General features: G+C 38.4%; 1 protein-coding gene across 1 annotated transcript; it reads right to left on the reverse strand.

The window, feature by feature from the left end:
* Nucleotides 1–12,259: 12,259 nt before the first annotated feature.
* Nucleotides 12,260–104,140, reverse strand: LOC142652597 (cyclic AMP-responsive element-binding protein 5-like). The gene is made up of 9 exons (XM_075828251.1): nt 104,006–104,140; nt 100,164–100,221; nt 98,927–98,987; nt 97,941–98,067; nt 87,531–87,641; nt 39,583–39,906; nt 33,744–33,971; nt 26,000–26,108; nt 12,260–12,940 (listed from the first exon to the last, which is right to left on the reverse strand). Exons 1-9 carry the CDS (start codon nt 104,138–104,140, stop codon nt 12,777–12,779), a joined length of 1,317 nt encoding a protein of 438 aa, XP_075684366.1. The 3' UTR covers nt 12,260–12,776.
* Nucleotides 104,141–144,179: the final 40,039 nt, after the last annotated feature.

The raw sequence follows: 144,179 nt of genomic DNA on the forward strand, positions 1-144,179 counted from the left end.
ATCTCTGCAGACTTTCATTTAGCGAGGAATGCTGGGAGATTTCAGCTCTGAAGCCTGCAGCTCTGGATTATAATAGGCTGTAGTTTAAATTCAGTAAAAGAAGACTGATGCAATTTATTTACAAATTTATTTAACTTTTTATATTGCTTAATTTCATATATAAACTTTAAAATGCAGTCAGAAGAAGTGTCATCTTTGATAGAAGTGGAACTGGAGATTTATTTGTACCCTACAAAAAAACAAAACGTAGATTAAGTTAACCACGACCCAGGACATGGAATGAGACTTAGGTTATGTTCACACGCAAAATCGAAAACGGCTTAAAATGACGGAGCTGCTTTCAAGCTTGCAAACAGACTTTGATTTTCAGCCTGTTTTGTAGCCAAAAATATTTTTGAGGCGTTTTTTGGAACTGTTTTTCCATTGACACAATGAGAAACAGCTCCAAAAACAGCTCAAGTGACATGCTCCTTTTTATGCATTTTTTTTTACACGCCGTTTTTTTAAAATGGTGGTGTAAAAAAACACCCGATCTGAATGAAAACCGCGTTTTCCCATTGAATTCAATGGGCAGATGTTTGTAGGCGTTTAGCTACCATTTTTTGGTCCTATTTCAAGGTGTTTGCGTTAATATGCATATGTAGGTAGTAGCATTGTTGATTCTGCTCATACTAACTGTGATATCATAAGAAAATTGCAGTCAAGTATCTAGATATTGTAAAGTTAAGGTTATGGGCACTGTTGCCATATCATTATATTCCATGTGTGGCAAGCAAATATTGATATATATTATAATCACTGCATAAATAAGATACAGTGTAATATTTCATGTTTAACAATCTATGAAAAAATCTGTACAAGGTTTCCAAAAATTCAGATCTATGATCCATCCAAAGATATACATTCATACAGTACTATTCTGGCTAGTCTCCCAACAATACCACAACATATCAGTTAGGCCTCATGCACACGACCGTAGCCATGTGCACGGCCGTAATTTTCGGGTCGGCCAGCCACGGAGTGTTAGCCGCGAGCCGCCCGCACATGGCCGCGGCCATTATTTTCAATGAGCCTGGACTGCAGAACACGGCCGTAATAAGGCTTGCCCGTTCTTTCTGCGGTCCAGGCTCCGTGTGCATGGCCCCATAGGATTGAACGGGGCCGCAATTCTCCCATGGATTTTCGGGGGAATTGCAGCCGCAAAAGCCACGTTCGTGTGAATGGGGCCTTAGTGTTGTTCATTTATTTATTTTTTGCTCTAGTGAACATTGGATAAAGCTAACAAGTCATATCATATTTGTCACTTGACACAAAATATGACTCATTCGAGTTTTTGCAACACAAAGTTAAAAATAAAAAAACGGGTTGTTTCAGGATATTGTTCAACTGTTTTAGATTTTTATTCTAACAAAAAAATGTTATATGGAAAGAGAAGACATTTTTCAAATTAATACTCACATTCGTCATAAAACTGGCTCTTAAATTTTTTTAAAATTATATTTCGAATTTCCCACGTATAGAAGATACCTGTCTCCATTTTTTTCTTCTTGGCAAGTAAGTATGCCATGTAGTGTAATCCATTTACAAATAAATGAGAGGGATTACATTAATGTAGCCACTACTGATTTAGAAGGTTTACTGTCAAGGCTGGCACCATAAGGATAAGGACTTTCTCATTGTAGGCATGACATTTAAAAAGAGCTTTTAGGACTGTACTTTATGTGCTGTCTGTAAAAAAGAATTCCTGCATAGCATTATACAGTCTAAGTGATATGGTCTCTCTAAGGCATAAAGCTTTATACTGGCTACAATTCTAATGTATGCCAAAACATTGCGGCTCTAGCGCTCAGATCTAGCAGAACACTTAGGCTGGAGGGATAAGAGAAATAATCTGCTCCCTCTCCTGCCCACACAAACTTAGTAACTCATGGACATGTCCTCTTTATACAGTATACAAGCTTTTACTTAGTAACTCTTTGAGTACTTTATACATGTGTACTATTCCCAACTGCTGTGTCACAAACATATAATTCAAAAATATTAGCCCATTAGAAACAATTGTGACCAGCATGATATGGTAACATCAGTCAAGGATCTTGTAGACCTACGTTCCCCAACCAGTGGCTACCAAGCCCCCTGCATGTGGCTTCCCAGCTGGCAGCTCCCGATACTATTGTACCCCAGTAGTGCTGTACCAGGGAGGGCATAGTATTACTAGAATCCATATCACTGACAGTCAACACTGTCATATTTGAAAGGGGCTCACAACCTACAAAAGTTTGGGGACCTCTGTTGTAGATCATTCAAATCATAACATTGGATGTGTATATAATAAAAAATTGTTATTAGCTGTATGACATTGGTCATTTTTTTTTTACTATGTTTAAAAAAAGAATACTTTGGTCCTTTAATATTTTTAATACAAAATGTGACATATGGGGGAAATACAAGAATACAACCAGATGGGTGATTTGTTTCAGGAGAACTATTAATCTCTGTGTCCTTAAAGTCAAGTTTACGCAGCGTTACAATGTGTTTCATAACTCAGGTGAAGATATCAGTTTACTAATCCTGTTTAGTCAAACAGTTACATAAAGGTTAAGAAAGTGAACAGTCATTATTCAGAGCTCCAGACACATTCCATTTCCTATCTTTATAGGTATGTGCCATTAATCTTTGCCGAACAGCGATTATATTGATCTGTTAATTTAAGAACTCCTTGCCAAATTCTTGTCTTCCACATATGCTAATATTTTTCATTCTCACAAAGCAAAAGCTGAAATTTATTTAAATACTTCAATCACTGGAGATATTCAAAATCCTATGACAGATTTTAAGTAAGTTTTTATATGTATATACGCGCGCGTGTGTGTGTGTGTGTATATATATATATATATATATATATATATATATACAGTATATTAATAGTGCAATATCCTAAGAATTAAGAAGGGAATCAAATGGAGATCCTGGCTTATGGTATGTCAACTGCCCATTGATTGTTAGGCTGGGTTCACACGAGCACATTACGTCCGTAAAGGACGGAACGTATTTCGGCCGCAAGTCCCGGACCGAACACACTGCAGGGAGCCGGGCTCCTAGCATCATAGTTATGTATGACGCTAGGAGTCCCTGCCTCTCCGTGGAACGATTGTCCCGTACTGAAAACATGATTACAGTACGGGACAGTTGTCCTGCAGCGAGGCAGGGACACCTAGCGTCGTACATAACTATGATGCTAGGAGCCCGGCTCCCTGCAGTGTGTTCGGTCCGGGACTTGCGGCCGAAATACGTTCCGTCCTTTACGCACGTAACATGCTCATGTGAACCCAGCCTAATAGGCACCGTATAATGCTTTATCTTTCCTGCAGTGGGAAATTAAAAATTGCCGGCTATATCCCCCAGTTATAACAGCTGATTGTTGGGGGGGGGGGGGGGGGCTCTAATGTAGGCAAACCAGGCAACCCCTTAAATCACAAAAAGAGGGAATACATTGATTTTCATGTATTAAACTTACTACTGGGGCATCTACTTAAAGTGCATTTCCAATGTGGTCTTAATATCCATATTGTATGACAGTACCTATGGGCAGTGCTTTCCTGCTACTAATTTTCTTTTTAACTATGCTACATTTACAGCTGTTATCAGTGGCTTTCGCTTAGCTGCCTTGTCTGAAGGAAGGCCTAAGGTGGTCTGATATTTTCTTCTTACATCTCATCAATGGTTTAGGCTACTTCTCTATTTCTCCCCTAGGCTTTACAGTCAGTGCATGGAGGGCTGCTATCTATTACAGCAAAGATAGAATGATTATCCATCTAAATCAGCAAAGAAAATAAAAATATTATTAGGTAATTGCAACACTTATCCTGAACCAAATGAGCCTTAGGGCTCATTCAGACAAGAGTGTAACTCATCCATGTGACCGCCGTTAAAACAACGGCCATCACACGGACACATGTATTTCAATGGGGCCGTTCACATGGCCGTTGTTTCAACAGAGCGTGTGAAAGGTCTGTAGAAAAATAGGACATGTCCTATTTTCTTGCATTTTCACGCATCCCTCCATAGACTCTAGTCTATGAGGGATCCGGGATAACGCGTCCCACAGGGGTGCACCTCGGATGTGAAAAACGTGAGTTTTTCACATCCGAGGTTGCACACGCTCGTCTGAATGTAGCCTTAATAAACTTAGTGCCCTTAAGGGGGGCCCAGGTATCTTTATTGTCCAGTCTGACACAGTGTAGATGGACTATTTCACCAATCACAGGTCTACACTGTGACAACAGACAAAAATGACACCTCAGTGATTTGAACATATGTTTTCTAGACTGAATCAACCATATAGACAATATAAAGACAAGCCTGTCTATAATTTCATGTAAGAATTACAGGGTCCCAGTCTAGTCCAGTACGATACTGGCATAACATATCAAGTTGAACTTGGAAAACATGCTGAACAACAATTTGCTTCTATTTCAGTCACCTTAGTGAGTTACAATATAAATGGGATGATGGGGGTTACATACATTTCTGTATTTTATTTGTTACAGCAAGACAAGACAAAGGACAATGTTAAAAAGCATTCAGACATGAAGCGATCACACCAGTTCCACATACACTGTATAACATAAAACACCCATTTATTTTGTTTCTTTGGTTAATTCAACAGTTATATTTTCATCGCGGCAAAATCCATAAACATATTATTTTTTATTTGTTCAGTTACAGATTTAAAAATGTATGTATCTCTGCCGCCGTGAGACCTACAAGACTCCTGTTTTGTAATTAAATAGAGTTGCCAAAAGCAACAAATCAGATCCCAGCTTCTATTCATAAGTGCAGGTAAAATGAGAGCTGTAACCTGATTGGTTGTTATGGGCCACTCGTTCCATTTTTCCTTTGCACTATATATTTATTAATAAATCACCCAAAGATTCTCTTTGTAGGCTCCTTGATCACAAACATGACACGTATCCTTTATAGGAACTTGAGAAAAAGAATACATAGGTGTTTACCTATCAGCTGTAATTGCTTGATTCTATGACATCATCAACACACTCCAGTTTTGTTTGCACCATTTTTTTTATATATAAATAAGCCCTAACATAGTTTACACTATCAAACTGGAGTTTTTTTTTTTTTAGGTTAGGTATCTTCACCCAAAGATGTTGGTGAATTACCAGTCTCAGCACATCCTACTTGGCAGTGATATATAGCTTGGATTGAATAAAAAAAGTGTCCACTATAGACATAGACAAAGTATCAGGTGATGGAAAACTATTAGCACCGCTTCATGACTATGTAACCTGTTTTCTGCTTGATACATTGACTAGATCCAAATAATACAATATAAAAATTGAAAGTAACAATTTGGCTGGTTAACATGGACAATGCTACATGTTATGGACAATTTTACACGTCTTGAAGGACAATCACATATCAAAATATTGTGGCCTTTTAAAAACATGACTTACACGAAATGAAATGTTATTAAACATTATTGGAACAGTCTATATTGAGTAAGTGTACGTAACATTTATTGAGCCATCGCTGGTATACAGTTTCATCACTCATATATGGTGCCAGTACCCCTAACATGATGCAAAATAGGAATAATTCAGACAATACAGGTTTATAACAGGCGGCAAACATACAAAATGGCTTTTTCTTCCTATATAAAATCCCTCTCCTGACAGTTATGCATATGTGAATATTCTTTAGTGCAAACTGGCGCAAAACAAATGTCGATTTCTATATGGGAGGATTTTCCATAGACATGGCAAATAGCTTAATATTCTATTCAATATAGTGCAGGTATTCAGAGCCAAGACTTAAGGTAAAGTGTACAGTTGCGGTTTGCACAAGGTTACCACCAAATACTTTCTAATAAATGATTCTTTACTATAAGTATTGGTTGGTCCAGGCTTCATCTCTCTCCCTTTTAAGGGTGGATGTGATCACATGCAGCAGATTTTTTTTGCAAAAATTTCTACAACTGAAAATCAGTTCCATTCCTCTGAATGTGGTTGCCTCTTTAGCAGGTGTATGGATTTCTGCAAGCCACATTCAGATGAATGGAACTGATTTTTAGTCGCAGAAATTTCTGCAACAAATATGCCACATTCGACTGCATCCAAAGGGCATGGTCAGACGTGGCAAAATTTTTCCACTGCAAATGTTGCTGGAAATTCGGAGCGATTCCGCAATGAATCTGCAGAAATATTTTCTTATTTGACAGGTAATTCAAACATTGCGAATAACACAGCGGATTGCAAAGGCTGAAATCAGCAGTAAAATTCCGCTGCTTCTCCGCAACAGAATGTGCATGCTGTGGAGCATAAATTCTGCACAGCAGTCTAAATTCCACACTGTTATTTTCCGCAACGTCTGAACTTAGTTACCTAAAAAGGTATAGAAACCAATGAAAAAAACAGCTGCTGCAGATTTCCACTGCGGATTGTCCGCAGCGGAATTCCCGTCTTGTCTGAACATGCCCTAAGAGTACATTCCCACGTAGCGGCGTCCGCATGGGGCTAGAAACACCCTTACTTGCGGTGGTTAATGGGCGCACGTTTTTGCCAGGTATTACAGGAAAAATCGTGCAGCCATTGGCCAGCACAAGTGAGCAGACTTTTGGCCACATGTGCATGCCGCTACGTGGGACTGCAGTCTAGAATTGGACTACACAAGGGAAGTTTTTCATCTCTGACAAAATGACAAAAAGCACAAAATGATATTGCAATAGGTACAAAATGAAGTTTTGCTTAAGTGCATGATGATTCAAACTTTTTCTTATCGCATTTTTTCACTGTTCTCCAAACATTTCCCAGAATACCCAGTTTTTTCTCCACAGGAATAAGTGACCCATTATGTTGTCGCTTCATAAAGTACAGAAAATAAAATAAGAAGGAATTCTCATATACAAATGTTTACAGAAAGAAGAAGAAGAATTTCCAAACCTAGTCATGTCAGTAGGCAGCTAAATCCTGGCAAGTCTTGGGCATAAAAGTTCAATAGATCTCTAAATGTGTGTATGTAGTAAATTCTCCTTGAATGGGCATCATAGTGTGAAATATGGTCAATGAGAACCTGAGCTTAGCTGCTGGTGCTTTGAAACACAGGGGATGATTTATCAACAATTAACAGACATCATTTATTCGTGTTTTCGGTGGCGTTTTTTACACTTTGATTTTTCTTGTCCAAAAATGCTGCGGCCAGATGTTACTTTAATATCTGTGATAAAATATGAGAAAGTCCACATACACAGTGTTTTGGTTTGTGCAATTTTGTAGTGTTTTTGGGGCCAGTGGCATTTTTTCAAAATGCAGCTTGCTTATATGTACAAAATTACAAAAAAAATTAATAATGCTGCAAAAAAGCATGTAAAAAAAGCCATTAAAAATGCTTGAAAATCAAGGTGTTTTTTTCCATGTTTATTAAAATGCTGAAAAAAGTGTGTGTGAAGGGGGCCTGAAGGTTTGATTCACGTGCAGCGTTTTACTGTGTTGTTCCTGGCGTTTTTAATGGCAATTTTGTAAGCTTTTTTTTTCAGCCAGATGTTACATTAAGATCTGTACAATATTGAAATATAAAAACACTACATACACTGTGTTTTGGTGTATGGTGTTTTTGGGATCAGTGGCATCTTTTTTTTTTTCAAACTGCAACATGCTCTGGGTGTGGTGTTTTTTTGCCCCATACGCTTCTCTATAGCACTTCAAAGACGCCAGAAAAAAATGCATTTACAAAATTATACTAAATAAAAAACGCCACCAAAAATGCTACTAAAACACCATAAAAAATGCTGGTGTAAAATGAGTTTTTTTCATGCATTTAAAATGACAGAAAATAATCTGTGTGTGAAGGAAGCCGCTGCATGCACACATCCGTAGGCCGTTGTACAGCCGCTAATGACGGATCCGTGAAACACGGACCGCACACGGATGGCTTCCGTGTGCAGACGGTTTGTTTCACTGATTAAATCAATGAAAAGGCAGAGACTGTTCCGTCAAATATGGACAGGAGTAGGCCCCGTCTTATTTTTGACAGAACGGCCGCACGGTTCCGTTAAAACAACGGACGTGTGCATGGCCCCATTGAAATGAATGTGTCAGGGTGCTATCAGTTAAAACAACAGATGGCACCCTGAGGAAAATAACTGACGTGGGCATGAGGCCTAATGGTTTAGGCCTCGTTCACACAGAGTTTTTTGCAGGAGGAAAATTCTGTGTCAAAATTCCGTTTGGGATTTTGAGGCAGATTTTGTCCTTCCTGCACGTCGTTTGCCACGATTTTCGCCGCGTTTTTCGCTCGTGCCCATTGAGTGCTACGGGCAAAAAACTCAGCGAAATATGCTTTCTCTGCCTCCCATTGATGTCAATGGGAGGTCAGATACGTAAACGCGCTAAGATAGGGCATGTCCCTTCTTTCTCCCGTGAGGCGGTTTTACCGCTCGCGGGAGAAAACCGCCCCCGCCTCCCATTGAAATCAATGGGAGGCATTTTCGGACAGTTTTTGACGAGTTTTGCGGAGCGGTTTCCACTCCAAAAAGCTTGTCGAAATACTCCGTGTGAACAGGGCCTTAAGGTTCAGACTCACAATGTCCTGGCCTGGAAACTCATGTCACCTTTTTTGGCGTGCACCACTATTCTATCAGGTAATATAAGGAGAGCTGTTCCCATCTCTACTTCTACTGGAAACTCATGGCAACAGGTAGGCTTTCCTGCCATGTGCTGCTGTCTGGGTGACAGGACACAGAATCTAGCCGAGTCTAACATACACTATTTGCAAGACTTTTTGCGGTCCCCAAATGGCTAGGGAGGAAATGAATCAAATACTTTACATTAAATTACTGATTGAAATCTAGACGTGAAGTCAACTTACAAAGTTTTAACCTTTCATAAATCACTCCCATTGTGTGAAATTGTAAAAAAAAAAAAAAATCACCAACAAAATATAGCTATCACAGGCATATACAGATGCGTGCTAAATTTGTCTTTCAATTCTTTGGGGCTGCTTTCTTAGTGCATCGTGATAACATAACGCAGTAGATTTACCTACAGTCCCATGTAAAATCACAGATAAAACATCATAATATCACGATGAGAAGTGCCAAATGACAAACAGAGCTCAGCTATTTCTGTAGTATAGAAACACACATTTGACTTTCTGAGGTGAAATGGGCAAGACATAAGAAAGTATATACATATTGTGCAAATCAGATGAACTGCAATTAAAGGTGCTTGGTCCATATGGCGGCAAGTACGGGGATATATATAATTTCTATGGCCTTTTGGTCTGGTGTTCCCGCAAACATGAATAACACTCATGACCGCCTGTGACTGCATATGAAGGTCAACAGTCTTAAACGCACTGTTAATTGTAAATGCTTTGCAATAGCAAACTGTATAGCAGTACAGACTGACACCAGTCAGCTTGTTGGTTTAGCATAAAAAACAGACATGCCTGAGCCACAAGGTATACATATGTCAAATTGTCAAGCTACAAAATTGAGAAAACTCAGACGCTTATAGAACAGCTGAACCTTATTTTTTTTTCTCCTTCTGATAAAAAAAAAATAGAAAAAGTACAACTGTATTTTAACTGAGGAAACAGAACCAATCCATAAAGCTTGATTCCAATCAAAGGTAACATAAAATGTGATTCTTGTGTTACCATTAGTGCTTATGTTCATAGAATTTCACTTATGTTCTCTCCATAAAAAAAGAAAAGAATCTAACTAAATTAGCACCCTGGGGCATTTTAAAGGTATAGAATATTTTTTACACATGGTGTACTAATATATATGTTCCATTTTTATAAAAGGCTATCTGATTTCCCATAAAATGTAGAAAAGCAATAAAAAAGAAAGCATTGGACTAAACAATTTAAAAGTAAATGCTTGCTTAAAAATATATATGCATATATATATATATTTATATATAATGTATAAAAAGGCCTGTACATTGTTTTGGTTGACTGGTTTAAATTAAAGAAATTACAGCGCTCACTAGACCTGGACAGGGGTTGTGTTGAATGTGTAACAGTTCCACACTATACATTGAATTTGGGAAAACAGTATTTTCAAATAAAGATTTAAGTTTTATAGACTAGGTTTCTGTGGCAAGTAATTTCAGACAAAAGGTGCCCATACACATTTGACGAAACAAGGCATTCCTTGGGATCGGCCGAGGATCTGTCTGGGGGCCTCCCGACTCTTCATAGATGGCAGATGTCGGGCAAAAAAAGGATTGGGCATGTTGGATTTCAACATGCCTGATCCCTTGTACCCAGGGGGAGATAAGCTTCTGCCAGAAGTATTTTTCAGTGGCATATTCCACTCTCCTGAGCTAAGCATGAATGTATATGGGGGAGTCCAGAGAAATAGTTGTCGGTTGAACCCTCGTTATTTAAAGAGAAACTGTCACTAAGTCATATAAATTGAAGTGGTTAACGGACCTGAGTAGCGCTGTCTCCCTGATTCCAGCGTTTTTTGTGTTTTTTTTACCCGGACACCCTGTTCTAGAAATATGGCCCACTGTTTTGTTGGCTTCCTATATGTTAATTTGCTTTAGTTAGCCAACAGGGTGGAGCTAGCTTCCCTGCCTCTGATGCTGACCAATAAGTGCGAGGCACATATCTCTGGAATGGGGGGTCCTGGAATCGGGGAGACAGCGCTATTCAGGTCAGTTAACCAGTTCAACTTATAAGACCTAGTGACAGGTCATCTTTAAGAACCCCTACCCCAGTTCAATTTATACGACCTAATAACAGGTCCTCTTTAATGTGTATGGCCACCATTACAGTACTGGGCAGTGCTATTATATCTATATGGTAAGAGTTTAAGGTTACTTCCCTTTGATTTTAGTTGGAAATATGAGTAACAAATATTGTAAAATCTCATAATCCACATTATGTAATGCAGACATTTAATTTGTATATAGGCAAAGGCCTCATCTATGGAGACTGTACAGAGGCACATAAAGTACTTGTGGCTCTGTACTATGGAGCCCTATGTGCTTTATATGCCGCTGTATGGTGCTCCGTACGGCACTGTATTACACAGTTATTCTCCTGTGGAAGCATTGATTTTTGAGGGAATATTTCTGTAATACCCTATTATATGAACCTGAAGACATACAGAGGTACAGTAAGGCATCATAGAAGTCTATGGGTGCCGTAATATGGATTTGTTAAACTCAGAGGTTGTACGGAGCTGTACAGTAATACGCATGTGTACATAAGCCCTAATGATGCACATACTAGGGATATTTATAAAACACTAGAGTCAAGAGAAACTCATGGGACCTCATGTATTAACTGGCCCATTCATCTATACCAACCAATCAGGGTTCAGCTTTCAGTTTCTAAACTTCAGTAAAAGAATGAAAGGTGGACTATGGGAAGAAGGCCATGTTTTCTCAGTCGATTTTTATACATGAGGCCCAATGTGTTGCACATCAGAACCAATCAGATGTTAGCCTTTTGGTTAATTGCACTACAAAACGATAGCTGGTTGGTTGTTTTAGGCAACCAAACTGTTTTACTGAATCTTCCTTATTGGATGATATAAAGTACTAGGAACTCACAGAGAAGGGTTTGTGAACATATAAAGGCAGCAGACTGCAAACTCAATACTTCATACAGGCCAGAACATTCAAGATGGCTTCTCATATCTGTAATAAAATACAGTAAGAGGTGCATTATTCGTTACAATATGCGATGGGATAGATTTATCAATACTGTTGTAGGGAGAGGTGTCGTTGCTGTGTAAAAGCAACTCGATGAAAGTTTTGAAACAAATTTCAACTAATAAGCCATGCCTTTGCCACATCCCTTACATTCATTTTGGAAGACGAAATTGAAAAGTGCAAAATATGGCGCACACCACTTGCAACAGTTGTCAATGATTCTCTTAAACCAAGATTTTTACTTGATAAATCTGCCCTGAGGCCTATTTTATGAAAACTGGGTCTAAAAGAGGCCCTGGTTCTCATAGCAACCAATCAAATCTTAGTTTCATTTTCTAAATTGACCTGGAAACAAAAAATCTGACTGGATACTATAGGCAACAAGGCCAGATCTTCCTGTAAAGCAGTTTGGATCACTATTTTAGATAGATAAAGATTATTGGAAATGTAACAGATCATGCTGTAGTTGCTCGTATAATTCTACATGTAAAAGGGCTTCTATTACCCACAAAAACTGCAAGCAGCCATTTTGTGGTGCAAATAAATATGAAATCTGTCTGCTTACAAAAATTTGTGACATTATTTGAGGAATTTCTTCCTAAATTATTGGACATATTCTGTTGAACATTGGTACTGCCCCAGAAAATGATTACTTACAGGCTGATAAATTAGGCAATTCTTATCTTGGTGCAACCCCCTGAATTTGGTCTATGAGCAGATATGGCTGTTTAACCTTTTTCATATTTATATATTTTTCAAAGATGGTTCAGGCCACTTTGTAGATCAACGAGAAAAAAAACACAGAAAATGTAGCTATGTACATAAATGCGGCAGTTCATAAACTAATACACTGTACCAGAACACTGAGAAAGCATCACGCGTTTCCCAAAACTGCATGATAATAATGTAATAAATCCCTTTTCTTAGACAAAAAGACAAAACAATGAATACTATAAAAAATGGTAGGTACGGTCTTCCAATGACTGAAGAGACTTCCAGGTTTCAAATAAAGTTGAAAAAAGTTCATAAAAATGGAAGATCTGATTTAATACCAAACTCCCAAAGGCAGTTCTTGAACCCATAGTTTCAGAGAATTGGATTTATGTCTGTTCTGTGGTTGGCAAGAGGGTTTATAGTAGAGCTTCCAACCATATCACTGACTGAAGAGGATGTTGTAATGGTGTTATGCTGGATCACTTGCTGTTGGGAGCAGGCAGGGACTGGGCTCTCGGGTGGGCTGTTCTCAGAACCTGGGTAAGACATTGGCACAACATTTCATTATATTATAATGAATTGCATAATATAAAACAGTTTTAATATACATATTATAATTAATCTATTATGTTCTTTACTGTACCTCCTAGTTAGGTTCATGTATTAGAGCCTAATGTGAGATATTTTTCTAATGTAATGCTAAAAAACATTTTCTTCTTTTCCGTTCCATTTTTCCTGCATTGAAGTTTTGGTCACTACAACATCAGTCTCCCGAGAGACTAAAAAGTAATAACCTCTATGTCACCAATTGGCACCCAAATTAGTTGTCATCCCACTTCCCACCTATACAAGTCAGTATTTTGCTGCGTTTTTCTCAATGCTGGGAGATGGGGAAATCCCCACAATTCTGGACGGAAAATACGCAGCAATTCTGCTAAGTGTGGACAAGCCCTTACAGTTATGATTAGGAATATTGTTGGTAACCGTGATGTAAATTTGCAGTGCATTGCTATCCATACTGCAAATAATTGATGGATACACATTCAGAAATTTTGAACATAACTGTAAGATTTTTTTTTTAGAAACAAACGTAATCATGGAAGGTGTTATGGAATATATATTAATCCACACAGTGCATTGTAGACAGCTACAATAACAGCTGCTCAACCTGCTTATTATACGCAGCGTACACCTGCACGGGGTGAAGACTGCAAGCAGTTAGCTCAATTACTTAAGTATTTGTAATCTCTATAATGATAGATATTATCCCTGGAAGGGAATGCTTTGGAGTATAGGGTACTAATAAAATAGCATTAGACACATAAGGTCCCTCTGGATGACTATAAGTTCCTATGCAAAAAATAATAATTATGATTATATAATAATTGTCTTTTAGTCTGGCATCTACAGGATGCAGCAGGTCAGGTACATTCTAAATTATAGGATAGACACTGATCAAAATAAGGCTGAATTCCCACTGTGGTTAGTATTTATGTTTAAATGCATGGGTAGAAATATTTAACTGTATCTCTATATAGTTGCATTTGTTTACCAATGACTGAAATGAATAAAATAAGATATACTGCCATGCATAGTTTCTTTTTAGTATACAGTCCTGTTGAAAATGAAGTTGACTGAACATTTTAATTTAGTTGGGGCTGCGAGATCCTGATGTACCCTGACCAAATGAATGCCAAAAACACATTTTTGTCATATGTTTGCCCATTAAAGTCTAGGGGTGTATTGACTGCACCACAGACGCGATGTGAATCATGCCTTACTGCCATTTTAAGTGTAGTGATCTTCCCTAAATACATACTAGTCCTTCTCAATGAATTAGAATATCATCAAAAATATACTATATAGATTCATTACACACAGAGTGATCTATTTCCAGCATTTTTTTCTTTTAATGTTGATGATTCTGGCTAACAGTTAATAAAAACCCAAAATTTAGTGTCTCAGAAAATTAGAATAATATATAAGCCCAATTTCAAAAATGATTTTTAATACCGAAGTGTTGGCCTACTGAAAAGTATGTACAGTATATGCCCTCAATACTTGGTCGGGCTCCTTTTGCATGAATTACTGCATCAGTGCGGCGTGGCATGAAGGCGATCAGCCTGTGGCACTGCTGAGGTGTTATCAATGCGGCGTGGCATGGAGGCGATCAGCCTGTGGCACTGCTGAGGTGTTATCAATGCGGCATGGCATGGAGGCGATCAGCCTGTGGCACTGCTGAGGTGTTATGGAAGCCCAGGTTGCTTTGATAGCGGCCTTCAGCTCGTCTGCATTGTTGGGTCTGGTGTCTCATCTTCCTCTTGACAATACCCCATAGATTCTCTATAAGGTTTAGGTCAGGCGAGTTTGCTGGCCAATCAAGCTCAGTGATACTGTGATTATTAAACCAGGTATTGGTACTTTTGGTAGTGTGGGCAGGTGCCAAGTCCTGCTGGAAAATAAAATCAGCATCTCCATAAAGCTTGTCAGTAGAGGGAAGCATGAAGTGCGCTAAAATGTCCTGGTAGACGGCTGCGTTGGCTCTGGACTTGAAATAACACTGTGGACCAACACCAGCAGATGACATGGCTCCCCAAACCATCACTGACTGTCGGAACTTCACACTGGACCATAAGAAACTTGGATTGAGTGCCTCGCCACTCTTCCTCCAGATTCTGGGACCTTGATTTCCAAATGAAATGTAAAATTTACGATCATCTGAAAACAGGACTTTGGACCACTGAGCAACAGACCAGTCCTTTTTCTCCTTAGCCCAGGTAAGACGCTTCTGACGTTGTCTCAAGGAATGCAACAGTTGTAGCCCATATCCTGGATATGTCTGGGTGTGGCGGCTTTTGAAGCACAGACTCCAGCCGCAGTCCACTCCTTGTGAATTTCCCGCAGATTCTTGAATGGCCTTTTCTTGACAATCCTTTCAAGGCTGCGGTTATCCCTGTTGCTTGTGCACCTTTTTCTACCAAACTTTTTCCTTCCTCTCAACATTCCATTAATATGCTTGGATACCGCACTATATGAACAGCCGGCTTCTTTAGCAATGTGCTTTTGTGGCTTACCCTCCTTGTGGAGGGTGTCAATGACTGTCTTCTGGACAACTGTCATGTCAGCAGTCTTCCCCATGATTGTGTAGCCTACTGAACCAGACTGTTGGACCATTGAAAGGCTTAGGAAACCTTTGCAGGTGTTTTGTGTTGATTAGCTGATTAGAGTGTGAGACCATGAGTCTACAATCTTCAACATTTACCCAATATTCAAATTTTCTGAGACTACATTTTGGGTTTTCATTAACTGTTAGACATAATTATCAACATTAAAAGAAAAAATTCTGGAAATAGATCACTCTGTGTGTAATGAATCTATATAATAAATGAGTTTCACTTTTTGAATTGAATTACGGAAATAAATCAACTTTTTGATGATATTCTAATTCATTGAGAAAGACTAGTATATAGCCCAATGAAAATTTGCCTGGCATGTTCAAGCTTGGTAGATTGTGGTTTATTAGGCATACACCTAGGAGGATAAGGCCTCATTTACACGAGCGTATTATACGCGCGTGCGACGCGCGTGCTTTGCACGCATGTCGTACGCACCTATATTAGTCAATGGGGCAGTTTAGACGATGCGTGAATTGCGCTCAGCGCGTGTGCGCAGAAAAAAACTCACGACATGTTCTATAATCGTGCGTTTTTCGCGCACTCACGCACCCATTGAAGTCAATGGGTGCGTGAAAACCACGCATGCCGCACGGAAGCACTTCCGTGCGAACTGCGTGATTCGCGCAAGAGCTGTCAAACTCCTGAATGTAAACAGAAAAGCACCACGTGCTTTTCTGTTTACAAACATCCAAACGGAGTGTCAAATTCGAGATGAGCGCACCGAACTTCACCGGGTTCGGCCAAACTCGTTTTGACCGAAACCGGTAAAAAATGTTCGGGTACGCGACGTCAGGAGACAGTCACTGTCCACGGTGCTGAAAGCGTTAAACTGGTTCATCACCATGGACAGTGACTTCCGCTCCGAAAATCCATGAACCTGTAAAAAAAAAAAGACGTTCTGACTTACCGATAACTCCGGTCCGACCTCCCGGGATGACAGTTCAGTCAAAGTGACAGCTGCAGCCAATCACAGGCCAAGCACAGGCTGCAGCCAATCACAGGCTGCAGCGGTCTCATGGACTGCGGCGTCATCCTGGGAGGTGGGGCCGGATGACAAGAGAGGGACGCGTCACCAAGGCAACGGCCGGGAGCCCGGACTGGGGGAAGCAGGAAGTTCTTGGTAAGTATGAAAGTCTTTTTTTATTCACAGGTTGGTGTATATTGTGTTCGGCATTCACTGTCGAGGGTGCTGAAAGAGTTACTGCCGATCAGTTAGCTCTTTCAGCACCTTGGACAGTGACGGGCGTCGACTAGCCTCATCTCTATGATGGCGGCTGCGCGAAAATCACTTGGCAGCTCCGTGTGTCATCCGTGTATGATGCGCGGCTGCGTGATAAAAAAAGACTTTCATACTTACCAAGAACTTCCTGCTTCCCCCAGTCCGGGCTCCCGGCCGTTGCCTTGGTGACGCGTCCCTCTCTTGTCATCCGGCCCCACCTCCCAGGATGACGCCGCAGTCCATGAGACCGCTGCAGCCTGTGATTGGCTGCAGCCTGTGCTTGGCCTGTGATTGGCTGCAGCTGTCACTTGGACTAAACTGTCATCCCGGGAGGTCGGACCGGAGTTATCGGTAAGTCAGAACGTCTTTTTTTTTTTTACAGGTTCATGGATTTTCGGAGCGGAAGTCACTGTCCATGGTGCTGAACCAGTTTAACGCTTTCAGCACCGTGGACAGTGACTGTCTCCTGACGTCGCGTACCCGAACATTTTTTACCGGTTTCGGTCAAAACGAGTTTGGCCGAACCCGGTGAAGTTCGGTGCGCTCATCTCGAATTTGACACTCCGTTTGGATGTTTGTAAACAGAAAAGCACGTGGTGCTTTTCTGTTTACATTCAGGAGTTTGACAGCTCTTGCGCGAATCACGCAGTTCGCACGGAAGTGCTTCCGTGCGGCATGCGTGGTTTTCACGCACCCATTGACTTCAATGGGTGCGTGAGTGCGCGAAAAACGCACGATTATAGAACATGTCGTGAGTTTTTTTCTGCGCACACGCGCTGAGCGCAATTCACGCATCGTCTAAACTGCCCCATTGACTAATATAGGTGCGTACGACATGCGTGCAAACCACGCGCGTCGCACGCGCGTATATTACGCTCGTGTAAATGAGGCCTCACTTGTATTTAAATAATCTTCTTTGGCAGGTATAGTCTATTGAAGATTATAAATCAAAAATCTTGGATGAATGTGATTTAGGCTCTGTTCACATTTGTGTTGGTGGCTCAGTTGTGAGCCGGTGTAACAAATTCCATCAGATTTGATGATGGGCATTACGACAGAGCACAATGGACCCCATTATACGTTAATGGGGTCTGTCTGGCACTGGTGGTATCTATCATATGGCGGATCCGGCATTGTTTTGTGGCTTCTGGTTTTTTTAAATAAAATTTGCGGAAGCCATGACACAGATGTGAACAGAGCCTAATACAATCACTGTTTCAGGGGTGACAGTGAACAATCAATTCAATTAATGTTTGTTTAATCATACTCACAGAACTATATATGAAAACACTTAAAATCACGGAACTGCGTGTAAATGCAAATGTAACCTAATATATATATATATATATATATAATAAATATATATATATATATATATATATATATATATATATATATATATATAACATATATTGCTATATAACTAAATCCATTCAATATAATATCATACTGTACAGTAGACAATATAAATAAAATGCATCTATATGATTACAATACAATTAATTGTACTTAGACCTAAATACCCTCTATATCAACAACTAGCTAAGTATATATATATATATATATATATATATATATATATATATATATATATATACAGTGTGTACATATATAAAACATATAATTAATCCAGGTTCAACTCTCACTGGTGTAATGTCAAGTGCCACTTTCTAATACACAACTAAGGAGCAACTGACTGAATTAGAAGACAAGGTAATTTTCTTCTTGAAAATAATTAAAATGATTGAACTACAGATTAATGCATTTATATTGTATCCTACTGCTCGGACCCCAGAGATCAGCTATCATTTCCTGCAGCGCCACCACAGGGGAAATGAAACATTTCATGGTGGTAATTCCTATCAATGTACTTTTATAATCAATGTGCTGGTTGTGTAATGAATGGACATGTGGGTTCCTCCAGGGAGAGAGAGGCTCTTTTGCATATGTTCTCCACTGCAGCTTATTTGTGAAGACAGCTTTATGTCACGTCTGTCAGTAAAATTTCAAGTATTTAGAAAGTTACTCAACTTTTTATGTAAATTATAACTGAAAATTTGTGCAAAATTGCGTTTGATTTCAAATGTTTTTGATGAAATGAATAGATTGTTCACTTTGATTCCTATAGTGAGCTTATTTTTAAGATTTAATGCGACTTTTTATTAGATGCACAATATGACATATGGAAAATTATTGTCACTGATCACCTGAATATTAAAGCAGATCTGTCAGCTGAATATGCTGCCCTTCAAAAGGGCAGCATATTACAGGGACAGGTTCGTCCTCCTATTAGACAAAACGGTAAAAAAATAATATTGTGCCATTTGGCTAATTAGAGCTAACAAAGAATATGTTGTGATTCAATGTTCTAAATTCGACGTATTCATGTGTCGTCCCACCCTCAATCACCGCCGGGAGGGGCGGCGAGAGGCGGAGGGAAAGCTCCCAATATGAATACACCAATTTTCATAACTATGAGTCAGGTGTATACCTTGATTGCACCTATTAGACAAATGTCACTATATTTTTTTGTGCAGTTTTGGCTAATGGAAGGACGGACCTGTCCCTTACTTAGGGCGGCATATCCAGACAGATCCGCTTTGAGGAAAACACCTGCACAATTAAGGGCTAATGTATCTGTTATAGCATTTGTTTTACTGTAGTCACAACATTGCCTATAATGGGTATGAGAGCAATCAGACCAAGGCTTTATCTTTAAAAGAGACTGAACTTACCATGCACTGGGCAGCTTTTGAGTAGCAGTACTCATCCTGCATAAAATGGAAAAGTCATTTTAAATGCTTTAAGCAGCTCTCCTGCACCTTTGCTTGTTACCTTAAATAAAGCTTGCAAGAAGGCCAAAGATGACATCATACAATCCAGATTTAGAAAAATATGTGATTGGCTAACTGCTGTGAAAATATTGTGCTAATATATGTGTGAAAGCCGTTATGTAGTCATAAAACAGACATACATTAGACTAAAAGTAAAGAGCTATTTAGAACACTTTGCTGTTAATAAAACTGATGCAGAAAATATTCTTTAGCTCCTGTAGAACTAAAAGTCCCACTATGTTTGGTATGACATGTTGAGCCTTGTTTAAAGCATACCTCCAACAACATAAATATTTTTATAAATGGCAGAAGAGGGGATTAGAACATTCACCAATAAGTATTACTGAAGATTGAAGCTCTATTCTCTGCACTGCTGACAAGAACAAATCTGTTTGTTGAGCGTGCATGTTTATTGTTATAGGGAGAAGGGGATAAGCAGCTGCCAGGCAACCTGGTTAAAAACAAAGGCATGTTAAAGGGGTTGTACCAGAATCGACTATTATCACCCATCCACAGGATAGGTGATAATTGTCTGATTGCTGGGGGCCCCACCGCTGGAACGCCTGAACAATAGCGGGAACGGTGATCTCGAACCCCCTGTTCCACATCACTGCTCGACCACAGTGAGGAGGACATTGAATGCGCCCACTGCTCCATTCAATATATATGGGGCTGACGGAAACAGCTGAGCACTGTACTCGGCTGTTACCGTCATTCCCATAGACTTTGAATGAAGCAGCAGTTTGTATGCTCAACTGCCGCTCCATTCAAGCCCATTTAAGGGTTTGGGATCCCCCTTCTTGCGATCGGTGGGGTCCCCAGTGATCAGACAATTATCACCTATCCTGTGGATAGGTGATAATTGTCTATTGTGGTACCATCCCTTTAAAATCCAACATGCCAAAACCTTATTTTTCCCAGTAGAAGACACCAGGGAATACACTTTGAACAATACATCAGATTATCATCAGATCCTGATGACATCAGCGGGATGTGCTGACAATTGCCCTTTGTTTATGTCCAGATTAATTTAATTAAATAATTTGACAGAAAAGATTTGGATTTTTGGGGGAAATGCTCTGTAATTATTCTTTGGCATCAGAGAGCTCTGCACAAGCAAGTCATACATATATATATATAATTTAAAGATAACTTATGCAATGCTCAATGTTAAAGAAGTGTTACTATACACAAATTGTATTTTACTATAGGAGTTTAAAGACTGTCCCGCTTGTGAATTTTGTGTGAATAAAGTTTAAGATCCAAGTCCTCTCAGCTTTGACTGGTGAGGTCGGTCCACAGTATGGACTTCATACACATATGTATGCAGACCTGATCTATGTATTATTTGTTCCTCAGATCTGTCTTTGGAAATTGAATGAATACAGAAGCATATGACAAATAAAAAAGCATATAGGCCTCATTTCTCAAAACTGTTTAATTAAAAAATTGGCTTTGTTGTCCAGAGCAACCGATCAGATCTCGGCTTTCATTTCTTAAACTTCCCTGGAAGAATGAAAGCAGCACTGTGATTGGTTGTTATGGGCAAATGCATAAGGGTCAGAACTACCTACATATTAAGGAGGTGTGACCCAAGTCTTCAATATTTAAAGGGACTCTGTCACTTACAAAAACCAACCCAAAACTAGTCACCAGTAAATAGACACTAATTCAGAATCTGTCAATTTTATCTTTCTGCTAACTTTCATTCCTTCCTTGTAAGCCTGCAAATGGGCCATGCTCTGCACTAGTACTAGGAGTCCCCCCCCCCCATTATATGGCTAACTTTAGCAGTTCTCTCTAAGCATGCAGCGCACGGCACCTTTTGGGCTTACAGTGGGAGGAATGCAAGTAAATAGGAAGGTAAAAATTACAGATTCGGAATTAGTGCCTCATAATCTCTTTACTTATTACTGTAGTTTAGGCAGGGTTTTAGGTGACAGAGTCTATTTGAAAAACTCAAAACACATGTATAGGTGAGAATCTAGTCACACATTAAAATGACAAAAACAGAATGTAAATTTATTTTTATTATATTTTAAAAAAAACATTTTCCAACAAAACTGTGTTAAAAACATGTAAAAATCCCACACAAATTATCTTTGGCATGCCCCATGATAAAGATACCATCCAATACCCATGGCAACACATTCACTAGCCAAAATGAAAAACAAAAAAGGTCATATTTCACGTAGTACATGTGTGAGCATGGGTTTTGAGGCATGCCGAAGATAATTTGTGTGTAATTTTGTAATGTTTTTAACCAATTATTTGTTAGAAAGTGTTAAAAACCGTTACATTCCATTTTTGTCATTTGAGTGTGCGGCTTGTTCCAAACCTATAGATGTTTTTGGTTGCTCCGGGCACCAAGGCCTCTTTTTATATCAAACAGTTTTGATAAATGGGGACCATTGTGTGCTAGTTCCCATAAACTTTATTTCTTAGAAACCTGGAGAAGCCCTTTAAGTGCTTGACTTAGAATGTATTTAATTATGTCTGAATGTATCATCCATCCAAAGCCCTGACAATCTTTCTGAAATTTGTTACTAAAATATTAATAGGATGGATTTTAATAATGATGAATTGTAATTTTTTATTGTACATAGTACAGAGCTTGTACACAGGTCATCTATTAATAATTAAATTAAACAAGCTGAAAACTGCTGTACTCATTGTAGTATGTAATAATGTGACTGGCCAAAAAAAGTCCCCATGTGACCACATATGATTAGTCGTAAATGATTATTTTTATACCTAAATATAGAAAACAACAGTAATAATTCTACAACATACATAAAAAAATGGGAACTCAGCACTCCAAGGTATTATGCAATAAGATATATTTTATTTCACATATATGGAAAAGTAGCAATCCAAAATTGGTTTAACGTTTCGGTCTATACATCCAACCTTCTTCAGACACCTATTACGTCCGTGGATAGGGATATGCAGTGCTTACAACCTTGGTCGTTGATAGGTAATGGCGCCATTACCTAGCAGCAAATATCACTTATTGCATAATACCTAGGAGTGCAGATTTCCCCTTTTTATACGTAGGCGTGGAAGACTACTCATGCACCCTTGAAACACGGAGTGCTGCGGGATAAAAAAAAAGTACCAGTTCCACAACAGACATACTTATGAGGACACATTGAACAAAAATCTGAATGGTTAAAAATTTTGGATTGTTTTTTTTTCTTCTAAAGTCAGGATAACCATTTACTTGGAATCTGAAATTAAAACAGTAAACAGGACTAACCAGATAGCTATAAATGGTTAGTAAAATTTGTTTTTATGTGTATGATGATGAATTCCATACAATAAGTGGCATAAGGAATTAGAGAGAGCACCGACTAAGCAGTTAGACACCTTTGTGATGTCATGCTTTGACATTCTTGCACAGGAAGCAGGAAAGCAGATTAAAGAATTAAAGAATTAGAAAAATAAATCATAATCTCAAATTAAAATGCAGACACATTTTAGTGTTCCTATAATGGCTGCAATACCAGGACCTGCCACAAGAATTCTAATCTTTATTTTGGTATAGTAGAGCTGCAGGAGCATCTGGTATTGCAGCTGTAATATGGACGCTAAAATGAAGCCGTATTGCGGCCGTCTGAAACCAACCTTTTGAAGTCTCTAACGGCAAAGCCCTTGTTGTCTGTTGCTGTCGAGGAGTTTGGCTCTACTAAAAGGAATGTAGCCAATGTCCTCTGGAGAAACACTTTGAACTGCAGATTCAATGGGTCTCATGTATCAATATAGAAGGTAAAATATAGAAATGGTGCAATTGTGTCAGAAAATATGGTGTATACAATGTATTCCATATTTACTAATACATTATGCCATTTTTTAAATCAAGTACTGACAGTAGTCTATCATTCTGTCAAATTATGTGACTAGACAGTCTCCAGTTATGCTAGTTATTTGCACCAAAAAATAGCTAGAGATGTTATATAGGCTCTCCTCCAGTTCAGGTTTTTGAGGTAGTTCTTTAGAACGTTTTGCATTTGCCAGAATTAAAGCAATATTTAAGCTACAATGTCATGCAAATTAAATTTTGATACATGATTCCCAATATGTTTCCCAGTACAAGCTGTAGGAGTACTTCTGAATGGCAAAGATAGAAAAGGACAGGAGTGTGTGCTGCCATTCTTATAGGTTATTATTTAAAGTGTATGGCCACCTATGAGCACCATTTTATGGTTTATATATGGTCTAATCTACACAAAATGTTAAGAAACTTTGTAAATTAAGAGTTATAGACTGTATTATAATCCAGTTGTTTTTTTTTCTACATCAGATTATTATACAGTCCTTTGGTGTAAAGAAAATCACCAAAGCGAGCTCCATGCAGACACAGAGCCATCAAGGAATGCTAGTGATTTAAAGGGGTTGTCCAGTTTAGAAAACCCATTTTCATATACCCTATCAGAGAATTCTGAGTTAATAGAGGGGGGGGGGGGTCCTCTGTTCAGGATCCTCATCTCTTGACCAGAGTGGAGAGAAGTTGCAAAGAGCATCACTTGCTCTGAAAGACCTGTGTTGTCCTGCAACACAAAGACAACCCATTGATGTGAATAAGCACTGAGTAATGCTTAGTTTCCCCTCTGGTGAAAAAGTGAACTCTGACTGCCAGGTTCCCCCACAGATTACAGCTTGTTTTTAAGGGTCGCAGCAAGAGGACACTTGGTGATCGGTTTATTGTCAAGGATTGTCCAAAGTGGAGAACCCATTTAAACATTGAAGCCAGCAGAATTGTAAATGCAGCTCTTGACAGGCTGTGATTTAAGTAATGCAATATTTTACAAAGTTACTTGACTTTTTTGTGTAGATTTATTTTATTGGTATAGTTTAAAACGGTGTTCAGAGCTAAACATACACATTAAACAAGCCCTTACTGATGATGAATTATCACATTATCAGCTTTATTAGCATCCATTGGTGACAGTATTGTAAGTATTCCATTCATACTTTAAAAGCTGGGTTGTATTCATATAATTTGGAGTACTTTAGTTTTTACACTAAGCATGTAAAAATTGCTAAAGTCCCAGGCCAGTATTCTGGTGTTAGTGGGATCACTGTGAAGGTCACAATTTAAGACAACACTCCGCACTTTCCACTTGTGAAATATATTACAATTTGAACTGTTATAATCTGGGAAGGCAATAACATGCAGTTTTTGAGTTTAATCTAAGTAGCCTAATATTTAAAGACAGGGTTGCAGTGCTATCCCATCACCAGGTGCTGGAAATATTCTGGAAACATTGTACACCACATGCAATCCACTGTAAGCACCTACCCATATGTAACACTTCCTATAACGTCACTTGCATCTGCCTGCACCGCAGTTACTACAAGTGTTTTCAATACTAAGTATATGAAGAACACAAGTACTGAAGACAACGCAGAGTCTATTACTCAAAGTAACAAATTCTGCTACACTGAACCAGGCATCACTGGGTCTTCTACACTAAGAGCCAAGCACCATTTATGTTGAGGCCTCATGTAGCTAATAGAAGGCTTGGGTATGAAAGTAGAATTATATTGGATATATGATAAAGCTTGAAGTTACTATGAGATTTAGGGATTTGATTAATCTTAAAGCTGTGTTGGGGTTAAGTGTTCTAGATGATGATAAAATTCCAGTCATTGACACAAGGCCTCAATCTAACACCAGGATTTATGAGCCACTACATGGACACACGTCACGTCCCCCATCAGACTGACTCCAGATGCCTTAACTCCTAAGTCATCACCCCTATAACCTCAGTTTTATTGCCCCGGCTTATCTTAATGATGTATCACCTCATGTACTAATTGTCTTTGTGTAACATCTAAATGTTGTGCTTTTTTCTAAGTCATTCATTCGTAAACTGCCTGAAGAAGGGGCCTCTGTGCTCTGAAAGCTTGCATATAGAACTTTTATGGTTAGCCAATAAAGGTATCATACCTATTATACTTTTGTCTTTTTTGACACAAAAGTATTTAACATTTAGAATGAAGTTAGAAAGCTTTTCTATATGTATGAGGGTCATGTCTCTTGATTTTTTGCAGTACACTTTGTGTGTTGCTTTACTGTGGGCCCGGTAGATACCTCCGTATTACGGCATGCAATGGAGCACGCCACATTTCTTTTCGGTTGGATGCATATGGTATCCAACAGAAAAAGAGAATATGAAATCTGTGGCATAGAGAGGTATAGTAAAGAGTATTTCCAGGTTATGCTTTTTCTGTGTGTACAGTAAGCCACATACGTCTAATTCAAAATCCCAGTACATGTCCTTGTTCTCTGATAATGCACGTGTTACAGAATCTGATTGGTGCAGGCAAGGAACGGAAAATATAATGAAATCAAATACTTACTCAAATATCCTTGTGATTCTTTCTGCATGGCAGTTATTGGACAGTCTTTATGTGTTAGCAATAGCTGTTTGAGTTGTGCTACCTCATTTTTCAACATAGACACCTCATTCTGGAAGAGAATAGAGCAGGAACTACATCAAAACAATGGACATAAAAATGTTTAAACGCAGGGTTTTCTGTCTTCAATTTGCTCTGGACAATTGGAAGTGTAATACAAGAACATGGTCTCAGCAAGGTCCGCCAGACCATTGATGTTCTGTAACAGATAATTTACCAGATTGTTCCCTTTGTTGTAGATTATAGTGTGTATTATATACCCTTCCATTTAAAAAAAAAAATGTTTAAAAGGAATTGTCCAACATTGAGAAGGCTATTTCTTCATATTCGGTAAAATAAAGATACCTTTGGACATTTTCTGTAAAGATGCATTAGTAAATAAGTTGCACTTTGTTTGAATTAGAAGCCCCACTCACATTTATTTACACAGTCGCATGTGTCAAAAAAGTGGCATATAAACATGGGCAGCTGCTTTGATACATCTGCCCTATAGTCTTCTAAATTTGTGCAGATAAACCGGTGTGAATCTGGTTCTTACATATAACAACATGATAATTAATCTAATACAGGCTTTAATTTAAATTACAATATCAACCACTTAAATTACAGAATAGGTTACAAATTCATATCCAATCCGATCCAATCCTCTTAATTGTTGTTTTCAAGGTTTGCTCAAGGGAACACGTTATTACCCAGACTGTGAGATAATAATATGGTATTCAAATCAACAGAGTATGCATTAAGTATCCATAATAAATTAAGGTTTACAATGTAGATAAACACATGATAAATGTTTGAGACAAACACAGAATGTATATGTTTAGACCTGTAACGTAGCTGTATCTTAATATAATACAATTATAAATTAAGCATAAAATTATTAATTTCATTTAATAAATAAATAAAATACCAAAGTAAATTCTTGTCAAAGAATATTTACAAAACTATCAAAATGTGTTAGCTGCCATTCTATGGTGGCAAAGTGTCTCTGTCTCCGGTCACCTTGGGAAAGTACTTCGATTTGGAGATTTTACTAAGGGATATCGGTTTTTAAAGTATGGAGAATACAGGTTTTCCAGCATTTGATTGGACATAATAGTGATTTGAAGACCTTCTCTGATGAAAACAACAATATACAAATGATTTATGGGAGCAGTCAAGACTTTGTACGTAAATTTCAGAAGTCTTTTTTTTGTTAGGGTTCATTCAGATGAGCGTAATACTCGTCCGTGTACTTGAAATAGCACACAGCACACAAACCCATTAATTTCAATGGGGCTATTCAGACATTCAATGGGGCTATTCATGTAGCGAGTGTCCGTTACATGAAACTCACAGAATGTCTTCTATTAGTGCGTTTTCACGCACCTAGTCGCCCATTAAAGTCTATGGGTCCGTGAAAACCACGGACAGCACACGGACGACATCCATGTGCTCTCCCTGTTTCACGCATCAGTTACATAGAAAAGCAGAGAAATAAAATAAAAAAGAAGTGCTTGCACGGATGTAAAAAACGCATGCCACACGCAAAGCACACTGATGCCATTAAGCAACGGACATGGACATGAAGTGGAGGAAAAACGCGGCGTTTTTTACACACGCAAATCGGACACCCTCGTCTGAATGTAGCCTTAGGAAAGTCTGCAGCTGTATTTTAGGGTAACAAGGAAGCACAGAGCCAAATATAAATTTGAAATCAACATTTAAACTACAACTTACTTGAGCAACCTGTGAAGGTCACCACAATGTTAGGGCTTATTTAGACGAACGTGTAATACGTCCGTGCGACGCGCGTGATTTTCACGCGCCTCGCACAGACCCATGTTAGTCAATGGGACCGTTCAGACAATCCGTGATTTTCACGCAGCGTATGTCCGCTGCGTGAAACTCACGACATGTCCTATATTTGTGCGTTGTTCGCGCATCACGCACCCATTGAAGTCAATGGTTGCGTGAAAATCACGCGCAGCACACGGAAGCACTTCTGTGTGACGCGCGTGATTCGCGCAACAGAAGTAAAAATGTATGAATGAAAACAGAAAAGCGCCACATGCTTTTCTGTTTACAAATATACAAACGGAGTGTCATAATGATGACGGCTGTGCGAAAATCACGCAGCCACGCATCATATGGTGATGACACACGGAGCTGTTAAGTGCCTTTTGCGCGCGCAAAACGCACACGCTCGTGTAAATCCGGCCTTATACTTTGTAATAGAGCCAAGGTTGGGCAAGCAAAAAGACTGTTCCTGTATTAGTGGCTTTATGTGACTTAATGTAGGCATTTTGCAGGTGCATATGGCAATGGTTAATGCTTTTAACCTTTCACCTTTAACTACTTTAAATCAAAAGATGTGAAGATACTATCACTGTCTGAAGCACACTGTTGATATAACTCCATCCAGGGTATGTGTTTTTAACCTTCAGGTAAACTGTGACTCTGCAACCCTTGAACCAAAAGCTAAACATCTACAAACATACCAACTTGTGAATTAAGACCAAGGCCCTTGTAATAGGACACAAATTTACATTTAGCAGCAGCGTAGATGTTATACTATTGTTCCTTAGGGTATGTTCACACGCTGAGCCAAAAACGTCTGAAAATACGGAGCTGTTTTCAAGGGAAAACAGCACCTGATTTTCAGACGTTTTTTGAGCAAGGCTGGGTTCACACGACCTATTTTCAGAAGTAAACGAGGCGTATTATGCCTCGTTTTACGTCTGAAAATAGGGCTACAATACGTCGGAAAACATCTGCCCATTCATTTGAATGGGTTTGCCGACGTATTGTGCAGACGACCTGTCATTTACGCGTCGTCGTTTGACAGCTGTCAAACGACGACGCGTAAATTGACTGCCTCGGCAAAGAAGTGCAGGGCACTTCTTTGCAACGTAATTTGAGCCGTTCTTCATTGAACTCAATGAAGAGCAGCTCAAGATATACGAGCGTCACAGGCGCTTCGTATATTACGAGGAGGAGCATTTACGGCTGAAACGACGCAGCTGTTTTCTTCTGAAAACAGGCTGTCATTTCAGCCGTAAATGCCTGCTATCGTGTGAACATACCCTAACTCACGTTTTTCGCACCGTTTTTTCGGCCGTTTTTGGAGCTGTTTTCAATAGAGTCTATGAGAAAACGGCTCCAAAAACGTCCCAAGAAGTGTCCTGCACTTCTTTTGACGAGGCTGTAATTTTACTCGTCGTCTTTTGACAGCTGTCAAACTACGACACGTAAATTACAGGTCGTCATGACAGTACGTCGGCAAACCCATTCAAATGAATGGGCAGATGTTTGCCGACGTATTGGAGCCGTATTTTCAGGCGTAAATCGAGGCATAATACGCCTCGTTTACGCCTGAAAATAGGTCGTGTGAACCCAGCCCTGCTCAAAAAACGTCTGAAAATCAGGTGCTGTTTTCCCTTGAAAACAGCTCCGTATTTTCAGACGTTTTTGGCTCAGCGTGTGAACATACCCTATAACTTTGTACTAACGCACCGTTAGAGTATGTTCGCACGCAGTGTTTTTAGGCATTTTTTGGGGCGTAAATGCCTGAAAAAAATGGAAGCTGAACACCTACAAACATCTGCCCATTTCCATGGGAAAAACTGAGTTTCGTTCAGACAGGGCGTTTTTTTTACGCAGCCGATTTGAAAAATTGGCACATAAAAAAAACGCCTCGTAAAAAGTAGTGCCTTGTTACTTCTTGAGACGTTTTTGGAGCTGTTTTTCATTGTGTCAATAGAAAAACAGCTCCAAAAACGGCCCCAAAAACAGTACCAAAAAACACATTAAAAAAACGTGTGATGCTTTAAAAACGGCAGAAAATCAGAGGGCGTTTTCCCTTGAAAACAGCTTCATATTTTACAGCCGTTTTTACTTTAGCATGTGAACATACCTTTAAAGTGTACGTCCTATTATAAAACAACTTTCCATAAATCAATAGTATGAACATAAGAAACTTTGTAATATATCTTATTACAGAAAAATTCCTTTTTCTCCATTTACTCTTTTCCTCCTTCTCCCCTGCCTCCTTAAAGGAACAGTGTCACGAAAAAAATTTTTTTTACATCAGTTTGATTTTAGTGCTTTATTAAAAACTTTTATATTTATTTGTGTGTTTGTGTTTTACTTTTTTTTATTTTTTAACTTTTTCTTCCCTATGGGGGCTGCCATTTTTTTTTCCATTTCTGTATGTGTCGATTAACGACACATACAGACATGGAATACGGCAGCTACAGTCCCATAGTGAATGCGAACGGGGCCCGTTCCATCCGCTATGGTGTACGCCATCTGTGTGAGAACGGCGCATGCGCCGCTCCCACACAGTCCAAGTTGAACTGTGCGCCGTCCGGTGCCATTTTCCTGTAGACCGGAAGTCGCGGCCGGACAGTAAGATTACTACTTCAGGTCGCGGCTTCCGGACTTGTGCACTTGGAGCGGCGGTAGCAGACGGAGCGGACGGACCGGAGGGAGCGGCGGCGACTGGAGCAGGTAAGTGATTTCTGTGTATGTAAGTGTTTTACTGTGTGTTTACTAGTGTATGTAAACCTACTACACGGTGTGTTAGCTCAAAAAATGGCGACACACATTGTAGGAGGTTTGACCGTTCAATCCCCTCGTTTCTCCCGGCACTAGCCAGGATAAAGGAGGGGGGATTCTGAGAGCTCACTAGAGCGAGTGAGTTTTCCCAAATTTTGCAGCATAAAGCAATGTGGTTGCTTTACCACATGCAATGCTGCAATTTTGGGAATTGCTCCATCTAGTGACCAGCACTGGGAAATATTGTAAATTAGAATCTAATTTATAATATTTCCTGACTCGTGAAAAAAATTAAAAAAATTAGAACAATGTTTAATCACCTATGCACTAACTGTTTAACTAAAAAAAAAAAAAAAAAATTTCTAGCAACACATTCCCTTTAAAGAGACTGTCACCAGATTATAAGTGCCCTATCTCCTACATAATCTGATCGTGCTATAACAACAGTGGTTATTATTTTGAAAAACTATAATTTTTTAAACAATTTTACATTTATGCTAACTAGTTTCTCAATAGACAACTGGGCGTGTTTTTACTTTTTACCAACTGGGCGTTGTAAAGAGAAGTGTATGACACTGACCAATTAGTGACCAATCAGCGTCATACACTTCTCTTCAGTTGTCTACTGAGAAACTAATTAGCATAAATCTAAAATTGTTTATAACTTGCTCAAAAATGATTGTTTTTCAAAATAAAAACCACTGCTGTTATCTACATTACAGCGCCGATCAGATTATGTAGGAGATAGTTATAATCTGGTCACAGAGCCTCTTTAAAGAGGATTTATCATGTCGCCATAAAGGGTAATCTGCCACAATACCTGTATTGCTGCCTTCCCCCTTTGTGAGCACAGTTTATTTAATGTTGCCTTTATGACCCCAGGTTGCGAGGGAACTGAAGTTGAACTGAGGTGGCAGAGGCACCTAGATACATCAAATTAATGGTGCTGGATTCAGGGGAAATACAGGTATGGTGGCACATTACCTTTTCTGGGGACATGAAAGATCTTTTTTAAATGTTCACCCACTCAGAATTCACTCGAAGAATCAGCAAAGGGATCCAGGCTTTACTAGCAGATCAGGTTACAGCTGCCCATATAAGTCTATGGAGAGGGGAAGGAGAGGAGGAAGCAGAAGCAGGAGACTAGGTGCTAATAGCCTCTTACACAGAGCATTCAGAGGAGTAGATCCTCCTCTCCTATCCCTCACACATACTCAGAAGCAGCTGCAGCATGGAGGATGTCATACAGCAGTAAGGAGCAGAGCAGCTGTGAATCTAGCACTAAAGGGAGAGTAAAACACTTACTAGCGCCAGCAGCATCTCTGTGTCTGTGCCTCTTTCTCTCACTCTGCAGATGCTCCCTACTCCCCCTCCCATAAATATCTATGGGCAGTTGTAACCTGATCTTTCAATGAAGCTGAGAATCCGTCTCCTCTCTAATGTGCAGATTCTATTAGTGAATTCTGAGTAAGTGAACATTGAAGGTGGCAAGGGGGGATTAGTAAGGTAAGTAGAGAAAGAGGCATTTTTCTGTAATAAGATAAATGATATAACATTTTATTTTCGCTTGTTCTGTTGAGTTATGGAAAGTTGTTTTATAAACGGAGATACACTTTAATCTATGGCTCTACTCCATTCTTGTTTTTTTTAATTCAAGACATTGACACAGAGCCCCAGGCCTGCCGCCTTCTGTAAAACAAAAGACCCGCATTTCTCTATGAAGAAGACATGTACAGTATGTGGGCTCCTTGGAGATGATTACTTATTTCTTGGCTACTCGTTTGTCTTAGGGCCAAAGTGATATGGATGTTAGGGCCACTAACTATGTTGTGATTTTTACTTTCATTTTTTCTAATATGTAAGTTTTTTTTATAAATATAATCATTTTAAATACTTAACACAAAATGATAATAAAAAGTTTTTTAGTTTATAATAAAAAAAAGTTCAAGCCTCAAGCTTGTTATCACTGAATAGATACATCATCTTGTGCAGAGTTTAAAAGTAAAAATCAAAATAAAGGAGGGAGATGCGCTGCCGACATGATAGAAGTTATGGAGACGAGCGAATGTCCCCATACATAGCTCCTTGTGAAAGGAGCAAACGAGCGCCGATCAACAAGCTGTCTCGTTGATCGGTGATCGTTTACACAGACCACGTCGAGCCGTGTACGAGGACCCTTATCTTAGTTTACATTAGCATCATGGTTTCCTTTCGTAACAGAGTAATTAACAGATATGCCTATCTTGACAAATCATGGTCGATTCCATTGATCTATAATGGTGTTCGTCGGGTTTCCAGTTTTGCTAATAGCAACAATAGTGCTGCAGAGTGGCTGTCAAAAATCACAGACAGAAAGAGCATAATATAAATGTGATATGAGCTACATGATCAATCTATATATTTGTTAACAATTTCTCCCCTCTTTCTGCCTTTTGCCAGAGCAGTTGGGACAAATTTTCCTAAGTGACCTGGAGATTTTGTCTATCAGCCCATGGTCCACCAGGACCAAAAGAATTTGAAAGCACAAAACAGACATTTATAGAATATTTATAAACAGTATATTAAAAAAAAACCTTAGTAAGTGGAAACATACTATATGTCAAAGCAAAAAAATAAAAAATTAAAAAATTAAAATGGAAAATCTATTTAAGCATTTCAATTGTTATATTTGGAAATTTCAACTTGAATGGAGTTCCATATAGTCATCATCTATTATCAGACTGAAATAATATAAGACGGATTAATTTCTTACACATTACTTAGGAAGTTTTATGGTTGTTTTTTTTTCAGGAATTAATTTAAAGGAAAAGGACATAAAGTTTAATACCTCAATATCCTTACTAACTTGTGCTGGATAAATGTTATATTAAAAAGGAAAAATAAAGTTTTGTTATGGATAGACTAGACCTGTGGGCTTATTTCAATAAATCCTAATGAAGCTTTTACTTATGCAGAAAGTTCCCTTTGGCATCCTTGGACATGGCTTGTTTTTGTAAGAGAACCTCAGTCATTTTTGGGGGCAGATTATGTCTGTGTTTTCATTATTAATCTAATGTGTCTTGCTTTACAGGCAGGTTGTGCATGATGGAGTGGTACAGCAAACGCTCGGGCTATAAACAGTGGCTCTCTGAGGCTGTACAGTACACACCTGAAGCTGCATGTTTGTCTGGGTGAGTTCCTCTGCTTTCTTTTCCAGTGACATCACCCAGACCTTCCTTTTCTGTCTGCACCGGGTGGCAGCTGCTCGGTTCCTTTCCAGAAACTTTCGCCGCCTCTCGTCTGGATCCTCATCCACCACCCTCCTGCGTCGGCCTCCCGTGGGCTGAGGGGGTTGTATTGTCTGAGTGGGCTGCATTTGCTGTGCTGCTGGTGAGAGCTGTATAAAGAAGAAAAGCTAATTGACTCTCACACTGCTAAAAACAGACATGTAAAATGTGGTGTTAGAAATGCCAGGCAGGACATTTAAGTGACAGCTCTATATTTGTTTTATTTTCATAAATTTTAAACGAATAAATAAATGACCGCTCAAAAGTGTTTTAGAAAGATGTCCGTATACATATTTACTATGGAGCAGGCAGAGGCAAAACTTGAAGCTCCTGGGCCTAAAAGCACAATCTGAATAATGGTCTCCCACATATTGCCATTTATAATGTTGGTGTTTTCTTATGTGGCAGAGGTCACATGGACTGAGCGCAACTGCTATCTCTATACCCCCTACAGCTACACCCCTGGAAGTCCAGGAGTCTTCCCAAAAGTAGACTATTAAAATGTTTTCTTTACTTTCACTAAAGCTATTATGGTGGCATCCACCACTCTTGAAATACCAATTATTACCTCACTATCAAACTTCTTGATGACATACAAATCTACAGACGTGCAGAAATACATGTATGAAACCATGGCTATATTGGCTGTATCAAATATTGGTTTTTATTATAGCATTTAGGGAAGAAATATTGGTTTGGTGCAGGAATACATGCTTAGGTACTTGAATTTTACCAGAGTCATGGGTTCATAGCATAGCAATCGGTCAAAAATGACCAAATAATCCATATAGGGAAAAGGAAAATTCCCAGCATGCCTATAATGCTCTGCAGATTCTTTACACTGTTTGTGAATTCGGGTTATTGTGCTGTACTTTGGATTTTCAGTGTAGATCCCAGAATTGAAATTCTACAACAAATATGCCATGTGTGAAAAATATGTTATGTTAGTTTGCTTTCAATGTGTAAGAAGCCTACACATTGTGTACATTTTATGGAAGATATGGATACAGTTGACCTAGTGAGTAGGGAGAGCTATGCACATGCCCGGCCACCTTTCCATTCGTTCTCCGTCCGGATGCGGCATCTGGAGGCCGCCTCACTAGGCGGGCCATGGGTCAGGGAATCTGGCACCCGCATCTATCAGACATAAATGTCTAAGATGGGAATAACACTTTAATGTTTGTTATTGGCAATTGATTCTCCTTGTAACTTAGGTGGAATTGGTGTAATGAAGCAAATAATTCCCAGTAGCAACTAGAGTCTTGCCAAGATTAGGCAGGTGCAGTACCAGAGGATAGAGCAAAAGACATAGTCAAAAATTAGCTGGGGTCAGTATGGAGTAGCCAAAAATACAGTACAAGGGGACACAAACTATTAAAAATATTACACTTAGGCTGAGTTCACATGGGGCAAATATGCTACGTAAATACACGCAGCATATCCGCCCTGGGCGCCGCAGGGAATTCCGGCCGAAAAACCATACCAAACTGTGATGTCTCATACCAGGAGACCGCTGCAGCCTGTGATTGGCTGCAGCAGTGGTCACATGGGATCAAGCATCATCCCAGGAGGCTGGCCCTCTGACATCATCCAGGCCGGCCTCCTGGGATGACGTTTCATCCAAGTGACCACCGCTACAGCCTGTGATTGGCTGCAGCGGCAGTCACATGGGATGAAGCGTCATCGCAGGAGGATGAAACGCAGACTCCTACGTAAGTATAATATATTGTTTGTTTTCTGAGTGGCGTTTTTTGCGACGGCATCGCTGCGAAACCGCCGCAAAAGACGCAACAACTACTATCTGTTGAGGGAATTACCTCCCCATTGAATTCAATGGGGAAATCCTGCAACAAATAAGCAGCGTTTACGTAAATACAATTGACATGCTGCGGAATAAAACTCTGCACCGCAGGTCAATTTCTGAGCGTTTTTTTTCCGCTCAGTATTTACGCAGCGTGTAGATGGTATTTGTTTTATCTCATCCACTTTGCTGGTACTGTATTTGCTGCGGATTTTCCACAACGAATTCCGTTGCGGAAAATCCGCAGTATTTACGTAACGTGTAAACTGGCCCTATAAGTCTTCTAGAACTAGAAAAGAGACTAGGCCACAGGGAGATGACCATGGACAGAATTGTATCCACTTGAAGTAAATAATGAGTGTTCCAACTGAATAACAACAAAAATGTGAGGAAATAATACAGAACTAATATTGGAAAATTGTATTTCATTTAATTATACAAATGAAAACCGGACAACCCCTTTAAGTAAGGTGCTCTGATCAATAATTGACTGGATGGCAATGTGAACTGCCATGTATCCCGGGTGTCCCCGCTACTGAGAACAGGGGGTGATAAGAATCTACAGACTCCTCTGGTTTGCAGCACGGCACAATCATTACACAATGCTTTTCAATGTAAAATTGGCACTAATAAAAAATAGAATTTTTTTTTAATGCAATTTCCTAACATAAGTTCAATAAAAAATGCTTAGAATACATTAGAATTCTGTTTTGTTTACCTGTATGCAGATACAATATAACATTTCTCAGCTGCTATAGATACTAAATCACAAATCATGTTGTAGTGTTAACCTCGTATCACACATCTTCAGCTCTGGCAAAAGTTCAAAGGCATAGCCATTGCCTTCTAAATTATTTCTGACATACAGCTTCTGGTAAGGAAAAGATTTGTAATGGGGCTTTTACATTGACTAGATTCCCATTGATCAAAGTGCCAGTACACAATATTCACGCCACACTGCTCATAATTTAAGGAGAACCTAAACCTGTAAAACTAAGAGCTGCCCTTGGGAGTCTGACAAGGTGTGTGCTACTTAGATGGCACATGAGTGGCTTGCAGATTTACATTCAATAGAGATCATGTGATCACTTTGCAGCGTATAAGGCTCAACCAGTAATCCCTAAAATATAATGTGATATAAGCAAAATTAGTGTGTTCATATAATATATACTCTGCTGAGAAGAGATCACAGTTACTGAACTGCATGGACCACAATTTTAATTTGTAATGTGGGGCAAAACAAATATTTATTGAAATAATTCTCGTGAAAAATACTTAAGATTATAGCAAACAACATATCTGCTCATATATACTGTGTAAGAATAGTGGCAAAGTCTTAAGGTCCAAAATCAGCTTAAACAAAGATGGTTTTAAGCTGAAAATTGTGAATATATCACAGCACTGCTGCTATCAAAAGGTCAACTGCACTGTGATGTTTCTCAAATTTTCTGCTTGAACCTTCTACATTGAATGGTGGCGTTTTATGCCAACCGATCGGGATTAAGCTGCAGCTGACCCCGATGTTGTCTATGCCTACATCAGTGTTGTGCGTGTGTCGGCACAACTGCAAAATTTTAGCTGCCCTAGTCATGTATCTAAATACCTTGACCAAAGCAGATTGGCTTGTTTGTGCCCCCTTCCTGAAACCCAGAATGCTGGGCAAGTGCCCCGCCAACCCCTCCCTTTCTACGACCCTGCCTTAAGGCTAATGATTTAGTTTAAATCTAGCTAAAATATATATTAGGAAATTTAATTAATTTACATTTTAAAATAATATGTGTGCGGCTGCAGAGATTTTGAAATTCAAAAGAATCCATGATGTGGTCTACCCTCAAAGAAGTACTTGTGGCCTTTACAGTACCTCCGTATGCCTTAAATTTCAGACTTTTCTTAGCATTGATTCTAGGGAGGAATAAATCCAAATGTACGACACATGAGGAAGCATTGTGTGATGGCACATGGAGTCCCATATGGCTTAGTTGTATGGAACCATATGGGACTCTATTTGCTGTGGTACAGCCTGTGTGCTTTGTTCATAAGGCCTAAGGTGAAATCAAAATGGCAGCATGTATCCGGTTTACAAGTCTGTAGCGTAAAGTACAAGGACAATTGAATTCATGGCAGCTATTCAGCTTCTTATAGGATGGCTCCCATTTTCTCATTACAACTCTATTAGGCCATTGCTATTTATATATTTTCCTAACATAATTTCCTAACAATCTTTATAGAGACAGGTTGTATTTATTGTAGAGTTCACAATCAGCTGTTGTTTTATCTTTATCTCTTCCTTTCTATCATGTATGCATGTATCTCAATCATCTATCTATTTATCTATTTATCGCTGAATACACTTATGTGGCCGACGACATGTACAAACAACTTTTATTGCAATTGTCAGGTGATTGGGGAGTGTAAAATATTATAAAACATTTAAGAAAGATACATGCTTGCAACTGTAATCTATGGGGGCAACCAGAAGCAACTGTTCAATATTCCTGCAGCGCCACCGCAGGGAAAATGGAGTATTACACAGTTCTCACTAAAAGCATCATGTTGTCCATGTAATGCATGGATTTCCCTGGTCTCCTAGTGAAAGATATGCCCTTTGTACTTGCAAGTATCTGCTTTGGCACATAGATGAGTGTCCTGAACGGGGGACCTCCAGAATTCCCTAACTGGGGATTTGAAAATAGGTTTTCTAAAGTAGACAGCCTGATGACATCACAGAACATCAGATAATACGACAATTATGTTAATATGAAACCTCTATCATGCATAGGAATGCACAAAAAAAGTTCAACAAAATGAAATGTAGCGGTTAAATTCTGGAAATAAAAAAACGAGTTTTAATAAATTTGGCACATGTAATGCTGCTTCTCATCACCTTAAGCTGCTGATTTTTTTTCTCTTAAGTACATGTCGGTAGGACAACCTGTTTATTTGAAAACTGCACCTGTAATGGCTGTTCTGATTTTTATCTTTTTCGTAATGATCTCTGCAAATGAATAGGCTCAAAGAGCAAATTTTACCTTTTCAGCGTGGCTGTCACATAAAAGACAGTCTGTTAATTTGTACACAGAGTATAGCACAACATTCTCGAGACTTGGGAGCTCCGTAATTTATGTGTCTGCAGCCTTGTTTGTAACACATCTGCTGTCTGACTAGAATTTCTGCCAAAAAAGTTTCCCTTCTTAATGTATTTACTACACAGATGAGCATTTATGGGGTTGATTTAAACACCTCTTCTTAGCACATATATAGCACGGTGCACCGCCAGACAAGTGTACACCAGACAGCAGGGGCTAGCAGCATCTGAAAGCAGTCTTGTGTTTTCCTTCAATGGTTACTTAAAGGAAAATACAGCAATTTGAAGCATAATTGCTGTCTCCTGACGTCAAAAAGGGGTAATTATTCATCAAGTATGTATGTTTTTGGTTTGGGACAATTGGTTTTCCCTGTAATAAGATGGCCCATGTATTTTGGAGCAATCTATTTAATGTGTCCTTCAAGCACCTGCAAAGATGAAGCAATTCACTAACTTTTCAATAAGCGATCATATTCTGATGTGCTATCATGATGATAAAAGGACATTAACTTTAAAATTGTTTTAATAAGGGAGGTGAACAGGTTCCTTGACATATTGGTCTATACAACACCAGCACTTTATCCATTAATCTGAGAATAAATCCCTACTTGGAAAGAATCTGACATTATAATTTCCTGGACAAACTTTTAATTTGCGTGAACAGCGCTTATGTACTTATGACATTGCACACTCTTGAGTAATTTCGTCTGGCAATATGCTAACAGCATATTCTCTATTACGCACGTCACCATTTCATACTGAAATATAACCATATGACAACGAGACCCTGTATATGACATATCTGTTTGTGATGATCAAGTACAAGGACACTAACCTGTGCTTGTCCGCCACTGTGCAGGGGGGCATGTGGCGACGTCTGGTGGTGTGACTGATGTTGGTGTAGATGTGAATGGGAGTGATGATGAGGATGTCCTTGGTGATGAGGTTGAGAGTGGGGATGATGTGCTGACTGCTGGTGCTGCTGATGAGGGTATGGGTGATGTTGCGTCAGATTTTGATGCTGATGAGGATGCGAGTGCATATGATGATGTTGAGTCTGTTCCTGTCGGGAGCTCATCATTTCCATCATGTGTCCCATTGAATTCATATTTCCATTAGATATAGTTCCAGGGTGATGGGATAAAGCTGCTTTCAATCTCTAGGGAGAGGAAGGAATAATACATTAGTAATAATTATATGAATATGACTTTTTTTCAGAGTTGGAGCTAGACTTTCCTTTATCAAAGATTTGTTTTGCTGCCCTAGCTTTCTATCTGAATACTCTAGTCAAGGCACCCCTGTTTATTTCCATTATTTTACGAGCAGAAACTTATATTTTGGGCATATGAGAACCACAGTGTCATCACTGCTGAGGTTCAGGTTCTTATACACAATCCATATTTATTGTGGAACAATTAGACAAAAACACATTATGGCTCATATCTCAGATGGCATGGAACAAAAAATGAATTGTGTAAATACATAAAAAATCTGTCCACATGATATATTTAGCAGTTCATATAATAAACAAATGTATAGTCTCCAGTTTCTTTTTGCAAAGATAATGGCCCTTTTGCACAGCGGGCTAGGCCTGTCATAGAGGATTTCTTTCAGTTCAAGTTGCAACACATTTTGAATTGTTCTATGACCAGGGGTGTAGCTATAGAAGGCTATCAGGGCATGTACCCCTGGTGCTTAGTGATGTAAGGTGCGCAAATGAGAAGCTGGCAGAGCTGGGTGACAGACAGACCTGCAGTGGGAGTCAAAACGGAATCTTTGCTTTGGGTAAAATAATGCCTATCTATGCCTACAATATGGATACAGATGTAGCCATCTTTATCTTGACTTTTAACGCATTAATTATATAGTGACAAGAAACTTTTACTTGACTTTTTCAATGGCTTTTCAATGGCTTTTGTTATGTGATATCACGTTGCAGCAAGTAATCAGTCAAGATAAACTTGGCTACATCCGTAGGATACAAATTAATGGGCTTCGCAATTAAAACGAATGTCTCATACAAACGTCACTATTGATAAATGACTCAATTTATGTTATTTTTTCAAGTCTGTTTGTTAACCCAAGAAAAAAAACTTCACTACAAAATAAAATAAATAAATATGATACAAAATTGCATTGCACAATATTTGTGAATGTGGCAAAAACGTACCTATGTGATCAAGTATAAAGTTACATATTTACAATAAATTTACCCATTACCGTCCTTGCAAAAGCATTTTTTCAATCAATTTGTGCCTGTAATTTCTCTTATGTAATGGCAGCTCAACCAATTCAATCAAGAGATTTATTACTCAATGCTAAAATCTAGTGGAGGAGTTAAAGCAATCTATCCTCGATAAACTGTAGAGCCCCTTAATGAGATGACTACTGTACTTGCATTCTAAACAGTCTGTGTTTATAAAATGTAACCTGAATGTGAACCAGGGGCCTGGAAAATCCTAATCTGTAAAGTGACTGATTGCTGATCTCTCAACGTGCTCCATATGTTCAATATTATGTTAAAATAATGACCTCAAATTACATTGATACACTCTGCCAAAACATTAGAGCCCTGTATTGCTTCTCGTAGGTTAATTATAGTGAGTAGATAGAATATTAAATTACATTACCTACCAATGTTAAAGACCACCATACCTGACATTACTCGAAAAGACTTATATGTAAACTAGCTGATATTTGTGTAAATATAGTACCATCAGATTTTTATACCTTAAAATATAGTTTAGTTAAATGTGCACAAAATCTTACTGTAAGACAAAGACGAGATTCTGCCATATTGAAATTGTCAGACAGACATTTGAGGAAGTTTATCTGTATAAAAAACATTAAAAAAATGTGTTGTAAAGAACGGAATGGCCACTAAGTGTAAGGCATCATACACATTTTGGAACGGCATATACGGAGCTTATACGGCAGCACTTGGCTGCCATACAACTTCCTAGTATGGATCTGTATGACCTTTGTGTGCTGCAGTACCATGCTCCATTGGGTGCCATATGTATGAAGCTATTATCCTCTAGAAGCAATGCCCCTAGTGGAGAAAACCTCTGTAGACACAGCGTCCGATAGAGAATGCCACAATCATACCATATGATATTAGAGGCATTTGGAGGAACAGTAAAGGCCCATACACTTATATTGGCGCCTTATTACAGAGCCGTAATACAACTGAGTGCATGATCTCTTAGGAAGTTTGAGAATCAGCCCAGAAAAATAAATGGAAAAAATAGTCAACTTATTTCTGGTAAATATATGTTGAAGACACCAAGGTCAGATATAAATCCAACCACCAGGGTCATATAACCGATATTAAAAATAGAGCCCCATCCTGAATTTGGCTTTATTCACAAAATGCAGATGTGGTCTGGTTTTTACTGTACATTAATTTATTAAGCAAACCATGACTGGATCAGAGATCAAACAACAGGGTTTTTCTTCTTTACACTTTTCATTTACTAAGGATCCACTTGTGATTTAGGGTTTAAAAAAAAACAAAAACAACAAAAACAGCACCGAATCTACACAATGTGAACAAGGCTTAGGGTATGTTCACACGAGGGCGTCCGTAACGGCTGAAATTACGGGGATGTTTCAGCCTGAAAACATCCCCGTAATTTCAGCCGTAACGGCATGTGCAGGCGCTTGAACGCTGCATCAATTACGGACGTAATTACGGACGTAATTGGCGCTGCTATTCATTGGAGTCAATGAATAACGGCTCCAATTACGGCCAAAGAAGTGACAGGTCACTTCTTTGACGCGGGCGTCTATTTACGCGCCGTCATTTGACAGCGGCGCGTAAATTACGCCTCGTGTGAACAGACAAAGGTCTGCCCATTGCTTTCAATGGGCAGATGTTTGTCTGCGCTATTTTCGGCGCTATTTTCGGACGTAATTCGGGGCAAAAACGCCCGAATTACGTCCGTAAATAGGCCGTGTGAACATACCCTTACACTACCACACTCCTCATCTGATAGCAAGCCGGTCTAAGGCTCTATTCATACCAGCATTGTGGCTCCAGTCCATAACTGAGCCATGACAGCTATGAAATATTCATTTTGGAACAGAGCCAATTAATCCTGATGGGTCCTATTGACTTATCATGGGGTCCTTCAGATTTCTGGTATTTTTGATGTCAAGAATAGCACAAAAATACTGGAAACCCTGACGGAAAGAGCAATAAAGCTAATGTGAACAAAGCCTAAGCGGAACCCCTTCTTTAAAGGCCCCACTAGCAGCTAAAGGGCCACCTTTTATTTTTACTCTTCTTGCTAAAAGGCATTTTTAAAAAAAAATCTGGTTCTACAATTGAGACCGATGCAAAGAAATTTTATTTTATTACATCCTCTTGCATTCTTTTAAGTAATTGCCAATTTTTGCAGTGCTTAGGGTATATATTATTCCATTCTCGTTTTTACAGAAATATAGTAGTTATTTTGCAGGAAAAATATCATGCATGTGTGCCAACTTCAATACTTGTAAAAGCAATTAAAAGTGTTTTTTAATACATGCATCAAATGTTATCTGAGTAGTATGAATTAGATGTTTACTGCAAAAGTATTTTTTTGTTCAGATCGAACACGTTATATAATAATTTCTTTTATGAAATATGCACTGGCCATTATTAAACCTTATAAGGGAGCTGCACATAACATGTTGTTATTGCTGGAGAAGATGTACTATTTACATCTGGTCAAATGGCAAAAATAGCAGAGGGTAGAGTTTTTATATTTTACTCTTATTCCTCCAAATAAGAGGAAAAAAATGCATGTCTTTCACACATCATAATTTTTTTTATTCCTGTCTCTTTGGGATTTGAAATATAATATAACTATTTGTATAATTTTTTTGTGTCCCTGGTTACAAAATGTTTCGTAAATGTGTAATTTTGTCTTTAATTGTGTGGCGACACCTCATCTTTGCTTTAAGTTTCTGTCCTGTTTCTCCAATTGGAGACCCCCAAAAAAACATTTAGACCTATTGAGGTTTAGAATCAGGTACAGATCATTGGCTGTAGAACATGATAATGTCCCAGGAATCGTATGGTCCTGCTGTGTGTTGGGGATCTGTATCCTGTCTATGGTCATAATATGAGAATATGTTTTGTGAATGACTTCCTTTTTGTGTATCAGAGGGCAATGAACTTTTGATCATGTTTCCCATATTTGGAAGTTGTCTGTAACATAGTATGGATGGGTCTGGGAGTAGCTGTGGATTGTAGGTCACTACCAGTTTGTTTTCTTCTTTTTCTCTGTATTGGAGAATTTCACATCTGGGTATCCTGGTTGCTTTGAAGATTTGATCGTCAGTTGAGGTAGGATGGCAGCCCCGATTTAAGAATATCCCTTTAAGATGGCTTAAGTGTTCATTCCCGTCTGTTGGGCAGGAACAGATATGATTATGGCTGTAGACAATGGACTTTTTAATGTGATTGGGGTGGAAGTTATCCTATCTGAGGTATTTAGTCCGATGTCTCTACTGAGCTGTTTTGATGTTCTATGGTGGTATTCATAAAGTTAATTTCCGTTTATAAATAGTTCAACGTTAGATTTATGGTGAGATGAAATTCATTGAATCTCTTATGGAATTTTATTAGTTCTTGTTCAGAGTGAGTCCAGATGTTTTGGATATCATCTATGTAGCCGAAGTAGACCAAAGATTTGATGGAGCAGGATGGCAAGAAGTCACTTTCCAGTTTTGCCATGGAAAGACTAGAGCATTGCGGTAACATTTTACTGCTCATGGAGTTGTAGATATATTTCTCTGCCAAAGGAGAAGTGATTATGCGCAAAGACAAACTTGTGAATTTTAGCAAAGACTCAGAGAAGCAGTCCTATTAGCCTTAAGATACACCTGGCAGGCTGTCAGCCCATCTTCGTGTGGGATTTTGAATTCAAAGATACCACATCTATGGTATCTGGGATAACACCATTGGGGATGGGACCTATGGTCTTTCACAATGTTGAAGAATACATTTATGACCTATTCATAAGGCTCGGTTCCCCCATTCTAGTGATTGGTAGGAGTCCCAGCAGTGGGGCCTCCATGGTTTTGATACTGTGGATAGGTGTTAATTATTGATTCTGGGAATTAGCCTTTAAAATGTTGTATACATATGTGATTGTCTAATATATAATAATAGAGTCCTTAAAGATGGACCAAAACTTTAAAATCCCCATCAAGTGATGAATGAATACACCCTCCTGCACTGTTTATTCAGACAATGCAGGAAGGAAATGTATGTCCTCCATATGGCAGCCCCCAGGGAAGTTTAAAAAAAATAATTCAATAGTTACAACATTTAAAGAACACATTATTTTCTTCATAATTATCCACTTAGTGGCCGCCAACGTGTTTTCACGCTGGTCACTAAGGGGCCATATTCCGATGCATACCCATTTTTATCTGAATAAGCCCGTTACTGGTGTCCTGGAAGGTGCGAGTGGTCAGCTGTCTGATGACAGCTGGGCTCCTGCTCTAACAGCCGGGATTGGAGGTAACTCAATAGCGACTCCGGCATTTAGCTGGTTAACAGAGGGTGGGGGCTCCCTCTGTCACCCATTGGTGGTTCAAGAATGTGATCATAGCTTGCCATTGCAGACGGGGGCCTAGGCCCTTTGGCTTGCCACAGCTGTATGCCTATTAGTTTTACGCAGATCGTATGCTTTCATATACTAAGTAGATCGCATAGTGAGGTCCCCTAGTGGGGCTAAAAAAATTATTAAAAGTGGTTTTATTTTGTAAAAATGTAAAAAAAATTAAATAAAAGTACACGTATATGGTTTCGCCGCTGTTTATTGTAAAAGCCAGAATAATAAAATGAACACTTTATTTATGATATATGGTGAAAGGCTTAAAAGATTTTAAAAAAACAATGACAAACTCCCCCCCAAATTTTTTTTTATAAAAGGTAATCAATAAATTCCACGTACCCAAAAATTGTACCGTTGACAACTATATCTCTTCCCACAAAAAACAAGCCAACATATGGCTAAATAGACAGAAACATAAAAAACTTAGGACTCTTGGAATGCAGTCATGCAAAAAACAAATTATGTTTGTTTAAAAGTGTTTTTATCGTGCAAAGCTAGTAAAACATAAAAAGAACTATACATATTTGGTATCACCGTAATTGTACGACCCATAGAACAAAGGCAACATATTATTTACGCCGCACGGTGAAAGGCATAAATTTAAAATACAAAAAACGATGACAGATTTTTTTTTATTCCTTCCCATACAAGTTAATAAAAGTTAATCTATAAATTATATGTACCCCAAAATAGTGCTATTGAAAAATACAATTCATCCAACAAAAACAAGCCCTCATATAGCTATGTCAACGAAAAAATAAAAAAAGTTATGGCTCTTTGAATGCGACGATGAAAGGATGTGGAAAAAAAGGTCTCGGTCATTAAAGGTGTTGTTCCAGAATAGACAATTATCACCTATCCATCACTGGGACCACCCCATTCCTCCTCAGTCCCCCCCACCCCCTCTCCCCCGCAGTGAGTAGGAGCTTGCATAGGGCGGTAGTCAAGCATTTAATGCCTATGGTCATTCCCATAGACTTTAAATGTATTGACTGTGCGCTTGACCACGCTCCATTCAATGTCCTCCACTGCAATCAATCAGTGAGTAGGAACGAGGGTTTTGAGACCTGTCGATAGGTGACAATTATTGATTCTGGGACAACCCCTTTAAGGGCCAAAGTAGCTGGTCCTAAAAGAGTTAATGGAACATTTAATTTAACAAAGATTGGCGCAATTAAAAAGCAAATGTGAAAACTGTAATCAGAGCATCCAGTATTTATATATTGTGTGTTTATTCCAGTAATACATACACAATATAATTTATAATTTATTTTTTAAGAATCATCCATTGGAATATAACTATCTTAAAAATTGCAAAAACATAATAATAATAATAATAATAATAATAATTGCCTTCAATATACAGTACAGAAACTTTGAACAGCAGTTGTCTAAAATACCAAAATGTAATCTGAGATAGGAATTTATTTTCCTTTTTACTGATTATTTCCTTTAAATTGATAATATTTCTGAACCACAAAACCATAATCAATTTCCCAGGCTGAAATTTAAACCTCTCTTGTACAAATTTTAATAGAATGCAGCACGGTTAAGGCTTTTGCGAAAAATACAAAAAACATACAGTATTTGCAAATATTTTTGGATTACAGTATTACTTGTAAAATAAATGATATAACCAGATATATGAAGTGTTAAATCATTTGTACTAGACTTAGGTGGGGGACCCTGAACTAATGACAATGGCAGAATATATGCAATAAGCATTCTTGTCAATATGTTTTACAATCAAGCATACCAAGAACGATAATAAAAAAAGAACCTGACATGCAGCTGGTTTAAGTCAAAGGGGGGTGATTTGAATTAGGTCTGTGTAGCTTAGAAACTCCCCATACTCTCTCCCTAGTGGAAGGGTGGTCCAGCTGCCTTGGAAATAAATTGTGTTAAAAAAAAATCGATTTACCTCTCCCAGTCCCTGTAGTACTACATTCACTCAGCTGCAATGTAAACTAGGCAAAAGCACAAAAATACTTTAGTGACAAAGTCTAGGGCATTAGAAAGGAATTTGTACTCTTATGTAATGTTTAGCCATGGAAATAAGCAAATATATTTTTGTAACTTTTTTACGAATAGCAATATTGTGATCTTCAGAAAAATTCCAGTAATAAATAATACAATACAATTAATAAAAAAAAATATAATATATATATATATATATATATATATATATATATATATATATTTACAAATTTGGCTTTTGGATATAGTTAGTACATTTCTGTTTCCAAATAACTGAATTCACAGAGGAACAACTACATTCAAATATTAATTGAATGATTTTTATGGAATTTTATTTTGTTAAAACTCTAAACAAGAAGAAATGTAATATATACAAATTGTGGATATAGGCCTGTAGGTAATCTCTTCATGGAAACATGAGAATTAATATCCAGATAGGGCTCATGCATATGACGGCATTGTGGCGCCATACAACCTCCGAGGTGTACAAAGCCGTAGTACAGCACCCATAGAAGTCTATAGGGTCTACTGTACCTCCATCTGTCTCTGATTTCATACTGAAGCATGTAGAGGTTTTTTTACAATTTTGTATTACAGAGGGTAGAATATATCCATGATACGAAAAAGAGTGCCTCCATGAAGGGTACGTGCACACAGCAGTGCAAAATGTGGTAGAGCAATGTATCCGACAATAGGTCCTGTTGAATTTGTGAATCAGTGTGCCTCTATAGGTAAGAAAAAAAATATCTTACCGCCAACAAAAAGGTCACAAAAGATGTCCTTTTTTGTGGAAAACAATGCATCAGTAGTTTAGTCCATGTTCATAACAAAATAAATATGTCCACATAGACGTCAGATTGTGGGGTATGGGGGGTAAAATTGGTGAATGCCCATACAATCTGAATGCCCATTATCACCTATCTATACATAAAGTCATCAAGGTCTTACTATGGTAGAATAAAATACATTTACAAAATCGTTATTGCTTTCTTTTTTTGAGAGATCAATTGCTTTCTCTGTTTATAACTCACAAAGCCCATCAAGGATAAAGTAAATTGTTTGCATTTAGTGCAGCAGCGAGGGAATTGGCTTTATTTGTTTTAATTGTAAAAATCTGTTCTATTTAAGTGAGGAAAAAAAACTGCGCTGATGTCGAGAGTGAATGTGCTTTGGTTTATTTCAACTCACACTGGGACTATATGAAAAAGTGATAGATTACATTTTTTATGTCTGCTTTCTTGGCTCATAATGTGTGTAATTTGTAGGTCTGATTTGAAAAAAAAAATGCAATAAAATGTTGAAAAAAAGATGTTAGAGTTACTTGTTTTGCACTGAATTGGCAAGAATAAAATGTAATGCGTTCGGTGCTTCGATAACATTAAAACAGAAGAGAAAAATAATGTCCCTTGTCAAATGGTATATTCCTGTGAATAGCTTATTTCACCTCCTGGAATTTGTAATGTGGCCAGATCATTTTGGATTGGTGGGGAAACTGATGGTTTCCTAATACAACACTTTAGTTAGCAACAAAAAATATAACCAAACAAAACAAAACACTGCTACAAGTGAAATCCCTATACAGGCAGTGGTCCAGGATGAGAACATAGTGATTCCCAAAGCTAGGCAAGAAGTGTGCGTTTAAATGGAGCCACACACGCTTTCAATAATCTACTGGATGGAAGTGTTCTGCGGCCTTCCTTTCTTTAGCCCAGTATATTAGTACAATATGCGTCTCTAGGGAGTAATTTATATTCATTGGGGAACATTTTGGAACTGATCCTCGCAGAACTGGTGCAAGGAGATCTAGACTAATAGATGACCTGAAGCTACAGGTTCATTTTGCACAATTATTTTTTATTATTTTATTTGTAATATGTGTATATATATATATATATATATATATATATATATATATATATATATATATATATATATATACAAAGAACAAGCGTGGAAGCTGCACTCCAAAGGTATAAAAAAAGAATGTATTCACCACATCCTCGTGTAACGTTTCACCCTCACATTGAGGGCATTTTCAAGATTTCAAAATGCCCTCAATGTGAGGGTAAAATGTTGCATGAGGGTGTGGTGATAAACCCTTTTTTGATACCTTCAGAGTGCTACTTCCACGCTTGTTCTTTGCATCTTGATCTTGGGGAGAGGTCGCTCCTCTGGAAGGCTCTGCCGTAAGGCTTGCTTCACAGTGCTGCTCCAAATTTGTATAATGTATATATATATAGTTAGTATATACAGTACTGTGCAAAAGCTCTATGCAGTTGTGGAAAAATGCTGCAAAGTCAGAATGCTTTAAAAAAAACAGAAGTGTTAATCGTTTTTTGGGTTTTTTCAATTAACAAAATACAAAGTGAGTGAACAGAAGAGAAATATAACTCAAATCAATATTTATTTTGACCACCCTTTGCCTACAAAACAGCATCAATTCTTCTAGGTAGACTTGCACAAAGTCATGGATTTTGTAGGATTATAGTCAGGTGTATGATTAACCAATTATATCAAACAGGTGATAATGATCATCATTTTAAATATAGTCATTAACTGTAACAGAAACAGCTATGTAGGGAGCTTAAAATTTGGTGAGGAACAGTCAAACTCTGCTACAAAGTTGAGGTTGTGGAAGACAGTTTCATGTCACAGGTCCACCATGGCAAGACTGAGCACAGCAACAAGACACAAGGTAGTTATACTGCATCAGCAAAGTCTCTCCCAGGCAAAGATTTCAAAGCAGACTGGGGTTTCAAGATGTGCTATTCAAGCTCTTTTTAAGGACAAAGATACAGGCAACGTTGAGGATGGTAGACGCAGTGGTCGGCCAAGGAAATTTTGCTCAGGAGACGAAAGACGAATCAAGCTTACTTCCCCTCGAAATCAGAAGATGTCTGACAGTGCCATTAGCTCAGAGCTAGCAGAAACTCATCTACTAGTAGTTCAGAGAAGTCTGGCCAGAGAGTCATAGCTTTGACGTGGAAATAAGGCCAAGCACCTCAACTATGCATGAAAACATAGGAACTGGGGTGCAGAAAAATGGCAGCAGGTGCCCTGGACTGATGAGTCCAAATGTGAAATATTTGGCTGTAATAGAAGGTAGTTTGTTTACAGGCAACAGTGAATGAAGAATGGTGGAGGTTCCTTGCAAGTTTTGTTCTGCATTTAAGCAAATGGAGTTGGGGTTTTGATCAGGATTAATGGTGTCCTCAATGCTGAGAAATACAGGCAAATACTTATCCATCATGCAATACCATCAGGGAGACATCTGATAGGCACCAAATTTATTCTGCAGCAGGACAACGACCGTGCCATTAAGAACTATCTTCAGCGTAAAGAACAAGGAGCCCTGGAAGTGATGATATGACCCCCACAGAGCCCTGATCTCAACATCATCGAGTCTGTCTGGGATTACATGAAGAGACAGAAGGATTTGAGGAAGCCTACATTCACAGAAGATCTGTGGCTAGTTCTATAAGATGTTTGAAACAACCTCCCTGCCGAGTTCCTTCAAAAACGGTGTGCAAGTGTACCTAGAACTTATGCTGTTTTGAAGGAAAAGGGTGGTCACACCAAATATTTATTTAATTTAGATTTCTCTTCTGTTCAATCACATTGCATTTTGTTAAATAATAAAAAAAATAGTAGTGTGTGTGTGTGTGTGTGCGTGCGTGCGTACGTACGTACGTGTGTGTGTGTGTGTGTGTATATACATATATATATATATATATATAGTTATTAATTAAATATTATTATTTAACTTAATCCCAGCATCACACACAGGGTATGTGCACACGATAACGACAATTACGGCTGAAATTACGGAGCTGTTTTCAGGAGAAAACAGCTCCTGCATTTCAGACGTAATTGCTCGTACTCGCGTTTTGCGAGGCGTCATTTACGGGCGTAATTTGGAGATGTTCTTCATTGAAGTCAATGAAAAATGGCTCAAATTACGTCCCAAGAAGTGTCCTGCACTTCTTTGACGACGCTGTTATTTTACACGCCGTCTTTTGACAGCGACGCGTAAAATTACAGGTCGTTGGCACAGTACGTCGGCAGTGCAGGTCACTTCTTGGGACGTTTTTGGAGCCATTTTTCAAAGACTTTATTGAAAACAGCTCCAAAAACGGGCGTAAAAATGCTGCGAAAATCGCGAGTGGCTTAAAAAAACGTCTGAAAATCAGGAGCGGTTTTCCCTTGAAAACAGCTCTGTATTTTCAGAGTTTTTGAGTTTGTGTGTGAACATACCCTAATAGTTGCACCAAAAACAGCATGAAAATTGTGTGTGTGTGATCCTGACCTAAAGGTATTGAATAGGATAAGAAATACATGGCTGCTTTCATTCAAAAACAGTGCCACACCTGTCCACAGGTTGTGTGTTGCATTGCAGCTCACCCTCATTCACTTCAATAGAGTTAAGCTGCAATACTAGACACAAACTATGGACAAGTGTGGTGCGGTTTGTGAAAGAAAGTAGCCATGTAATTTTAATCCTGTAAAACCCCTTTAAAGGAATATTTTTAGTATTCCACAGTCAGCATAAAAAGTTAAGTAACTCTGTAAATCATTTGCTTTACTTATCTTGTACTACTTTTTCCATTACATGATAACGGTTACCAGAGGACAGTGCATTGTGGGAGCACAGATAACAGTTACATACTTAGGGATATGCTGTTAGGTAACATGTCTGACAGCAGAATGGAGCTAAACCGTTACCTGGACTAAAACAAAACCAGCAAAATTTTGAACAAATATTGTAAGCAGAGATAGATTCGGAATGCACTAGATCAGAGTAGGTGAACGAATAGGGTCCCAACCCAATCGTATAGTGAAAAAGTATTCGGCACCCTTTTAGCGCCAAAAGGAGCGGAAACCCGCCATTCTGATTTACAGCGCCCATCATATGGACATAACAGAAACCAGGGAAACGAGTGCCTGACGAAGGTCCTTTGACCGAAACGTTGCACCAAACCCTTGGCATGAAATATTATAAAAATTTCAAGAATTTGAGACTTACGACTCAGTGTGCCGAATACTTTTTCACTAAATATTGTAAGCAGTCATGTATATGAATGGAGGACACAACATTAAATTACTTGCAAATGTACTCAACTTTTAATTTACAATTCAACTGTGAATTTTCGTTCAATGTGGCTGACTGGTAGAATAGATGTCAAGTGGATATAGTGGATATGAGAGTCCAAAGTGAGAGACTAAAATTAATTACTTTTAGAAAAGCTTATTTATATATATATATATATATATATATATATATATATATATATATATATATATACATATATATATATATATATATATATACACATAAAAAGGCTGCATTTATGTATTATAATAGGGAATTCATACATTATTGGTCAACAACAACAATATCTGTTAAAGCAGCAAGGAAAGTGAATCCCCGTTTTGACACCCTTGCACTTATGTTTTGCCCTCTTGTGGTATACAGCAGATTCCAATTATGGCTGCTATGGCACAAATTATTTGCCTTGCTCTTAAGGCTCTTAAGGCTCTCCATGGAACTACTGTCCCGTACTGAAAACATGATTACAGTACGGGATAGTTGTACCGCAGCGAGGCAGGGACTCCTAGCATCGTACATAACTATGATGCTAGGAGCCCAGCTCCCTGCAGTGTGTTCGGTCCGGGACTTGCGGCCGAAATATGTTCCGTCCATTACGGACGTAATGTGCTCGTGTGAATCCAGCCTAATAGTGTACTGCAATAAGGTAAAGGTGCCCACAGCCACCTTAAAAACCAACTTCTTGCTGTCTATTACCGCAGATTGCATGTAAGGATCTAATGATTTCATGCCTCCGAATTACTGGTGGATTCTTATAGAGACATTTAAACTGAATGGCCACTTTATTAGACACATGCCTTTCATGATTGGAGCTTGCCTGTATGGAATCTGAGGAGGATAGAATCATTTTGATGAACAGGCAGTGAACAGTCAAGCAAATTGCAGCCAAATACAATGTTGATGCGCCAACTAATGTGTTCAAATACACAACTCATCGTTCCTAAGCATGGATGGGCTACAACAGCAGACGACCAGTTTGAGTGCTATTGCTGTCTGAGAGAAACAGAAAGGTAAGACTCCAGTCGGCAATAGAGCACAAAAATTGGATTACTGAGCAGTGGAAAATCATCGCCCGGTCAGATGAATCCAGATATTTGTTGCACCATGCTGATAGGAAGGGCAGAATTTGGCGCAAGCAGCAGGAATCGATGAACCCTTCCTATCAGGTGTTAACAGTTCAGGCTGGTGGAGGTGGAATAATGGTGTGGGGAATGTTTTCTTGGCACACCCTGGATCCTCTGATACCTGTGGATGAACGTTTGAACTGTAGTGCTTACCTAAGCATTGTGGCCGACAAAGTTTATCCCTTCATGGTAGCCACTTAACCTATAGGACGATTTAGCGGCAACTGTGAGAAGCTGTCCTGTCTGCATGGGCCAATATACCCGCAGAACAATTTCAACACCTAGTGAAATCTATGCCACGACAAATTGCTGCGGTTCTGAAGGCCAAAAAAGATCCAGCATGCTACTAGAGGGGTGTCGCTAATAAAGTGGCCATTCAGTGTAAATTGTCCGTTGTAAAATATTACACTGATTCAAAAGGTGGCCATAGAAATAGGAATAAGCTGCTGCCAGGCAGGCAGGGGCTTATCTCCTATAAGAACCAGGGATCAGGCATGGTGAAATCTAACGTATCCAATCCTTCTTCCCCTCGACAGCAGTTGTACACATTAGATCATTTGCCAACCCGATGGTAGGTTTGTCTGACGTTCATCTAATGTGTATGGCCACCTCTATGCTAAGCAACACACATAAGTTTGTATAGTGGACCATGATTATCTGCCAGAGCCCACAATACATCCGCTGCCATATTCTGATAATATTAACAAGTCATAGCAATGGCCTCTGGAAGGAGCTAGAGTGTAGCGAAACAAGCGTTGAGGTGTGCTATTCCCTTTGATGCCTGCTACACTGTGACCATACGGAAGGATGAGTGCTTGATTCATCACTGACTTACACCAATATATGCCTCTTGGGCGTTGTTATAGACCAGGTCATGTTATTTTTGAACATTGCTACATTCTGTACTTTTATTTTTCACAACATAAATTTTTGACAATACATGTGTACTTTATTTGGTCTATATTTACTACATAGAGTCAGGTATTATCATGTATTTTGGTACATATTTATGTATATCTTTGATATTTTTTTGTGCATATTGCATGGACTATATAGAGGTACCTTGAGTTAGATTGTGGGGTATACATTTATTTGAGCTGTTACATTGTTATTTACTGCCTTACCTATTAGTGTTGTAAACTCCTTACTTTTATAAACATTTGATACATCTCTCCATATCTTGGGAAGTTCGATTATTTGATACTTTTTTGTGCACAATGTTTGTACCGTACCATATTTTATCAGATTAGATATAGGATTACATATCCATCTGTATTTAGTTCTTTTATTATACATTTGAATTCTGCATATCCTAAATGTAGATATCCTTTTTTGTATAGTCAGATTACTTATACACTTATATCACTAACATGAGTGTTTATCTACAGCCTGGTGAGGCATCTGGGGTTTGCTGTCCCAATTATTGTAGTGGTGGGCTATATCATCTTTTGCCCTTGCTCTACTTTTTAACAGATTTTTAATCTATATGTTACTTAAATGGGTTTTCCCATCAGGGACATTTACGGCATATCCACAGGATATGCCACAAATGTCAGATAGATGCGGGTCCTATCTCTACAACGGGGCACCCTGAACTCTGTTCTACCGCTCTGTGCTCCGGCTGACTCGCGTGATCCCTGACCATGAAAAAAACAGAGTAGCCCTCTGTTTCCATAAGTCCCATAGAACTGAATGGTAGATTTATGGAAACAGTGTAGCTCGTATGCTACGCTGTTTTCTTCATGGGTCAGAAATCACACGCTTCAGCTGCAACACAGAGCGGTAGAACTGAGTTTATGGGGCCCCGTTGTAGAGATACGTGCGGGACCCAGACGTGGGACCCACATCTATCTGACATTTATGACATATCCTGTGGAAATTAAGCCAAAGTAAAAGAAAATGAAGCAGGAAAAGTCCAGAGTTTCTGGTGCGGTGCACGCTGTCAAGCCAGGCAAACCCACTCTGACATTATGCGAATTCCAAAAGAAGTAGTAGGACAACAGCACACGTCTCCAAGTCTTCAAAAAGGTTTTATTGTCAAGACATCTTACGGAAAATTGTGAAGATTTGGAGACGTGTGCTGTTGTCCTACTATTTCTTTTTTAATATCCTGTGGATATGTCATAAATGTCCCTGAGGGGAAAACCCCTTTAATGTAATGTGAATTTTTTTTGGATATACTATTATGGACGTCTTTTTCTTTTGTATTTCTTTTTCTTTTGTATTTCTTTTCTTGGTTTAAGCAGCTGTTTGTTAGCCTGGCATATTGCTAGGAATAATAATCCAAAGGGCAGAACAGCTCTGTGTCTTGTTTCTGTTTACAAGTCCTAGTATTCAATCTGATGTTCTAAATAACAAGCGCCAACCATATTATTCATTACTACTTATCTTTTAATTATCAGTCTATAGCAAAATAAATCTAGGGGATTTGGGGAATGGCTATTGTTCCCATTAACTCTCCCTCTTCCGCTCTGCTTCTTGCCTAATATAATTTAAGGAACTGTCCCCGGTAAAACCTCCTTGGCCATCCTGCATAATGAAACAGATGCTGATGAAAATTAATAGCAAGGGGTTAAAAATAGCAGGCCATTCAGTTTACTCTAACGGCAATACAGTACAGGTATATGGAGCTAAAAATTATACTCAGCTGCTATATAAACATAAATATAGATGTTAAAAAGTAAAAATTACATGGGGATCACTAATGTGCAAGTCAAGCTTATTATAAATCCTAGCAAGAGGAGGCTGACAGCTGCTTGGCAAAAAGCGATGTAGACTATGAGAAAGCAGACAGTGTAGAACTGAACTAATGAACCACATCTTAAGAAAATTTTTAACAAGTATTTGCTATGTTTTAACCACAGACTGGGATCAGAAAGACACTGGCACGAAATCATGTGATACCTATGTTTCAATAAGTGCCATAGTATTCCACTACAGACTAGAGACTTAATATCCCATTATGAGCATGGCTAAGTCAGGTCTTTCTCAATAGCAAGTTTTTCTCTGTGAGATCAAGCCAAAACAGCAGGAGTCTAGCAGACATACTAACATGTGCAAGCGGCAGGAACTTTGAAGAAAGAAGTGAGAATTAACTTCTAAACGTTCCAAAAGAATCCACTGGAAAAAAAGGAATTTTACAATTTATTCCACCAAACGAATAATTGAGGACACAAGAACCAGATTTTTTCAGATTTATAAATGGAGGAGAACAGCGACAAAGCCGAACATCTGGATGTCCGCAAGACATGTAGGCAATGCAAGATGAGAAATACATGCATAGTTAAGAGGCGTTATTTCACCTTACCCTGTGCCTACCTTCACACTTTATATAATATAAGGGGAAGGTATGCGGGAACAATTAAGGGGAATGTGGGACGGCACATGTATCCCAAAACCCTAAGTCAAAAGCTCCCAGTAGAAGACAGGCTTGGTGGAAGAGTAGAAGAGCGAAGTAAAAGGAAGGCAAAGGTCACAAGCAATCTGCATCATAAACGAAAAGATTAGACAAATATTATTTCAATCTATGATTAAGGTACAAGAATGGGTGCTATGACTATATAGCATTATTATGAAGACTATTTTTTATGTTTGTTAATTTATTTTCTGGGGGTTTTAAAGTAGTGATGTCTATAAATTAAATGTTAATATTAGAATTCTAATAAAAAAAAATTCCTCTACAGTCAATAATTGAGGTGCACCCACTGCTAGGAACATTTCTTAGAGCTGCTTATTTAGAAAAAATGTGCCACTAAATATGCCAAAACCATGTGTATTCATTTTCTGGACCCAGACGAAGAACCAGACAAACCACTGGTAGTCGCAAAACTCTCCAGGATGTACGAGAACCAAAATTTTGCATCCTTCTAAAATAAGCTCACTGCATAAAGAAGGATCTGCTCATGGTCAAATTCATAAACAAAAGACTCCAGGCAGATATAATCTGTGAGGGGTGAACAACTTGTAGATATTTAATAACCTGCTTAGTTTAGGGTAAAACAATACTTCAAATAAAATTTTTGGAACATAATAGTTGTTCCATTGTTAGACATTTTCCCAGCCGATTGGTTTGGAACATAATGTATATGAGACCTTGTTTTTGAGCTTTCGTTATACTATATAAATTGCCGATATATTTAAAATTTTTTTCATTGCGATTATATTTTATAGGCCAGTATTAACAAAAACATTAATCTAATTATAATTATACCAGTGAAGAATGAAACTGATCAAGAATTATACACCACAAACAAAAGTCATATCAAAAAGTCTACAGTCAACTCATCTTCAAATCCATTTACCTAAATTTTCACAGTGGTAATTAAACACACAATTACATCTATTGATTGAAATGGATAGTGAACTATCATCCAGGACTCTTTTCGAGGTTGACTTTTGTGGGAAAACTTCATATACAATAGAATTCATTGATCACAAATTTTGCCTTTAGGCAAGTAGCAAACAAAATCATGATAAATTGGGCCAAAATACATTTGGGTCTAGCCCTGAACATGAGAGAACATAACAACTGCCTTTGTTTAGGAGATCATTTGTATTGTATGTGAGGTTATTTTTATTATTTTAAACCTAAGGCAGGAATTAATTATTTCAAGTGTTTAGAGTTTCAGGATCTATTTCCACAGTCTTAAGGAACATTGTAAAGATCTCGCTTTCCGTTTTTTTCATGTCACATGTGAAACCTAAGAAGGGACAAATGACTGTATGGTCAGTATGTGTTTTATGCCTGAACTGCATACCTTTAATGTAGATACAAGAATTAAAAAAGGAAATCTGACCTGACCTGCCTTTGTTTTTAGATCTAGAGTAATGTAAAGTAATTCAAAATTAAATTAAAACTTTAAAACACATTGCTTAATAGTAAATAGTATTAAAAAGTAGATCATTACTGGTTCAGGACCAGACATCGTTTTGCCATTTTTAGCAAGCGTTAGTTAACTGGCTGTAGCGTCTTTATTTGTTGGGCTAGCAACATAATTTTTGCGATGTTTTTTGTCATCAAAGCTGGTTTCTTTTCTTATCATTTTTCTGCACATTTTTTTTATTTTTTTTTTTAGCATTTCTGGGCTTGTACAGTAGTTTGAAAAATGTGCTTTTTTATTTTTTATATAATTTTTTTTGGTAATAATATATTGTTAGCCTAAAACAGACTTTTTTTTTGTGATCGTGGTTATCTACCATAAATTTTGATATATTATGTGTCTATTTTAGGGTAATTGGTTCAGGGCTAGCGTTATGACAATGATTGGTGTGTTGGGGGGGTATTTTATGTATAATTTTTATTTAAAAAAATTATTTGTTTATTTATTTTTTAATATTATGGCCTGTCCATCAAAGGTCAGAGAATACTTTTGGGGGATGTTATTATTTCATTTTATTTGTTTTGCACAGCAACCTCAGTCTCAGGGGAAATCAGCCCTGTTATAGTGAATATTGTCAGATAGGGCTGTGCTATTGTCAATGATAGGGCAGCAGCCTCCTGCTACCGGTATCCCATAGATCATGTGATCAGTCACATGACCACCTGGACTAGCTGTAGCTGCCTCTATTCTATACTCGGCACTTATTGAGCTGCGAAAAGCAATTCAGTCTTTTTAGCAGGGTCCCTGGTAGTCTCTGAATCTGCCACATGTGAACATAGCCTAAAGCACACAAGCCTATTCCCCAATTTATATTTGACACTAACCCAGCAATTAGTACATTTATTAGAAAAGTTAAAAACAAGTGTATGAAAAGTAGCATTCTTCAGCTGCACAAGTGGCCCATTTGAAAAAAATCACAGACAATCTCAGACACAGTAGACCACAGTTTCAGACTACCTGACTAAGTGTGGTATTCTTTCTAATTGTTGGATACCGTAAAAAATTTGGTTTCTTAGATTTAATTATGAGTATTTTAGGGACAATGCGCAACAATCCCGCTTTGGACAATCCCTTTATGTCAGTCCCTTGAGGATATGTTGATTGCAGGTTGTCCAACTGGGAACACTAGCAATCACCTGTAATCCGAGAGGAATCAGGAAGCAACTATTCATTTCTGCAGCTCCACCACAGGGGAAATTAAGCATTACACATAGTGTCCGTTCAAATCGATGGGATACCTGTGTAATGCACAGATATGCTGCGTCCTCTGTTCAGCCTCTCTGGCTAATAGATGAGAGTTCTGAACTGGCAACACCTATTTTTTAATTCAGAATTCTCTAATAGAGTATTTGAAACTGGGTTTACGGAACCATTCAACCTATTTATTGGAGGCAGTCTACATAATTATAACATTTTATATACATTTTTTTAAATGTTATAATAACTTCACTTACTAATAAGATTGAACAGTGAAAACCATCATCCCCACAAACACTATTAAAAAGATTTCATTGCCATTAAAAAAAATTTATGCAAAATGCCATTAATAGAATCCTTATTCACTAATGTATCACCAAAAGAATTATTAATGCACTATGAAAAGTAGTCTTTTCCAAGAGGCAACTTATTATTTCTTCCAATAATTTTCAGCCTTATTATTTATAGACTCCATGAAAATGAAGGAAATTATGTGTTATGAACTGAGACATATCTCTCAGACCTTTATATCGAGGGAAGTCCATAATAATGGCTTATAAATTCTTAATTTTTGCACTATGTCTATATTGGACAATTGTGTGCAAATGGAGAATATAATTACTCATATAAATCAGCCTGGCAAAGTACTCAGAGGATTTCTTTCTACACTCTCCCTGGCAGCCCCAAGGGGATGGAATCACAGCTGTTCTCTTGTGTGGGATCTAATTGAAGGGCATGGCCTTACCAAATGGATTTATTAATTACTGCACCCAGATTCTCTGTGGACTTGTATCCACTAGGCGGAAACCTTAATCTTTAAGAGCCATAAGCGTTCCATAAATGTTGCAGCACATCTCATATAGGATTTAACTATTTACAGATGGACCAGTCTTATCATGATATAATAATAACAACTTAATAATACATGGAGGCAGGACTGCATTTGTCTATAATTATATATTGACTCTTTTATTACTCATTCCACCAAGTTTTTCCCCAGTTTATTATTATTATTATTATTATTATTATTATTATTATTATTAATAATACATAAAATAATAGAAATAATAATATTAATAATAATAAAAAAGTAATAATAAATAAAATAACAAAAATAATAATACTAATAATAATATAAAAATAATAAAAGTAATAAGTAAAATACTAGAAATAATAATAATAATAAAAAAAGTAATATTAAATAAAATAACAGAAATAATACGATCAATACTAATAATATAAAAAATAATAAAAGTAATAAGTAAAATACTAGAAAAAATAATAATAATTATAAAAAAGATATAACAAATAAAATAACAGAAATAATAATAATAATATGAAAAAATAATAAAAGCAATAATAAGTAAAATACTAGAAATAATAATAAATATTATTATTTTAAACTATCAACTATACAAGTAGTAGTAACAAACAAATGTCTTATTGGCTGATAAAAAAAAGTGTCAATCTTTTTCACTGTTCAATTATTAATATTGATTCTGTTTTTATTCTTAATATAAAATGCTCTCAACTAAGCTTCTTACGGTGTACATTACATTTGAATAATTTCAGATAAAATCATTAATGTAAAGCTTCTGCCTGGATTCCATATTTAGAAAAAATATGCAAATGGCCCATGCCAAATATATTTGGTATAGTCCCAAATTGTGCACAGTGATTGGCTAGCACATGGATTCCAATTGTTAAGTGACATTTAAGTGGGATGAATAGTATAAAGAGTCTGACATAGTAGGATTTCACATTTATCCATAAGACATGAAGTGGCTGTTCACGGACAGCTGAGTAAACAGTTTGCTGAAGTTCTGCTTTGGACTTAGCCAAAGTTACACCCATAATTTAATCTTTTAACAAAAACAAGTCAGCTTGTCGCTGTGCCCCCGCTATAAAAAAGGGCGGCCGGTTCTAGGCCTGAAATTATTGACTGTCACTCAACTCCATGTCTAATGCATTAGAACTTTTTCATGTGTAATCTGGACCAAAGTTCCATTGATTTACTGTGGGCAGGTCTGTGACGCAGATTGCAGGGATCAAATAAGTGTGAAAGAATGCCAGGGATGTTTTTTGGCAACACCCTAGAAATGTCACCATATGAATAACTACATAATTGGGGAAGAGGCACTGAATCATATAAAGATTTAAATTTATTTTTTTCCACCATAAAATCTGCTATGATGATGTTGTAAAAGGCTGGTATAGGACAAAGGATCAGGATCCTATAATCTTATATAAATGCATCCTCTCTCTAAAGATCTATCTATCTACAGAAAGAAAGTAAACGCTTTTCAACACAGTTAAATTAGAGGTATACCGACATATAAGGACAGATTTTGGCATACGTCTAGCATACTCTGGGCATATTAGACTTATACATTGGTAGAATTTCTGGGCGAATATGCCAGTGGCCCACATAGAAGAGATCAAAATAGACCACCAATATGGTGCCAAGTTTGCCACCCAGGACAGAAGTATATGCGAGTAGTAAAACGAAACATCCTGAATCCATTCATAATTCCTGAACAGCCTTATTATGCCTGGACTGCCACTCCTTGGTTTAGCCCAGTAAGACTCAGTATATTTTGAGATCCAAGAAGGAAACAGTTAAATATGCAGCATTATCATTTAAACCCAAAACTGTATAAATTAAATGTGCTTTATGGCTGTAACTGATATACACTTAAGTGGTGTAACTATATAGGAAAAATACAAAGGACTGCAGCATGGTAACCCTAAACAAATCCTTACTGAAAAAAGTCTACAAGGGCCTTGGCCCCTATAGAATTTCAAGAAGATTTTAAACTAGATCTACATATATGTCTTATGTAATTAATTGATGAATCATTTGTGAGTATCAGTGTTGACAGATGGTGTCTAAGCAGGTCTCTGCTACAATAGAATAGATTTTACCTTTCATAGGTCATAAGCCCAATAATCATATCCTCTACAATGACAAGGGAACAGAGAGCAATACATAAATGATTCTGCTACATTTGATTACTCTAAGTATAGAGATAAATTTTTATCTGACAACAAAATGTGAAAACGGCATCAGCATGTGTCAGCTATGGGGAGAAGTCGTTTATTTCTAAATCCTTTTTACTTAATTATATAGTAGCTAAGTATTGAAAAAGAAAAGAAATCTGATAAAAGCCAAGCCGATGATATAACAAAGTAAAACATTTTTTTTCTCAGACTGTGAATCTATCTATCTATCTATCTATCTATCTATCTATCTATCTATCTATCTATCTATCTATCTATCTCATATCTATCTATCTATCTATCTATCTATCTATCTATCTATCTATCTATCTATCTATCTATCTATCTATCTATCTAATATCTATCTATCTATCTATCTATCTATCTATCTATCTATCTATCTATCTATCTATCTATCTATCTATCTATCTATCTATCTGTCTGTCTGTCTGTCTGTCTGTCTGTCTGTCTGTCTGTCTGTCTGTCTGTCTGTCTGTCTATCTATTTAACACATTCATTGGGCTAAACGAAAGCATATTTTTTGCTATTATGCCAACTTTGCTGGTCATTAAACTGGGTTTCCAAATAATTGAGGCTGGAACTTGAAAGGTGTGCATTGAAGTGTAGGAACTGACAGGAGCAGACAAACCTGATAGACTAACACAGCTTGATAAAAGGTACTACTCACAGAAGTGGCAGAGTCTCCTAAATAGTGTGTCTAGTGGGGCTGGGGAGGCTACCTCTGTATATGCTTCTAACAAGACTTAATTTGTAAAAATGCTCTTTAATTTCAATATCATTACTTTACTAATTATCATTACTATATTAGTTTTTAGTACAATGTCAATCAAAGCTATTACTCTTGAAAATCCTATAACAAGAATAATAATATTATTATTATTATTATTATTAATAATAATAATAATAATAATAACAATAATAAGGGTATGTTCACACAGAGGTTTTTGCAGGCAGAAAATTGAGTCTGGAAAAATCATCTCTGGTTTTTTTTAAGTGGTTTTACACCACACGCGTTTTTTGATGCTTTTTATTTAGGATTTTTTTTTAGCTATCTCTTCAACAGAATTACCGCAAGCGTTTTTCGCAAAAAAAAAACATGCCAAAAAATGAGTTTATTTCCGTCTCCCATTGATTTTAATGGGGATTTTGAGGCGGAAAACGCCTCAAGATAGGGCATGTCGCTTCTTTTTCCCGCGAGTGTTTTTTCTGTTTGCGGTAAAAAAACGCCTCCACCTCTCATTGAAATGGGAGTAAATTTCGGCCGTTTTTTGCCGCGGTTTCCGCGGAAAAACCCACGGCAAAATCTCTGTGTGAACAGGGCCTAACATACATGTGTATTTAAACAAAAAATAGTCATGTGACAGTCATGATCTCCTTGGAATAACTGAAAGCTTTTTACATGCATTCTTCTTACTGTAGGTGGAAACTTGCAGCCATAGCCTGCCATATTAAAGGATGTGGAGAGCTGTATTTGGTTATCTGGTCATTTAACCTGTATATGGGCACATCTCGGCACTGTCCTACCCTTCTTATCTGTCCATGTCAGTTATTCTTAGGTATGTTATTCTTATACAGAAGTTATATCTGCTTGGATTAGTTCATGTGGGGAAGGCACTTATACAATGAGGTAGGAATACCCACATGCCAGCCCACATGCACCCTGGGTGCTAGCAATGCTGGCCATATACATCAGACAAAATTCAGCAAAACTCACCACATACCTCATGGAAAACATTTGGGGAAAGAGGGATTGTGAATGTTCGATTTTTACATGCCTGACTTTGAGGCTATCCATAGAAATTAGATTAATGTTGGCAGATTTTAATCTAATTTGTATGAAGATATCCCAAAAAACGAGGATTGGGGTATTGAATTGTAACCTGACTATTTTTTTCTCCCCGAAGATAAGCCGCTTTCTGCAGCCGAAGTGTCTCCTCTCCCGTTAAAATAAATACAGTTACGTCCAGAATTATTTGGACAGTGACACAAGTTTAGAGAGATTGCACATATGTTAGGAATGGCCAAATCAACAGTTTGGTACATTCTTGGAAAAAAAGAGCGCACTGGTGATCTCGTGAATGCCAAAAGGCCTGGTCGTCCACAGAAGACAACAGTAATGGATGATCGCAGAATCCTTTCCATGGTGAAGAAAAATCCCTACACAACATCTACCCAAGTGAAGAAGTAGGTGTATCAGTATCTAAGTTTACCATAAAGAGTAGACTTCATGAGAGCAAATACAGAGGGGTCACCACAAGGTGCAAACCATTAATCAGCTTCAAAAATAGAAAGGCCAGATTAGACTTTGCCAAACAACATCTAAAGAAGCCGCCCAGTTCTGGAACATCATGAAACTAAGATGAACCTTTACCAGAATGATGGGAGGAAGAAAGTACAGAGAAGGCTTGGAACGGCTCATGATCCAAAGCACACCACATCCTCTGTAAAACATGGTGGAGGCAGTGTGATGGCATGGGCATGCATGGCTGCCAAAGGCACTGGGTCACTCGTGTTTATTGTTGATGTGACTGAAGACAGAAGCAACCGGATGAATTCTGAAGTGTTCAGGGATTTACTTTCTGCTCAGATTCAACCAAATGCAGCAAGATTGATTGGACATCGCGTCACAGTACAGATGGACAATGACCCAAAACATACTGCGAAAGCAACCCAGGAGTTTATAAGGCAAAGTAGTGGATTATTCTGCGATGGCCAAGTCAATCACCAAATCTCAACCCGATCGAGCTGCATTTCACATGCTTAAAACGAAAGACCCACAAACAAGCAACAACTGAAAGCTGTTTTTATTTATGGTAATGTTAATTTGTCCAATTACTTTTGAGCCCCTGGAATGAGGAGGCTGTGTAAAAAAAATGGTTGCAATTCCTAAACGTTTCACAGGATATTTTTTTTCAACCCCTTGAATTAAACCTGAAGGTCTACACTTCAATTGCATCTCAGTTTCATTTCAAATCCAATGTGGTGGCACGCAGAGCCCAAATCATGAAGATTGTGTCACTGTGAAAATAATTTTGGACCTAACGCTATGCACGCTTAATCAAACCAATCTTTTATATTTATGGAGTGGTCATAGCTATCTTATGTGTGTCGCTAGTATCAGCTATAATAATATGGTGAGACATGTAATTAAGAAATAAAAATATAGGGGGAGATGTACAATTGCAAGAAAAATTAAGTGAACCCTTTGGATTTACCTAGATTTCGGCATTGATTACTAATTAAAATGTGGTCTTATTGGTATCTAAGTCACAATTATAGGCAAACACACAATCTGACTAAACCAATAACAAACAAACCTTTGTACTGTTCATGTCTTTTACCAAGCACATTAAGTAAACATCCACAGTTCATGAAGAAAAAGTAAGTGAACCTCTGTGTTAATGACTTTTCCAAGAGCTAATTGCCAAAAGCTGTTTTAATTGAGATTAGAATGAAATAGTGGGTTTCACAGGTGCTTTGCCCATTAAATAAAGGCACAAATATCCTAGTTACTGACAAATCTGTTCTTCTCCAGAAAGATTGGCTTGTGTGAACTATGCCTTCAAGGCAACTTTCAGAAGACCTCACAAGATGTGTTTTAGAGATGCCTGAAACTGGAAAAGGCCACAAAGCATTGGTAAAGACCTGGGTATATATCAATATTAGTTTAGACAAATTGTCTACAAATGCAGATAAATAGGAAATAGAAAATTCAGGACTGCTGATACTCTTCCTAGGAGTGAGCATCATGTTAAGATCACTGAAAGAGTATAATGAGGAATCCTGAAAGAAGTAAAAAAAAAATCTGAAAGGTTAACAGCAAAAGACCTACTGAAGACTCTACAAAATTCCAAAACCTCCGTTCATGTGTCCATTATTAGAAAAACACTAAACAAAAATGGTGTTCATGAAAAGATACCACTAAGGTAGCCGCTACTGTCCAAAAAAAAACATTGCGGCCTGTTTCAAGCTTTCCCGAGACCACTGAAATGTTCCAGAATGCTTCTGGGAAAATGTTCTGTGGACAGATGAGACAAAAGTGGAAAGTTTTAGCAGAAATGCACAACGCTATGTTTAGTGGGTAAAGAACACTGCACACTAACACCAAAACCTCAAGCTAACTGTAATGCATGATCGAGGGATCATCATGGTTTGGGGCTGCTTTGCTGCCTCATGGCCTGGATGCCTTTGCGATCATTGAGGGAACAATGAATTCAACAGTGTATCAAAACCTTTTGCGGGAGAATGTAAGGGCAGCAGTGTGATGCAACAACAGAATAACTCGAAGCACACAAGTGAATCAAGTAGAGGATGTTGTTTGGGAATAGCCAAGTCAAAGTCCTGACCCTAACCCTTTCGAAAAGCTGTGGCATGTCATGAAGAGGGCTGTGCACGCGGGGCATCCCAGAAATGTTGAGGAACTCAAACACATTTTGAGTTCCTCAACATTTCCGTGATGCCCAGGAATGGTCCAAAATTCCTCCTCAACATTGTCGAAATCTTATTTGCAGCTACAGGAAACGTGGATGTTTACTCAATATGCTCAATAAAAGGCATAAACAGTACAACTGTTTGTGTATTATTAGTTTAGTTAGATTGTGTTTGTTGATAATTGAGACTTAGATAACAATCAGACCACATTTTATTAGTAATCAATACAGAAATCCCGGTAAAGCCAAAGGCTATGTTCACACGGAGTATTTTGGGGGAGGAATATCTGCCTCAAAGCTCCAAACGGAATTTTGAGGCAGATATTCCTCCCCCAAAATACTCCGTGTGAATAGCAATTATCGCGCCGTTTTTCGCCCGCGGCCATTGAGCGCCGCGGGCAGAAAACACGCTTTCTCCTGCCTCCCATTGAAGTCAATGGGAGGTCGGAGGCGGAAGCGCCCGAAGATAGGGCATGTCGCTTCTTTTTCCCGCGAGGCAGTTTTACTGCTCGCGGGAAAAAGACGCCGACGCCTCCCATTGAAATCAATGGGAGGCGTTCTCGGGCCGTTTCTGCCGAGTTTTGCGACGCGGTTTCCGCGTCAAAAAACTCGGCAAAAGACCCCGTGTGAACATAGCCATAGGGTTCACTTACTTATTCTTGCAACTATAACAAAACTGATGCAAAGAAAACTTGGAGTACTTCCCATGGCAATTAATCAGATTGCACCTCTCATTTTTTAGAGGTCCTTTGGAAAGTAGCATCAATCTAATTGGTTGCCATGGGCATTTACGTCAATTTTCTTTTGCACCAGTTTTGATACATTTTCCCCAAAGAGGTTTAAAAGAGACCCCTAAGGCCCATCTTTACAATAAACTTTAAAAGAATAGCTAGTATTACATCTTTTTTTTTTCTATTTAAATCTCATGTAATTAAATGTATTTTGTTTAATTTCATTTATTTGTTTAGTTTGCTTTCAAGCACAGAGTGGAGTGGGATGGTTGCACTCTTGGCAGAGCAGGGATTGCTTTGTTAACATTTACTACATTTGCTCATTTGCTGGCACAAGCATTTAAAAGATATACATGAAATGTGTTTTCTGTCCATTCATGTCCAGCAGTATGCCTTTAAAGGTCACTGGAAACACACCACAGTATGTGCCAAGTTGAAATAACTGCTAGATGACCACGCAGTAGACTAAAAATGGATCTGAGTAGGAATTCTTAGCTATGTGAAGTCACACATGCTTTATTAACATAACAAAGCAAAACCATAACGTTGTCACAGAGTTCAACTCAAGTCACAGTACAGTCTCCAGTGTGTGAGCCCATCTATTCTTTGGTTTTGCAGCGTACAATGATTTATGCAAAGAATTTTTTCAAATCACAAAAAAAAAAAAAATAATCACACTGATAGTTCTCCAATCCTAAATAATATTTGCCCCTTTTGGTAAAGAGGAGAGCATTAATTGGATCTATTCTATTTAAATATTATGTATAATTGTTACAATGCCCAGAGCAATGTATTCCCTGTGCAACACAAAGCCCCAAAAACGAATGAGTAAAAAAAATGTAAAAATAAACACAAACAAACAAACAAATGAATACATTTCAGATTCCCTAATAATTATTTGTATGTGCGCTGTTCAATAAGCATGGGCTGAATATATTTGGGTTGTTACTCAGCAACAGACGCCACGGCATACCTACTAATTTTGAATCCCGAATTGAAGGACACGAATAAGTCCTGCCCCAATTCTGCTCAGGAACACCCCCAAACTGCCAGAAACAACCCTATTCATGCAAAACTTGCATGAACTCCTCCACTTTTTTGGTCCAGTTCGCAAGACTGACCTGCAAAAAATTGGACTGCTGCCAAGTATGCCACAGTACATGGGTGACAACAACAAGTCTACACAATACTGACTGAGAAGAATCACTTCCTAATTCTCAGAAGGAAGATAAGGCACCAGCACTTCTGGACCAGTGCCCGAGGAAGTACAATAACCGGTGGTCCCCAGAGGAGTAGTCAGGATTTTTAGTTAATGATCTAATTTTTAATGTGCTAGTTTTAAAGGGGTTGTCTCAGAAGAGACAACACCTTTGAGATTGGAGATGCACTCCCGGCACACAGCTGATTTTGTCGTGGCCAGACACAGCAGGGGAAATATAGTATTACATGTCGACCATTCAGATGAATGGCCATCAATGTAACACATCGGCATCTTGAGAAGGCCAGAGCAGTAGCCACTCTTAAAAACCAGCTTCATAGGGGGCGTCCTTCCTTTATGATGTCCATACACTCTAATGGGGTATATAGACAGGGGTTGCCTTCATCAATCAAATATATCCAAGATGGTCTGTATAAGAAAGAAAAAAGGTGGTTATGGCCCGTGACAACTAAATTTGTTTTACTGCTATTTGTTTACAAATACAAATATATGTGACTGATCGCTATGGACAACAGCGCTTTTTTTCTTGTCTAATGTCTTGCTTGACTGAAGATAAATGAGGTGTACAGTGCGTTGTTTGGCTAAAGATAAGCCAAGTGTGTCAGTCACAAAAGAACAGAGAAAAGCATCTGTATGGGTGAGTGCACACCTTTGGGAATATGTAAGCAGAACAGAGTCCTTGGATTGAATGCCAACTTGTATCCAAGCACTAATTAAAACCTTCGACTGGTATACGGGAATTAAAACAAAGGGAATCACGAAGTTCAAAGAAGCTTGTAAAGAAGATGATTTTTGGCTTTTATCCCAGATACACAATACCTACATTTTATGAGTGGATCAGGTAAAAGAAAAATACATTTTTGTGGTAATAATTTTGTATTTTCCCCCCAATTAGTGTATTTTACTATGAAAGCCTGCAGATAGCCTTTGTTCTAACACATCAGGTAAATACTTTGATTACGCATTCTGAGGTTTTATTGATTATTCTTTTTTGGAATAAATTTTTGGGAAATGTGTTAAAATAGGTCATTATGGAGAACTGTAATAGGAGAAATAATGGCAATAATTGTATTAGCTACATAATTATAAAGCAAAGTTCAAAAGTGTTAGAATGTTTTATAGGACGCTAGTCTACCCGCTAATATGCTCAGAAGCTGTAATTCTTCATTCTTAGATCTCAGCAATGTCGTTGTGATTTTTATGCTGTGCTTACAATTTTTACAGGGATTTTCGCGGGGTTGTTCACTAAAAGATCATCACTTTGAAGTTTCTTTCTATTTCTCAGACATATTCATACATCTGCATAATATTTCACTGTGTTTCACTGTGTTTCAAAGAATTTGATACCGAAACAAAACGATGTTTATCAAAACTTTGCAAGTAATTTTTAAGTTAGAAAGAGCCTTCAACAGTGTTTTATTATATACGTTATTTTATTTTTATTGAAAAAATTCTGCAGATAGATTTCCATTTTCATTTCTATACAGTAATACAGCAGTGTGTAACAGCTGCATGGTTAACATAGCTCTATTCCCTTGGGTTCTTTTAGGCCATTTGTCTTCCTATAAAATTGTCCTTAGTATGTAAGTGCCGACTTGATGTAGGGTAAATGGACTGTAATGTCCACTGGGGTGGACCAATAGAAGGTAAATGAATAATACACTGCCAAAATAAAATGAATGGATAAAAAAAATAAAAATTCTACAAAGAGCCATGTAAACACTCACTAAGTAAACATCACTAAGAAGGTACGTATTCAACCACAAGCATCGGGACTCGATACAATTAGGGTCTAACTGATTTATAGAAAGATCCCTCCTCCAAGAGGATGAATTATTACAAAAATAATATTTATGTGGCTGCAATATGTCACTCACTAAGGAGTTTTAGAACATGACTGGTATCAGTGGTGTAGCTATAGTGGGCCCTCTGCCCCATAAGAAAACACCAGTATTACAAATGGCACATAGTGGGGAGTGTTGCAGATTTTGTGTTGGGGCCCAGGAGCTTTCCGTTACAACTTTGTCTGGTACATATCATAAATGAGCCATTAGGCTACTATGGAATTCAGACACATACATAGATCTGTATAAACAGCCACAGTCCCTAACATTACCATAGAATATATAGACCAGGCATGTGGTTTTAGTTTAGGGTTATTTATTACAAGAATTTAATCCCTTCATGCCCTGTTGCGTACTATTACGTCACATGGTAATTAAAGGCCGGGATTGGATAGTTCTGATTACTGCTGTTTAACCCCTTAGAGGCGGTGGTCTATGCTCCCCGTAGCATCTTAGTAGTTAGACAGAGGGAGGGACTTCCTCTGTCACTCTATCGGCACCTCGTGGAGTGATTGCGGGGTGCTGATGAGTTGCCATGGCAGCCAGGGGCCTAACAAGGGCCTCAAAATCTGCCATCAGTGTATGCCTATTAGGCTGCCTGTCTGTTTAACACTGACAGGCATAATACAATATTAGTGTATTGGAAAAATAATAAAAAGAAAAAAAAAATCTAAAAACAGCTCTTTTGTTTCTGTACAAAATGCTTTATTTTTGGAAAAAGAAAAAAACTAAACACATTTCGTATTACCTCATACACAATGACTTGAACTATAAAATAATTACAATATTTATCCCCAATGGTGAATACAGAAAAAAAAACGAAAAACAATTGGCAGTATTGTTGTTTTTGTTGATCCCTCCTCCCAAAAGCGCAATAAAAAGTGATCAAAAAGCTGTATGTACCCCAAAATTGTACAAATGAAAACGATCACTCGTCCTGCAAAAAAATTATCCCTCCTATAGTTACGTCGATGATGCCATTAAAAAATACAACTCGCAAAAAACAAGCCATCATGCGGCTATGCCAATGGAAAATAAAAAAGTTATGCCTCTTGGAATGGATACAAAAAACGCAGAAAAGCGCTGCGTCATTAAGTCATTAAGGGTTTAATAAATGGTAGAATTCCATTTGTAATGTTCCTTTCCTTTGACATATTGCAGACCTGACAATGTAGTTTACATACTGTACGATTAATTCCGACAAAAACTAGAACATAACAGGTTGACTATCAGGCAGTCTACAGATAAAGGGGAATATGTCTTTGTGAAATGAAACTATTTGGGATAAGGAATTTCGCACTAGCTCCGAGACTTTGATGAATGCTTTCCTATGTGTTTTCTACAACAAGCAGACAGCAGCCCATGCACAGGGGAAAGCTGTAGATTCAGCTGTGTTCTAACACCACTCTCCCTCCACTAGTGACCTCATCCTCTTACAAAGATACCATTCATGCAGATGTGCTAGACGACAGCCTACAGTGCTTTCATTTAATCATGTAAACATGAACATTGAGACGCTTGGATGAAATAAAAGCTATATAACTCTCGCAAAGGTGTGTGGGAGTATGTACAATGTTACCTTACATCATGGCGATGCCGCAATATGGTATCTTGGATTTGCCAGCATTAAATGGATAGTAATTTGGTACCTTAATTAATTATTTCGGAACAATAAATTGTTAAACACTATACGTATAGGAATTTGAAGGTCATTTAGAATTATTTTTAGATTTACATGGCTGTATCTACCTAAGTGGCTACTGATTATGATGTACATTTCATGGGGGTCATTAAATGCTGGCACATTTGCAGAACAAATATGAAAACCAACAGGGTGCCAACCATATTTACCCACGGGTATGGTAATCATGTCACCAAATCACTATACATGTTGTCTTGTTGCATACAGTCTACTTGAGAACAAAGCAAATACTTGTCTCGGTAAAGATTAGACACAATGGACCTAATCTATCAAAACAGGCCTTGTTTCCAGTAGCAACCAGTCAAAGCTTAGATTTTATTTTTCATCTGTTCTGGAAATTGATAGGTTGCTATGGACAACAAGGCCAGCTTTCATGTGAGACAGTTTTAAAAAAATGAGGACCATAATATGTTTCTCTTTATTTTATAGATAAACTCTAAATCCTAAAAAAAAAAAAAACTTCCTGAATGCCACAGTGTGTCCATGTGCTTAGTCTGGCTAGTTTCTATCACCAGATGTTGGCAATTTTGTCACCAGGTGATAATGGCAAAAATAGCTGAATGACATCAAGAAAAAAACAAAAACCATTTGCACCACTCCTCAACTATTTGCCCTAGTAAATGTCCGTTTCTGTGTCATTAGCATAACTAAATAGCATACTAGTACATCAATGAATGCATGACGCAGAGAAGACTGGTACGTGAATGCAGAAATGCCATTAGAATTTACAATAATTATGCATTTATAGTGATTTCTAACTTGTAAACACTAACAATTCCATGACAATGAAAATTTAAAAAGATAGAAAAATAAGAATGTGTACACAACTGTATCTATCTATCTATCTATCTATCTATCTATCTATCTATCTATCTATCTATCTATCTATCTATCTATCTATCTATCTATCTATCTATCTATCTATCTATCTATCTATCTATCTATCTATCTATCTATCTATCCCTCTCAAATCTATCTATCTTTCTATCTAGAAATTTCGAAAACAGGCAGCATACCGGGTGGCTCAAAGTAGAAAGACTTTGCTAGCCCATATGTGCGACGCTTCAGCCCATTAACCTCAGGCTTGAGAAAGGCCCCCGATGCGCTGCCTGTTTTTTGGAGTTTATGGATTGGAGGTACAAGGAGTCCTGAGGCTCTTACCCTAGCCACCCTCTCTCATATCTATCTATCTATCTATCTATCTATCTATCTATCTATCTATCTATCTATCTATCTATCTATCTATCTATCTGTCTGTCTGTCTGTCTGTCTGTCTGTCTGTCTGTCTGTCTGTCTATCTATCTATCTATCTATCTATCTATCTATCTATCTATCTATCTATCTATCTATCTATCTATCTATCTATCTATCACAAAAATAAATATAAACAATAACAAAGTTTTATCATCCCAAAACCCATCCACTGCTTAGTTTTAAAAGGTTTGTCTATACTACTATATGGCAAAACTAGTGGGAGCTAGTGTAAACAGTTGCTACTCTATTTATGGGAAAGTGCAATGTAAATTCTTGGTTCCCAGAAAATATAGTATTATAGAGCAGCCATTGAAATTAAAGGGGTTCCAGTTCTTCCACCTGTTGTTCTCCAGACACTTGGATGTGTCACTCATTGCACAAACTCTCTTTGTTAGAATTGTCCCCTGACAATAAGCTGATCACAGCTTGTCCTTTTTCTTAGACCCGCAAAGATCAGCTGTAAACTCAGCTGTGCAATTTCCCTGCAGCGCCATCACAGGGGAAATTAAGCATTACACAGTTCCTACTGAAATCAATGAGCTGTCTGCATGGACATGTTGGGTTCTCCAAAGTGATAGGCATTCCTTGTAGCTACTCTCTACTCTTGCTGATAGATAAGGGCCATCAACTTGGTACCCCCCTAAGACTTTCATAATAGAGTATTTGAAAATGATTTTTTCTGAATATATATATAAAGACAATATATATTAGCCAAATATTCCCTAGTAGGTCATTAAACAAGGGATTACCTGAAGTAGACAACCCAAATAAAAGGAAAAAATCATTAGTCAGGCAATTATAAATGACGTCTTTTAAAAAGAGCATATTTCAGGTTCTATGAAACAAGTAGGGGTCTCTTTTACTAGCATTCATCCCTTGCGTTGGCCATTTTAGCAGTAGAAGGGACTGGTGTTCTTTTTGGGTGCATGAACTGATATGATACATTGCATAATTGCAGGTTTCATCAGTTGTATGGGACAAAAAAAAATTTTTTAAATCAAAATTGCTGAGTGAGTGTACATGATCTCATGTTCCATTTTAACTTTTCTTGGGTTCATTTTTTTCCCTCTTTTAAAACATATTTCTGTATAGGTAGTTGATGTTGAATGAATATTTGCTTTACCAATGTTAGATAAACAGCTATCTCCAAATTCTGCCAAAAATGATGTCATGTGTGATTTTCAAGCCAGATTCTTGGCCAAGTGGAATGTTCTTCAGAAACATGTAAAGTGTTTCTCTTGTGAAAAATCTGGCAGATGCACTGAGCACCTCTTCAGCTAGTGGTGGGGAATATGGGACCCTTAGCAACCTGATAAACACTGTAACCCCAAGCGCCTCATTGCTGACCTTAATCTCATAGTTGTTATCGCTTAACATCTTGATTATGTAATACATGCTTGGTTGCCATAATAGTGACAACGCTGAATACACCCAAGTCCAAGTTCACAGTACGGGCTTGTTCAAGTGATCAGTTATTTAGCTGGTGAACAGCTAGTATGTTGTTTTTCTAGATGGAAATCGCTGTGATGAAGCAGTTCTGAAATCTGTTATCAGTTACCATTCAGAGATAAAATATTAGGTAGTAGAACTAGGGATGGAAACAGCACCACCATCACTTTACCGTCTTTATGGGCCCGTTCCAGCCCACTCAAGGATTCACAGGAAGAAACAATGACGTCAGCATACCAAAAAAGTTAATTTATTTATTGTCCAATAGTACAGACACCAGCAACGTTTCGGCTTTAAGTGAGCTATTTTCAAGCTTAGAGCCAAAAAATGGATAGTGTCTATACTATGGGACGATAAAAAGATCTGCTTTTTTGAAATGCCCACGTCAGTGTTTCTTCTTCCTACAATATTAGGTTGGTCGCACACTCTGCAATATTACAACTGATACTGTAAAACTGGTCTTCATTAACAGCGCATATGTTAAATAAAACACTCCTTTGAATAATATCCTCCTTGCAATTTAGAGGATTGTTGTTGGACATGTGGAAATTGTTTAAAGAAGATAATATCTAGTAGTCTTTATTGGACTATGTATAAAGTCATCTTTCAACCATCATAGCAAATTACAATGGAGCCAACACTGGTCTATCCAATCGATGCATGTGATGGCCTGTCACTTGAGAATTTTTGTACCACACAAAACTGCCCCGTTTGAGTCTAGGTTGCCTGATAAGACCATGTTCAACGTCCATCAGCTTCTATTGACATCTAAGTTTGAATTAAAAATTGGGATCATTTGATATTTGGAATGCTGCTCTAATCTGAAGGTGACATTTTCAAAGAAGGATAAACTACTGAATGAAATGTTAGTAAGTATTATCAGTTTTAGTCACATATTGTAGATATAATTATTTTAAGTACCATATAAACCCGACAAGGTTTATGTTTATCAGTCCTTCCCCAGTTTATGAACTGCTCTGTTTGCAAACACTAAATGAAGCAGCTCTGTCTGTCTCCGTTACAGCAGGAAATCTCAGCATAATCTGAATCAAAAATTAGGAGCTAAGTAACATGGACCAGTCGTCTGCCTGTACACATAACCTGTGAGCACAGCTGAGAAAATGGTCATTCCTCCTTTGTTCTAAATGAGAACTTCATACTTACGGTGTGCAAAACCTGAATATTTTATATCTTTTTGGACTGCTGACAGTCTATTGCATTCCAACACAATAATATATTATTTTACTGTCTATAACCCGTTCAAATACATCAATAAGACCAATTTAAATGTGGCTGCATCTGTAATGACTCTGAACTGATTATATGCTCAACCAGCTTCACCATGCTGTTAAAATAATGTATTCCATTTCTATAATGATTATATTATATATATACTTTGCTAATAACTTGTAAATCAGGTCACGATGACCCAACTAAGCTGCACTAACCCAAAGTGTTTGCTCAATCAGGACTATGCATGTGCCAGTATATATATATATATATTATATTATTCATCAAAAAGTTCATTCATTTCACTAATTCAATTCAAAAAGTGAAACGCATATATTATATAGATTCATTACACACAGAGTGATCTATTTCCAGCATTTTTTTTCTTTTAATGTTGATGATTATGGGTAACATTTAATGAAAACCCAAAATTTAGTGTCTCAGAAAATTAGAATATTATATAAGCCCAATTTCAAAAATGATTTTTAATACTGAAATGTTGGCCTGCTGAAAAGTATGTACAGTATATGCCCTCAATACTTGGTCGGGGCTCCTTTTGCATGAATTAATGCATTAATGCGGCGTGGCATGGAGGCGATCAGCCTGTGGCACTGCTGAGGTGTTATGGACGCCAGGTTACTTTGATAGTGGCCTTCAGCTCGTCTGCATTGTTGATTCTGATGTCTCACATCTTCCTCTTGACAATACCCCATAGATTCTCTATGTGGTTTAGGTCAGGCGAGTTTGCTGGGCAATCAAGCACAGTGATACTGTGGTTAATAAACTAGGTATTGGTACTTTTGGCAGTGTGGGCAGGTGCCAAGTCCTGCTGGAAAATGAAATCAGCATCTCCATAAAGCTTGTCAGCAGAGGGAAACATGAAGTGCTCGAAAATTTCCTGATAGACGGCTGCGTTGACTCTGGACTTGATATAACACAGTGGACCAATACCATTGCTCAGTGGTCCAAAGTCTTGTTTTCAGATGAAAGTAAATTTTGCATTTCATTTGGAAATCAAGCTCCCAGAGTCTTGAGAAAGAGTGGAGAGGCATCAATCCAAGTTGCTGGCGGTCCAGTGTGAAGTTTCCACAGTTAGTGATGTTTTGGGGAGCCATGTCATCTGCTGGTGTTGGTCCACTGTGGTAGATCAAGTCAAGTCAGCAAACTCGCCTGACCTAAACCCAATAGAGAATCTATGGGGTATTGTCAAGAGGAAGATGAGACACCAGACCCAACAATGCAGACGAGCTAAAGGCCGCTATCAAAGCAACCTGGGCTTCCATAACACCTCAGCAGTGCCACAGGCTGATCGCCTCCATGCCACGCCGCATTGATAACACCTCAGCAGTGCCACAGGCTGATCGCCCCCATGCCACGCCGCATTGATGCAGTAATTCATGCAAAAGGAGCCCGACCAAGTATTGAGGGCATATACTGTACATGCTTTTAAATAGGCCAACATTTTGGTATTAAAAATAATTTTTTGAAATTGGGCTTATATAATATTCTAATTTTCTGAGATACTAAATTTTGGGTTTTCATTAACTGTTAGCCATAACCTTCAAATTAAAAGAAAAAAATGCTGGAAATAGATCACTCTGTGTGTAATGAATATATATAATATATGAGTTTCACTTTTTGAATTCAATTACTGAAATAAATTAACTTTTTGATTATATTCTAATTCATTGAGAAGGACTAGTATATATAAATACATTTCTGTTATATTTCCCAACATGGTCAAAATATGTACATTGTTTTCTTCATGACCTTATTTTTCACACCGAATCTAGGGTCTGAGCCAAAAATGACAAGAATTTAAGCACGGACCGGATCAGCATTAATACTCTGGATTTAGAGGAAAGAATATCAAACTTACTCTGACATTGGGACACGCAGCATAAGGTCATAAATAATGTTATTCTTACCAACAGCTGCTAAATTGAACCAAAGTCCCTTCTACCTCTATCTCTACAGACCTTTCGGTTGTGAACTCAGGCCCTAATTTAAGTTTTGTTTATTTTGATTATTTGATGGCTCATTCTTCATTGTGCCGTTATACTTCCATGAGGCTAGCAAAAAAAAGTAGGATGGACGCTGATCCATTCTCTGAAATGCATCTTATAACAAACAATCTCTGTTTATGGTACAGTAAGAAGACTGATGTGTAAGACTATGTTCACACGGGGTATTTTGCCGAGTTTTTTGATGCGGAAACCGCGTCGCAAAACTCAGCAAAAACGGCCAGAAAATGCCTCCCATTGATTTCAATGGGAGGCGTCGGCGTCTTTTTCCCGCGAGCAGTAAAACTGTCTCGCTGGAAAAAGAAGCGACATGCCCTATCTTCGGGCGTTTCCGCCTCTGACCTCCCATTGACTTCAATGGGAGGCAGAGAAAGCGTATTTCGCGCTGTTTTATGCCCGCGGCACTCAATGGCCGCGGGCGAAAAACGGCGTGAAAAACTCTGCGAAAATCGGCGTGCAGGGAGAGGAATATCTGCCTCAAATTTCCAAACGGAATTTTGAGGCAGATATTCCTCCTGCAAAATACCCCGTGTGAACATAGCCTTAAGGAGGTTTTGTTATACAGTAAAAGCAATGCTCTCTCTGCTTATCTTATAGAAAACAAGCAATACTGTATTATTACTAAATATATATGGAAACTCCACTCCCCAAAAAACTTCAAATTGCAAAGCTAAGTTTCAAATGTGTTTTTATCGGATATGTTTGAGTTAAAAGTCATCGTTTTGCACGGTATAATTAATGAGCAGCTACAGAGCTGAGTGATGATGTGTGAAGTGAGTCTCATTCATTTCGTGGTCTTAGCATGTAGCTGATTCGTTAACCAGACACAAACACCAAACTACACCGAGCACGCTTCTGTTTTTCCTCAGCAGAAGGTCTTCAATTCACATTGACGGCTATGAAAGCACAGTGTCATGCTGAAATGGAAAGCCAATGCAATTTAGGAGGTGCAACGTGTATAAGGAGGATGTTGGTCCGGCCATTGGAGAGAATTTTCCAATCACGGTTGTTCCACGTGGCTTTGGATCGGGAATCTGGGGTTGACAGTAAAGGTCATTGAAGAGGCTGGTCCAGCTGAATGTGACATTGGTCATAAATCCCATGAATAGCGGAGGCAGCATGAGCAAATATAACCTCAGGAATGGATATTAATATAAAACATCAGTTCTGCCATGATGGCATTTTATGTAACAATGAAATTGGCCGAAAGCGAGGACATTAGGTAGAGAACAAGTTACCAAATTACAACAGTCCTTGAACATCTTCTTATTTATTTAGCACTAATTTGAATAAATAAAAATTTTCTTATTTAGTGGCAAAATATTCAGAAAAATACATTCAATAATTTCTCTGTTAGCTAGAAACAAATGGTCGCAGAGAAGAATTTCGGGAAGCCTTTAGAATTTGTCTTACAATATAGATGTATAATTCCTTATTGCCACCCTTTTTCAGTTGTGTCTGAAAAAAATATGACCATAAACCAATAACATGCCCTCCTGAGAATTCTTTACTGAAAGGCATTGCCATACTAATTACCTCATAAAGTATTTAGCGGTGTACCCACTGGGATAGTACTTACTAGTGCTAAAGCAGCTCTTGTATCCAGCTAATCAATTAATGTTCATTATAAGACCTAGAAAGGCCAAGCAGTAATGTGTAGAGGTTATAAATAAAAAAAGAAAGGAGCTGGAAAAATGCACACAACACAAAGCATGGTTTACAGGGCAACATATTGCTGCTTACAACGTTAGTCAGCCACCATGTTTATCTAAATCCATTTGTTTTAATGATCCTTTTATCTATTCTGTATACACAAGCAGAAGAAGGTGGTAAACTGCCAAGGCTCCGGCACTCAGACATTTGCTAAAGATTCTACTCTTAATATATATGAAGAAATATACAACATGTTTGGCCAGTTATAGGTCTTAATAAATAAAGATTTCCTACCAAAGATTTCATGCAGGCAGATGAGTCATAGAGCATGTCAAGGAGTGATCTGCTGCAGTCTTTGACCGATCCTGTAAAAAGTCTTTGACCGGTCCTGTAAAGTTGCACACATCATTTGCCTCAATGTAAAAGATTACCATGGTGACATGGGGATGCTCCATCGTGATCTGTATCATTCATAAAGCAAGTCCTACTTAGCCTTATCCTTACTAGATGATCTCCTATGGCCTCCTGTGCACTCCGATAGTTCATCTAGCACATATCAATACTAAAGTCTGCCTCCACAAGAGAGAATTGTGTCTTGGTATGTGAAGATGGCCAGGTTATTAATTATACAAAAGACCTTCTAATTTTCTCACATTGGTAGCCATGTTTGATATCAGAGCCTAATTTTGTATAGCTATCTGAGGGACACTATTGGTTGAGAACTACGTATGTAATGTCTCAGAGGCATATTACTAGTAGGTCTACTTCTGTAGTCAACATGGAGGAACTCTAAAGAACAAGAAGGTCTAGAACTGCTATCGTGCCTTGGGATTTTAGTCGGTCTTAAGATTATAGACATTAGACGTAACCAGATTTCATTTTGGAGAGCATTTTGCATTTTCTGAAGTTCACTAGAGCCCTTGTCCCATAAAAATTAAGTTTCACAGCAAGTCTTCTATATATCAGTTTCCTCATCATTTTAATTGAAGCTGTAATTCTTTTGCACTTATTTACTGTGGTACAGATTGCAAAATTTAATAAAAACCTACACAGGCACATCATTGGCAAAGTTTTAGTTAATAAGAGAATTTATAAGACAAGTTTGAAATAAAAAATTAAAACAGAAAAAAATAAAAAATATTATACTATAACAATTGCCATATTATAATCCCTTTGCATTAACATTATCTGACTGGACAAATCGGGTAAAACTCAATGTGTAATGATTTGGACAACCGAGAACTGAATGGCTGATGCTCATATAATCAGGCCATCGCACAAAACACATTGAAGTGGTCAAGGGAATAAATGGCTGAAGTCTGTCTAATCTGGTCTTCTAAATTTGTTCCTGAATATTGTATATATGAAAGGTACGTGTATGACTAGCTTTTACTATATATATATACCTTCGGCTAAGGCTCCATGCACACGACCGTAAAAATCCTCCGTTATTGTGGACCGCAATTACGGTCCGCAATTACAGACATATTCACTTCTATTGTAAACGGACACCTTCCCATTTATTTACGGGAAGGTGTCCGGGCCATAGAAGTGTACCGCAAAAGATAGGACATGTCCTATCTTTTGCTTTGTACGGTCTGTGCTCCCCTACTTTGTATGGGAGAACTGGCCAAAAATGTGTTAGCGGCCGGCCCGCAATCGCGGCCCGTGATTATGGGCACGGCCGTGTGCATGGGGCCTAAGGGTTTTAGAAGTAATTCCAGATATTTGATGAAATTACAAATTAGGGCATAAAATGTATGGTTCTATTTCACTCAAAAGCAAAAGTTTTACCCTGCCCTCCATTGTACAAATTAAGAAAACTCAAGGTGGCATTGGGCAAATTAAGCCTTTATCAAAAAGGCCTTTAAGCCTACTTCTTCCCACAATGTAATCAAGAATAAAAGCTTAGTGCAAAGACCCTTTTACATGGGCCGATGATCGGGTGGACCAGCGTTTGTATGAACGTTTGTTCCCGATCATGCTGCAAGAAAAATGGTTGCTATGCGGCAGCACATCTAACTGTGTAAACAGGGCATGTGCTGACGACAAGATGAAAACCGTATGGGGAGAAGGATCGTATTAACGATCTTTGGTCCCCATACTTGCAATCATTGCTCCGTTTGAATGGCGCAAACGCTGTGTTGACGGTCGGTGCTCTATTAATGGGCAGAATATCAGCCTGTGTAAAAGGACCCTAAGTATTTGAGTAATAATTGCTGTAACCAAAGATAACATCTTTAAAATATTTAACTTAACACTTGATTCGCATTGTTGCAGTCCTGCTCAGATACTTTGTACCATTTTAATGTAAATGTAATCCTTATAGTACTTGGACATGCAGTACTATGTTTTTATATGCTGTAAAACTGACATTTTAACAGTTTTTATTGCTAGGTTAATAACGCTGGTTCCTTAATGTTTCCAAAGGGAAATTCCAATCTACTTAAGTTTGATTTTCTTTTATTCTTATTTTTGTTTAACTAATGTTTGATCTTGGAAAATGTAAAAGTAGTTTCTAACTCTGGTTTTTCAGCTGTATATAAACCTCGGCTTTGCAAAAATAATAAATTGTTTCTTATACATGACGGAAAATGTTAAATGCTGTATTATTTATTTATGTTTATTTTTGTCAATTAGTAGCAATGCCTTCTTTAAGCTGAGGAAACGTAAAGTGTTAAAAAGTCAGTGTAAGGCCTTATTCACACGAACGTGTAATAAGTCCGTGTGAAAGCCGTTAAAACAACGACCGTCACGCGGACCTATGTTATTCAATGGAGCTGTTCACACAGCAGTTGTTTAAACGGACCGTGTGAAGGGTCCGCTAAAAAAAAGGGACATGTCCTATTTTTTGGCGCTTCACACATCCCTCCATAGACCTTGCAGGGGTGCAGCAACAAATAGCTAATTTTGCGATATTTGAGGCAGAAAAGCTGCGATTCCGCTGCAAAAATTGCAATTCAGTAAAAAAAAAAAGAAGCTTTTTGTGGATTAAAATGAATAAAAATGTTTATACTTACCACCCAGGTGCTGTCTTAGCAACACTTTCTTCTGTTCTCTGTCCAGCCGGCCTCCTGGGAGGACGTTTCATCCCATATGACTGCTGGCTGCAGTCACAGGCTGCAACGGTCACATGGCTTCCACGTCATCCCAGGAGGCCAGAGTACACGAATAACAGAGGGACACGTGGCCATGACAATGGAGAACTGGGTAAGTATAAACTTTTTTTTTTCAACCACTGTTTTCCGTAGCGGACATTCCGCCTGAAAAACTGCACCACATTTTGGTGCGGTTTATCGGGCGGAATTTCCTGTGGTTACCAGGACGTATGTGATGTATACTTTTATGCAGTGTATCCGCCCTGTGTGTCCCTAGCCTTACAGTCACTACACCTCATACATTCCATTTAAGCCCAGGATTCACACATGCAGTTTTGATGCAGTTTTTGTTTACGTTCTTTTAGCTAAACACAGGAGTGGACACAAAAGAAGGTAAATGTCCAGAAAAACGGCTGAAAAATCGGAAGCAGAACGCCTACAGACATTTGTCCATTGATTTAAATCAGAAATACAGTGTTCTGTTCCGACGGGGCATTATTTTACACCTCATTTTCAAAGAACCGTACGTAAAAAGACGCCCCGTAAATGCATGTCACTTCTTGAGATGTTTTTGGAGCCGTTTTTCATTGACTCAATAGAAAAACAGCTCCAAAAATGGCTGTAAAAAATGCAGCGAAAAACGCTAGTTTGATTAAAAAATGGCTGAAAATTAGGAGCTGTTTTCCCTCTAAAACAGCTCCGTATTTTCAGCTGTATTTTGTTAACAGTGTGAACATACCCTTAGTGTATGTGCACACACACTAATTACGTCCGTAATTGACGGACGTATTTCGGCCGCAAGTCCCGGACCGAACACAGTGCAGGGAGCCGGGCTCCTAGCATCATAGTTATATACGATGCTAGGAGTCCCTGCCTCGCTGCAGGACAACTGTCCCGTACTGTAATCATGTTTTCAGTACGGGACAGTTGTCCTGCAGCGAGGCAGGGACTCCTAGCATTGTACATAAGTATGATGCTAGGAGCCCGGCTCCCTGCACTGTGTTCGGTCCGGGACTTGCGGCCGAAATACGTCCGTCAATTACGGACGTAATTAGTGTGTGTGCACATACCCTTAGAATGCCACTATCCCTTCATTCTATTTATTGTTGGATAGGCCATCAATGGGAATTTCTGGAAAACCTCTCAACCACACACACACACACACACACACACTTTTTTGTGTGTTTTTTTCTTTTTTTTTTTAGGGCACGTAAAAATAGCATAATTTTCCCATGTTTTTTGGGTGGTGTATTTTTTATTTACACATTTTTGACATGCAGTTCTACATATATTTTTTTAAAGAGAAGCCTTTGGAAAAACACCTGAAAAAAACACCACACCTAAATCATACAGCAGTTTGAAAAAAGCGCCATAAACAAAAAAAAACTTACAAGTGAGAAAAAAACTTCACACACACAAAAAACAAAAACACTGTTTGAAGGGAGTTTCAATTTTTGGCTATTGACTTTCAGCTAACATCTGGCCCCAACATTTTTTTTTTTTCTTCCTGAAAATGCCACATGTAAAACCACCCTAAGAACAAAATGTGTACACATAAGTCTGATGATTGTCAATAAGGTGCGTCCCTACAGTCAGCACTAATTGTACAGTGTCAACATATGTAGCAACAATCCCCGTTGACAAGGGGGAATGGTAACGCCGAGTTGTCAAATAATTCATACATTTCCAGGAGGAATAACAAAGGAATGGCTCCATGCAGAATTCTAAGAAAAGATCTTGCATTTTTTTATTTTATGAGGAATTCAAGTATGTACTTAAACAGACACGTCAGGAGAGCTTTCACCCATCAAATAACTACATTTATAGTCTGACATGAGCGCACTTGTAACTTAAAGGGAACCTGTCACCAGCATTTCACCTATTGAACTTTACTTCTCCCTCACTGGCCGCTGCTATCAAAAGTTCATTGCCGTTATCCCCTCTCCTAAACTTGTCCCCCGAATGTAAATAACGGTCTGCAAACATTTTGCTCCTTTTATCGTAATAATCCGGTGTCCCTTTGTGCACACACTGGAATAGGACATCAATGCACAAGCGCGGGATTTTGTGTGCTGGGGGAAGGCGAGGAGCTGTCAATCAAAAGTAAGGAGGCGGGGCAAACTCGGAAAGGCTTGAGGAATGAAGATATGACTCTTTTCAAGAGCGGATCTGACTCTTTTCTGCTCATTTGCATACGGTGTGGGAACACTAAAACACTGAATACTAAAGCTACAGAGCCGACTAAGAAGACAATTATAGGTTATATAGAAATTATTTTTCACCCACTACCACCAGGTATAGTCGGTTTAATAGGTGAAATGATGGTGACAGTTTCCCTTTAATGCATTACCTTTTCTACCAATGTACAATATAATTTGGTTTTACTTTGTTGCATTTTATTAATGTTATCACATACCACCAGCCAATGGTTGGTTTCACACTCGGTACATTTTGTTGCAGAAAATTCCATTGATCTGAATGAGGTTGTTTCTGCAGCAGGTGCATGGATTTCTGCAAGCTTCTTCCAGATGAATGAAACTGATTTTCAGTCTCAGAAATTTCTGCAACAAAATCTGCCACGTGTGATCAAATCCAATTGTTTTCACTATGCAACATCTTATCATTAGATAATAACAATAGAAAAATGTCACCTGATGACATAAAATGCTACTGAAAGCTGAAAGGGAAGCTAAATATCGCAATAAATATCATGGATTTAATAAAAGTTACAAGGATAAATGTATACGCTCAGTTTATCTAAGGAAGAAACTCTATTTTAATTTTAAAACTTTAAATAACATCTTAAAGTGCAATTACTACAATTACTGTCATTAGCAAAAACGTCAATAATTTATCAATTAGACTACCACATGTGTTGGAGGCAGCATTTGATTTCTATGACAATACAAAAATATTTCTCCCTGGCCTGCTCTGAATAGAATTCTGTGAATATTATGCACATCTGTTTATGACATCTTTCCCGAGTAGCTACAATTGTGCGCTCTACACAAAAGGTCCCGTACTTTAACGTTCCAAACTATTCGCCTCTCGCTGATTACTGCTGACAACCTTTCAACAATTCCTCAGTATACAAATACAGCCATGGTTACACACGACTTGGTTTACTCTCAGCTTCTTTAAAACAAAACAATTTCAATTCTCAAAATTAAAATCAAATGGGATTGGATAAATTTCCAAATGTTCATATCTAGCCATGTTTTTGTATTTTTCTAGTATCATTTCAAAGGATTTTAGAATTTATTATTATGTGGGGAAAAAACGCTGATTTCCTGTCTTAGCACAACTAAAAGGCTCAGTGTTCCATGAAATAATAATAATAATAATAATAATAATAATAATAATAATAATAATAATAATAATAATAATAATAATAATAAAAACATGACATACAGCTACGGTTAGGGGAGTGAATAAATTAGTATTGTACAAATAGTTAGATTCTAAAAATAACAAAAATTTGTTAAATGTATATATATACATATATATATATATATATATATATATATATATATATATATATATTTTTTTTTTTTTTTAAATAGTTATCATTTCCATGCTGTGGCTTTTGATCTCCTCTGGGACTGCTATGGGGCACATGGTGGGAGAGGTGGCACGATACTGAACTGCTTTCCCTACCTGCAGTGACACTGTCATATCGGCGATCTGCAGCTCCAGCTCCGGGGAGCCCCCTGCATACAGATTTATACAGTATCCTTTCGGATTCAAGCAAGGAGTATAAATCCATATACAGTTAGCTGCCCCTAGTGGTGGCTGCTGGCAGCCTGAATTATAACATTTATCATATCAGAAAAATAGAGCTCCACTATACACATTTTGTTATTTCATTGTGTAATTAACCAGAACTCAGTTAGGAGTGGGGCAAATTCTGCTTGTCGCTATGGAATCCTAAAATCCACCCCCTATTTAAATAGTACCCTGTAAGTTAATGTATCCATCTAGTACATAATATAAACACATAGATTACACATTAAATGACATCTTTTGAACCTCTGTATTTATAAACTACAATATGGACAGAGCCCTAAAGCAAGGACTGTGAAGTAAAAGTCACATAAATGTAATCTCGTTGCAGAATACGGGGGTTGGGCAGGTTGTGACTCTGGAGAAACATACATGATCAGAATCATCAGGTCTACATTTCACGTACTCCAATCTGTAATAATGTAAACAGCATTGTATTTTCTTACCATTTTGGCATCTGAGTGCATTGGAAGGACTTGAGGTGAAGCACAAGGGTTGCTTAAGTTGGGACCCTGCATCCCCATGATATTGGAGTTCATTGACATCTGTCTTTCCATCTGTGTGGGATATGAGAAAAACTGTGACATACACCCACTGAATCCATAATAAGACAGTGTGAGGTACAGTGACCCCAATTCATGTTTTTTGATCTCTTTAATTTAAATGAAAACATATGAAAATGCATAATGCATTGTATCCAAGCAGCATCCTTATAATTGTCTTAGCTTGTCAAATCATAGGTATTTGTCAATGTAGGGAAAAGCAGGTGCCACTAGCTAGTTATACTTTTGCTTCCTTTAATGTGTCTGATATGTTACAGTATGCTAGATGACGTAAAATGGATTTTTCATGCAAATGATTGATTTAGTATTCTTTGTGCTATAAACTAATCACAAGAGTAAATATTGAACAAGTCAATGATATCTGGTCACACATCCACAGGCATCAAGCAGATGGATCTATTTTGCCAGCCTGAACTGGTGAATATGTATCAAGGGCAATTGGGGAAGGTCTATGCCCCAGTTGTGGGTGGGGAGGTCTGTGCACAAGCTTGTGGCACCCAGGGCAGCTGTCACTTTCCTTTCCATGTGTATAAGTGAAGGGTTATTTCATAGCTTGAAGAATACAATTTGCTTAATTACATCATAACCTTGATTTGGGATCCTAAAGAAAGGCATTTAGGGAATTTTATAAGCACCTATAATGGTTTATGGATACATGAGTACTTATTAATTGGATTTACGGTGTAGATAAAGATACAATTTTAAAAGATATCATAACCCTATATTATTTAATTAATTTTTTAATCCCATATAAGCATTTAAGAGTTCTTTAGGGTTATATAAATAAGGCTACATTCAGGCATCCGTATGACGACCGCAACACTAGAACGTGCCATTGTTTAACTGAGTCAAACTTAAATCTGTATAGGGTTCTGTTTCGGTACAGTTGAACTGTGGGAGGTGAAGGTGTTGCAGCTATAATATGGATGTTAAAAAGCTGCTGCATTACTACTTTCTAAAAGTAAGGTAAACAATTGAACACTTGTAGTGCTTCAACTTACTGACATAACCTCTGTATATGGTACCATTATAATGTTCTCAGTCTACATCTTTTTTTGCTTATGTGCTTGAGTGTTTGATCAGTCTGTTCTCCATGGACAGGACACCTACAGAGAGCTCTATATATGTATCCAGGCCATCCAGACTACGCTGGTCAATTCTACAAGAATGACATGTAAATGCTGAAAACAGCACTTAGAGACTGTATTGTATAGTAAATTATTAATTATATGCATTATATTAGTAAATTGTAATGTATTTATATAGTCCTATGGAACTCCTAAAAGAGAAAAATGTATTTGATTATAAACTCCAGCAAGTCTGTATGTCTAACTTAAAGGGAATCCATCAGAAGTTTCGAGCCCTCAAAACTGCTGACTGTTGGACAGCTCCAGTGGTGGATTTAATGTCTAGCTTCTCCTGATTCCTGCTTCTCTGGATTCCTTACATGGATATTAAAGATTGACTTCCCATCTACCATTTCCTAAATTCCCAGGCTATTGTGCTTCCTGCTTGTGGTCTAGTTCTTCTCTGCTTCATGTTACTACCTATTGCCATTTATTTGTGTACTGAACCTGGGCTGTTTCCTGACCATATCTCTGCTTCACGTAACTACCTATTGCTGTTTATCTGCGTACCAAACCTGTACTGTTTCCTGACCACGCCTCTGCCTCAAGTAACTACCTATTGCTGTTTATCTGTGTACCAAACCTGGACTGTTTCCTGGTCATGTCCCTGGCTCATGTAAGTACCTATTGCTGTTTATCTGTGTACCAGACCTGAAATTTTAATTAATTATTCCTGCTGATTGTTTCAGCCACTGGATGCTGAAATGGTCACAGTCCCTGACAGTTCAGTGAAGAGAGCCTGGAGCACTTAAACATCAAGGGTCCACCTCTTGTGTCACTTGCAGTGGTGGCAGGGGCATTAAAGCGCTGATTTCTCAGTCATGCCACTTGCCTGGCTAACACCGTCGGCAAAGTTACGCTGAACTCCCCACACTCTATATACAGTAGCACTGTCAGCAGTTTTGCGGGCTCAGAACTGTTGAAAGATTCCTTTCAATATCTGGGTCAAAAAAATGTATACTTTTTTTATTCCTCTTTGTCAATTTGTTGGGGTGCAATTTTCTCTCTATAAAATATCTACTGGATATAGCAAAGGTCGGCTCCATGGGAAGTGAGGAAACATGACATTACTAAAGCCAAAACTGCACTGTATGTAGTGCAAAAGAAAAATTCAGATCATAGTTGAGCAACAAGACAAGTACATTAGAGTCTCTAGTTTGAGAAATAGATGCCTCACAGGTCCTCAACTGGCAGCTTCATTAAATAGTACCCGCAAAACGCCAGTGTCAACGTCTACAGTGAAGAGGCGACTCCGGGATACTGGCCTTCAGGGCAGAGTGGCAAAGAAAAAGCCATATCTGAGACTGGCTAATAAAAGGAAAAGATTAATATGGGCAAAAGCACACAGACATTGGACAGAGGAAGAGTGGAAAAAAGTGTTATGGACAGACGAATCGAAGTTTGAGGTGGTTGGATCACACAGAAGAACATTTGTGAGACGCAGAACAACTGAAAAGATGCTGGAAGAGTGCCTGACGCCATCTGTCAAGCATGGTGGAGGTAATGTGATGGTCTGGGGTTGCTTTGGTGCTGGTAAAGTGGGAGATTTGTACAAGGTAAAAGGGATTTTGAATAAGGAAGACTATCACTCCATTTTGCAACGCTATGCCATACTCTGTGGACAGCGCTTGATTGGAGCCAATTTCATCCTACAACAGGACAATGACCCAAAGCACACCTCCAAATTATGCAAGAACTATTTAGGGAAGAAGCAGGCAGCTGGTATTCTATCTGTAATGGAGTGGTCAGAGCAGTCACCAGATCTCAACCCCATAGAGCTGTTGTGGGAGCAGCTTGACCGTATGGTACGCAAGAAGTGCCCATATACACACACACACACACACACACACACACACATCCACAGTCGCGGACAAAATTGTTGGTATTCTGTGAGCCCTGATCTAAATCCTAATGAACATCTGTAGAAGGAGCTGAAATCTGCAGTCTGGAGAAGGCACCTTGAAACCTGAGACAGCTGGAGCAGTGTCCTGACGAGGAGTGGCCAAAATGCCCGTGGACAGGTGCAGAAGTCTCATTGAGAGTTACAGAAATTGCTTGTTTGCAGTGATTGCCTCAAAAGGTTGTGCAACAAAATATTAGGTTAAGGGTACCATTATTTTTGTCAAGGCCAGTTTGATTTGTTTTTTGTATTTTTTTCTGTTGAAACCACAATTCAAAAGCACTGTCTGATTTACATTAGTTGATTTTTAGTAAATGAAAATGTACTATTACTTTTGTCAGTTTCAAGCTATTTGAGTGACCATTGTTTTTTTCTTTCTTTAACGGAAGGGTACCAACAATTTTGTCCACGACTGTATATATATATATATATATATATATATATATAATATATATATATATATATATATATATATATATATGTTCTATAAACTCATCTACACAGATGACATCATTTAACTGCAAATATAATTTTACTTAAAGATAAACTGTTATCTCTACTGACATATTTGTTTTAGTAAATACTTGTATTCCCCGTGAAATAACAACGTGGGAGCCTCGTTTCTTAGAGCTCTGCTCTGAACTGTGCCATTCCTCAGATATTCCTCCTGGAAAGTTATGAATAAATAAACACCTGGGTGTTACCATTCACAACTCAGAATTCTAAGAAAACGTGTTCCAGAATTGTTATATTATGGGGAATACAAATTATTTACTAAAAATGACATGTCAGGGGAGGTGTCAGGTCCTCTTTGACCAGTAATTTCTAAAACAAGGTGCACGATCAAATATATATTCAGTCACAGCAATCACTTTTAAGCATGTACTCAAATATTTGTGTGTGTGAACAGATTATTATGCAGTGCAGACTTTTTGTGACTCTTCGGGTACGTTATTGTGCATGTTCATTTTTATGAATATATAGGGAAAGTTGTTTAAAAACAACAGCATCACATATGATCATTTATTCTCCACAGACATACCATTGAGCACATACCCAAGGGGGTTAGAGAACTCCTATAGATATTAGATGTTTTAGACAGATTTCAACCAAAATGGTGAAAAGTGCCAAGCAAACTGGTCAATGTCCCATTTTGGATTTAAAGGTTATTGACTTATGCAGGATAACTTTTATCTTTTATAACTCTATTACAATTTGAATACTACTTTCCTTATATGTTTCAGCCCACAGAATAAATAAAAAATATAACTTGGCTTCTTTCTAGATATTAAAAGCTAACGATAAATGAAGATTGTGAAAAGCAGTTCTCATACCAAGATAGACAATAAATCTTTTCAGAAAAAAAAAAGCCAACAGCAGAACATCTAGTACATTGTATAAACAATATATATTTATTATCGAAGAAATTGCAGCTTTAAAAGCATGTGTTGAAACCGAATAGAAATTTATGGCATTTTCCCAAGGATGAAAATGGTATATTCTTTGCAAAGTAATCAGAATGTGAAGGTTTGTGATACATTTGATCATTACAAAAGGGTAAGTGCTGCCAGAATGTTACTAGAAGGAAGGCTCTGGGGGAAAAATAGGAGATCATATTTCTGGTCTCCTTGGCCTGCTGATGTGACAAGCAGGCTGGTTTAGCTTTACTGTATTTATCACAAATAGCCATCAACATGGCAGAGAAACAAACTCATTCTTATCAGTGGACAACTTTAGTACTAAAAGCTTTTAAATGCATAATCCTTTTTATCACGTTCTCTAAGCTGTTATGGAAAAGGTCTTCACCAGTTATTTCTCTGGGCACTACTATCATATTATACTTCTTGAAGATGTTTTTAGTTTTATAGAAGTTTTTTTTTTTTGCAGTCATGGTACATGGCTACGTAATCTGCAAGTTGATAAACTGTCATGCCTTGCGAATCAGGCGTGTCAGCTAGCTTTACCGAGAGATACATCTGCACTGTGGAATTTGATAGCCCCAACAGAGGTCAACTTAGTGCTGATCTCTTTTGTGGTTTGTATAAAAAAAAAAAGAGGGAGGGTGGAGTGCAAAAAGAGGGAGGGTGGAGGAAAATGTTAAAGAAAAGGGAAAATTAGTTCTCTTCCAACACGGCATGATATGTTTCCCATTTCCAGTAAGCATTCCAAAAATTATTTCTATACCACAAAGGCCCCTTTGCTATTACTTAAAATTGACCAGACAACGGACTGTTCTATGTTAATCAACAAAATGAAAGCCTGATACAATATGTGTGTGTGTGTGTGTGTGTGTGTGTGTGTGTTAAAAGAAGAACAAAGACAGCTGCTATATGAAAAAACTTTGAAAATTGGTTTTCCTTATCAAAATGTCTCAGATATTAAAACAAGAACATACATATATATATATATATATATATATATATATATATATATATGTATATATATATATATCTTAGTCAAGAATAAAAAGAACATTCTGAAGATTTAATCAGGAACAGTAGGGAAAGGAAGAAGAATAATATAAGAAACTCAATATAAAGTTAAGCGTATCTAGGCGCCAAGAGGGTCTATCACCATTGGAATGGACAGGTTCTGCCACTAACATGACTTTGATAGGCAATCACTCTTTAAGTACATTCTATTACAATGGTCACCTCTCCACGGTCACAATCACTTCTGAGCTGGTCCTTCCTGTCCACCTAGTCCTGTGGATACCTACACTATACATGGCCTGGTCTGCACCTGAAGGATGCAACGATTGTTGCAAGGATCGCCGACCCAATGAAATAGGCATATTTAAGTTAAAGTATCATGGATCAACAGGATTTCCACCAATCCATCTGCAGCAGTTGTGTATATAGAACAGAGCACCATAGCAAATATATGGTGTCAGGTGTTGCCACCCAGGACAGAAGGGCCTGGTGTTTGATTCCCTCTCCCCTTCTTTGGGCCAGTTCCTTACCCACTTGCTTGCTAACACTGCAGTTCTTCTTAAGGAAGCTAGCAGCAAAGGGGTGGGACCAAACCACCCTACAAGTGCCCGATAGCAGCCGCAGGGTCTGTCTATATTATATGTATGCCCTTAATGTACGCCCTTAATCTCTGTCTCTATTATCAGCTACTGATAGGAATGTCCTCAATGTAGCATATTTAGTATATGATATTTAATATCCAGGTTAAAAACACAAGAACTCATCTCATAACTATCCTAAGTTACTGTCTGTATTTTAGTCCAGAGCTGCATTCACAATTCTTCTTCATTCCCTGCTGGCTCATTATCTGTACAATGCTTGCATTCTGATAAGCATCATCTTAACACCAGACACTGTAGTAGGAAAATGTTACTCTCCTAATGCACAATGAGTTCAGTTAAGCATGAAAACTGTTTCCAGTAACAAAAAGCAGAATTATGAATGCAACACGGGACTCTAATGCAGGCTGAAACTCAGAACAAGAGCGAGGTAAGTAGTTAGGAAGGTGGTACAATGCTTAGCCCTGTGGGCTTGGGTGTGATTTTAATCAGGGCACTTTAAATCAAATGGGTATATGCTCCCAATCCCAGTGTTTATTTATATTCCCTGTGGGTAGTCCAACTTTTTCCACAGCAAAAGAAAACGAAAAAGTTCAACTGGCTGACATTGACATAGTAATGATGCATTACAAAGAGGCATGTAAACAAATAAATTTTTGATATACGGGTGCCGAGTATGTTAACATTTTATAAATTACAGATACTTATGAAAACGCTAAATGTTCCTAATTATTGAACTATGACCTATCCCTGGTCATAAGCGAGATAATGTCTTTATAAACACCATCATTCATAAAGGCAACAAACAACGCAGCCATTTACAAGTGTCAGTCTAAAATAATGGCTAAGAACCGATGCTACATGATTAAATAACTATTATAACTTTGTTGCTGTTAATACTTGTTTGTTACCCCCACAGAGGATCATGGCTTATGTTTGATAACCCTTTATTAACATATACTGTACTTACTTTTAGACTGTGTCTACTAATACAGGTATTACATTATCTCGTGTCCCAAACCTGAACCTTGACGGGTATGTAGAAATCACACAGGTTTAGACAAGAAAACCTGTGTTTTGAATTCTTTCCTTCCACAGATGTGTACAAAGTGAGTGAGTGCTCAGGAAGATGAAGGGAACAATGGACCACTAGACAGCACTAGTGGCCACATACCCTGGAGGGAACCTAATGATACTTACTCTACATGTCCTTAATGGCACTCTTTCCATTATTATCAAAGTATTTTAACATTCCACACACCGACATCCTCATCCTCATTCAACACAAGATATTACTTATGGTGTACCAAATATATTGCTAGACATTTTTAGTTGCAGAAAATAATATATATTGTAGATTTCATTGGATGAGTTACAATATAAGATCTGCCAAGTCTGCCATGTTCGTGACTCTAATGGGGTCCAGTTAAGACTAGGTTTACACTGTGCGTTTTTGTTGTGTTTTCAATATGCGTTTTTTTGTTTTGGTAGATAGACTCCAATGTTTCTCAATAGGAGTTCATCAACCAAAACAAAAAAATGCATGTTAAAAATGCAAAACGCACAGTGTGAACCCATCCTTATACTTATTAGGCAATATTAGACAAAGGCTAATAAAACAACTTTTTCATTTGCACATTAGTTATACACACTCAGAGCTTTGGAAGAAAAATGATTGAGCATTCACACAAAAAGCACTGTATCCCTCTCACATTTTATTGCCCTATGACTAGCTCTCACTTTTAATAGACGATCAATAGAATATTGAATAGATGGCAAGGTGTAGCAGCAGTGGTAGAAATAAAGGGGTTGCCCAGTTTAGAATTCTGGGAATTCTGAGTGAAAGCGGATGTCTTTGCACGTCTTTTTCAGAAAACGGTAACTAATGGCATATGATGGTAAATTAAAGTTTGTTTGTTTTTTAGACTTAAAGGGAAGGTGTCATTAAATTTTTATTTTTTGATCATATTGCTTCTAATATGATATTAAAATAAATTTTATTTATTTGTGTTCTTGTGTTCTACTTTTTACTTTGTACTTACTTTTACTTCTCTATGGGGGCTGCCATTTGTTTTCATCTCTGTATGTGTAGATTAACGACACATACAGAGATGGAATACGGCACATACAACCCCATAGAAAATGCGAACGGGAGCCGTTCCATTCTCTGCAGCGTACGCCGTCTGTGTGGGAACGGCGCATGCGCCGCTCCCACACAGACCAAAACGAAGCTCATTCGCAGAGCGAAATCCGGCACCATTTTCATGTGGACCGGAAGCCGCTGCCGGACAGTAAGATGACGACTTCCGGCCGCGGCTTCCAGCCATATGTTCAAGGAAGCGAAGGCGCAAAGAATAGGAGCGGAGGCGGCAGCAGCGGCAGGAGGATGTAATTTATGTTTGTGTATGTGATGTGTGTATTATGTTCGTGTATGTTCGTGTTATGCTGGCTGCTGAGCACTGTATCTAATCCTCCTACACTGTGCAGTCGCTCAGAAAATGGCGGCACACAGTGTAGGAGGTTTGAAGATTCAAACCCCTCCTTCTCCTGGCACTAGCCAGAATAAGGGAGGGGGGATTGTGTGAGGACAAAAGGGAGAGTGTGTCTACCCAAAATTTGCAGCATAAAGCAATGAGGTTGCTTTACCACATTGACCATGCTGCAATTTTGGGAACTGTTCCCTCTAGTGGCCAGCACATGGACATGTTATAAATTAGAGTCTAATTTATAATATTTCCTGACTTGTGAAAAAAAAATATTTAATTAAATATTGTTTAATAGCGTTTTCTAGCGACACATTCCCTTTAAACGCTTTTATGCCACAACTGGGTATATCAGTGCCCTGATTCCCTTCCTGGTTTGAGGACGGACTTACTGCTGTCATGTCCTCTCTCCTACATAACCAAATCCTTTCTTGTACTGATTTCTTATGTATTTTAAACAATTATAATAAAATATAAAGAAATGCTAACATTTTACTACTGTAAATATTTTATACTATTACATTGTAACATCTAATTCATATTTTCAATTTCTGGGATAAATGCATATGTTCTATTTCTACTGGAGTGTGAGCAGGACTCTCTCTCTCTCTCTCTCCCTCTCCCTCTCTCTCTCTCTGCCTCTCCCTTTCACGCTCTCACTCTCTCTCCCACTCTCTCTCTCTCTCTCTCTCTCTCTCTCTCCCTCTGCCTTTCTCTGAGATATTAGCTGTTTTTACAAACTACTCACCACTCATTTCAGATGATACACCTACCTGGGATAATATCATACATATAGTATCATACATACATCAATGGATAAAAGTAAACAACCTTGCCTACAGATGAAGCCAAGTTTATCTTGACTCTGATAACTTACTGTGGCGTAAAATTACACAACAAAAGCCATTGAAAAGCCATTGAAAAAGTCAAGATAAAGTTTCTTGACTGTCTATTTAATGCGTTAAAAGTCAAGATAAAGATGGCTACATCGGTACAGCATTATGAAGGACCAGTGATCAGAGAGCAACTTTTGACACAATCCATATTAGGAGAGATGAGTCTTATAATTTAGGCTTATTTTTATATTCCTGGAAAATCCCTTTACAAATTCCAATTTACAATTGGGAGTTCACTAAATGGGATTCTATCAGTTAGCTGAAACTAAAGTTGGGAAGGGGATCAAAAGCACAGCTCAGTAGCTGTAATAACATTTTCGGAGGTGGGATTTCTCAATAAGTTTAGTGCTTGAAAAAAGGTTGGTCAAAAGTGACACTTTTAATCCCAATGTAGGCTGAATTTCCATATACTTAGGAACTTGTTCTTACAGATTTATTAATTTGTGTGAATAATATTTTGCTGGAAAGGAATTAAGATGTTAGCTAGAATGAAGGTTACAATTTCCACATGTAACTGATAGAATCTAGCGGACTCAACCATTGGTCAAATATGTTTGGAAGAGAATATAACAATAGCCATCCACAGTTATTTCCATACATATCCAACAGTCCAATTTATTTAACAAAATAGGTCAATCTAAGACTATACACAGTACAATATAAGACCAATACCGCAGCAATTATTATAGTCGACTCTCTTTGATTCATTACAAAAACTGTCCTGACTTCTAGCAAACAGTCAGAATAAACAGGCAAAATAAAAAAAGATAAGAATTTATAAAACAAGCTTTACGTGACATTATAACTCACCACAGCAACATCATTTATAATCATGAAAGGTAAACTAATAACTCACAGGCATCAACACAGCAGAGGATCCAGGCATGGTGGGGTTGGGCAGCGTGCCAGGCATAGAGGCAGGCATGGGTTGTCGTTGTCTGTTGTGGAGATGCAGTAGTGAAGAAAGAGAGCCCGGGACAGGCCTAGACAGAGAGAAAACAGGCTAAGTATCACCGACAATATATACAAGTGCTGTGCATTGTATCACATGTCAAACTCCCTCTTGAGATACCTGATATTTTGACCTATGTTTAGTGTTATAGCTCTCCCTATACACACTCCATACATTGCTCTCATATTATTACAGGACTGTGGGTTATAATAATAGAGAACTGTTCTTGTAAGTCAGTCAGTGACCAATAACGTACATGTTACATTTTCCAGACTGCAAATAACACAAGCCAAAATTCTGCAACATCTGATTTGTATCCATTTTCCCTGTTCGGCACGATTGTATTTTCTTCAGTTTAACAATTTAAATATGATAAAAATACATTTATTATGGAAGAGTGAACATATACAATGCTAGTCACGACATACAGAACAGCCAAATACTAAAGAAATTACCAACGTAAAAAAAACAAACGATTTCAACTCAATCATTTCTGAACCTACACTTGTATCTTTTGGAATTGCATTTCCAGCAACTCTCCTACTGTATATGCTAACGGAATTTCTCCATCTATGATTACAGAAGAGGGCTATAATGGAGATATTAAATCCCTGCCATTACCATGTGAGTCTGTTAGCAGAATGCAGGCCTCTGTTTACAGTAGCCTACATTCTGTCCATGGCACTGCAGACCCAGTGTGTGGTAAAACAGCCTCTATCTGCTGAAAGGCAAGCAATGTAATATTTGATTCCCCATATTGACACTTTAATGCTAGAATATATATATATATATATATATATATATATATATATATATATATATATATATATATATATATATATATATATAAAAAACATGTGTGTCATTGAGGTTCCATACAAAGTGCATACCCTCCTGCTGCTGTTATGATCCCCAACATTAGCACTCGGAAATCAATTTCAAATGCAGTTTCTTTTAGTAAAGTACAAAAATGGATATAAGTCCTTAACATACTAGATGAAATAGATTGAACATGTAAAGTTCAGTTCAATTAGTATTGCACAATATCATGTTTTGATCTGATAATGGATTACATTGTAATGTATCTGTAAGCATCTGAAATCTCCTAACAAGAGAGAAGTGAGAAAAAAATAGATACAAGCCTTAGGGTCCTCATTTGATGTAATATCATGTGATGACAGGGTGCCTAGCATACCATAACATAAAGTTCCCATGCAATTCTATATTGCCGTGCAGTACAATATATAACATGATTACATTTTGGTTTCTGTGACTTCTATAAGATAAATCACGCAACGTTTGCACATCTTGGCAGCAACTATTATAGTCCATGGAGGACTACATGTAATTGACTATACTCATGACTGTCAAAGTACCCATGAAACTTATGATACACAACCTACTAACCCAATCTTCTCAATTTATACCGCCATCTCAAATATAATATTTACCGAAAACTTCAAGCCAACCCCAAAAGAACTTGCGTCAAAGATAGCAACTAGTGAATTATACTATAAACAGCTAGAAAAACTAAGTCCCCACGTCAAACTCATCTGCGTCCAGCTGTAGTTTATGGGTCGTACTGAAAGTTTCCATATGATGAATACAGAATACAATAAAAATAATTTCAGACCAAACATAGCTAACTTGTATGAATATTACAGAACAAAGAATAATAATTATAGCGCTAAATAAAAAAAAGCCATCTTTACATTGTACATGCCATTTACATGAACTTTATTCTTAATACAACCATTATGTGTGATGGTACAAAGAAATATAATGATCTGTGGATATTTAGAATAGCTTCATGTATTGATGAATAAGATGAGGAGCAGACTAGGTGCCTGGGGGTACAGCCTGCATAATAAAATAAATGCATGTAATGGTTTTAGAGGAAGTTCAAATTATTTCAATATGATCTTGCTTTTGCCCACACATAGTAGAGCGTTACATGGTACATTAACCCTCCAAGCACTACACAAACCTAAATGGATATAAACAGATAGTATAATTTGTGTATATAAAATTATATTTGCAAAAGTATCATATAAATCTAATTTTTAAAAAAATGAGGAATAGTGTATAAGATTTGTGTTTTCTTTAGAACCTAATGCCAAACAATACCTAAAAGTTCAGTTTTGACGGCTGCTAATTCCAATATCTCCTTCCCAAAGTCACACTCCTAAGAATTCATAAGATAGAGATAATGTGAGTTATTTGGCAGGGTCCTCACACTGAAAAACTGCTTCAGCTGTCCCTATTCATACCTAGGACATGGGGACGGGGGCGAGGTGGTCACATTATGGGTCACTTAAGGCCCTTTTACATCGGCCAATTATCAGGCAAACGAGCGTTCACAGAATGCTCGTTCCCGATAATTGCCCTGTGTAAACGCTCGTTCATCGGATGATTGTATCATTTTAAATGCAGAAAATATTATCGTTGGCAGCACATGACAGAAATGTATGAGGACGAGCGATCGGAGTAATGATCTCATTGATCGGCGCTCGTCTACACGGCCCACGTCGGGTCATGTAATACCACCTTTGTTAAGGTCAATGAGCATAAATCATGTTTACTAATTATAGTGAGTACTCTACAGTCTTGCAAAGACTCTGGCTAAAGACAACTCTCAGGATTAGCGAATAATGGATTTTCGAGAGCAGAGTTTTGTAAAAAAGTTTACAATGCAATTGAAAGTTGGCTTGCAATGCTCTATATACATGGCGGTGGGCCCTCAGAATCATTTTCTCTACTAGGCATAAAGTAACCCCAATCTGACATGCTGCCTACATAACCAACCGGAATATCTGACTAAACTTAAACTATCAATCATAAGGAACATAAACCACATGGAAATTTGTTATGCACAATTACCTCTGAGTTTTTCTTTACTTATCCTTTTGTCATTACGATTCAGATTTCCCATAGTAATTTAGTAAAATCTCCCCTACACCTCAGGAATCTGGTACTCAACAGTCATCTCATGCCAGCTCCTATAAGAATTTTATCTTTAAATTGTCTAGACTGCACAAATGGTTCCAGATGCACGTGTACTCTCTTACACTTGTTTATTGATACACTCTTACTCCTGCAGTTTTGCAAGTTTTTTATTAGTCGGAACTGTTATTAATCCCCTGTGGATGGGGACTGCATCTAATTTAACATACCAGAAATGAATCAATAATGACATTTCAATGTATACTGGATGCCAGCTAGAAATACATTTATCAGCCATTAAATATTCAGAACCAGTGAAGGCGAATCTCACTTTTATTTAATATTTAACTGCTTCTAATCATTGTAAGGCTCAATGCACACGATGCGTATTTCAGTACCAGCATAGTCAATGACATTCCAGGAAATCTCATGTACACGCTGCAGTATTTTTCGGGACGGAAATTGACCTGTGGTGCGTTTTTTTAGAATCTGCAGTATGTCCATTTATCTTGCGTTTCCGCTTGCGAATTGTATCTGCCTAGTGCTGTAGAAAATCGCACCAAAATCCGCGACATGAAAACGCGCCGAAAAATGCAACAGAACGTAAAAACTGCACCGAAAAACACACGATTAAGTGCGGTTTTTACCTGCAAATGTCCTACATATTGCTGCATTATTGGTGCGTATCTTCCACAGCAAAATATGCAACGTGTGCATGTAGCCTGAGTTCTTTCCCCTGGTAAATAAATTGTCCTATAAGGAAAGGTAATATAAATGATTTCATTATGTAAGGTGGATTTATTTATCATTTATTTTCTGTTGCGCCCAAATATTCTGCAGTGCTGTGGAGAGTTTATCATTAGTCAAATCAGTCCCTGTTCCCAACGGGGCTCACAATCAAATTTCCTTATTAGAGACACACACACACACACACACACACACACACACACACACACACTCCAATTTCATAGGAAGCCAATTAACCAATGAGAATGTTTTTGAAATGAGGAAAAAAAAAATTGAATTTCCATAAAGATGTTGTCCTTGATCAGATTTGAACCCAGGACCCAGTGCTGGGAGGCAAAAGTGCCATCCATTCAGTGACCGTGCTGCCCCATATTTGTAACTTGTTTCTCATAAAAGGTGAAGTGCATTCATAAATAATAAAACAAATCTCTTCGAACAGTGCAAAATGGAGACAATATCTGTACGTCAAATAGTAACTTTACTGATGCCCCTCCCCCACCAGCAGCATCGGGCAATGCTGCAGTGAAGCACGGCAACTTGTCCGTTGATTAGCCTGCAGATCATCTGCTTTCAAAGTGTGAAGTTCAATGTAATTGAACAGTCAGACATTTCATATTGGCCCGACTGACCGTAGGCACAAAGTAGGAGTTGGTATGTAGCCAGTGGGCCTTAAAAATATACATGAACCCCATTGTTATCACTCACAGTATAAGTTACATTTGAGTCTGTATATGAAGTACATTTTGCTATAGTAAATGTTAAAGCTACATCACGGTTTTGCAATTTAAGGGGTTTTCCATCAAATAAAAATTGATGGCCTATCCTTAGGATCAACAGCTGATGGGTCGATCAGCTGTTTTGAAGCTGTTTCGTACGAGCGCTGCTTCCCTTTCATTTCTTCTTGCTCACTCTGAATATTCGATACACATTTAGCGGCGATTCACAAGTATTGAAGTCTTCTTCTCCCATTCACTTCAATAGGAGAAAAGGCTGCAATACCTATAAGTCACCGCTAAATGCGTGTCAAAGATTCACAGTGAGCAAGAAGAAATGAAGGGAAAGCAACGTTCGTACCAGCGCTGCACCCCCTTCAAAACAGCTGATCGACGGAGGTTCCGGCAGTCGGACCCCGACCCATCAGCTGGGCCATCAATTGTTATTGGCTGGAAAACCCCTTTAAACGTGTTATGATAAATTCTAATAGGATCAATTATAATAAACTAATGTAAAGCAAAGTATGCATTAAACATCAAAGTTCAACTACATTTAGATAAAAATGTATATGCTTCTGGGAATTTAATTTATTCAAGATAAGTGAGCTACCCTCCTGATGTTCTTATAGCGACCCTTCAGGCTCTCCCTTACTAAGGCTCATTTACCTGTGGGAATTACCTGATGTTCATCTTTTTCTCACAGATGCTTTATAAACAAGTACTTTATAATCATTCTGCCCTCGCTATAACATTAGTAATAGAAGTAAGCTTTACATATACCGACTTCCTGGTGATCATGTAAACGATTGGTGTTGATACGCAGTAGCCAATCTAAAGAGGCAGAGTTGCAGTGGGGAGGGAGAGAGCAGCATCCTAAACCAATGAGATAGGGGGTGTGTCACAGACTATCTCAGACTCCCTGTATGCACTGTAGCTAAACTGTAGTCACAGATCACTGCTCTGCCCTGAAGTAGCTCAGCTAAGTAGCTGCCAAGCACAAAGCACTGATAAAAATAAATAGCAGGTAAGCATCATCTATAAGTACTGATGTACATATAATGTTTATGCTCACTACTGGACAGTCACTTTAATTAAAAATTTTCCAGTATAATTAGAACTAGGATCCCATTATCATTGCTGTAATGAGTGGCACACATTTATTGGCTGAAAGACCAAGCAGTATGAGAGTCTCAAGACAGTAGTCTGAGTTGTCAAAGTTGGTAAGTAAGCACCCAAAGCAGAACCCTTTGCTGGGTTAGTAATGCTATCTGTCTGAATATGTTGCTATTATTATTATATTTGACTTCATATCCATGTTGTCAAAAGTGCAATTCATTTTGAAAATGAAAACAAAGCACAATCACGCACAGACTTGCTTGCAGGAGATTCAGATTTAAAACACAATAATTCTTATTTTTACTACAGATTCCCTAAGGGAAAGTATTTTATTACAAAAAGAAAAGAAAAAAAAAGTCTCAAACAAACTATGGTATATGTATCGATGCATTGTTCTGTCACTAATCTAGTTCCTAGAAAGTCGAGCCTCTGCAGACAGATTACATTTACCTGTATACTTGTATAAACAGCATTCATGAAGTCACAGACTAGATAAGCCTTTCTTTCAATTAACATGTCAGTGATGACAGGTAGAAATTTCAGGCTCCTGCCTATAGTGATAAATATTGTGGTGCCCCGGACCATGGCCCGTTGCTCTCAGCTCAGTTAATCATAATGAAGTGTCCAGGGTAAAATATAGACTTGGCTGTCTGAAGTATTGCTAGGAAAGAACCACTCATATGCTAAAGACCAGGGCTCTTTAACAATATTTCATACAATTACCAGCATTATAAATCCTAGAATTGAAGCAGGGTTATATAGACCAGGAGCGGACATAGGCAGAAGAGGGTCCCGTGCAAGAACAGATTATGAGTCCGTTGCTCCCCAATCATAGAGATTCCCATTTATCAAAGAGTATTTCCCTAATATCTCTCTATCAGTAATTGTGACCTATAAAGTTCATCAGCTCAGTCCCTTACCAGCAATATAATAGCCAGAAGGGTGCTGCTAGCAGCGTTTAAGATTACAGAGGGCCCCCTCACCGGCACAGGTTTCACATATGGTATGTCAGCTACTGACAGACTGATGTAAATCAGTGGAAAGAACTGATCATTTGTTTTCTATACCTTCTTTAATACGAATAATTTTTCCGACAGATAAATAAAAACAAGAAATGGCAGAATATATAATAAAGATGATCAAATATTGTCAAATATATGCATAGTCATGAGCAACTATACATTCAGGAGATCCGTAAGCATACCATTAAAACGTCTAGACACATGAGACACATATTACATGGCTTAAATTGCAAGATTGGAAGAGCTACGTATTATTAAGATGGTGGGAAAAAAAATATTGGCTTATTACAGGGGTTAGACTAAAAAAATGGTTTACACCGTATCTAATAGAGATCCCAAAAAAATGCAATAAATATACTGCACAGTGCCGTTTCAGGAAGGAGTGAATAAAATAAAAAGAAAAAGAACCCAGAAACATGACCGGCACACTTTGGCATGATAGATAATTATATTAACTTATTATTATATATATATATTTATATTTATTTATATTTCCATTATTAAATATTAATTTATAGAAAAAATTGGTAGAAATACTTTTCAAAACAATATACACATAATTGATTAATTAAAAACATCACCTGGCCAGGTTCCATGAAGGATACACATAGACTCTATTCCTATTACAACATTCCAGTCTATCCCCCATCTATGTATTCACTTTTAATTCTATTAATTTTATTAAATATGCAAAAAATATATCAATAACCCATCAGGTAGTATAAAGCAGAAAACGTGGCGGGAATAATGTAAATACTTTCTCTTTTGGAGAAAGTGGTGTGGCATATACGAACTTGGGTGACTTGCTGTAATGTTTACATGCAGTGCCACTCAGTTAATTGTGTGCCGGAGGGAGAGTATATTTTCCGTTACAAATATTGTTGAAAAAACCCGCATAAGAGGCCTAAATAAAAAAGTTATATCCTGGAGAACCTCTTGGTTTGGTAAACACTTCAAGGGTCATTCCTAGAATTTACAATTATCACCTATCCACAGGAAAGGTGATAATTGTCTGATCGCTGGAGGCCCCCTCCACTTGCACCCTCAATGATCGCAAGAAACCTCAGCAATCCTCCTCACTGCTCAACTGCAGTGAGAAGAACATTGATTGGAGTGACAGTCGTGCATGCACGCTGACGCTTTATTCAGAATCTATGAAAATGACTCGGCTGTTTCGGTAAGTACCTTACAAATTCAACAGTGCGGCGGGTGAATGCTCAACCGCTACTACATTCAAGCTCTTCCTCACGGCATGGGTTGCAGTGAGGAGGATCTGAGGGTTCGGGATCCCTGTTCTCTTTATTGGTAGGGGGGCCAGCGGTGGGGCCCCCAGCTATCAGACAATTATCATTCTGTGGATAGGTGATAATTGTCGATTCTGGGTATACCCCTTTAAGGCCAGTTAAGGGGCATCTACTATTCGATTTTATTCAAAGGAACCCTGGAGTTACATCCAATTTATTTATGTCTTACTGACATTAAAGGCAACACCCTCTATTAATGCTGGTTTTTTTCATATGTCTTGACTCTTTCTGAAACACATTTTATAGTTAATGTGTTCTGTACATCTCCACAGAGCATGCAGAATTTCAGCATACAGTACTGATCAAAAGTATTAGGCAGTTGGGGAAAATTCTGCAAAGTAAGAATACTTTCAAAATAGAAGTCTTAATAGTTTTTTATTATCAATCAACAAAATGCAAAGTGAATGAACAAAAGAGAAATTTAAATCAAATCAATATTTAATGTGACCACCCTTTACCTAGAAGAATTGATTCTGTTCTGAAGGCACAGTTTTTGAAGGAACTCGGCAGGGAGGTTGTTCCAAACATCTTGGAGAACTAACCACAGATTTTCTGTGAATGTAGGCTTCCTCAAATCCTTCTGTCTCTTCAAGTAATCCAAGACAGACTCGATGATGTTGAGATCAAAGCTATGTGGGTGCCATATCATCACTTCCAGGGCTCCTTGTTCTTTACACTGAAGATAGTTCTTAATGACATTGGTTGTATGTTTGGGGTCGTTGTCCTGCTGCAGAATAAATTGAGAGCCAATCAGATGCCTCCCTGACGGTGTTGCATGATGGATAAGTATTTGCCTGTATTTCTCAGCATTGAGGACACCATTAATGCTGACCAAATCCCCAACTCATTTGCTAAAATGCAGCTCAAAACTTGCAAGGAGCATCCACCATGCTTCACTGTTGCCTGCAGACACTCATTATTGCAATGCTCTCCAGCCCTTTGGCGAATAAACTCCATTCTGTTACAGCCAAATATTTAAAATTTTTACTTATTAGTCCAGAGCACCTGCTGCCATTTTTATGTACCCCAGTTCCTATGTTTTCGTGCACAGTTGAGTCGCTTGACCTTATTTCCACGTCAAAGGTATGGCTTTTTAGCCGCAATTTTTCCACGAAGACCACTTCTGGCCAGACTTCTCTGAACAGAAGATGAGTGTACCTGGGTCCCACTGGATTCTGACAGTTCTGAGCTGATGGCACTGCTGGACATATTTAGATTTTGAAGGGAAGCAAGCATGATGTGTCTTTGATCTGGTGCACGAAGTTTCCTTGGCTGATCACTGCGTCTTCAATAGATCTTGAACAGCACATCTTGAAACCACAGTCTGCTTCTGGGAGAGACCTTGCTGATGCAGTATGACTACCTTATGTCTTGTTGCCATGCTTAGTCTTGCCATGGTGAACCTGTGACATGAAATAGTCTTCCACAACCTCACTTTTGTAGCAGAGTTTGGCTATTCTTCATCAAGTTTTAAGCCTCCTACACTGCTGATTCTGTTACAGTTACTGACTGTGTTTCAACCTACATATAAAAATGATGATCATTATCACCTGTTTGGTATAATTGGTTAATTATACACCTGACTATAATCCTACAATACCCATGACTTTGTGCAACTGTATCTAGAAGAATTGATGCTGTTTTGAAGGGAAAATTTAGTAACAACAAATATTGATTTGATTTAGATTCCTCGTCTGTTCATTCACTTTGTACTTTGTTAATTGATAAGAAAAACTATTAACAGTTCTATTTTTGAAAGCATTCTTACTTTGCAGAATTTTTATACAACTGCCTAAAACTATTGCACAGTACTGTGTGTGTGTGTGTGTGTATATATATATATATATATATATATATATATATACATATATATATATATATATATATTTATATTAATTTTTAAAAGGTTTCTCCATGTTATAAAGCTATTGCTAAAATAACAACACTAAATATTCTCTAATATAAATTCTGTTAAATTATGACTGATCTTGGGGCAGTAAGTGCAAAGAGGGCTGGTTTCTACTATTGTTTATTTACACAGGTCTTGTCAGCTCAATGGACTAGGTCCAAGTATAGCTCTATTTGGATTTATCTCATATAAACACTCTTTATTAGTCCTAACTATTTCCTCCCCTAGAGTAGAGTTTCAATGGTGCCATTATATGGGCATTGTTGAATATGTTTACATGCTCATTTCATTCAACAAAGTAGCTTTTTTGTCATATTACATAATTTGAACATTGTTAAATCTATTTAAAATGAATATATTATTACCAATATTTTGTATGGCTTCATTACACACAATGTGGTCAACTACTGTATATCACTAAAGTTCCATATTTTCATCAGAAGCACAAATCAGTACAAAAGGTACTATTCATTTGCTACGAAATTAAAAGAAAATGTCAGAATATACCAAAATCTGCCGATACGTAGATTATAGTCTAGCAGTCACATGAAAATTGTACAGATTGGATGGTCTCCCTATTTAATACATTTATTTGATACAATTTTTTAACTTGGTCTAATTTAAGTTGGTAATTGTCTTGATTTTTATCTAAAATATATTTTCACTTTAAAAAAAAAAGTCAAATATTAGATGAGCAATGTTGTTGTTGAATGTCTAAACATACTGAGATGCACCCATACCCATATTCATGGTGTTTTGATACACTACACTTAGCATTTTCGTAAAATAAAGGCAGAGTGTTTTCTCATCAGCGATGGGATCCTTAACTTTTTGCAGATTACAATCTGAAGACCAGTGAAAGACATATGCAGATAGATACATTAGGGGCAGCCTAAGTTCACAACAAAGGAACCATAGTGGTTTTTTCACAGTATCAGACAATCTTCACAAAACAATCTAGAAGCTTTAGAAGATAACATCTTTAGCTCTTCACTGCTCTAGGGGTGTGTTGATGGAATTATTATGAGTCCCGTCAGAAAAAGCAGATGTTTACATGAAAGTATAGTTTTCTGTCTTCAATAATTATCCGAAAACCAACATCAAACCATCAACCATATAAAAATCTACAAGAGTAGATGATTAGAAGAACATCTAATATCTTCTATAAGCATTTAAAGTGACAACTATGTAACTCGAATTCGACATGGTTTTTGGAACAATGCTGAGTATTTTATACATTCACTTTGATATTCCCTATATAGCACCAATACATTTCTCGTATCTTCTTTAACCCCTTTAGGACACGGACAATTTTGGCCTTGAGGACAGAACAATTCTTTTATATTTCCCTCTTTGCATCCCGACGCTCTTAACTTTTTTATTTTTTGTACGACGTAGTTGTATGAGACTTTGTGTTTTGCGGGACGAGTTGTACTTTATGTGAGTACCATTTTTTGGTACAAATACATTATCGTTTACTCTATATAAATTTTTATTTTAGCAAAAATGCAGAAAAAAAAAGTTCCGCTGCAGTTTTATTTTTTATTTTTTTACACCATACACCGATCATCATAAATAATGTTATACATTTGTTGTACAGTCTGTTACGGTTGTGGCAATACCAAATATGTATATGTTATTTCATGTTTTGGGACTTATATTTTAAACAGTTTATTTATTGTAAAAAATGTGTATTTCTGTGTATTTTTTTTACAATTTCAACTTTTTTTTTTAATCCCATGGAGGGAATTTTCATTTTGATTTTTAGTTTTTTAACTGTAATGTACTGCCATATATCTATATGCCAGTACATTAGCCTGTGTACTGATTATACACAGGCAGTTGTTAGGGCATATCTTAGTATGCCCTAACAATAGGAAATATGGTCAGACAGCCCTAGGGTCCTTCTATGGACTGGCTGTCTGGCATGCAAGTTATGGGCTTTGATCGCGTCACAGGAATTTTCTGTGACGCGATCAAAGGGCAGTCCCTGCTCCTCTTATTTACTGTGAATGCTGCGATCAGCTTTTATCGCGGCATTCAAGGGGTTAACGGCAGAGCGAAGAGGTTTCTCTTCTCTCCGCCGTTAGAGCAAGGCTGCAGCTGTGTATTACAGCCATTGCCCCACTCCTGATTGTGCGCGGACACGGCTGTCAGACAGGACGTCCTAATGCGCGAAGTACGCGCAAGCCGCTAAGGACGAGTATTCTAGTCCTGTGTCGGCAACTAGTTAAGTGCCTATTTTCAAAATGGTGAGCATTAAAGGAGTTTTCCCATGAGGGACATTTATGATATATCCACAGTATATGTAATATATGTCAGATAGGTGCGGGTCCAAGGGGTGAGACCCGCATCTATCTCTAGAACGGGGCCCCCTAAACCCCGTTCTACTGCTATGTGTTGTAGCTGAAAGGTGTGATTTCCGACCATTAATAATGGAAACAGCGTAGCTCGCTGAGCTACGCTGTTTCCATAACTCCCATAGTAGTGAATGGCAGTTAGAGAAGCAGCGTAGCATGCGAGCTATGCTGTTTCAGTAACTACTATTCAGTTCTATGGGAGTTACGGAAACAGCGTAGCTCAGCGAGTTACGCTGTTTCCATAACTCCCGACCATGTAATCAGTAACTGGCCAGGAGGCAGCAAGAGCACATAAAGCTAGAACGGGGTTTAGGGGAAGTTGTTCTAGAGATAGTTGTGGTTCCCAGAGGTGGGACCCGCATCAATCTGACATTTATGACATATCCTGTGGATAAGGGGTTTGTCTGGGATTACATAAAACGAGCTGCTTTTTAAAAAAAAACAAAAAAAAAAAACACTTGGCTTGTCTGTGTCTGGTATTGCAGCTCATCCAGAGTGAACAAGTGTGGCGCTGTTTCTGGAAAAAAATAAATAAATATGGTTTCTAATCCTGGACAACCCCTTTAAGTTTATAGAACGGAGTAGACTTTGAACCTTCAAGCTACTGGGAAGTGGTAGACGCTATGTCCTTGTAACTAACTGTTTTTACATAAACTCATTTGTTACTATCAATCACTAACGGACAGTTTACACTGGCCAATTATTTTTACAAATAGCTAGTTTCACAGCGACCATAATAATAATTGGGCAAAGTAAATGCATATCAAGATCAGCATTTATCATTATTAATTGTGCCGCTGTTAAAATCATCGTCATTGGCAGCACGATAGATCAAATATGAGGTTCACACTCACGTAATAGATTGTCATATTCCTATAAAAATTAATTAAAGGCCTTTTTACACTGGCCAATTATCGGGCAAACGAGCATTGCCCTGTGTAAACAGGGAAGCAATGAGCAGATGAACGTTCATCAGCTGATGGTATCATTTTAAATGTGTAAAATATTATGGTTGTCGGCAGCACATCTCCCTAGCTCATTGTGAAAGGTGCGGTCTCGTTGAACTGCGCTCGTTGCATCGGCCATACTTGGCCGGTGTAAAAGTACCTTTACTGGCAATTTTCTAATATAATGTATGGGAATCATTCCCTTTACAACTGTAGAGTCATATGGAACACTATTTCTGACGTCAGTGTTCTCATGTGGAACACTGACCGACGTAAGACAATAAGGGGGACTAAGAAAATGATTAGATAAAGGTGAGTATGGCTGAATTCGCTTTATACATAAACAAAAGCTATTTGTAAAGTTGCATAGTCATATAATAAAATAGAAGTGCTGTTTTTAACCTATCCACGTATTAATCCAGCCCATTAATCATCAATACCTCAGAGCTTCTTGCTTCTATCTATATATAAAATGCTTTACATACCTCTTGTTGTACAATACAACTGTATAATGGAATTGTAAACTCTTTTTTTAACTAAAACTATGGCGTGAAGTTTGTTAAATATATTTGATATATAATGAGAACTGAAAAGGATTCATGTTAAAGGTTAAGGCTTCTCTTAAAATTATATCAGTCACCTGGGAAAACCCATTAGACATTCTGCAAGTACTTAAAATGTGCCAGCATGTAATGTGAAAGGAGTTACTGTATATTCTTAAAGTGATTCAGCTTCTTGCAAGTTACTACAGCAAACGCGTTAGTGACCACAGCAAGCCATTCCCAACATTACCGAGATTCATGTCTTAATTAGAAGGAAGCACTATAATTAAATCTTCATATACAGCGCTGCATACATGTATTGTTTTTCTATGAGAAACTATCAAGAAATAATAAAGGGAGGGAAAAATATAAAAGAAAACTTTCCCTCACAGAGTTGAGGGTTGACTTCACCCTCCATTAAACCTCTTTCTTCCACCTGAGATCTGAAATCACTATGTACCTATTATACTTTCTTGTGATATCACTGTTTCTATTATACTGTGCTGTGACATCACTGAGTAAATTATAACTGTGCTGTGACATCACTGGCTGCATTTTTAGTGCTAGACATCATAACTGTGTACCTAATCTACTTAATGTGACATCACTCTGACATCTGTGCCTGTAGTGTGACCTGGTATTCTTTTTTTTACGTTATCCCTGTACTGTGACATCAGTGTGTCTGTTATCCCTTAACTATGATATCATTGTGTGCATTATTCCTGTGAAGTGATATCATTATCTGCCTTGTGACATCACTGTGTGAATTTTATTTGTGCTAGGACATGTTATGTATTACATGTTTGTCATTATAGAGACAACAGTGTACGCAATATGCCTGTACTATGTTCATTACCTTTGTATTGAGTCATGCCGGTCTTCAGTTTCCCTGTTGTATGACTTCACTGTATGCATTAATCCTGTGTCCTATCATTACTGCGGGTATTAATTCAAAATTTACATTGACATAATTGACATCATTCACATTGACAATTGTTGACACAACGGTCGTGTGAACGGCCCCATTGAAATACATGGGTCCGTGTGACGGCCGTTGTTTTAACGGCCGTCACGCGGACGAGGTTAGCATTCGTGTGAATTAGCCCTTGGATGCAACATAAGCAGGTCAGAGTAGGGGGAGCAATTTTGAATATCTTGTTGGTAGAACCATGGACTCGCACAAGAGCTCCTACTACTGCATTGTGTTTATAATTACCGTATTTCACCTTAGTTTCTAGAGAACTGCGACCCTGCTACACAAAAGAACGGAAGCGAAAAAAATTAACTGTGCAAAAGCTTACCTGGAGTAAAGGGTGTATGAATAAAAGGGGTTTGTTTTGGGCACCAAAGTGCTTTGTTTTGGCTCTAAATGGCGCTTCCTTTGTTGTAACAACTTTTTGGATATTGCATCCTGAACTGCTACCAATGGATCCTACTTTAATTATTATGTTAAAAATATGAGTGAAAACCATAACATAGCTGTGAAAAGTCAACCCGGCATTAAATTGTTTAACAAAATTACAGATTTTGATTCATTCAAAACTATGACAAGTTATGTGATGGAGTTACAGTCTCTAGAGAATAAATTCACACTCAACAATACATTTTACAATGAGAATTAAAGAAAATTTGCCTCATATTGAAAGAACCAAAAGTAATTCTGTGCCATTCCCGGACCACCAGTACACTCTTGTTCCCAGTCATTTCTTCTTCCCTTCCTTACGTGAAGACGTGATGTTAATGGGATGTTAATCACGTGATTGCAGCAGCCAATCACTGCCACGTGATATTATAGCAGCAGGTGTCAATTGGCTGCCATGATCATGTGTCATCTTATTAAAGGTTAGTTCACACTGAGTTTGTTTTACACTTTTTTGATCCGGAAACCAGGTCGGAAAGTTCGCCAAAAACGCGCCAAAAAAGCAGCAAAAAATGGCCGAAAATGCCGCCCATTGATTTCAATGGGAGGCAGAGGCATTTTTTCCCACGAGCGGAAAAACCATCTCGCGGGAAAAAGCAACACGCCCTATCTTCGGGCGTTTACTTCTCTCACCTCCCATTGACATCAATGGGAGGCAGAGAAAGCGTATTTTTCGGGGTTTTTGCCCATCGCCGCTCTATAGCAGAGGGCGAAAAACGTAGCGAAAAATGCGGCAAACTGTGTGCATGCATGTCAAAATCTGTCCCAAAATTCCAAACAGAATTTGCCTGCAAAAAACTCAGTGTGAACATACCCTAAGACAGCACATCATCGCGTAAGAAAGGTAAACAGAAGGACCAAGGACAGACGCGTACCAGCAGTGTGGGGACGGCAAATATTTGGTTTATTTCCAGTCAAGTTAAAACTTGTCTGAATTTGTCGGAAAACCCCTATAAATGGTTTAATTATGTCAGTTACTGAAGGTAGAATTAACTCCTTGGCGCACCGTGACTTGTACGTCATGGAATGCCTTGCTTTACATGCCGTACATATACCTCATGGCATTGCACGGGCACAGAAACCTCTAATCCCAGACTTTTAACCCCTTAGACACGGTCAATAGCAACCATTGCATCTAGGTGTTTGATAGAGAGAGAATTTACCATGGCAGACGTGTTTAACAAAGGCACCCAGGTTTGTCATTAGCATCTGCCTATTAGGTCAATAGATTGTCAGCGTAACAGCTAATAATGCTTTGGAATATATTCCAAAGCATTATGCAAGCAAACGCGGTTTAATAAAAGTTAAATAAAAGAAATTTACCCCCTCCCAAAAAAAGAAACACACCTCTTTGTGCAGTGAAAATTATTTCGTTATTTTTAAATATAGGTTAACATTAAAAAAAATACATATTTGGTACAACGTCAATTATAGCGATCGATAGAATAGAGATAACTTATTAGGGCACATTCAGACGTGGCGGAATTGCTGTGGAATTCCACTGCGGACAGTTTGTCTATTGGTTTCCACAACTTTTTAGTTATGTTTGTGCAGAAGTTGTGGAAAACTCCGCTGCGGACCATAGGCTGCAGTGCGGAATTTTCTGTCCGCAGCATACACTGTCTTCTACGGACTTAATGCGTACTTGTTGTGGAATTTCTCTGTTGACTTCAATGGAGTTTCAAAATTCCGCAATGAAATCCGCAGATGTTATGTGTGTGGCGCTGCGGATTGCTTTCAGGAACAGGATATTTCATCATTCTGGCTGGACCTATGTGTGTCGAGGTCTATAGCCAGACTGGGATGGAATGTTTGAAAGAGAGCAGGGTGTGATCTGCACCTGAATCTGCAACGACAAATCCGCAGCATTTTACTTAACATTTTAGCCAAATCCGCAACGGAATCTGCAACGCGGATTATGTGCGGCATTGATGCGGATAGTGTCTGCAGGATTCCGCCACGTCTGAACATGCCCTTATTCATACCGCACAGTGCATTGTGTTAAAAAAACAAAAAACCATGGCAGATTTTATTTTTTTCCCCCCATCCCTCTCCCCAAAAATAAATTTCGAAAAATGAGTAAAAAAAGTACCTCAAAATGGTACCAATAAAAACTACATGTCCTGCAAAAAACAAGCGTTCATGGAACTATGTTGACGGAAAAATAAAAAAGTTATGACTTGCAGAGTGCAAAAGTACTAAAACGTAAAAAAAAGAAACATATATATATATATATATATATATATATATATTTGGTATTGCCCTATTCGTACCGACCCGTAGAATAAAGATAAGATGGCACTTTAAATGCATGGTAAATTACAAACGCAAATGCAGAATTATTTTACATTTTTCCTAAAAGAATTTTCCAAAAATCTAATTAAAAAATTATATGTACCCCATATACTGTAGATACATCGACGGAAAAATTAACCCCTTGGTGCCACAGCCATTTTCCGTTTTTTCGTTTTATGTTTTTCACTCCCAAGAACCATAACTTTTTTTATTTTTCCATCAATGGAGTGGTGTTTGAAGGATTCTTTTTTGTGGGAGAAGTTGTAGCTTCTATTGCCACTATTTAAAGTACCACATAATGTACTGAGAAACTGAAAAAAAAAAAATCTTTGTGGGGTATCTTTTTATTACATATATTTTTAGTGGTAAGTTGACCAAAAAATAGCGATTCTGGCGTTGGGATGCTGCGATACCAATTTTGTTTAATTTTTAGGGGATTTGAACCAGCAGTCGTCAGATTGCTGGGTTCAATACACTGCATTACTAAAGTATCACAGTGTATTGTCATTTTTACAGGCTCCTGTTAAGCCCGCCAGAGGCAGGGCTTATCAGGAGCAGAAAGACGGCAGACTTGGGGGCCTTCATTAGGCCCCCGTGCTGCCATGACAACCATCGTCATGCCACAATCGCATCACAGGGGGTTCCATGGGCTGTCGGAGGGGCCTGCTCACTTCATTCTAATGGCGTAGATGCCACGATCGCTATTGACCGCGGCATCTAAGTGGTTAAACGGCCAGGATCAGAGTTCTCTCTGTTCCTGGCCGTTAGTACGAGGTGTCAGCTGTGATACACAGCTGACACCCGCAATGTATGGAGTGGGCTCAGTGCATGAGGACTTATGGGCACATCCTGGTGGGTCAAGGAGTTAAAAAGTTATGGCTTTTGGAATGCAACAAGGAAATAAGTAAAAATATTGCTTGGCCCTTATGGTTTAAAATAGGCGGAGGTTAAAAAAAGCTGTGAGATATCAATAATCATATTTAAGCTTTTGTATTTTTATATTCTCTATCTGCTCAAGCAGTTAAAAATCTCATCATTCCAGAACCAGACAAACATCAATAAAATGAAATGACTAACTTGGAGCCTGGTTGACTGTTAGCATATCAGGCCTGTTACAGTGTGGGGCATTGGTGAACAATTTAATAAATAACAAGGGTGTGCCAAGGTAAGGGTAGTCCCCGATTGTCAAGAATGTTTTAACCTTTTAATAGTCCTATTACTGCAGTAAAGCCTACTACATCTGTACACATCTGAACTCATTTATAATTTATGATAAGTACCAATATGTCTATGGTCTCCTTATGCAAAATTACAATATTAGTGCCCAGTTACATGAAATAATAATAAAAGTATTCTGAAATATATACGTGACACAAGCCTGTGTATGAGTCAAAGAACAGTTACCAGCATCTTGAATGACTAAAGAGTTTTTTACACGGGGCGATTATCGGATAATAAAGCATATCGAGTAAAATTTGCAATCATTGGCCGGTGTAAACATGCTCAGCGATTGCACGAGAAGCAAGAATTTGCTAGTTTGTCGTTGAACAAATCTATTATGGTAAAGTATATAGTTAGTTGGCGGTACATCCCCTCGTATAAACAGGTATCTGATAATCGTAAGTAGAAGAGACAGAAGGTGTTGAGATGTTGGCCAGAAATGAAGCCATCTCAAAAGTGATCTAATTAATGCAAAAACATACAGTTATTGTTACATAAATGCAGGTCTTTCGAACGTTAAGGACTCGCTGTATCGGCGATCGGAACTCATTTTTACAAATTTATCTTGTGTAAAAGGACCCTAAACCTCAGCTCTACTGAAACAATAAACCTCCCAACCCCGACCTTTATCTCACTCTCTGCCAGCTCTCTGTTGGCTTATGTTTAAGGATACAGGCATATGTTTTAGGAAGAGATATAAGAAATAAGGGAAATATGCTGGGATTACTGTAAACTGCAAACTGCTGGCAAAATATTTAGGTTTCTTTTGGTCTGTAGCCAGAGGTTTTTTTTCTGGAAATGAATACCACATCTTTATTAAGTTATGCCTATCTCTTTTATTTGAAACATACTTTTCATACTTGGCTTGATACTAGGAAGAAATATGATAATGCATTTCATTAGCTTAATAAACAAACAAGGACTATGATGTAAAGAAGCAGGTTGATACATTAGAAAGTTGGTCTCTGCTCGTTTCTTGTTACATTTTGCCGAATAACAGATGAAACTGAGCAAAGAGGGGCAGATATGTTCAATTGTTGAAAATGTACGTAACAATGGTAAAAACACAATAATATGTATTGGGGTCAAGTGTATTTTTGCATGACACTTTTTTTTCCAAATTTATAGCTAGGCTTTCCCCTTCACGTGAAGCAAATATTCAGTTCACTGCCCTAGCCCTATATCTAAATACCCTAGCCAAAGCAGAGTAGGTTGCTGGCATTGCTACTAGGGGAGAACAAGTGCCCTACGGAGACATCATGCAGTGCCTTCAGGTGTGTAATACATATCCGTACGTGCCGTTGTACAGGGTCTACACATAGCTTTGCCGTTTGCATGAGCCCTAAAAGCTTAAAAGGTAGCACAACTTTTAATAAATGGCTCTCAGTGTGAACTGCAGGGGAGACTGTATGACTGTCGAACCTGCAGCATATATACCAGATTTTTGATGTACATAACAGGAATAATTGAATGATTTTTCATTTTTCTGCTATAGAAAGATTGAAACATGATTGATCCTACACTTATACAGTGTTTGTTCAAGTATGACATCAGTTTTGAAAAGCCAAAAAGGTACCCCCTTCTCGACAAAGAATTTCTAGACAAAACCACAAATCCCATATGGGACCAAACTGGCTGAAAAAAAAAATCCCTCTTATTCCCTAAAATTCCTAAGGTCCTTCTCCCAAAATTATAGAATGGTCTAATGCTACAATCCGCCCAACATAAACTCAACATGGAATGGCGTGGGAGAAATAGCTCAACATGACACATTTACCCCAACAACAATAAAGAGGATTTTCTCAAACTCACATGGTTTCTTACATGGTACAGGAAAATACATATAAAACCATAACAATATGGTATAAGACTTAACTGAAATTGATGAACATTTCACAAGATGATAGATGCTGGAGATGTGGGACTGATATAGGTTCCTTTACACATATTTGGTTCCACTGTCCAAGAATCCAGAAATTCTGGAACATAGTGGAGAATAACATCAAACAAATATGAACATATCACTTTCTCCTGAACTAATTTGACTTTGGCTCTCTTTCCCACAATTTAAATCATCTAAAAATAACCTGCCTATCGTACTCCTAATAGCAGCAAAATTGCTCAGATTTAGGCTATGCTTACACGGGTCGGTATCCAACTCAGAACACGCAGGGAAATCCGTCCGAATATTTGCACCAAATGGGGCTTTAACTTGTTGCCTATGTTCGACCGGATTGACCACTGCAGAAAACGGACCACCAGAAAAATAAACAGGTCTATATTCACCTCTCCTAGCTTGCGATAGCAACGCGTCACTGCTCTTCTGGCTGCTCTGTGTCCAGCGGCCTCCTGTCATGACTTTTCATCACACGTGACCGCAGCAGTTTGTGATTGCAGCGTAATCTTAGCAAATTCTGCAAACAATGCAGAATTTAACTACCTCATTGAACTCCATGGGGAAAATCTGCAACAAATGCATCCTCAGCATAAATTGACATGCTGCGGATTTATAATCCACAGATTAATTTATGCATATATTCTGTGCATGTTTTTTCCGCAGCGCATTGATGAGATTTGTTAATATGTTATCCACTTTTCTGTGGATTTTCCGCCATCATAAATCCAGACAGAAAATCTGCAGCGTATATGCTACATCAGAACATAATCATATACAGTGGCGGATTATCATATGGGCGATTCGGGCGGCCGCCCGGGGCCCGAGGCTCCCAGGGGGCCCATGGCAGCCCGAACCGCACATCATTTTACAAACCTATTCAGCGCGCTAGCGCTGCTACAAGCCGAAGATGAGGAGGGGAGGAGCAGAGAATTGGCCGGGATCCAGGGGTAGGACACGCCTCCCTGACAAGTGCGGGCGCCGCCATTGAGTAACAGAACAGCGACGGACGGCTGTTCTGTTACTCCAAAGCTGCAAGAAGAGCCGGGCGGGCGGTCACCGGCGCTGAGGTTAGTTGGCTTATCCTCCTGCCCAACTGGTTCCCGACCGCTGGCTGTATTTTTACGGCCAGCGGTCAGGGACGGGTCATTAAAACCCGAGCCATAGACTTTCTACGGCTCGGGTTTTAACTTGCTGCCCGCGCGATCGGGCAGCTGAATGTCGGGTCTCCGGCTGTCAGTGACTGCCGGGGACCCTGAGGAGAAGACAGAAGCAGCTATTCTGCTTCTGTCTTCTCCGATGTCTTACACAGCGTTCAATGAACGCTGTGTATAGGAATAGAGACAGCAGCAGCGGCGCTTTCTCTATTCCTCCCGGTGATCATGTGACTGGTCACATGATCGCCGGGTGCCGTTAGTGGCAGACTGTTGCTGGGTCTTACTAGACCCAGCACAGCCCTATTAGTGACAATCGTCACTATGAGAGGGCTGATTTCCCCTGTAACTGGGGCTGCTGTGCAGCTCCAGTTACAGTGGAAAAACATGGTGTAAAAGAAAGAAAAAGTATATATAAAGTTCCCCAAAGGTCTTTTTTGACCTTTGAGGATCAGACCACAGTAATAAAAAAATAATAAAGTAAGGTGCAAAAAAAAATTAAATAATAAATACACATAAAATACCCACCCCAAAAAAAACGTTCCCCCCGCCAATCATTGTTGTAACGCTAGCGCTGACCCAATTACCCTAATATAGACATATAATATATAACAATTTCCGGTAGACAATGACGATCACAAATAAAAGGTCTATTTTAGGGTAAAACTATGTTATTACCAAAAAAAATAGCTGAAACGTAAAAAAGCTTATTTTTTTACTATTATTATGAATAAAAATTCTAAAATAGCAAAAAAGGTGTGCATAAAAACGATAAAAAACGAAACCTGCATTGTCTACGGAAAAAACGTCGCAAAAATCCAGTCGTTTTAATTTAATTTTTATAAAAATGTGTGATTGGTGCAACTTTGTAATTACGTTTTATTAAAAAATATTTTCACTTTTTGAGATACAGCTGCTTTGTATCCTGTATCCGTCAGGTCAGCAGGACTGACGGGATCAGTGAAACGGGCCCTGCGCTAAATTATAATCTTAGATGTGATAGATTTGAGGTGGATCCTGCGTGTCACTGATCCTGTCAGTCCTGCTGACCTGACGGATACAGGATACAAAGCAGCTGTATCTCAAAAAGTGAAAATATTTTTTAATAAAATCAATCAATCACACACATATTAATATATATATATATATATATATATATATATATATATATATATAAAATTATGATATAAAGTTTTTAAATGTGTACATAACCTTGTGCCACTATATACAAGGGGGGGCGCTGTGTGCCACTATATACAAGGGGGGGCGCTGTGTGCCACTATATACAAGGGGGAGCGCTGTGTGCCACTATATACAAGGGGGAGCGCTGTGTGCCACTATATACAAGGGGAGTGCTGTGTGGCACTATATACAAGGGGGGCGCTGTGTGGCACTATATACAAGGGGGAGCGCTGTGTGGCACTATATACAAGGGGGGGCTGTGTAGTGCTATCCACAGTGGTATGTGTGTGGCGCTCTTTATAGGGGGGGCTTTTTGGTGCTATTTACAAGAGGGGGAGGGCTGTGTGGCGCTCTCTACAGGGGGCTGTATGGCACTATCTATATGGGGCTGTGTGTAACGCTCTCTACGGGGGGGATGTGATATATAGAGGGGGCTGTGTATGGCGATATCTATGGGGGTGTGTAATATCTACAGGGGCTGTGTGTGGCACTATGTACAGGGGGCTGTGTGTATGTGGCGTTTTACAGTGTGTGGTATTATATTCAGGCACGCAGTGTTTGGTGCTATTATATTTAGGGGCACAGTATGTGGCACCATGATAACTTTATTTTCGTTTATAGGTGTGGAAATGTTGGAAAAGTGAGGAGACGTCTGAGTGGCAAATTCTGCAGAAATGAGTCATGGCCGGGAGAAGTCGTCATGAGCGCTGGACCGGATGGAGAAGAAAAGAGGAAGAAAACTACTAGAATCTGAGACGTCGTCACCTGTGAGTCACTAGATTTATAGAGAATCTGTCACCTCTCCTGACATGTTTATTATAGGAATCCTTGTATTTCACAAAAAGTCTTTCTGCAGTCCAGGACTGATAGACAATTCCCCTTGTCAGGAGGTTGTGTCCCTGCACAGTGTGATACTCTCAGTATGTATGGACACAGCCCTGTGACAAGGGAAATCGTAAGGCTGGGTTCACACGAGCACATTAACGTCCGTAATGGACGGACGGATTTCGGCCGGAAGTCCCGGACCGAGCTCAGTGCAGGGAGCCGGGCTCCTAGCATCATAGTAATGTACGATGCTAGGAGTCGCTGCCTCTCTGCAGGACAACTGTCCCGTACTGTAATCATGTTTTCAGTACGGGGCAGTAGTTCCACGGAGAGGCAGGGACTCCTAGCATCGTACATTACTATGATGCTAGGAGCCCGGCTCCCTGCACTGAGTTCGGTCCGGGACTTCCGGCCGAAATACGTCCGACCATTACGGACGTTAATGTGCTTGTGTGAACCCAGCCTTATACTGTTAATGCTTGCCCAAAAAGGTAGTGTTAAAAATAGTTTGGGCCCAAGTTTGGGTAACAGCCCAGGGCCCATGGTCTACTTAATCCGCCACTGATCATATACCAATACCGCGTCAATACTACTATTAATGTAATGTAAAAAAGGTTTTCGGACCCTCTGCGGCGCTGTTCCTTAGAGAAAAAAGAGAAAGAAGTGCTTCATGTGTGGAGACTATGAAAGGTTTCTGTGCCAGCTTATATAAGTATTGATCACCTATTTCTGTTGTTCATTGGAGGCATAACTTCTCAACAAGTGTTTAAAATCGTTAATCCCATCCATGAAACTGTTGGCCGTCGGTCCTTCCTGGTCTGCTTGTTGGGAGCCGGTTTGTATCGGAGGAAGAATCCGGTTCGGGCTCGAAGCGCGTTATATCTTGTACACTGCTTTTAGCTATCGTGTTTACATGGACCTTCTCTCTGTTTGCACTTGCAGCCGTGCAAAGTATTGCACCACTATCCCATTCACTTGAATGGGACAGTGGTGCCATAACTTGCATGGCCGATACAAACGGAACAGCGGATACAAACGGAGAGAAGAACCATGTAAAAAATGAAGAGGTGAGCGCTGCGGCCCCGTCAAACAGCTGATTGGCGGGTGTGCTGACAGTCGTTATCATGGCAAAGAGAAATAGTTGAATGACAAATTCAGCTCTGCCACATCTGTACATGCATTATTAACTTGCTTATAACCTTCTAAATCACTGATTCTGAGAGTGACTTTCTAAGAGGAAGGAGGAAATTTACAGAAAAGGGTATTTTTCCTCCATGTAACCATTCTGCAACTTCGTTGATTTACCCATGTATTTTGCTACGTTTGGGCGTTGAATTGGCATCGGCCAAGGAACGTTGCTGTATACAGACGCCCCCATCTCACCCTTGAAGAGAACATTTACTTATCCAGAAACATTCATGTTCTTTCAATTTTTTTTTTAAAGTTCTGAACAAACCAGAAACATAATTTAAGGAAATATCCTTTCATAGTTAACCTTTAGACTATAGACAGACCACTTAGTAAACCATTAAGCTAATCACTAAATATTTAAGAGAGAATATAAAGGGAACTTGTTCCGCATAGAAGAACAGTTCCTGCAGTTTAGTGAACGTGCCTGGCAGAGGAGGAATGTCATTGACTCATTTGATCTTCAGCAGCTATCAGGGGATAAAAATCCATCCAAACGTACCGTGCATGACATGAACTCTCACAACTTCTTCTATCAGGCGAAGCATGAAATCAATAGAAATACATAGGTGTGCCAAGCAACATTGTGCGGAACTTCCAAAAAGCTCCAGGATTTGGACTTTTATTATTTTTTCTTGGTCTAATACTAAGGGTATGTTCACACGCGTAGCAAAAAACGTCTGAAATACGTTCGGCCATTTTTTTTTTTTTAGCAAACTCACGTTTTTCATAGCCGTTTTTGGAGCTGTTTTTCTATAGAGTCAATGAAAAATGGCTAGAAAAATGTCTCAAGAAGTGACATGCACTTCTTTTTATGGGGTTGTCTTTTTACGCGCCGTTTTTTAAAACGGCCGCGTAAAAAAACACCCTGTCGGAACAGAACGCCGTTTTTCCCCATTGAAATCACTGGGCAGATGTTTGGAGGCGTTCTGCTTTTGATCTCTCTGCAGTTTTTTGTCCGTTTACGCCACAAAAAACGGCCGAAAATAAGCCGTGTGAACATACCCTAAAGTAACCAGAGATGTGAGGTCTACACACTGAAGTCTGAATCAGTTTCAGAAATGAAATCCACTGTGTAGGTGTTTTTTGAAGTTCAACTTTCTTAGATCTTTATTAGACAATTGTATAATCAAACGGCTAATGGGTTTACAGGGAAGTAAATAAAGAAATTTCAAGAACTTGCTGAAAATATTAATGTGGATTCACCCAAGTTGCACTGGGTCTGTATTATTTTGCTCCATTTTTAGGTACATTTGTGAGTAAATCCGGGTAATTTCACAAACTGTTTTTCAGTGGACTGGTAATTCTAAAGATCAGGTATAATAAATAAAATAATTAATGCTTGCCTTCTCTAATAAACAGTTTTGGATTGATCACTTTGTTATTATTTGCTGGGTAATATTGAACAATGATATCCTGTGTCATGCATGTTTGGAGGAGATTTGCTTGTGGCACACACTTCCCCTGTATCACAAGCTCTAGCATCCATACAATACCAGCCACAAATTTACACCCGTCAGTGTGGTCAAATCCGCACTATATCATTTTTTTTTCTAATCGTGGTTTCCATTTAATACCTAAATCTGGTCTGATAGTAGTCTGAGAGAAGAATACGGTTTTCATAGCAAAAATGTTCTATATCTGCCTTGGCATTTTCATCTGGTTTGGCTTTATCTTAAGCATGTTTTCTTGAACAACATTTATCTTGCCTGTAAGCAGATAAGATTAAATAATAAGTCGATCCATTATATTAAACCAACAATAAGGGCAATTACCATGTACCTACCACTAGAGGGGGTCATGAATAGCAATGAACATTTGAACAAAACATACATTTTTTTAATTAAGCCATGTTTTTAGTGATTTCAAACAACTTTTAAATTTACTTGAATTAATTTCTTTTAACTTTTTAAGATACAGTTTCTATGTATCCTGTATACATACACGCTGTATCCTGACGTCAAAGCCAATTCCGTCAGGTCAGCTGCACTGACAGCTCTGGTAAAAGCTGGTCTTATGTGTCTCTGACACGCAAATGCGATCGATATTAGCTGGATCCTGCGAGTCAGAGACAGACAGGATCAACTTTTATCGGTGCCGTCAGTGTAGCTAACCTGACGGAATCGAATTTAACAGCGAGATAGAGGTTTTATGTATACAGGATACATAAAAGCTGTATCTTAAAACGTAAAAAAATAATAATAATTAAAGTCTATTTAAAAGTTCTTTGAAATTACTAAAAACATTGGTTTATTAATTTTTTTTTTTTTTTTTTAAGTGTACATAGCCTTTAACGCTATCAGCATGTACCTTTATACCTATTGGCTATATGTCTATGGACTGTATAAATTGCAGAGTATTATGCGTTCTAAGCATCTGTATACCTGAGATCAAGATGAATGTTTGAGACCCAACCCAACAGATGAGGCTTGAGCTTTATATCACAGACAGTATTACAGAAAAGGCTAATACAATGATAAATTACTCCTCTAGTAAAAAGCATAATGTGTTTCACATGTTCTTAATACATCATGTGCCTATTATTGGCCCTAAGCTTAGATCCACATAGCTCAATTTTACATTGCTGTCTCAAAGGTACATCCATAACCTGCCAAAAAACAATAGGCCGTAAATCATATGATACGCAGCAGAAAAGTAAAGTGTCAGTCGGCAATAGAACTTGTGCACATCAGCAGTTTATTTCCCCTTGTTTTTAGCTGACGAGGAGTGGATATTGAGAGGATCTACATTACACAACATTTTGTGAGCATCACTGTAATAATGTAGTAATATATATTACTACTGTTCTAACCACTCATACAATGGCGACAACCATTCCGACAACAGTGCATTTCTTTTGAGTGATCCATGAAAATATGGTACTATGATTGGTACGATCACCCAGGCGAGGTGCCAGATTAAAAGGTTACTTTACCAAGGTCATCACATCACAAGACGAATCATTTGTGGTCCTTACACTATATAATTCCATGTCCTGAAAATACTGAACCACTAGGACAACTCTTTTGGAGAATAGCATGGTCACCATCTCTACTACAAAGGTACACGTGTCATGTAATTTCAGATATCTCCCCAGAACTAACTCTTTCAACATTTTACAGACAAGGACTGCTGGCAAGGGTGTAATTACCAGGGTAGCGGGTACCTATGGGACACAGCACCCAACTGCACTTTTAAAGTAGTCTCAGAGGTTAGGGACACTTTCCATGGGAAAAGGGAAAGAAGTGTTAAAGGCAGTGAAAAAAGACTCCAAGGAATTGTCAAAAAGATCAAGACACAATAATAACTATAGGGATCATAACCTTTCTATCTCCTCACTGCCAAGGCAGCCATGGTGGAGTGGGGATGAGCCCCATTCCAAATTTTGCTACTGGTCCACATGGTCACTTGTTACTACCCTGGCTGATAGTCCCCAGCGCTGAAGTGTGGAGTATTAGGAAAGTACATTTGCTCTTTACTGGTGTGCTGTAGTAGGGGGCAGAAGGAGGATTTGTATAGGTCTTTCTGGGCAGACACATTCCCCATTGCTAGTAATCCCCCTTTTAGGACCTGTTCACACTGAGTTTTTTTTACGAGGCAAAAAACGACCAAAAAATGGCCGAAATTGCCTCCCATTGATTTCAATGGGAGGTGGAGGCGTTTTTGTCCCGCAAACGGAAGATACGCTTGCGGAAAAAAGAAGCGACATGCACTATCTTGATGCGTTTTCCACCTCAAAAACCCCATTAAAAACAATGGGAGACGGAAAAAAAACGGCACGAATGGCCGCAGCATTTTTTTGACGTGTTTTATGGCAAACACCGCTCACAGTTTTTTCCTTTGCCTGTTGAAGACAGAGGTAAAAAAATGCGGGAAAAAAACAGGCCAAAATTGACAGCAAAAAAACCGCGTCAAAAAACGACCGTGGTGCAGAACCACTTGAAAAAAAATGGAGCTGATTTTTAAAGGCAGAATTTTCTGCCTGCAAATAATTCCGTTTGAACAAGTCCTTATAGTGCATGTTAACATACTGTATAATTATTGAAATGTTTACATGAATTCACCACAATGTAATTACAATTAGTTCTGTAGAAGAATACCATGATCCAACATATTGAACGAAAAAAAAATCTTTTACACAGATGGCCACTCCTTCCCACTAGTATTATTTGTCCAGTGGTGACATTTCCTATTTTTGACATGGTCACATACAGTATGTTTCATATTCTATTTGTGAGATAATTCTTATAAGTTCTATAAGCAATAAGAATCAAGGAAGTTAATAGGGGCATAACGGGAAAAAATTATCTGCAAGATCAGATTTGTATAGAGTACAATTTCTGGATGTCAGAGGTCCAAAAAAAATCCACTTTTGGAGTTATTAGGATCTATATGCCCGTTGTGGTTATTTATGTGGAGTTTAATCATCTCTTGAGGATACATAGGCTGTGGTAAATGCATTTGAGGGGTATAGAGTGATGTATAACTGTTCTTAACCCCTTGGCGGAACGCACAATACATTTACAGCGCTGGCGCTATGTAGTAAGCGGCAAGAGACGTAAATGTACATCGCGGGGATAGCGTGGGCTCATATGCTGAGCCCACACTATCTGTAGCCGGTGTCGACTGTATATTACTGTGTATCAATAGTGACCACAGCATTTAAGTTGATATAAATAGTGAAGGGGCTCCCTCTGTCACCCCACTGGCGCCCACTGCAAAGTGAATGCAAGGTGAAAATGAAGTCCCTCAGGTCTGCCATCTTTATACTCCTATTAAGCCATGCCAGAGTTTTACACTGACAGGCTGACAGGCATAATACACTGCAATACAAAAATATCACAGTGTAATATATCAGCGATCAATCAAGCAATTGCATGGTTAAGTCCCCTAGTGGGACTAAAGATATGTAAAACAAGCGTTAAATGAAATGCTTGAAAATATGAAAAAAATAGGAAAAATACAAAAAAACTTTTTCCCATTACAAAATGCTTTATATCAATGAATATTTTATTTTTTTTAAAAAGTACACATAATTGGTATCGCATCTATCTTAACCCGTATTCCAAAAATAATATTTATCTATGCCGCATAGTGAATGCCGTTTTATGTTCATCCTGCCTTCCAAAAAAACGGAATAAAAAGTTGCCAAAAAGTCATATGTATCCCAAAAATAAACCAATGAAAACTACAGCTCATACTGCAAAAAACAAGCCACAATACAGCTCCATGAACAGAAAAATAAAAAAGTTATGGCTCTCAAAATATGACCCACAGAAAAAAAAATGTACATGTCATTTATACCGAATATTGAACACTGTAAATTGTTGTAAAATGTACCCAAAAAGGTGCCAATAAAAATCTCCTCCTGCAAAAAAGAATTCCCCCTATCGGCTAAGGCTGCATGCACACTTCCGTCGGCTGTTGTACAGCCACTAATGACGGTTCCATGAAACACGGGCCACACATGGATGGCTTCCGTGTGCAGTCCGTTGTTTCAGGGACCAAATCAATGAAAAGGCTGAGACTGTTCCGTCAAAAACGGGCAGGAGTAGGACCTGTCCTATTTTTGACTCAACGGCCGCACGGTTCCGTTAAAACAATGGAAGTGTGCATGGCCCTATTGAAATGAATGTGTCAGGGTGCTATCCGTGACAACAACGGATAGCACACTGACGAAAAAAACTGAAGTGGGCATGAGGCCTAAGTTGAAGGAAAAAAAGTTATGGCCCTAGGAATAGTGATGAACAAAAATAATTTAGGACAACTCACTGACATATTGTATTTACAGGAGACTTTGTGTCGTCTGCTCTTTCATTTTAGAGGGAAACGCTCTTTAAAGAGTAACTGTTGTTTCATAAAACATTTGACATGTCATAGTGACTTGTGAGATGTTTTGATCGGTGGGGTCCATGTGCTGAAGCCCCCACAGATCGCTAAAAGAAAGTGAAAGGGGCAGAAAATGTCTATGAGCTCATCTTTAGCTAACCCCGCGTCTCTGAAGGTTGCCGTAGATATCCCACCATAGCCAAAGGGGCACAGCTCTCAGCTGAAAGCTTCTGCCCCTTCATTTCAGTGATGGTCTCAGCACCAGGACCCCCACCGATCAAAATGATCACATGTCAAAGTTTTATGAAACGGCAGTTACTCTTTAATAATCATAATACAAAACAAATTGAACAAATGTATCAACTTTTATGAAAAAAGGAAGGAGATGTAGGAAACAAAAGGAAAACTTTTGTATACATCATTCTGCTCAGGATGGCTTACTCAAAGCTGGTGTCCTCAGCTGACTGGCGTACTATGTATAGTGTGTACAGTGTACATTACACGCATACCTCCACTGTTTTTATGTATTGCTTGACTGCAACCAAGTAGTTTACTACTAGAATTCCAGCGTAAAGTATCCAAACAAACGCTCAGTTCTACAGTAACACATGAAATACCGTCAGGGTTGTTTAGGCATTAATAAACAAAAACTGCATCTTTTGTATAGGGACTGGATAAGTGGGGTTCTTTAACCAAAACGGGAGATAGTAATAACACTTTTTATGTAAGAACAATTCAAATATCCGGAATAGAAAGTGTGTAGTAAAAGATACCATAATGCATTTATAACGTAGATCTTACTGTGAAATCATGTGACTTTAAAGAATATTAAGTTAAAGTAAAGAAAAAAAATAGTTACCCTTAGGCCCCATGAACACGACCATAGATTTCGTCCATAATTGCCGACCGTAATTACGGTCCGCAATTATAGACCCATTAATGTCTATTGACCACGGATAACTTCCCGTATATTTGCGGGAAGGTGTCCGGGCCGTAGAAAGCCTCCTCAAAAGATAGGCCACGTCTTATCTTTTGCTTTTTACGGATCATGCTCCCATACTTTGTATGGGAGCGCGGGCCGAAAATGTGGGACGGCCGTGCCGGTAATCGCGGACCGTGATTACAGGCACGGATGTGAGCATGGAGCCTTAAAGGGACAGTTAACAGTATAAATGTAATCAACTGTAGTCACACAACAATGTCTTACATGAATAAATACAGATGTAGCCAAACTGAGTGTATGATTTAACCCTTTGTGTCTAAATTCTTGTGGTAAGATAATATAGTAAGGGTTATTGTTGTAACAAAACTTAGCTCTGCCACATATGACTAATCAAACTCTGCTACATTAGTATATGTGACTTTGTAACTGTTGTAGCCTTTAGAAAAAAAAATTGTGAAATATTTTACCCACCAGCATTAAAGGGGTTTTCCAGCTTCTGAGAACTGATGACCTATCCGCCGGTCATCAGTACATGATCTGTGGGGGTCCGACACCTGGGCCCCGCACAGATCAGCTGTGAATAGGAGCGGACCTGCAGTTCTGCAGCATAGCCGCTGTGCTATGTACGGAGCCAACTGCTTCCGGGCTCCGTACATAGCATTATGTGCCACAACATCCGATGTCCGCAGGCCACTGGAGCGGCTTATCAGTGCGGGGTCCGGGCGTTGCCCCACACCGATGACATACTGATGACCTATCCGATGGATAGACATCAGTTGTCACAAGGTGGACAACCCCTTTAAGGCCTCCTTCTCACACATTTTTTTTTTTGCGTTTTAAAACACAGGTAAGAAACGCCATGAGTTTGAAGCATTTTTTTATGACATTTTGTTACATACGTTTGTGAAGGGGTTTTGTTTATTTTGTACATGCGTTTTTGGTGTTTTTAAAGTCCTATAGGGAAGTCTATTTAAAAAAGGCCACAATAAATGCCATACCTAGGGCATGTTGCATTTTGAGTAAAAGCCACTGACTACAAAAATGCTAGGAAAAAGCGTCACTAACCAAAATACTGCGAAACTCTGCAAAATGCTGCGAAAAACGCACCTAAAAAGCAAGTAAACGCTGTGTGTGAATTAAGGCAGGCCTCCGTTACACAAGTTTTTTCCCTGCAATCTAACCTGCATGAAAAAACGCATATAAAAACTCCAGCGTTTTTTTAAATGTAACGTGTGTTTTTTATCGCATTTTTACGTGCGTTTTTGGTGGCTTTTTTATTTTGTGTTATTTCATACATGCATTATTTTTTTTTATTAACGTTGTTTTGTGAAACCTATCAGAAACAAAAACCATACATAGAGCAAGCTACGTTTTGAAAGAAACGCCACTAACCCCAACAATGCTACAAAAAATTCCCTAACCCCCACGCTTTGTATGTAGCCTTTTCAATCATTTATAATAGACTTTACAGTAACATCTGACCAGTGTATTTTTTTAGCTACAAAAAAAGTAGCGGAAAGCGCCAATCAAAAAAAAAGTAAAAAAATGCAGGAAAACGCTGTGTGTGAATCCAGGCCTAATCTGACGTTAAACAAACTCTACCAAACTGGTATCTACTTCCACACTACATTCACTAGAATAGATACATGGAGCTAATTCAAACGTGCCAACACAGAACCTGCTCTAAAGTTATCGCTCGTAAAAATTTCAAGGACTTATGATTTTCATCGATTTTTTATTATTTATTTAAATTGTCCGGTGAGAGCGTATTATACAATTATTAAGGCCATTGAGGAACAGGCTTTATCACTGCATAGAATATAAAGGAAGGCTGGTATTGTTTGTAAAATAAGGTTTGTCTAGGCCACAATATTTCACAGTATCTGAATAGTATTTGTAAATTTGCTTTTTTCTAAACATAAATGTGTATTCAAGAACATACAGAAAAACAATACGATTCCATGTTACTATGAAAAAACACAATAAATGGAACGCCTGAGCTAAGAGTGTTTTAGTACATTACACATCCAATAGAAATCATTTACAATATGTTTTCAATTCTGTATTTTATCTACTGTTACAAATTGGTCTTTACAAAAGTCCCTAACTTTTATTAAAGGATGGAAACAAAGTCTGAGAAACTGAATGAATTCACTATGCATTTTCTATAATAATTTATTATGACCTTATAAATGCATATCTACATTATATTTATATGACATAATTTTTTTTATTACCATTCTACTATGTACCACATTATCTACTCATTTCTTAATGTATAGAATATTTTCAATGCTTATTTAGAATGTGTGTTAGGTATATACCAGGATTATTCTTTGCTACATTATTAATATGATGATTAATATGAGGGTTTACATTATATGAACTACGATTAGTACATCATCTCACAGACCATACTGTCCAAAATCAAATTCTAATATTCACCCACCAATAGAAGCCTCCAGATTCTACGCAATTCTTTTATACACAATAAATGTCCTTTAATTAATAATGCTGCAATCCCCAATTTGTTCTTGTTTTTTATATACATTTTATATATTTTGTGGATGTTTTTCCTAACCTAACCATGGTAATCTACTACTATAGCATGCCTTATTTTATTTATATTAGATATAATAAACAACATGATATATATATATATATATATATATAGTCTTATTACACTTTATGTTCCCTAGGTTCTAGGCACAAGTTTGTCTTGACAGATGTATGTTTAATCTGGTGTATGTTTTTGACAACTTTTTTTATTACTTTATAGGGTATGTTTTATCTCATAAAGAACACTATGGTGGAACGTATACATTTCTTGTATTAGGAGTACATTTTATAACGCACAGCTGTATTATAAATATTGCACATAGTAGAATATTCATTAAAATTAGAGTATTTTATTCCTGGATGACTGTAAGTAAATGGAGAAGAGTGGTACTAGGATGAATTACGGTTTTATTTAACAAGCCTCAGTTCTATTGTATCTGATGTTTATAGTCATATACACTTAGAATTTCCAGCCCTTAAGTCATACTGTATATGAAAAGTGACTGTAACTCAAGTGCATTAGTCCAAGAGCTTGTATTTTTTACTTTACACCTCTGCTGTTTCCAATGAGTCTAAACAAGTTTTTTTTTTAGCAGTCGACTGTGTCATGGCATGGACCCTGGCTACAAAATCATGAGCAATGAATGAGGTACTTGCCCATCTGTCAATACACTTCCTTCTCTACAAGTTGTGCTCTTGTCAGGCCAGCAAGACATCTCACAGATGAGTTTCGAGGAATTCAGCCACTGTCTGCAGAAACCACTTCATTGTATTTACAACACAGCCCAGCTTTATCCTGATTTGCTGTGAGCCAATGTGCCTTCTCTTTGACTGACACGTTTACGCTGATTTCCTCATACAAAACTGCTGAAAAGTACAGAAAAAAAAGAAAGAACCTGATCAACGGGAAAGGAACAAGACACAGGTTTGTCCTCCTGCCAGTTACAACAGGTTTTATGTAGTACAACTAAAGATTAACCTCTTCATTTCTATAGATATAGCAGAGCCGACTGTATCAGGTATCTCTTTGGCGGTGCGTTACTCTTTCCAAGTTTAGATAATATAACAGGTTACGTCACCATGAGTTGTGCCAAATGACAAACTCAGCTCTGCTACAACTGACAATCTCAGCTGTAGTCCAACTGTACATTGGCTAAGAATACAAAACAACTTCCTCATTCCCCGACACGTTTATCATTTTTATTATACCCAATCATGGAATGGATGGCGTTACCGCTAATAATTGTTTTAATTGGGGTTACAGCGGATTACGTCTGCATAAATTAAAAACCGGTCACAAAATGAATACCATAACAGAGCCCACATACTATCGTTTTTGAGGTGTACAGTATGTAACGCTGCTGACGACTCAGGTGAGTCATTGTTTAGCTGAAGAAAAGTTTTTTTCTTAGTGAAAACTAAATTCCAGGATTGTAATGGGGAACCGTAAAGAAATCTGAGAGTGGAAACCCGAGATCACATTGTCATTGTAAGATTACCGCACTCTCAGGATGTCCCTGGTGTATTGAGGCTCCTTCCAATAAATACAAACGATGGTTAAATCTTTTGCAGAAAGGTCATTTTCTAATTAACTAGTTAAACTTTGACCTTCTCCCCTCCCTGACGCTCGGAGAAGTTGCGCAGCTTTCTCAACATTTTAATATTCCGAATCGTTGCTGAAAATAATTTGCAGCTGTGATAACATCCCCAATCTTTTGCCTTTTTTTCCAAACCAACAATATAACATGGCTTTTCCTAATAACAGATAAAAGAAGGCGTCTGTGAATAATTAGAGATGGCAGCTAAAGCCAGTTCATGTTCATGATACTGATAATAAACTATAGCCCCCAGGAGAACAGGTAACTACTTTGTAACTCTGACCCTTTTCACTCTCACATTACTTAACTGGGCTACAGAGCCAACATTACATCACTTACTAAGCATTGGTCCCTTCTCATTAACCCACTAATGACTACTCATCTCTTGGTTGGAATGTACAACTTGTACACTGCGCTGCTCCGTCAATGCTCTACCTCCTCCTCCTCCTGCTTCTATTCTTCAACAACAATAAAGAAACTCCTTGAAAGTTCCCACAGAAATGTCACTAGAGGCCAACAGCCCATGCGTAGACATTTTCTCAATATACAAGAAAAATATTCATAAATTTAAAAAAAAAATCAAAAACGAGCAACTAACCTCATGGACATCACTGATTCTGTATTCCCTGCTGAGGAGCAGAACACGAGAGCCCTGGAATGAGTGTATGTAGAACCAGAGCCAAAGCTTAACTAGCCTGTGTGAGTCATATCCTTCCCATTTGATTCCCCTCCAGATGGTGATGTAATGCTCTGGCCCTCTCTCTCACTCTCTCTCCGCGCGCACACCACCCCTCCTTCTCATTTTAGCTCAGTGCTGGTGAAGTCACCATTTAATTCTGGCAGAGTTGCAACGAAAAACTTCAACGTAACCAAAACAGCCCAAGGCGAAGATCCAAACTTGGTGGTGCAATTGCCATTGGAAACGGGATAAACATTAGGAGAAACAGTGCCACAAAAGCCAAACAGCTGTCAAAAACATCACATTGAAAGTCTCCACAATGATCAATGATACAAAAAGGAGATTTGTATATTTACACCAAGCAAGCAGCCATAGTAGGGAGCATCAGCCAGCAAATCCTGATGAAGGTTACTATAGACAATATCATTGGCCAGCTCTTGCTTACTTTTCAATTATGTCTCTGGCCATACAGTTCATTTCTATTTCAAGCCTATTAGAGTGCGCTCACACATGGCGTACTTGCATTGTATTTCCGTAGCGTGAAAATACGATGCGAAAACTACAATGTATGCCTATTACAAAAATATTCTACAGCGCAGACAGAATTCTCTAGTTCTTGTGTTGCAGAATACTTTTCCCACACGCATACATTGTAGTTTTATGCCACATGTGAGCCCACCATTATGATGAATTATACAAACTGAGACTAGGGACTCATGATCTGTACACGTAATAATTTATTGTTAATACTTTATTTATAGGAGATCGGTAAAAATTGTAAAAATAAAAAATATTTTAACTCAAATTTTTTATTTTAGAGTGGTAAATAGGCTTAAAGGGGTTCTCCGGTTTTAAGTAAATAATTTATATTGTAAAATGAAAAGTTATCAAACTATTATACTTGGCATTTTAATTGTTCATCATTTTCAAGATCTTTGCTTGCTGTTGACAAATGAGAGCATCATAGTTTACACCTGACGACTCCATTCACAGACATCCGGAGGCGCCATTCATTAACAGCAAGCAGGGATCATGAAAATTGGAGAAATTTAATTACAAAATATATCATTAAGTTTTAGAGCTTATATTACATATTATGGGAATATGTTTGATGATGCTAGTTCATTAGGATTTCCAAACCACTGGGTACCAAAATAAAGGAGTTTCACGGTACATTTACACAGGTTTTTGCAGCAATTATGAAAAACATGATAACACTGCGAAAAAAAACTGTACTGTAAATGTTAGGGTATGTTCACACGGCTTATTTTCAGCTGTTTTTCTGGCTGTAAACCTCCCTAAAAATGGCTGAAGAAACGGAAGCTGAACGCCTCCAAACAACTGCCCATTGATTTCAATGACAAAAACAGTGTTTTGTTCTGACGGGGCGTTTTTTTTACATGGCCATTTGAAAAAACGGCGCGTAAACAAGCACCTCGTAGAAAAAAGTGCATGTCACTGGGTCAATAGAAAAACAGCTCCAAAAACGGCCATAAAAAACGTATCAAAAAACGTTTGATGCTTAAAAAACGGCTGAAAATCAGAGGCTGTTTTCCCTTAAAAACAGCTTCGTATTTTATGGCTGTTTTTAGTTTAGCATGTGAATATACCCTAAGGGCAAGTCCAGACGTGGCAGAGTTTTTCCGCTGCAAATGTTGGTGCAGATTTGGGGCAATTACGCAACTAATCTGCACCAACCTTTGCATATTTGACAGGTAATTCAGATGTTGCAGAAAAGACAGCGGACTTACCACAGATTTCAGTTTTTGCATTGCAAAGGCTGAAATACGCAGTGAAATTCCGCTTCTTCTCCGCAACAGACAGTGCATGCTGCGGAGGGAAAATTCTGCACTGCAGCCTATGGTCCGCAGCGGAGTTTTCCGCAACGTCTGAACTAACTTGCCTAAAAATGTATTGAAACAACTGTAAAAAACGTCCGCTGGAGAATTCCACTGCGGACTGTCCGCAGCGGAATTCCACAGCAATTCCGCCACGTCTGAACGTGCCCTTAGGGCACGTTCAGACGTGGCGGAATTTTTACGCTGCAAATGTTGGTGCAGATTTGGGGCAATTACACAACGAATCTGCACCAACATTTGCATATTTGACAGGTAAGGGCATGACCAGACGTGGCGGAATTGCTCTGGAATTGCTCTGGAATTCCGCTGCGGACAGTCCGCTGCGGAAATCCGCAGCGTACACGTTTCTCCATTGCTTTCCACAGCTTTTTAGTGCAATTCGTTTACACGTTGCGGAAAACTCCGCTGCGGACCAGAGGCTGCGGTGCGGAACTTGGTGTCCGCAGCATACACTGGTTGTTGCGGACATGTAGCGGACTTGTTGCGGACTCATTGCGGAATTTCTCCATTGACTTCAATGGAGAGTCAAAATTCCGCAATGAAGTCCGCAGATGTTATGTGTGCTGCGTAGCGTATTTGTTTTACGAACATGACATTTCTTCATTCTGGCTGGACCTATGTATTTCTAGGTCTACAGCCAGAGGCCCCATGCACACTAACGTAAAAACACCCGTAATCACGGACCGTTATTACGGCACAGGCAGGCCCATAGAAGTCTATGGGGCTCCCATAATTACGGGTGACTACGTGTGTGTACCCATAATTACGGGAGCGTTGCTAGGCGATGTCAGTAAATAGTCACTGTCCAGGGTGCTGAAAGAGTTAAACGATCGGCAGTAACTGTTTCTGCACCCTGGACAGTGACTACCGATCACAATATACATCAACCTGTGAAAAAAATAGAAGTTCCTACTTACCAAGAACTCCCTGCTTCTTCCTCCAGTCCGGCCTCCTGGGATGACGTTTCAGTCCAAGTGACGGCTGCAGCCAATCACAGGCCAATAACAGGCTGCAGCGGTCACATGGACTGCCGCGTCATCCAGGGAGGTCGGGCTGGATATCAAGAGAGGGACGCGTCACCAAGGCAACGGCCGGGTAAGTATGAATTTCTTTTACTAAGGAAAGGGCTGTCCCTTCTCTCTATCCTGCACTGATAGAGAGAAGGGAAAGTACTTTCACCTCAATACTCAACGGCTAGTCCGATTCAATTTAATGCCCATTTTAGGCAGAGCCGCAACAGAATCTGCAACGCGGATTATGTGTGGCATTGATGCGGACAGTGGCGGAAAAAATACGCCACGTCTGGTCATGCCCTAAGGGCACGTCCAGACGTGGCGGAATTGCTGAGGACAGTCCGCAGTGTAATTCTCCTGCGGACGATCTTTACAGTTGTTTCAATACATTTTTAGGCAAGTTAGTTCAGACATTGCGGAAAACTCCGCTGCGGACCATGGGCTGCGGTGCGGAATTTTCCCTCCGCAGCATGCACTGTCTGTTGCTGAGAAGAAGCGGTATCTCACTGCGTATTTCAGCGTTTGCAATGCAAAAAGCTGAAAGCAATTCTGCCACGTGTGAATGTGCCCTTACTGTAAAACAGTCAATTCACACACCTTTACCGAGGAGTACTAGAATGTGATTACTGAATAAATGCATAATCCCACGCTTTCATATCTAGGCCTCCCGCATAAATCCTTCCCAGATAAAAACTGATCAAAATCAATGACAATAAGGGTATGTTCACACGGCTTAGCAAAATACGTCTGAAAATACGGAGCTGTTTTCAGGCGAAAAACAGCTCCTTATTTTCAGAAGTTTTTGGAGCAACTCGCGTTTTTCGCAGCGTACTTTACGTATGTTATTGGAGCTGTTTTTCAACGGAGCCAATGAAAAACGGCTCCAAAAACGTCCCAAGAAGTGACATGCACTTCTTTTTCGCGGGCGTCTTTTTACGCGCTGTCTTTTGACTGCGACGCATAAAATTACCCCTCGTGGGAACAGAACATCTTAAAACCCATTGAAAGCAATGGGCAGATGTTTGTAGGTGTAATTCGAGTCGTAAAACGCCCGAATTGCGTCTGAAAACAGTGCGTGTGAACATACCCTAAAGACTAAAATAACATTTATTCTCATCAGGTTTCATCAATTTAACTTTTTTTTTGTTCTAATCAGTTATTACAATTTGACATCTTTGAAGCAATATGTTTTAGGCCTTTTTTCACACGCACGCGCACACGCACACACACACGCACGCACACACACACACACACACACGTTACACACACACACACACACACACACACACACATATATGCACACACACACACACACACACCTTTTTTTCCAGTTTATTTATTTAGTGTCATTTTGTACATGTGTTTCTCGTGGCTTTTTTTTAAGTTCTTTTGAGAATCCTATGGAAAAACTGTCAGAGCAAGCTGTGTTTTAACCCAAAAAAAAAAATGACACTGACCCCCAAAAAAGCCAGAAAAATTGCAAAAATCTAAATGCTGTGTATGTAGACATTCTCATATTTTACTATAGACCTTAAAGTAAAACTGGTTGCAAACATTTAAAGAACGCCACAGAAAATGCGAGTAAATACTGTGTGTGTAAATCCAGCCTTAGTTCTTAGTCACACAATGCAGTTTTGGTAGAGTTCTTTAATGCCGTTTTTGAAGCCACAACCAGGAGTGGAGCGTAAAGGGAAGTATATAGGAAAGATGCTATTTCTCCTCTTATTTGAATCCACTCCTAGTTTTGGCTTCAAATACTGCATAAAAAACTGCACCAAAACTGCACTGTGTAAATAAACCCGCAGGCCTCATGCTCACGAGCGTATCAGATTTACACGCGTGAAAAACGCTTGTGAATCTGGTCCGTGTGTGTTGCGTTATGCATCAGTGTGCTTTGTGAGTGGCATGCGTTATTCACACACTCGCAAAGCACTTTTTTTAAAAATTATTATTTTCAATTGAATTGATGCGCAAATCACGCAGCGCACACGCATGTGCATCCGTGTGCAGTCTGTGGTTTTCACAGACCCATTGACTCCAATGGGCGCGTAGGTGCGTGATAACGCACCAATATAGGACATGTAGTGAGTTTCACGCAACGGACTCTCGCTGCGTGAAAAATCACGCATGTGTGAATGGCCCCATTGAAATCAATGGGTCCATGTGCTGTGCGTTGTTTCAACGCTGGTGTGAATGAGGCCTTAGGCCAAAATCATACACACAGTTTAGATGCAGTTTTTGTGGCAGATTTTGATTAATGTTTTTCAGCCTAAGCCAGAAGTGGATCCAAGGCAACGACCCAAAAATTGCTACAAAAACTGCATCAAATCTGTGTGTGTTATCTTGGGCTGGAATCACACATGCAGTTTTTGGTGCAGTTTTTAGGCCAGGATCACACTTATGGTATGTTCACACGGCTTATTTACAGACGTAATTCGGGCGTTTTCCGCCTCGATTTACGTCCGAAAATGCGGCTCTATAGCGTCGTCAAACATCTGCCCATTGAAAGCAATGGGTTTTACGTTGGTCTGTTCCCACGAGGCGTAAATTTAGGCGTCGCTGTCAAAAGACGGCGCGTAAATAGACGCCCGCGTCAAAGAAGTGCCTGTCACTTCTTCAGACGTTAAATGGAGCCGTTTTCCATTGACTCCATGGAAAACCAGCTCCATTTACGTCCGTAATTGACGCAGCGAAAAAGCGCCTCAACATGCCATGACGGCTGAAATTACGGAGCTGTTTTCTCCTGAAAACAGCCCCGTAATTTCAGCCGTAACGGACGCTGCCGTATGAACATACCCTTACAGTTAAATGCAGACTTTATGGCAGTTTTTGGCTCAGATTTTGAGCCAAAACTAGAAGTGAATCCAAAAGGAAGAAAGGATATAAAGAAAGGACTGATGCATCTCCTTTAGTTTGTGTCTATTCCTGTTTGGTTTAAAGAAACTAAGCCAAAAGCTGCACCAAAACCGTGTGTGTGATCCTGGCCATAAGTGGATACAAAAGAGAGGAGATATAGGAGTCTTTCTTTTATACTTTTCCTTATATTTGGATCTACTTCTACTTTGGCTCAAAAAACTGCCACAAAAACTGCATGTGTGATTCAGTCACAGGAAGCTTATTGGCAGCGGAAAACTTTACAATGTAAGTCTATAGGAAAAAGAGTTGCAGAATTTTTTCCCATAGTACATTTTACAGTTTGCCGCAGCGTAATTTTATGTTCCGGAAATAGAAGGCAAATACAATACACGTGACTGCACCCTAACAGTACTTTCCAAAAAGTTTTCATATGTCATTGGGACATATCAGAAGTTTAGATCGGTGTGGTCCGGGTGCTGAGACCTCCACCGTTGCTGAAATCAGGGGGCAGAAGCGCTCAGCTGAGTGTCTTACATCTTCTACTGTGATCTGCGCAACCTGTTAGGCTAAAGGTGGCTTACACACAATTTCTATGAGCTCATCTTCAGCCTAAGGCCGAATTCAGACGACCGTAGTATAGGTCTGTGTGGCGGCCATTAAAACAACGGCCGTCACACGGACGCATGTATTTCAATGGGGCCATTCACACGGCTAATGTTTTAACGGACTGTGTGAAGGGTCCGTTGAGAAATAGAACATGTCCTATTTTCGTCCGTTTTCACGGATCCGTTGATAGACTCGAGTCTTTGGGTGAAAACGGGTCCTGCACCGGTGCAACTCAGACGTGAAAAACTGCTGTTTTTCACATCCGAGTTTGCACTCGTTTGTGTGAATCCGGCCTAACTAGTGCCGATCACAGTCGAAGGTGCAGAGTGCTCAGCTCAGTACTGCTACTCTTTAATTTGTTATCTACCACCAGTTTGTTTTATAATATATTTTTCCTTCACATGTTATTTTTATTCCATTATTATTATTATATTATTTTGAGCTATATTTATTGTTATATTTATTGTTGATGCACATTAGGGTTAACTAAGGGATTTATTTTTGACGGTTTTTGACCTCTCTAGCCTCTACCCAATGGTCCCAAATGAGCACCCCCCCCCACCCCCCGAAAGTTGAACTTGATGGACTATCTCTTCGTTTAATCCTACAATCTAACTGTAAATGGAAATGTACTCTAAGGTTATGAATAATGAAAGTTCAAATAAAAATAAATTTCCATTATAACAGTACAAAAAGGGTTTAAACAACAAGCTCACGTGGGAAGAAATAACAATGGCACAATAAATCTTTTATTCTCAGCATTCACAACAACAGTAATTGATTATTAAGTAATTTTGTCTACCAATCAATTTTCATCCTCTTCCATTGACTACTATAGAAGAAAAATATGGATTTTCCAAAATAATCATGGTTAGTCCTCAGGAACATGCAGAACCCTGTACACTGATACTCTATGGAGGTACATGGAGTCCTGGCAGCTCCACTATAGAGAGTCATGGGCCCTCTGTGTCCCTCATCATGGTGCCTCAGTACTGTATTAGGGCACATTCACACGTGGCGGAATTGCTGTTGTATTCCGCTGCGGACAGTCCGCAGTGGAATTCTGCAGCAGCCGTTTTTTACATTTGTTTCTATACATTTTTAGGAAAGTTAGTTCAGACGTTGCAGAAAATAACTGAGTGGAAATCAGGCTGCTGTGCAGAATTTTCCCTCCGCAGCATGCTCATGACGTTGCGGAGAAGAAGCGGAATTTCATTGCGGTTTTCAGCCTTTGCAATGAAAAATCTGAAATCTGTGGCAAGTCCGCTGTGATATCTGCAACATCTGAATTATCTGTCAAATATGCAAATGTTGGTGCAGATTCGTTGTGTAATTGGCCCAAATCTGCACCAACATTTGCAGCGGAAAAATTCCACTACGTCTGAACGTGCCCTTACAGAGATACTCTACCCTAAAAGCAATGCATCTAGGTAGAATACCTTAATAATGCGGTGTCCAATGGAGCATGCCACAATTTAATTTTTATTGGATTCATACAGAATCTGACAGAAAAAACTCTGTATGCCTCCATATTAAATCAGAGGCATATAAAAGGTACTGCCCCGTAAACTTCACAATGATGTCCCGAAAATTATTTACTAAAAAAACTGAACGGATTCATGTTTTCCATAGATAATGATCAACAAAATAATGGACCAGAATAAAAGCAGATACAAACAAATGAAAACATAAGCATTAATGACAGACCCCAAACCTGAGAGGAAATTCATATAAAGGGGTTGTCCTACGACAACCTGTTTTTTTTACTTTTATAGTCCATCAGGGAAACAGATCATAAAAGTAAGTCAGTTGGAGGTCTGACGTCTGTGATCCCCACCTTTGCCGAGAACAAGGTGCCCCAGAGACGAGTATACGCTAAAGCTCTCCATAGAGGTGAATGGGAGCAGTTGAGTTACAAAATGTGATTGTGTTGGTCATTTACATTATTGTTACAATCCCTTGTGATTGTCTAGATCTGATCTATACAATAATGATAAGTGTAATAATGACAACAATAATGAATAATGATAGAAGTAAGTTATATCTCTAAAGTGCTACAGACCTTATTTCTGGATTTTCTACAACCCTACAACTGGATCTTTGTCTTTTACTACCAGTCCTGATAGAAGATCCCTTTGTTCTGTTTGGAGATAAGCTACTGCCCGAGGGGTCTGGTAGTGGCTTGTCTCAAGATCCCAACTGAAGTGTGCATGTTTATGGGGAGGTTACTACCAGCCGACAGCTACATTATCGTATGTGTATGTATGCTTGAATACAGGGGTTAACCCACTATAGATAACATTTTTCATATGAGAGCCATTACGACAATGTGATTGGCTGCTGATGTAGTAATATATATATATATTTTTTCTTTTCTCTTTTTTCTATGATTAATCTGTGCGATTGTCACCAGATTACAACATTTATATATTGATGTATTTTGTATACACTTTTGTTGCTTTGCATTATACGAACACAAAACTTGAATAAATAAAAAATAGTAATGTATGGCTGCCATTCAGATAAATGGTTGTGCATGTGATACAATGAAAGACTGAGTCTGGCACCGCTGCTGGTTAGCTCCTCTCTGGTCTGGTTCATAGGGGTGTCCAAATCTGGGGACCCCTCTGTGATGTACATATGCTCTAATAGGAAATATTTAATGACCATAGTAAAATAGTATAGAAATATAAATTTTTTAAGGGCTCACTTAAATACTAAAATAAGAGAAAAATATGAGAAAGTTCACAAATCTATGTACATTATACTGCAAAATAATACAGATCATTAATGAATAACCAGTAGCAGTAGCACAATAGTAAAATGGGCAATGGCAACAGACACGGCAGTTTAATATCATAATTATATTTAGGGACATAGGTTAGCGAGCCAGGCAAGAAAAGCATTTAACCGTCCAGTATGTGTCATCACACTTTTCAGATGTCCTGCAGGACAATGATAAATCTCCATTTTCTGCTAGTTTATTGATGTGATTAAGTGAGGTCTGTTTATGGTCTAAGGCTCCAACACAGTGACAAGACCATAAAAAATAGAGAATGAATGGCTGGAGATCATTTCTCCTGGCCTGACATGTAAAATATATATACGTGTTTGTCTTCTTACGAGGGCACAGTTAATTGAATTAGAAAATTGTAAGAACACGCTAAGTCAACTCCACTATATAGAAATGAGTTTTATTGCCAGGTGATGCCCCTTTTGTGAGTACATGTAGCAGATGCTATTGTCACACAAGCTGATTTAGGATGCGAAAGATATTACTGTACGGGTGAGTAGCCATAATTATTGGTGGCGCAGCTCTATATTGTACCCGGGATGACTTAAATACTGCGGAGTAGACAAGTGATCTGTATTTAATTTTAATAATTAACTTCCAATGTGTAATTCTTAAGACTCTAATT

The sequence above is a fragment of the Rhinoderma darwinii genome, chromosome 5 (genome assembly GCF_050947455.1).
Source record: "Rhinoderma darwinii isolate aRhiDar2 chromosome 5, aRhiDar2.hap1, whole genome shotgun sequence".
NCBI classification, from domain to species: Eukaryota; Metazoa; Chordata; class Amphibia; order Anura; family Rhinodermatidae; genus Rhinoderma; species Rhinoderma darwinii.

Coding starts and splice junctions, on each gene's coding strand:
- LOC142652597 (XM_075828251.1), bottom strand. CDS start 104,140: ATGGTCCGGGGCACCACAATATTTATCACTATAGGCAGGAGCCTGAAA. Junction 33,972..39,582: donor ACAGTGGCGGACAAGCACAG/GTTAGTGTCCTT, acceptor TTCTTTATACAG/CTCTCACCAGCAGCACAGCA. Junction 12,941..25,999: donor AGAATCACAAGGATATTTGA/GTAAGTATTTGA, acceptor TGTCTTACCCAG/GTTCTGAGAACAGCCCACCC.